This window comes from Amblyraja radiata, chromosome 33 (genome assembly GCF_010909765.2).
Source record: "Amblyraja radiata isolate CabotCenter1 chromosome 33, sAmbRad1.1.pri, whole genome shotgun sequence".
Taxonomy (NCBI): domain Eukaryota; kingdom Metazoa; phylum Chordata; class Chondrichthyes; order Rajiformes; family Rajidae; genus Amblyraja; species Amblyraja radiata.
The window spans coordinates 20,429,776-20,573,954 of NC_045988.1; the positions used below are offsets into that span (position 1 = coordinate 20,429,776).

At 45.6% G+C, this 144,179-nt stretch overlaps 1 protein-coding gene across 3 annotated transcripts; it reads right to left on the reverse strand.

The window, feature by feature from the left end:
- Positions 1–11,872: 11,872 nt before the first annotated feature.
- Positions 11,873–120,396, reverse strand: robo4 (roundabout guidance receptor 4). 3 transcript variants are annotated; one of them, XM_033050004.1, is made up of 20 exons: positions 119,896–120,395; positions 80,232–80,558; positions 66,776–66,933; positions 63,343–63,463; positions 61,983–62,121; positions 60,442–60,569; positions 59,449–59,573; positions 56,702–56,927; positions 55,015–55,136; positions 53,131–53,302; positions 45,067–45,255; positions 40,936–40,978; positions 40,722–40,852; positions 39,017–39,334; positions 34,413–34,502; positions 29,306–29,435; positions 24,238–24,462; positions 21,695–22,110; positions 15,742–16,011; positions 11,873–12,999 (listed from the first exon to the last, which is right to left on the reverse strand). In XM_033050004.1, the coding sequence occupies exons 1-20, from the start codon at positions 120,050–120,052 to the stop codon at positions 12,821–12,823; spliced, it is 3,666 nt and encodes a 1,221-aa protein (XP_032905895.1). In that variant the 5' UTR covers positions 120,053–120,395; the 3' UTR covers positions 11,873–12,820. The 3 variants fall into 3 exon arrangements, with proteins under 3 accessions (XP_032905895.1, XP_032905897.1, XP_032905898.1); XM_033050006.1 differs by lacking the exon at positions 119,896–120,395 and adding an exon at positions 96,561–96,893; XM_033050007.1 differs by lacking the exon at positions 24,238–24,462 and having other exon boundaries at positions 119,896–120,396.
- Between the last annotated feature and the right edge of the window lie 23,783 nt (positions 120,397–144,179).

A 144,179-nucleotide genomic window follows, 5' to 3' on the forward strand; every position in this document is an offset into this window, starting at 1 on the left:
TTGCTTTGGATAACTTACTGCTTATTGTCTCTAGTTTGTTGTGTTGGCACGGAGATTTGTAGCAGCTGAAGCAACTGTACATTTAGTTGTCTAATCCCATCACCTCTCCCCTGAAGATTGCTCCACTAGAGTTTTCATCTGTGAGTTCTTGGCAGTAGAACTCCTATGAGACCACGCCAGGGCTACTCTTTCTCCCCACTTCATGGCTTATGAATGACCGTATATCGATGCCACAGCTATACAAAGGTACGCACAGTCTGATGGCGGCAAGTGTCTTCATCTTGGTCTTCAATTATCCGCTGAGCAGGCTGCATTTGTTGGTAGACACAAAATGCTGGAGTAACTCAGCGGGACAGGCAGGATCTCTGGAGAGAAGGGATGGGTGACGTTTCGGGTTGAGACCCTTCTTCAGACTGAGAGTCCTGGAGAGTTTGCAGACATCTGTGGAATGAAGACAACTCTTCTGCCCAGTTATGGCCTGAGGCATGCATTGCTGCTCTGGAAATGTATGACACTTACCCTCTCCCTTACTTTTTATCTGTTCCAAAGACCTCAATGACATTCACCATCTATTCTACCTTCAATGCACTGCCTCTGTGAGTAGTGTCGGCTTCAAGTGTTGGAAACTGCACACCATGTTCAACCTGGCGGGGATGGACTAGGATAATCAATAGCATTCAAGAGAGAGCTGGTTAGGGCTCTTAAAGATAGCGGAGTCAGGGGATATGGGGAAAAGGCAGGAATGGGGTACTGATTGGGGATGATCAGCCATGATCGCATTGAATGGCAGTGCTGGCTCAAAGGGCCGAATGGCCTACTCCAGCACCTATTGTCTATTGTCTATTGTCTACTATCAGCTTATCGCTGGAATCATTCAATGAGCTAGCAGCAGGAATTTTCTTCCTAGAATGATCCTAGCACATACTTTCCATGGTCATCCACTTTAGTTCATTCATTGCTTCCCCCAATGGTCTTCCGTCGCTGTCCTATGCTGAACTCCCTCCACCATTTTTCAGCAACTTCTGGCCCTTTCTCTTTCTCTCCTACACATGTTCACTGTCGTTATTCTTCATCTTCCACCGGATCCACTCTTTCAACCAGTTGTTCTTCTTATTCCTGATATTCACCATGGACTGTCAGCTTACCCGTCTCTGCCACCCCCACACCATGCAGGACTCCTGCTGGCGTCCCCTGCTTCTGAGCAAACCATGCTCTCTCTCCCACCCACCTCCCAGCTCATATCCCATCACTAATCTGAACACCAAGCCCAACCCTCTCCTCTCCTCTGTCTCCCGAGTCCCCTTCACCCCACCAGAGTACACCACTGAGCCCTGCCACCCCCACCGGCCGCTTGTCCCCAGATACAATCTTTGCCATGTCCCCCTCCATCCCCTCTGACCTCCCCTCCACCCTGATCCCTCCCATCTTCTTAAGATGCATGGATTGGTCATCTAATTGGCCAAAGTAAATTGCCCCGTGTGTCGGTGAGCTGGTGAACCTCGGGAAAGTTGATGGGGAGACTAAAATGATATTGATGTAACAAGGGTACGATGGCTGGTGAAGACTCAAATGGCTGAAGATCCCATGTCCGTGCTCTGCCTCTGTGAGATCATTCAGGGACCCGTGTGTTTTCACAGAATGAGGAGAGCTGCCCATCCCTGGTGGGTTTTACTGTTTCCAAAGGTCGTGTGCACGGTTTATGTGATGGCTGGTTCCCTCTGACTGTTTGGGGATAGCGATGCAGCCACAACACTCGCTGTTAATCAGGATTCGGATCACAATTGTTTATCATCACGATTATCCAGGTCAGTAGAGGATTGCAGAGACAACCGGACAAGAGTCTTCAATCCTCAGACACACAAATCACTCTTTGCTGCCTGACATAAGGAATTGAAAAATGAAAATAGATTATTTGCTGAAACTCAAATAATATTGAACGAAGAGAGAGAGAGAGAGAGAGGAGCACAGACTCACAACAAGGGAATGGCTACTAAATGAATGGAGTTAAAATTCTGCCATTCAAAAATTCCCCTCACCTCTATCCACCTGCCCGGCTTTATCCTGCACCCAACTATTTTCCAGCTTACTCCTCATGACTACAATTAGCCTGAAGCAGTCCCAACCTGAAACGTTACCTATCCGTGCCCACCAGAGATGCTTCCGTTACTCCAGCACTTCGGATTTGATGCAAGATTCCAGCATCTGCAATTCCTCATGTCACTAAAAATCTAATGAATTGGGAACTGCAATCTTTCAAAAGACTATCAACTATTGGCAAAGTCTTGATCAATGTTCAAAAACAGGACGCACTGTTTAGGTCATTTTCCGTAGCTGAGATGATGTGTATGAAGTGGGAGTTGTGGACACTCGGGATAAATGAGAGATTATTGAACGATCAAATTTATCACAATATGAGATTCACAAATCAGAAAACGTATCAGATATATCATTTTACAAAGGCCGATTTTAAGGGACTGTGAGGGAAATTAAAAATTGAAGGTATTTGTTCTTAAACACTTTGACAGAGAGCAAGATATAACATTGGGGATCAAAAGCTTAATTTGTGACCTTAAAGGATTAACAAATTAATCATAAATTGAAGAAGAAGTAAGAAATAAATCTAAGGCAGAATTTTGAAGAGGTTTGCTGCGATCTACATGTAGAAACCATTTAAATGGTTATTCAACAGATAGAAGCAATGAAAGAGCATAATCTGTTAATATACTAAGGCTTCACCAATTCACTAAAGATGAATGAAATGCTCTCCATAAATCATGATAATCCCAGTAAAATAAATAGCTCTACCATACATCAAAGAAATGGAAATCAAGAAGATTAAAATGGTTTGAATCGAGGAAACCTGCTGAAATAAATGATATTGATCCCCAGGCAATAAGAGAGAAGGAATGAAATTTGCAAACTGATTATGTCTCCGGTGAACATTCAGAAACGGACTAACTTGGGGTCTGCTTTCATGAAAGTTGGTGGAACAAACCACGGCACGAACAGGCAATTGGTCTAACACCAAAATACAGTCGTAGAGCCATAAGGCACAGCAACAGGTCCCTTCACCCAATCTGTTCTGACCAAGATGTCCCATCTAAGCTTGGCCCATTTCCCTGCGTTTGCCACATATCTGTCCACAATTGGCTGGAGACTCAATCAGCAGGCAACACACTGGCACAGCGGTAGAGTTGCTGCCTTACAGGGTTTGCAGTGCTGGAGAAGCGGGTTTGATCCCGACCACGGGTGCTGTCTGTATGGAGTTTGCACATTCTCCCTGTGACTGCGTGGGTTTTCTCCTAGATCTTCGGTTTCCTCCAACACTCCTAAGATGTGCAGGTTTGTGGGTTAATTGGCTTGGTACAAATGTAAATTGTCCTTAGTGTGCGTAGTATAGTGTTAATGTGCGGGGATTGTTGGTCTGTGCGGACTCGGTGGTCCGAAGGGCCTGTTTCTCTAAACTAAACTAAACTAAACTAAACTAAACTAAACTAAACCTTCTTGAATTGCCTCATAACACTTGTATATGAAGCTTCTGGTTATGGGGATCGCTGAACCAAATATGCTCTTATTTTACAGACATTTTACGGACATCCTGTCCACATTTGAAAGACGGTTCTCACCTCCCCACGTACGGAGGAATGGTGGCACAGCGGAAGAGTTGCTGCCTTACAGGTTCGATCCTGACTATGGGTGCTGTCTGTACGGAGTTTGTATGTTCTTCCAGTTACAGGAACAGGGCTATGTCTGGGAATTGCATGGCATGTTACTCACTTTTACCCAGAGTCGGTGAATGATGAGTCATGGAGTCCTGCAGCACGTAGAACAGGCCCTTCGGCCTAATTTCTCCATGCTGCCCAGACTGTCCCATCTACACTAGTTCCATCTGGCCAATTTTCACCCATTTCCCACTAAACCATTCTTGTCCATGTACTTGTCCAAATGTCTTTTAAATGTCGTTATAGTGAGAGGAAAAAGTTTTAATAGGAACATGAGGGGCAAATTTCTAACTACAGAGGGAGGTGGGCATATGGAATGAGCTGCTAGAGGAGGTAGCTGAGGCAGGTATTATAACAACATTTAAAATAAATTTGGACAGGTACATGGATAGGAAAGGTTTAGAGGGATATGGACCAAACACGGGCAGGTGGGTCTAGTGTGAATGAGGGAATGTTGATGGCATGGGCAAGTCGGGCTGAAGGGCCTATTTCTGTGTTATATGACTTCATGACTTTAAGTGACTCATGTCCTGACATCAGAAAACGTTTCCACACTCTACAAGGCACAAGTTTGGACTGTGATGGAATACTCTCCACTTGCGCAGACAAGTGCCGCTCCCATGACACTCAGATAGATAGCTTGTCAAAGCAGCCCATGTAAACAGTACTCCAGTCATGACCCTAAACATGCATTCCTTCCTCTATAGTGGCTGCGGTGAGTTCATCCACAAAATGCATTATATTTGGATTTGTATCGGTTTCTTGTCACATGTACCAAAATACAGGAAAAAAATGTTTTGCATGCTATCCGGGCAAATAATACTCTGTGTGAACATAATCAATGAGTATAATTACACTCCTCATATAATATGACAGCTGTGACTTCTACTGCCAAGGGGCAAGGTCTTTAAGCATGTGGAACATCACCGCCCGATTATTATCTTCCAAGTCACGTAGCTTCCTCAAGTGGAAATATATAAATATTTCTACATTGATGGTGGGTCAAATCCTGTAACTGCTGAACTAACGCATGTTAGAACGAACTGGAGATGCTGGTTTGCATTGAAGATAGATACAAAATGCTGGAGTAACTAAGCGGGTTTGGAGAAAAGAGATTCACCAGAGATGCTGCCTGACCCGCTGAGTTACTCCAGCATTTTGGGTCTAACTCCTGAACTAACAGTGTGCAAGCACTTCCACTTAAAGGATTGCAATGGTCCAAGAAGGCCACTCACCTCGACCTTCTCAAGGACCATTAATCGTGGGGAATAAATGTCCTCTGTATTGCATTTAGTTCTAGGCTCCATATCTCAGGAAGGAAATTTAGGATGTTTACAGAACAGGTTCATAACAATGTGATAACAAGCAACTGCAGAGATGGTGGGAAGGAAGTGGGGTTGAAATGAAAGGGGAGGGTTCATGGGGGAGGAGAAAGGCGGTTGATGTTGGAATGGAGTAGCGGGGTTGAGAATGGAGCGGCTGGGCTTGTATACTCTGGAGTTTAGAAGGATGAGAGGGCATCTTATGATCACATTGAATGGCGGTGCTGGCTTGAAGGGCCAAATGGCCTACTCTGCACCTATTGTCTATTGTCTAATGTGGGTTAGTTACTAACAAATGGAAAATTAATCGTTCATATTGTTGGGGTCTAAGCGCTTTGTGATTAGAACAGGGTGTTTTCAAGTATTTGCGTTAATCCATCTGGACAAATTGGTGACAAACAGTCTAATATTGGACTGGGTGCAATGGTGACAAACGCATTTCTCAGTGTCAGCTACCGGTCCAGTCAGCGACCAGCTGATCGCTTCCTGTCAGAGGGCTCCCCTTCCTGCCGCTATTGTGTCCGATCAACTGACCAAACACATTTTACCTCATTCTTATTACAATATGACGTACAATTGTACAGACAATTCATGCCGTGTAATTTGTCACTTCCTGTAAAGGTAATTTGTATGAAAGTAGCCAAATTTGTGACAAGCATTTATTGAATGTTTAGCACCTAAGATAGATCCAAATTGATGCAGCAACCCGAAGGATAGTTCAGCATGACAATATGACCCAACCAATCCTCCTCCTATGAAACCGAACCACTTTGCTACCTATTGACACAATTGATTGAAAAATTGTGGGTTACAGCAACTCCTCCAACATAATCGGTACAGTGGCGAGGCTGGTAGAGCAGCTGCCTCACAGCGCCAGAGACCCAGGTTCAATCCTGTACCAGGTGTAGCCTGTGTGGAGTTTGTACATTCTTCCTGCGACTGCTCGTGTTTCTCCGGGTGATCCCGTTTCCTTCCACATCCCAAAGATGTGCAGGTTTGTAGATTAATTGGCCTCTGTAAATAGCCCCTGGTACGTAGGGAGTGGATGAGAAAATGGAAAAACTTGGAACCAGTATGAACAGGTTGGCATTTGGCTGTTCTCCTTGTGACCTCGTTGGTTTTCTTTGGGTGCTCTGGCATCCTCCAACATCCCAAAGACGTGCGGGCCTGTAGGTTAATAGGTCTCTGTTAGTGGGGGGGGCGCCATCTTGGGGCACGGTTGCCTAGCCAGCAGCTGTCTGTCTTTTTCACTCTTTTCCTTAATTTTTAGTGAGTTTTATGTTTTGTTTTTAGGAGGTCTAGGCTTTTTTATGTGGGGGGAGGGGGGGGGGAGGGGGAAACAACTTTCTAGGTCCCTACTTGGTCGGAGAGGCAGCTTTTCTCCGGGCTGCACCGTCGACCCGCCCTCGTGGCCTACCAGCGGGCTTGGAGCGGCGTTTTCCTGTGGGACCGCCCAGCACCTTCGGCTTCGGTGGCGGCACAGCGCTGGAGCACTACCGCGGAGCGGAGCGGGCGATGCCTTGCCTGGGTCGTCGCGCTGGAGCTCCGGTGAGCTGAGACTGCCGAGAATAACATCGCGGAGCTGCGGGTCTGTGGAGCGGGCAGCTGTGGGTGGCGGCGCTGTCTTTAACATTGGGAGCCTGGGATCGCTCGATGAGATCGCCAGTGGTGGAGCTCCAACCGTCGCGGCCTTGTCGGCTTCGGAAGCCGCGGTCTCCGGTAAGGAAGCGCCCATTCCAGGTGTCCCAAGCCGCTGTGAGGACTCTCCCGACACCGGAGCAACAGCACCCGGCGAGAACGGCCTGGAACATCAGGCCTTCGTAGAGGCAACTGTGGAGGCCTCAATAGGCCCGACTATGGTTGAACTGGGGTTGGGGACTGGACATTGTGCCTTCCCTCATGGTGGGAGCCATTGTGGGGGGATGTTTTTATGTTAAAGATTCTTATTGTTCCGTTTCCAAGATGGTTGCCGGAAGGGAGAGCGAACGCTGGCGCGATTAGCTGCCGCTGCTCTCTCTTTGAATTGTGTATTGTTGATGTCTTTACTATTTTATTTTTTTTTTTTTTTGTTATTTTTTTTTGTTTTGTTTCATTCCGCTTACATGTTTTGCAATCTGTTTACTAAATTTTGTAAGGTGTCCTTGAAAGGCGCCCATAAGTATAATGTATTATTTATTATTATTATTCTGTAAATTGCCTCCAGTGTGAGGCGTGGATGTCAGAGTGGAGGAACATGGAATTAGTGTGAACTGCTAATCCAGGTGTCGGCAACCTACAGCCCACGGGCTGGATCTGGCCCGTAACCCAAAATCATTTGGCCTGCAGGCGTATTTTTTTCCAATTATTTTTCGCAACCTGAGAGCTGTAGCCAGTCCCTGGGATTCGAGGTGATCTGGGAACTGCAGCTTGTCCCGGGGCATTCAGGCAACCTGGGTGCTACAGCTATTCCCAGGGCACGCAGGAGACCTGGGCGCTACCGCTAGTCCCAGGGCATGCGAGCCGACCTGAGAACTGCAGCTAGTCGCAGGGCAAGCGAGGGACCTGCGAACTGCAGAAAACTAATTGAAAAACACGTGAAAACTAATGCAAAAAACACCAAGTGTCACACTATGGTGATAGATGTGGCCCAGCATCCGTTCACAGACATGGCCCCTGGCCCCTATGCAGAACAAGGTTGTAGACTTCTGCGCTAATCAATGGTTGGCAAAGACCCAGTGGGCCGAAAGGCCTGTTTCCATGCTGTATCTTTCAATCAATCAACCAAACTTAACGTGGATAATGAAGTATTCTGGGCACAGTCATAGGATCATAAGTGATAGGAGTAGAATTAGGCCTTTCGGCTTATCAAATGTACTCCGCCATTCAATCATGCTGATCTAACCCCATTCTCCTGCCTTCTCCCCATAACCTCTGGCACCTGTACTTATCAAGAATCTATCTACAGTACCTCTGCCTTAAAAATATCCACTGACCTGGCCTCCACAGCTTCTGTGGCAAATAATTCCACAGATTCACCACTGACTAAAGAAACTTCCCCTCATCTCCTTCTTAAAAGAACATCCTTTAATTCTGAGGCTATGACCTCTAATCCTAGACTCTCCCACTAGTGGAAACATCCTCGCCACATCCACGCTATCCAAGCCTTTTACTATTCTGTATGTTTCAATGAGACCTCTCCTCATTCTTCTAAACTCCAGCGAGTACAGGCCCAGTGCCAGCTGTCTAATGGTGAGCTAAGATGCTAAATAAATGCCAATTGTTTCAAAGCTGGTGATACGATGGCTGCACTTTCAGGTCCACCAGAGGATGAATAACTGCTGTTCCCTGCACTATTTTTAAACTGAATGCAAAGGCGTGTGTGGGCTGAGAGGTGACCCAGCAAACAGGAACTTGCCCAATTTCTGATCCGCCGCCGCTCCAGGAGTCTGTTTAGCCTGTGAAAGATTATGCGAACATGGCCATTTCAAAATGGTGAGTTTTAAATTCCAATACCAACCTCTGAGCTGAGAGTGGGTGTTGCAAGAGGCTGGAAATTGTCAGCTGAACAGCTGAAGAAATAATGAGAGGTACCAGGACATACGTGGGTATATGGAATGTGCTGCTGCAGGAGGTAGCTGAGGCAGAAATATTATCAACATTCAAAAGACATTTGGACAGGCACATGGAAAGGAAAGGTTTAGTGGGGTATGGGCCAAACGTGGGCAGGTGGGACAAGTGTAGATGGGGAATCTTGGCTAGCATGGGCAAGCTGGGCCAAAGGGCCAATTTCCGTGCTGTATGACTATGACACGTTGGTTATTACAGTTTAGTTTATTCTCACGTGTACCGAGGTACAGCGAAAAAATGTTGTTGCGTGCGATGCAGTCAGCAGAAAGACAATATATGATTACAATCAAGCCATTTACAGTGTGTAGATACATGATAAGGGAATAACGTTCAGTGCAAGGTAAAGCCAGAGTTTAAGAAGATCATAGTTTAAGTAAGAAGGTTTAGGCGGTCACAGTGGCGCAGGGGTAGAGTTGCTGCCTTACAGCGAATGCAGCGCTGGAGACCCGCGTTCGATCCTGACTACGAGTGCTTGTCTACACGGAGTTTGTACCTTCTCCCCGTGACCTGCGTGGGTTTTCTCCGAGATCTTCGGTTTCCTCCCACACTCCAAAGAAGTACAGGTTTGTAGGTTAATTGGCTCGTTAAATGTAAAAATTGTTCCTAGTGGGTGTAGGATGGTTAATGCGCGGGGATCGCTGGTCGGGCGCGGACCCGGTGGATCGAAGGGCCTGCTTCCACACTGCATCTCTAAACTAAACTAAAAATGCCGCTGTAGGAGTAGAGATTTTAGAGCGTTGAGCGATTGTAATATGTGATTGTAGATCTGCTTCTGTGGCAAGCACGCAAATAGTCGCCTGGGTTGGGCATCATCACGGTACGTTCACCAACAGGTGATCGGTCTCATGATCATCAGCCAGGTAAGCACTGTGGGGTGCTGCTTGAAGATGATACAATTATGTTGTTAGTGCAAGTTTATAACGGGCTAAAGAATGCAGCAACAGTTGCCTACAATCATGGGAAACCAACATACGAACAATCCAAGTGTCCAAGATGCCACTTTTCTCTTTACCAAGACTCTGTAAATTGACGTTAAGCTGTGACAGCGGCCATTGCGTGGCACGGTGGCACAGTGCTAAAGTTGCTGTTTTACAGCGCCAAAGCCCCAGGTTCGATCCTGACTATGGGTGCTGTCTGTATGGAGTTTGTACGTTCGCCCTGTGAATGCGCGGGCTAACTCTGGTTGCTCCGGTTTCCTCCCACTTTCCATTTTGTACCTTAATTGCCTTCGATAAAATAGTGTAGGATAGTGCTAGTGTAAGGTAATCGCTGGTCAACACAGACTCAGTGGGCAGAAGGGCCTGTTTCCACACTGTATCTCGAAACTAAACTAAACCTGCTATACCTCTTTCATACCGAGGAACGCAAGTGCCTAGTGGACAAGTCATGGTCACCTTGGTCGTCAAAGTGTGTCTGGGCATGAGTATGGAAGGAGATGGGTTTTTTTACAGTGGTTACAGGCTTTGAAGGCATCGACAGATAAAACATGCCCCTCTCCAATAAGGGCAACTTCCCAGCCGCATCATCATCTCTCGCAGATGGACAGTGGCCGACTCACCCCTTACAGACCCAGAATACCCATCCTGGCAACAACATTACTCATTGGGTTGGTCCAGCTACGATGTGGTGCCTTTGAAGACATTCTGCAACAGGGGTCCTCGCAGAAGAACATGGCTTTGCCCCAAAGTCCCTGACTCTCCCGGAGACCCGCTACACCTTCAACACTTCCAATAGAGTGCAGGCAGTGGAGCAGCCTCTCAGGTAGATGCTACTGAAGGCACTCCTAGTCTGTGCACTAGGACTTGGACAGTACTCGCAGCCAGTGTTAACATTAGCCACTCAAGTCTTTCAATTTCAACAGAGTATCCTTTTAAATAATAAATCGAAATGGGATCACGGTGCACTGTATGCCCAGCTAGTGTATTGATGAAGTTGTTTGGAACCTAAACTGGTTCAAATGCATTACAGTATAACCAATATACTGCATGCATTACACAATAAATGAAGTGACTGTCGAATCCTGGAAAATTGGGAAACCATCCAGCCAAGCACTCACTCCAATTTTACAATTGGTAGACTGCATATAGAAATGATTGCAAAATTGGGTATGATCAAAATTGGATTTAGTTTAGTTCAGAGATGCAGCGTGAAAATAGGTCCTTCAGCCCACAGAGTCCACGCCGACCACCAATCTCCCGTTCACACTAGTTCTATGTTAAAACTGTTTTGCATCCTTACACACGAGAGCCAATTTACAGAACCTACAAACTTGCACATCTTTGGAGTGTGGGAGGGAACCAGAGCACCCGGACAAAACCCACGTGGTCACATGGAGAATTTACAATCTGCACACAGACTGCGGCAGTAGTCAGGATCAATCTTGGGCCTTTGGTGCTGTGAGGCAGCAGCTCTACTGCTGTACCACTGAGCCACCCCAATTGAATATTACTTTTAAAAGATCAACACTAGACCCTCCTCCAGACTTTCTTTCCCTCTCTATAAATATCAAGCCAAGGTTTTGCTCAATGTTTCAGTATTGGAATTTAAAACTCACCATTTTGAAATGGTCATGTATGCACCATCTTTCGCACGCTAAACGGACTCTTGGAGTGGTGCATCAAGCAGGGAAATTGCATTAATGCCACTCTCTCAGTGCAAGTTGTGAAACCTGCTTCACTTTTGCATCATACCTCTTTTTAACGGGACCCTTTTGGCAAAAATAAACATATGGTACCGTGACAGAGAACAACCAAAATAAATAAGATCATTGATAGACACAACGTGCCGGAGTAACTCAGCGGATCAAGCGGCATCTCTGGAGAAAAAAGGATGGGTGTCGTTTCGGGTCAGGACCCTTCTTTGGACTGAAAGTAGAGGGGAGGGAACTGGAGGTAGGAAACAGCCAAAACAAAGCAGAGCCTGCAACAGATGATCAAGGAAGGGAGGAGCCTATGATGGCCTGTTGCTGTCTTGGGAAGAGGTGATAACAAAGGGATAGGTGGATGCAAACAGTGGAACTAGTAGGATGACTAGGGTGGGGGAGGGAGGGAATGCAAGGGTAACTTGAAATTAGAGAAATCAACGTTAATACCGCTAAAAAATGCCGTTTGTGCTGTTATTCTCCTCACTGTTGGGAGGTCAGCTGGTTTGCTTACAGCCCCAGTGAATTCAAACTGGTCTCAACCATTTACCCTGCATACACTCACTCTACGCACAGTGATCTTAGCACCAATTTTTAAAACTTTTTTTAATATTGTTTCATTCATATTGAAAGTGATAAGTACAGTTAGATTTACACTCAGAATGGAAAAAAAACATATTGTCAATACTAGGTGTTCAGAGAAAAATAACGTTTTAAGTATGCCACGTGAACCTTCTCTATCCAATCACTTTATACACTTTAATTGTTTTATACGATCACCAGCAATGGGCAAGGGACGATGGACAAAGAGTTGTCTTTACTGAGCTTGGTCACCAGTGGTTTAGGCCTGCTGGTGCAGTATGTTGTTTTGCTTGCCGCTCCACGTCAGCTTTCAGACGCAATTTTATTTAAATACATCGGTTAGATTAATTAGTAAAGAGATAAATTAAAAGCTGATGCATACTTGTGGGTTTCAGACACCCCAAGAACAACAGCCTGGCTTTTGAGTTTAAATCCCATCTCCACCTCCCCTCCCCCCCCGCTAATCCCTCTCCCCCATCCAACTTCTGCTGCCTTTCTATACAATCTACAAGTCGATGTTTAGCCATTCTTCAATCACAGGTTACTAACATCAGGCTGTACACGTTTTAAATGAGCAATAATCGCGCCTCGGGTAAACCTCATTGGTTACATTACTGCTTCAGCACAAAGCTGCTGTCTGTTCCGTTGCTCGATCTTCGATTTTCAAGGGATGGGAAGTTTGGATAAATCTTCCCAACACTTCATGGTTCCACCCTAATGAGTTTCCTAAAGAGGCTACGCCGACTACACATGGAACCATGCAGCACCTGGAGATGTGCAGCTCTGTCCAGATTGAATTGTAGATGACTGCGTAGAGCACCCAGGATGCCAGTAACCAAATGTCCGCAACCCGTGCACATCCTTTACTACCTCATGGATCTGGCTCCTTAGATTTCTGTATGTACATGGATGGGCCACGTCCACAGGGTATTCAGTCATGCTCCTTCTCAAACTTTGACCATGGTGAGACCATCGGCATCCACTGGCAAGTTCAACAGTCCAACTTTTTCCACCTTCTTCCTCACGGCAAAGCTCTTGTGCACCGGAGCTCCGACTGTTGCAAAGGACACGTGTACTGCACTGAGAGTAGGGTTCACCTGCATATCCAGCCCGGAGGTGTATACATCTACAAAACACAAACCAGTCAATGAATGAATGAATGAAACATTATTGTCAAATGTACTTGGGTACAGTGAAATGCTTTGTTTCCATACAACCTTTGGCACTGAACAGTGCTATCTACTGCCTGCTACCTCCCGCTCCCTCCCCGTCTTTCTTCCTTTCAAGCACCCCCCCCCTCCCCCCCCCCCCCCCCCCCCAGGCATTCCCCTTCGATCCGTTCATTCTTGGCAACCCCCCCACCTGCCAAGTTCCCCATCGTTCTCGGTGGCCCACTAGTGAGTTGGTTCATTTCAATGATGAATGACTCTTCCGATCCTCCTACCGAAAGCAACAACAGGATTGCATTTCCCTCTTCTTAACTTAACTATCTAGCTTTGCTTGGATCACAATCCCATTGATTGGAATAGTCTCCCATTACTTTGTCCTGTGTAATTCACAAATGTCTGAATGAGCAGCCTCACAGTTCCGTGCACTGTTTTCAAGCTAAGACATTAAAGGGGCTGTCCCACTTGGGCGACCCAATCCGCGAGTTCTGGCGAGTTTGCCCTTGTCTCATACTCGCAGCATGGTCGACATGAGGTCATAGGAGGTCTGTAACTCTCCTTCATGCTCGAGAAAGTCCCCGTGTACTCGAGGCCTCAGCTAGGTCACGACGTATTTTTCAACATGTTGAAAAATGTCCACGAGTAAAAAAAGGGCGCCATGGAAAAGAATTGATACTTTTTTTACTCGTAGGTTTAATCGTAGTAGGACATAGTAGGTCGGCATGTTAGTCGTAGATAGTTGAGGGTAGTCGAAGGTAGTTGAAGATACTCATAGATAGTCTTCATCATAGTCGAAGGGAGGTCGAAGGAGGTAGTCTTCACTCCCCACTATTCGGTGTCCAATTTTCCCGAAGTTAGTCGTGGCTAGTCGAAGCTAGTCTTCTACATAGTCGAAGGAGGTCTTCAACATGACATTTTTTCAATCTCTCCTAAACTCGCCAATTAGGTCACTGAAGTGGGACAGCCCCTTGAGGCATAGCCTCATCTGTTCACATTAGAAGCTTCAGCTGACTACACTTCAAAAGTTTAAATTGGCTGTGAAGTTGGAATAACCTGTGGTCATAAATGTTGCTATTTGGATGCAATTTATTTCCTGCTTGCTTATTATTACAATCCTCATAAAGGCCAACATAGTGTAACTTACTTTGCTGCTATCCATTGTATTTCTAAAGCAAAAATCAATATTGCATTTGCTATAATCTTTTACCCTGCTCATAACCTATTTAATACTAGTGAAATGTCCTCTCCGTGAATCAGAAATCAATAAACACTGTTAGAGATGAGTTATCTAAATCAAGCCTTTGTTACAAATCTGCACAGTGTAATTAGTCCATCGTACTTCAAGTGAAACAAGTTCTACACACAGTCGCCTATCTACATTGTTTTATGATTTCATCAACTTGCAATCTTGGCTTGTTTAATAAAAGATGATAATCTCTAAAAACTCTGTCGGAATCGTATAAGCATTCTAGGCAGAATTATCTTCTTCAACAGCCAGGTGGCGCTGCTGGTAATGTTGCTGCCTCACAGCACCAGAGACCCATGTTCAATCCTGACCAGACCTCGGGTGCTGCCTGTGTGGAGTTTGCACATTTTCCCTGTGACCATGTGAGTTTATTCCGGGTGCTCCGGTTTCTTCCCAGATCCCCAAGATTAAGATTAATTGACTTCTGTAAATTGCCCCTAGAGTGTAGGGAATGGATGCAAAAGTGGGATAACATAGAAATAGTGTGAATGGTTTGCGTGGGTCACATGTCATAGGTGCAGAATTAGTCCACTCGGCCCATCTAGTCTGCTATGCCATTCAGTCATGGCTGATCTATCTTTCCCTCTCAATCCCATTCTCCTGCCTTCCCCCATAACCTTTGGCGCCCGTACTAATCAAGTACCTGCCAATCTCTACTTTAGCAATGTCTATCTTGTCATATTGGATCTTTACCAAGAGGCATCAAACTCACACTGGCCGACCAATGCATAATATCACAGCAAAGAAAGGATGAGGAGAAAACCAAAGATGGATGGTTGCTATGGTATCACAATTATTTTTTTTACTATAAATCTACCTCTATAAAACTTGCCGCTAATAACTTGGGGGGGAGGAGTGGGGAAGGAAGGAGTGGGGGGGGAGGGGTGTGGTGATCTACACTTGCCTCCCCACTGACAGAACATTATTATTGAAGGAGTATCATGCAATGAAGGGATATGAGCTGAGAATGGTTAATACAGATAAATGCAAAGTGAAGTCTAACCAGGGCAGGACCTTCACAGTGAATGGCAGGGCCCTGGGGAGTATTGGAGAGCAGAGGGGTCTAGGAGTCCAGGTACATAGTTCCCTGAAAGTGGCATCACAGGTAGATAGGATGGTCAAGAAGGCTTTCGGTACATTGGCCTTCATCAGTCTGGGTATTGAGTATGTGTAAGAAGGAACTGCAGATGCTGGTTTAAACCGAAGATAGACACAAAAAGCCAGAGTAACTCAGCGGGCCAGGCAGCATCTCTGGAGACGTTTCGTGTTGAGACTCTTCTTCAGACTGAAGAAGGGTCTTAACCCTTTGAGATCCAAGTAAACAAGGTTACGTATTCTCCACCATAAACCCCTGACCCATGCCAGGATGAGAGCCCAGCAATCTACAAGTTTGTAATTCTTTCTAAGTCCCCGCTCAATGAATGGATCTCGACTTTAAGCAGCACAATGCTTGTACCAGTGGTGCACTTGTCCTGCTGTTGTTGGTCGGATGGATTCCTGAAGGGTTTGTTGGGATCTTTTCCAAGGGCTATGGGGTTCCTCCTTGCAACTTCCACCTTCTGTGCGATTTTCTCTTCTATTTCATCTGCCCAAGACAGATTCCAATCCCAAATCGGAGCCGGGTCAGATTCCGGATACACACTCATGACCTCTGATCCTGAACCCTCTGGATTGTAGGACACATTGTCAGGGAAGGTGTTCGGCAGAAAGGACGTTGAAGAGAGAGCTAGAATTGGAGAAACAAATGGATTAGAATCAATGCCATTTTACAGCATGGAACATGATCAACATCATTAAAAACGATTGCATTCAACTAGTTCATTGAGTTTATTAATGTCACTCGTACTGACGTACAACAAAAAGCTTTTGTGTCGCATGCTATCCAGGCAGCGGAAAGACCATACATGATCACAGTTAGCCATTCACAGTGTACAGGTACAGGGTAAAGGGAATAACATTTAGTGCAAGATAAAGTCCACTAAAGTTTGATTAAAGATAGCTCGAAGGTCTCCAATGAGGTAGATGGCAGGTCAGGCCCACTCTTTAGTTAGTGATAGGATGGTTCAGTTGCCTGATAACAGCAAGAAAGAAATAGTCCCTGAATCTGGAGATGTGCGTTTTCAAATGTGTACCTCTTTCTGATGGGAGAGGGGAGAAGAGGGATGGCTGGGGTGAGACTGGTCCGGGAGCTGCAAATAGTCGACCAAGGGCAGACCATCAGACTTAAATACCAGGAAGACATTAAAATAGAGGTGATAGGTGAGAATGTAACCACAGAGGCCAAAGGTTGACAATATTGATGGCATAAGAGACATATGGAGTAGAGACAAGGGAAGAGAATTATCATTGAGGGCTTAATTCTGCTCACTTGCTCATGGAAAAATACCTGTGCCTTGGAATTGAGGCACACACACGCACATAGCGGCTGAGGGTACATATAGGAGGGGAAGTGCATGAAGCAAGAGATAAAGGAGCATGTGTTCAAGAAGGAACTGCAGATGCTGGAAGATCGAAGGTACACAAAATTGCTGGAGAAACTCAGCGGGTGCAGCAGCATCTATGGAGCGAAGGAAATAGGCGACGTTTCGGGCCGAAACCCATGGGCAGGGGAAGGGTGCGGAGACAAAGGAACGCAGAGGGAGCGCTTTACCAAGGCAGTTTCAGAAGGGTGATGTTTTATGAGAACTGCGTATTTAATGGGGAACAAGGATTTTAGGCTGGATCAGAAATTTAGCGTCTAAATATCATGATTTATTGGGTAATTGCAAAATCCATTTAAATTGGGGTCAGGGTTAAATTGGGATCAGAGAGGCACAGCTGTTAGAGACGCTGACATCAGATGCTGCCCGGGTGGAGTTTGCACGTTCTCCCTGTGTCCATGTGGGTTTCCTCTTGGTGCTCCAGTTTCCTCCCACATCCCACAGGTTTGTCGGTTAATTGGCCTTTGTAAATGGCCCCATGGTTGAAGGATTCAGAAAGTGGGATCACATAGAACTAGTTTAAATGTGTGATCGATGGTCGGTGTAGACTCTGTGGGCTGAAGGGCCCCTTCCATGCAGTATCTTTCTAAATCAATCTATCCCACATCACAGAGATGCTTGGGTTTTTGGATTAATTGGACTCTGTAAATTGCCCTTATGTGAGTTGGTGAGAAAGTGGGATGAAATAGGACTGGTGTGAGTGGGTGATCGATGGTCGGCATGGACTCAGAGGGCCAAAAGGCCTGCTTCCAAGCTGTATCTCTAAATTAAATACATTTAAACTGCTGACTCAGCTGCAATAGGGAACCTAGCCTACGTTGCTCCATATGGCAGTGTATTCCTTGGGGAAGGACCTTTGCTCAGTAAGCCATTGAGGAACGCTCTCTCCACAATCAATGCCATTTTAATCATAAACCAATGCGTGTAAACTAGACAGGGCAGCTTGAAGCACGCACAACTCCTGTGAGGATTGTATCATCACTTTGCTCAAGCATAGTGCGGAGCGAGACCTGGGTTGACGGGATACAGAGAGCAGATTTAATTAATTGGACCACTATCTGTTGCCTAATCAGCATTTCCATGGCGCATGCTCGGAACAAAGCTTAATGTAGCTGTAAATATCCCATTCTGAGCGGCACAAAATGACCAATAAACCCTGACCCCAATTTAAATGCATCTTACAATGGCCCAGTAAATGGGAAGACAAGCAATCCAATAAAATAGGACATTTATGTTTCATTTAATCCTTGTACTGCTGCACTCGGAAAACAGGCCTGATGCAAAGGTCAAAAGAATAGGTTTATCATCGTGACATGCATACCATCCAGTCCATTTGTAAAGACCCGGTGCGGTGGTACAGTGGCGTAGCAGTAGGCTTGCTGCCTAAAATAATGCCCCTGTCCCACTTAGGAAACCTGAACGGAAACCTCTGGAGACTTTGCGCCCCACCGAAGTATTCCGTGTGGTTCCCGGAGGTTTTTTGTCAATCTTCCTACCTGCTTCCACTACCTGCAACCTCCGGCAACCACCTGCAACCTCTGGGAACCGCACGGAAACCTTGGGTGGGGCGCAAAGTTTCCGTTCAGGTTTCCTAAGTGGGACAGAGGCATTACAGCGCTTGCAGACCCGGGTTCGGTCCCGTCTACGGGTGCCGTCTCTACGTAGTTTGTACGTTCCCCCCGTGACCAAGGATTTTCTCCGAGATCTTCGGTTTCCTCCCACATTCCAAAAACTACAGGTTTGGCTTTTTATAAATGTAAATTGTCCCGAGTGTTTGGAGGATAGTGTTAATATGCGGGGATCGCTGGTCGGCGCGGATTAAATGAGCCAAAGGGCCTGTTTCCGCGCTGTATCTTTAAACTACACGAAATTACAAACTTCAAAGCAGCCTCAAAAGGGTCAGTAACAAAAATGTGGGGTGCAAGGAAGGTGTGGGGTGGGGTGTGGATGGGGAGATATGTGAGTGGGTGGGGGAGAAGACCATTGTGTCTCGGTGAAGACCATGCTGAGAATTCTTCCTGTCAGTAATTCTGTATCTGTATGCCTTCGAAGGCTCGATTGTCATCATGTATTGTCTTTCCTCTGACTGGTTAGCACGCAACAAAAGCTTTTCACTGTCCCTCCGTACACGCGACATTAAACTAAACCAAACTAAGCTAATTCAGGTTTGAAATTCCGTCATGTGTCTATCCACACCTCCATTGAGAAACCAATCAAGTTCACCCATACCTCTAGAAACAGTTGCAATCGTTCACTACTCAAAGGACCCATGGTGTTATAAAGTTAAAATCTTACCCCAGACACCCAATGATACAAGATGTAGAAACAAGGAACAGCAGATGCTGGTTTACACTAAATACACAAGGCACTGCTGTAACTCGACAGGTCAGGAAGCATTCCTGGAGAACATGGATAGGTGACGTTTCGGTTTGGGACCCTTCTTCAGAAATGTCCCGACCCAAAATATCACTTATCCACTTTCACCAGAGATACTGCCTGACCCGTTGAGTGACCCAAGGATACAACCTTATCATTTCCATGCAACACTAAGCAATGTGAAACATTAGATGAAGATGCAAAACAGCTCATTATTTTATTTGAAATGGAGATCTGGAACCATGGTCAATAGTTTTACCTAAACCAAATTAAGTTTAGTTTAGTTTAGACTTTAGAGATACAGCACGGAAATCGGCTCATCGGCCCACTGAGTCCGCACTGACCAGAAATCACCCCATACACTACACACTAGGAGCTATTTACAATTCACAGAAGCCAATTAAGCTACAAACATGTACGTCTTTGGAGTGTGGGAGGAAACCAGAGCACCCAGAGAATCTCTACACAGTCACAGGGACAACGGAGAAACGCCATACAGACTGCACCCACAGTCAGGATCGAAACCTAGTCTCTGGCGCTGTAAGGCAGCAACTCTACCGCTGCGCCATTGTGACGTGCCATCAGGTCATCTAGTTGTCTGGTCATCTAACCTCACTGGTGGAAGTTTGCCTAATGGGGAAATGTCAGGTATATTTCCTACATGATAACAATAACAAAATAGATTTATTTTTTTAAATGGAGATAGATAAAAATCTAAAATAAAAACAGAAAATGCTGGAATTATTTGACAGGTCAGGCACCATCTGCAAAAAGGGAAACAGAGCCAAAAGACTGTAAAACACTTTGCCACTAACTGAGATATTGAAAGGTGCTACGCAGATACATTTCTCTGCACTCCCTGAACAACATATATATTTATATAAAAGATAATCAAAAGATGCTGCCGTAAGATCAGGATTTGCAATACAGGCTTAAGTCTTTTTTTCCCCTCACATACAATGACTTTATTAAGATTTGACCTTTAATGCTTGGTCAGTTTCTGGCTTGCATGGTATGGTAGGATATTGAAACACACTGGAGTTTGTTTGTATGCGGGCTGGTAGCTGCTTAGGGCTATTTGTAGCCACTGAAATGCTTAGATTATTCAGACATTTTGTGAGCTGAAATTACAATGAAGAAAAATAAGAACAGCAGCCTCAACAAAATGCTTTGACGTCCTATTTACAGCTTACAGCATAAATAGACTTATCACATGGTGTAGTTGATTCAAAAGACACTTCCTCTGAAATAATGCTGATTGCATCTTTTGCATTGTAATCTCCCACTTCCTTTTCCTCCAGGAGTAACTGCAGATGTGTTTAGTTCAGTGGTCGGTCTGACTGCACAGAAAATGTTGGGCAAAATTTTGCACTTAATGCAAAAAATCCACTTGGCTGTAAATCACACTGAAATATGCCCGGGTAATTATTTTCAGCAGATCATCTTTTCACTGACTGATGCATGGATAGTGTTTCGAGGAATGCGAGCCAAAGCTGGCAAGCCAGAATACCAAGGATTACCATGTTGTATGATTCTAGGATTCTCTGCGGTCCTAATTGGATAGCTCTCCAAAGAGCTAACAGGACAAAAGGCAAAGTGGTCTCTCCCCCTTGCTTTAGAATTCTGCACTGGAATGGAATTGAAACTATCACCACCCCACCCCTAGGCTACAGTATCAGCCACTGAGCCTCACTGGACCTATTGGGATAGGACGTGGTCTGGTCGTTTTGGATACACCTCAGGATCTAACAAAAAATCCCAATGTACAGCACAGTGGTACAGCGGTTGTGTTTCTGCTTCACAGCGCCAAAGACTGGGTTCAATCCTGACTACAGCTGCTGTCTATTCGGAGTTTGCCCATTCTCCCCATGACCACATGGATTCCTCCGGATGCTCCGGTTTCCTCCTACATCCCAAAGACGTACAGGTTTGTATTTTAGACACAAAATGCTGGAGCAACTCAGCGGGTAGGCAGCTGATGTTTCATTCTTCCTGCGTTTCATTTCTACGCAGGTTTGCAGGATAATTGGCAAATTGTCCCAAGTGCGTAGGACATAGAACCAGTGTAAGGGGTGATCCCTGGTCAGTATGGTTTCAGTGGGCCGAAGGGCCTGTTTCTATGCTGTATCTCTAAACTAAACGTTGGGACGACAGATGGCACAATGGGCTAAGTGTTCGGCTGGCAACCGGAAGGTAACCGGTTCGAATCCCTTGGAGTGCATACTGTCGTTGTGTCCTTGGGCAAGACACTTCACCCACCTTTGCCTGTGTGTGAATGTGTGTGAATGTGTGTGAATGTGTGTGAGTGATTGGTGGTGGTCGGAGGGGCCGTAGGCGCAGATTGGCAGCCACGCTTCCGTCAGTCTGCCCCAGGGCAGCTGTGGCTACAGAAGTAGCTTACCACCACCGAGTGTGACTGAGGAGTGAATGAATAATGCAATGTAAAGCGCCTTGAGTATTAGAAAGGCGCTATATAAATCCCATCCATTATTATTATTATTAAACTACGTTCCCAATGTGACGTTTGGCACACATAGTCCCGTTGAGGTGTACCTGTGTATGGAGTCTCTCTCTCGGGCTGGGCCAGCCCAAAGCAGAAGCTGTCCACTGCCACGGCCAGGGCCTGGGCAAAGTTGGCGTCCATGAGGAAGGAACCATCGGAGGAGCTGACCATGCTGCAGCGGGCGCTGGTGAAGTTGTCCTCGGACACCGAGCCCCAGCCATTGGCCAACGAGCCCCCGATGGAGCTGTCACACTCGCTGAGGCTGGAGGTCGGGGTGCGGCAGAGCCGGTGGAAGTATCGGTGAGAGTTCACGCGGGCAACCTCCATGTCCAAGTCTTCGTCATCCTCATCGTCATAGTCCACCATGTCCATTTCCAGGTCGGAGAGCTGTGGACCGCAGATGTACCCGTACGTATGGGGAGGTGAGAACGGTCTTTCAAATGTGGACAGGATGTCCGTAAAGTGTCTGTAAAAGAAGAAAATATTTGGTTCAGCGATCCCCATAACCAGAAGCTTCATATACAAGTGTTCAAAAGGGAACTGCAGATGCTGGAATATCGAAGGTACACAAAACTGAAGAAGGGTTTCGGCCTGAAACGTCGCCTATTTCCTTCGCTCCATAGATGCTGCTGCACCCGCTGAGTTTCCCCAGCAATTTTGTGTAGCTTCATATACAAGTGTTATGAGGCAATTCAAGAAGGTTTAATTTAGTTTAGTTTAGTTTAGAGAAACAGGCCCTTCGGCCCACCGAGTCCACACCGACCAGCGATCCCCACACAACACTACACACACACACACACACTAGGGACAATTTACATTTGCACCAAGCGAAATTAACCTACAAAACCGTACATCTTTGAGTGTGGGAGGAAACCGAAGATCTAGGGGTAATACGGTGAATGTGCAAATTCCACACAGATAGCACCCGTAGTCAGGATCGAACCTGAGTCTCTGACAGTGCAAGCGCTGTAAAGCAACAACTCTACCGCTGCGCTACAGTGCGGTATTAAAAGTAGTAAAGTACTTTTAGATAACTATAGCAGCGCTCAGCGTTAACGAACCTCTAGTGCAGTCATTAGATTATTGGTGGCATTGTGTAGAAAGTTGCACAAGAATTAGACCACGTGCTGTGTTGTGTTTCCATATCCTACCCTCCTTCACAATTCAATCAACAGATCATTCTATCTTAATGTCGCTCCAATCTTATCTTTATATTAACTATGTCTCCGATACTCATCTCAACTATCAACTGCATCCGCTGTTCCAGATGTCAACTTCTCTACATCGGCGAGACCAAGCGCAGGCTTGGCGATCGCTTCACTGAACACCTGCGCTCAGTCCGTCTTAACCAACCTGATCGCCCGGTTGCTCAGCACTTCAACTCCCCCTCCAATTCCCAATCTGACCTTTCTGTCCTGGGCCTCCCGCATTGCCGGAGTAAGGCCCAGCACAAGTTGGAGGAACAGCACCTCATATCTCGCTTGGGTAGTTTACACCCCAGCGGTATGAACATTGACTTCTCTAATTTTAGATAGCCCTTGCTTTCTCCCTCCTTCCCCTCCCCTTCCCAGTTCTCCCACAAGTCCTACTGCCTCTGCCTACCTCTCTTTTTCCTGCCCCCCCCCAAACAGCAGTCTGAAGAAGAGTCTCGACCCGAAACATCACCAATTTCTTCTCTCCATAGATGCCGCCTCACCCGCTGAGATTTTCCAGTTTTTTGTCTATCCTTTGCAAGGGATCATTTCACATTCCCACCAGTCTGCAGATAAGATGGATAAGGACATTTCTCTCGAGATCACTGTGGGGTTCGTTAGGGAAAATCTTACATTCATGATCCTGAGGGACACCATTTCTTCCTGTGTTAATAACATCAGATCCCTATTGTTAAGGATGTTTATTTAAAGGGGTTCTGTTGGGTCACACTTCAGACTGCTCATAGAAACACACAGCTCCGAAACAGGTCCCGAGTTCAGTTTAGAGATACAGCGTGGAAATTGGGCTTCAGCCCTCTGAGTCCACACCGCCCAAGGATCACTCGTTCACACTAGTTCTATCCTACACAATAGGAACAATTTACAGAAGCCAATTAACATACAAATCTGCACGTCTTAGGAATGTGGGAGGAAAGCTGAGCACCTGGAGTGAACCTACGTGGTCACAGGGAGAATGTACAATTCTGTACAGACAGCATCTGTAGTCAGGATCAAACCTGTGTCTCTGGAGCTGTAAGGCAGCAACTCTACTTCTGCACCACTGTGCTGTCCCTTCCGCCCATCAAGTCCACACTGACCCATAAGCATTATTTTATATTAATCTTGCATTAATCACTTTTTACTCTCCCTACATTCTCATTAATGTCCCCCTTAGATTCGACCACTTGCCTACACATTTGGGTCAATTAACCCTGCATTTCCTCCAGATGTGGAAGGAAGCAGGAGAACCCGGAGCCGGAGAAAACCTACATGATCACACAGGAGAACGTGCAAACTCCACAAGGTTACCATTGAACCCAGGTCTCTGCCGTTGTGGGGCAGCGGCTGTCAAGCGTAAAGCGACAGAAAAGTTAGAAAATTAGAAAGGTTCCTTCTCAAACCTTTGTCTGCCCTCGTCTGTTAGCTCCAGGTACTGAGCCCCTCGTTCTGGACAAAATCCCCTTTCAGTGTTATAGTCTGCAGACAGTGGGAGGGTGGCAGTGGACTGAAGGCTGTAGCACCTGGACTGACTGGGCAACGTGTCCCCAGAGGGAGCACAGTATTCCCTCCTCTGCCTTCCTGGCGAGATCGTACTCGATTCAGAAGTCTTTGCGGCTTTGCTTTGCCTGAAACAAAAGAGCAATGTCAGTGAGCCTTTCCCTTACTGAAGAGCCGCATGCTAAGCTAAGAGGTGGATGTGAGGAAGGTAAGAACAAGCATAGGTCACCCCACAGTTTTGTGGCTCTCCAATCTGGTAAGGCATTTGTAAAATTCAACGCGTAACTATGTGCTCTTATATCTCCATGTATAGCTTTGATTGAATTTGGTTTGTTAACAGCCTGGTGATGTGCTGCAGGCTCCCTTGCATTGGTGGTGGTTCTAGATGACAGGCTGTCTAGGTGTTCAGGCCCAGGACCCTTCTTTTCATTCAGATGGGGTTTTTTAAGGCATCACTTGAACTGAGTAATACCCAGTGGTAGTGATTTTCATTTATTGCATTACCCCATATCATAGTTTAGAGTGATACAGTGGGGATGATCATGCCATGATCATATTGAATGGCGGTGCTGGCTTGAAGGGCCGAATGGCCTATTCCTGTACCTAATGTCTATTGTCTATTGAAACAGACCCTTCAGCCCAACTTGCTCATATCCGTCAACATATACCAGCTACACTAGTCCACCCTGCTCGCATTTGGTCCATATCCCTTCAAACCTGTCCTATTCATACACCTGTCTATCTGTTTCTTAAATTTTGGGATAGTCCCAGCCTCAATTACCAGCTCTGGCAGCTTATTCCATACATCCAGATTCCTATTAAATCTTTACCCCCTCACCTTAAACCCATGTCCTCTGGTCCTCAATTCACCTACTCTGGGCAAGCAACTCTGTGCAGCTCCCTGATCTATTCCTCTCATGAATTTATACACCTCAATAAGATCACCCCTCATCATCCTGCGCTCCAAGGAATAGTCCCAGCCTACTCAACCGTTCCCTATAGCTCAGACCCGCTAGACCTGACAACATCCTTGTATACCTTCTCTGTACCTTTTCCAGCTTGACAACATGTTTTCTTTAAACATAGTGCCCCGAACTGAACACAAAACTCTAAATGCAGCCTCACCAACGTCTTATACAACTGCAACACAACCTCCCAACTTCTATACTCAATACTCTGACTGATAAAGGCCAATGTGCCAAACGCCTTTTTGACCACCCTATCTACCTGCGACTCGACCTTCAAGGAACCATGCATAACCCTCTTATCTACAACACTCCCCAGAGCCCTACCAGTTCCTGCCCATGTTAGACTTCCTAAAATGCAACACCTCACATTTCCCTATCAACCATTCCTCAGCCCACCTGGCCAATCGTTCAAGAACCTGCTGCAATCTTCACAATCTTCAAAACCTCCCATTTTTGTATAATCTGTAAGCTTGCTCATCTTGCCGAATATGTTCTCATCCAAATCATTCATATAGATGACAAACAATAATGGACCCAGCACCTAACCTTGAGGCACACCACTAGTCACAAGCCTCCAGTCCGAGAAACAACCTTCCACCATTCATTTATTATTGCATTCTAAATTATTGTATATTTAGAGTCATGGTCATACAGCATGGAAACGGGTCCTTCGGCCCTGCTTGCCCACGCCGACTGACATGCCTCATCTATAGTAGTCTCACCTGCCAGCGTTTGGCCCGTATCCCTCTAAACCTCTCCTATCCATTTACCTATCTGAAGAAGTGTCTTGACCTAAAGCATCACCTATCCCTTTTCTCCAGAGATGCTGTCTGACCCGCTGAGTTACTCCAGCTTTTTGTGCCTATCTACCTGTCGAAATGTTTAGTTTGGAGCTGCAGTGCGGAAACAGCATCTTCGCCCCACCTAGTCCGTGCCGGCCAACGATCCATGTATGCTAGCATGATCCTACACACTAGGGACAATTTACAATCTTTACCAAAGCCAATTAACCTACAAACCTGTACATCTTTGGAGTGTGGGAGGAAACCGGAGTACCTAAGGAAAATTCCCATGGTCACGGGGAGAACGTTCAAACTCCGTACAGACAGCACCAGTAATCAGGATCGATCCCGGGTCTCTGGCGCTGTAAGGCAGCAACTCTACCGCTGCGCCACCGTGCCGCCCTCAAATGTCTCTTAAACGTCTTTATCTGTATGTTATTGCGTTTACAGGCCTGTTGAGCTGCAGCAAGTCAGAATTCCATTGTCCTATTATCAGTTCATATGACAATTAAACACTCTCGACTGTTAACAGGAGCAGCCCAAGAGTCAATGAAAGGTAGACAAAAATGCTGGAGAAACTCACCGGGTGCAGCAGCATCTATGGAGCGAAGGAAATAGGCAACGTTTCGGGACGAAACGTTGCCTATTTCCTTCGTTCCATAGATGCTGCTGCACCCGGTGAGTTTCTCCAGCATTTTTGCGTACCTTCGATTTTCCAGCATCTGCAGTTCCTTCTTAAACACCAAGAGTCAATGACACTGGAGTGATGCGGCTGGACTTCGTAAGCATGGCAGAAGTACATTTGTAAACCCGACTCTTCTTTTTTCAACAAACCAGTCACCTTTGTCATTCCTCATGACTTTATTCCAAACATATTTTTCTCAGTGAATTTGAATTCCTTGGCTGCCTCAGTGTTAGTTTGAATCCGCTATTCCAGATGGTAAGTCTAGGTCTCTGTCTTGCCAGCCTATAACTGCACCATTTTGCTGCCATATGTCCAGATCATTGCTGCTCTGTAATTCTGCATCTGCCTTTGATCTATGTCCCTTTGTGACCACATCCAATTAAAAATAATCTATTTATTTATCTCTCTCAGAAATTGAATTGATCCTCCGCCTCACTGAGGAATCTGTTATTCATTTCCGCCACCTGTGGGTATCAAAATGCTTCCTGGTTTCCCCCAGAATTGTATCACTCTAATTTCACGATAATTCCTTCTTGGCCCACCCATTGAAAGGTGTTCTTAATCATACCGATTGCCATTCACCAACCTATTTATACAGAACATAGAAAGAAACAGAAGATAGACACAAATGCCGGAGCAACTCAGCGGGTCAGGCAGCATCTCAGGAGAAAAAGGATGGGTGACTTTTAGGGTTGCGAACCTTCTTTAGACTGGCGAAGGGTCCCGGGCCGAAAAGCCATGCATCCTTTTTCTCCTGAGATGCTGCCTGACCCGCTGAGTTGCTCCAGCACTTTGTGTCTATCAGAAGTATAAAGCAGCATCTACAGCTCTTTTTCACACAGAGAAAGGTACAGCACAAGAACAGACCCTTTGGCCCGCAGTATACATGTCACACATGATACCAAGATAAATTAACCTCATCTGTCTGCACATGATCCATATCCCTCCATTCCCTGCATATCCTTATACCTAAGGAACAGCCTTTTGAACAACAGTCATACTTGCCTACACCACCAAGACTGACAGAGTATTACACACAGCCACCACTGTTACTGTAAAAACAATTGCCTTGCACATCTTCTTCAAACGTTGCCCCTTTTCACCTTGAAGCTATGCACTCTAGTCTGTGACATTTCATCCCTGGGAAAATTATTCTGACTGTCTACCCTATCTATGCCTCTCTTGTTTTTTACATACCTCTATCAAGTCTTCTCTCACCCATTGTCGTTCCAGAGAAAAGAATCCAAGTCTGGGCCCAACCTCTGCTTATAACTATTACCTTCTAATCCAGGCAACATTTTAGTGAACCACTTCCACACTCTCTCCAAAGCCCCCACAAGGTTCCTGTGATGATGCGACCAGAACTGCAAATATAAATGGTGGGAGTGCTTTCTAGTCTCATCCGACACCATCAAAAACCCAAACCAATCCATGCACGTTGGGGGCGGCACAGTGGTAGAGCGGTACAGTTGCTGCCTTACAGTGTCTGAGACCCGGGTTCGATCCTGACTACGGGTGCTGTCTGTATGGAGTTTGTACGTTCTCCCCGTGACTGTGTGGATTTTCCCGGGTGCTCCGGTTTCCTCCCACACTCCAAAGACGTCCAGGTTTGTAGATTAATTGGCATCAATAACATAATGTAAATTGTCCCAAGTGTGTGGGATTGTGCTAGTGTAAGGGGTTCACTGTATGGCACCGACACAGTGGGCCAAAGGGCCTGTTTCTGCACTGTATCTCTAACAAAACACCTCAGATACTCAACTTGGAGAGCATTAAATGAAGATAGACAAAAAATGCTGGAGTAACTCAGTGGGCTAGGCGGCACCTGGATAGAATGAATGGGTGACATTTGGGGTCAAGACACAAAGATAAGGAAGAGAAGGGTGTGAAACTGAGATATCAAAAGAGATGCAGTTCAAGGAAATTGTAGAATAGATCATTGTTAGCGAGGAGAAGGGAACAACAAAGCAAATAGAGATAAAATGTAATCAGGGGGACAGTCAGACTGGTTGGAGAACTGGGAAGGGGAGGGATGGAGAGAAAGGGAAAGCAAGGGCTACTTGAAGTTAGAGAAGTCAATATTCATACTGCTGGGGTGTAAGCAGCCCAAGCGAAATATGAGGTGTTGGTTCTCCAGTTTGCGCTGGGCCTCATTCTGACGATGGTTGGAGCCCAGGACAGAAAGGTCAGTGTGGGAATGGGAGGTGGTGTTAAAGTGTTAAAGGAGTTAAAAAAAGGATCTCGACCCAAAACGTCACCCATTCCTTCTCTCCAGAGATGCTACCTGTCCCGCTGAGTTGCTCCAGCATTTTGTATATATCTTTGGTTTAAACCAGCATCTGCAGTTCCTTTCTACACACTCCTGAGCATCAACGTTGTGTCTTTAACTCATGAGCATCTCATAGCGTGATCAATAACTCTCCCGCTCAAACGTGGGACCAGAACTTTCCTTCAAAAATTATGCTTCCCGAGGACAAATAAACGTGCTTGCCTTCCATCGTCTCCTGTTTGCTCAGAACTATAGAATGGCCCTTACCGTTCCACTGGTCCAGGTTCCTGCATAGGGTGAGGGGGAGGAGGAGGAAGGGCATCAACCAGCCTTAGCCCAAAACCATGACGCTGAGCCTTTGGAGAGCAGAAAGTCTTCATCAACGTCTTCCCATCACCTGCCAAACAGACAGCAAAGTAAGGGGCGCAGGGCAGCAGTAGATAACAGCAATCTAGGCATAACTGCATGGTTCTATTACAATGTATAGACCCAGGTAACATGACAGAGCAGAGGGATCTAGGAGTCTAGGTACATCATCTTAAGGGGTTGGACAGGCTAGATGCAGGAAGATTGCTCCCGATGTTGGGGAAGTCCAGGACAAGGGGTCACAGCTTAAGGATAAGGGGGAAATCCTTTAAAACCGAGATGAGAAGAACTTTTTTCACACAGAGAGTGGTGAATCTCTGGAACTCCCTGCCACAGAGGGTAGTCGAGGCCAGTTCATTGGCTATATTTAAGAGGGAGTTAGATGTGGCCCTTGTGGCTAAGGGGATCAGAGGGTATGGAGAGAAGGCAGGTACGGGATACTGAGTTGGATGATCAGCCATGATCATATTGAATGGCGGTGCAGGCTCGAAGGGCCGAATGGCCTACTCCTGCACCTAATTTCTATGTTTCTATGTTTCTATGTTTCTATCTCCTGAAAGTGGCTTCCCTGAAAGTGTTAAAGAAGGGTTCTGGTACATTGGCCTTCATCAATCAGGCTGCAGAATGTACAATTTGGGACATTATGTTACAGTTGTGGAAGACATTGGTGAGGCCGCATTTGGAGGATTGTGTTCAGTTTTGTTCACCCTGCCACAGGAAGGATGTCATTAAAGGAAAGAGTGCGGAGAGGATGTATGAGGATGTTGCCAGGACTTGAGGCCCAGATCTAACAGGACAGCACAGTAGCATGGTGGCACGGCAGCATAGCGGTAGAGCTACTGCCTTATAGTGCCAGAGACCCGGGTTCGATCCTGACTACAGGTGCTTGTCTCTCTGGAGCTTGTACGTTCTCCCTGTGACCTGCATGGGTTTTCTCTGAGATCTTCGGTTTCCTCCCACCCTCCAAAGACGTACAGGTTTCTAGGTTAATTAGCTTGGTATGAATGTACAATTGTACGTCTGTGTGTAGGGTAGTGTTAATGTGCGGGGATCTTTGGTTGGTGCAGACATGGTGGGCCGAAGGGCCTGTTTCCCTGCTGAATCTCTAAACTAAAACGAAAAGACAGGGCTTAATTCCTTGCAGCGCAGTGGGATGAAGATGATTTTAACAGATATATAAAATCATGAGTTCCACCACGTATATGACTGTAACCATTCCCACCACTGCCTGGCCCACGGCACAAACATGAAACAAAATCCCCTCTAATGTACAATGCCCAGGGCTCCTAGACAAGCTCATGATTGAGCTAGTAGCTCCTCGACCACAAAAAGCTGGAGTAACTCAGCGGGTCAGGCAGCATCTCTGGAGAAAAGGAACAGGTGATGTTATGGGTAGAGACCCTTCTTCAGTCTGAAGAAGTTTTCAGTCTTCAGTCTGAAGAAGGATATCGACCCGAAATATAACTTATTCCCTTTTCTCCAGAGCTGCTGCCTGACCCGCTGAGTTACTCCAGCTTTTTGTGTCTATCTTTGATTTAAACTAGTATCTACAGTACATTCCTGCACATTCCAACTTATTGATCTTATCCAGATAGCACCATGTCAGCCTTTCCACATGAAAGGAGGAAGATGGAAATCAAGAGTCTATATACATGTTGTGCCGATTTCATGTGAGATTTGTCCAAAGCTTTCTGAATCAGTAGCAAATGCTGGCCCAGGGCTAAACATAGATCCTTGGCAGGAGAACAGGTAACATAGGTCTCGTCCTCTCTCTCTCTCTCTCTCTCTCTCTCACTCTATCTAAATATATATTTTTCTGTATTGTTGAGTACAACCAGTAAAAACTGAAAATGAAATAGAATTTTATTCATATTATTCTCTTACAAAATAGACCGGCATGGTGGCGCAGCAGTAGAGTTGCTGCCTTACAGCACCAGAGAGCCAGGTTCGATCCTGACTATGGGTACTGTCTGTATAGAGTTTGTACGTTCTCCCTGTGACTATGTGGGTTTTCTCCAGGTGTTCGGGATTCCTCCCACATTCCAAAAACCTGCAGGTTTGTAGTTTAATTGGCCTCTGTAAAATTGTCCCTAGAGTGTGTAGGATAGAACTGGCGTACACACTGGTTGGTGATCGCTGGTCAGCGTGGACCCTGTGGGCCGAAGGGCCTGTTTCTATGCTATATCTCTAAACTGAACTAAAAAAAATCCCTTTTGCACACTGACAATAAATAAATTGTTACATGGGTTTCTTTCCATATTAACATATTCTATCTCCTGTTGTATATTGCAGTAATCATCATCCCAAGTACCTGATACACAATATGACTGAGCTTCATATATTTTTCAACAACACACATAACTATGCATCATATGCAATACACTTTAAAATTATATAATACGAATATATTAACATGACATACACATCGGCAATGTATCAACATATGTTTGTCATATTGCAGATTGTATTCTGCACTTATGCTTTTTAAATATTCTCCACTTCAAGATAATTGCTGCCATTTATAGATAATGGTTATTTTAAGGATAAACAAGATGTACTAAATATTTTAATAAGAATGAATGAGCCATGGTAGAAATAAATATAGAGGAAAAGTGAGAGAAGCGTGAAGAAGGGTTTCGACCCGAAACGTTGCCTATTTCCTTCGCTCCATAGATGCTGCCTCACCCGCTGAGTTTCTCCAGCATTTTTGTCTACCTTCGATTTTCCAGTTTCCAGATCTGCAGTTCCTTCTTAAACAAGCCTAGGATTAAACTGCTCGTAAGTCAGTGATACAAACTCAACTCGCTGGCTGAGATCAGAGCAGCGTGGTTAAATAGCATGCTGGCCCTGATGGTCTAGATGCATGCGAGCCTGGAGAATTGCTAGAACCTGTGAAACTGTTCTCCAGTCACATTGTGAGCCGAACAGAGAAGGTGAAATGAAGGATTTTGATCACAGAGCAACTATGAGCTAATGCTGCCCTCTAGAGGTGAAAGGCAGCACCTACAATACCCTGACAGACTTGGGGCATTAGAAATATTCTACAAAGGCACAATCAATATTGTTGGTGCTGTCAACAGATGATACATCCCTGCATGCAGAGCAGCTTACGTTCATGCTTCATTCAGAGTTCCGTCTTGCATTCAACTCCACTGGTGTGGTGACCTAGATTCCATATTCAAAAAAAGACACAAAGTGCTGGAGTAACTCAGCAGGGACAGGTAGCATGTTTGGAGAACATGTCTAGGCCACATTTTGGATCGGGGCCCTTCTTCAGTCCATGTTCTCTAGAGATGCTGCCTGACCTCGTGAGTTACTCCATTTTGTGCCTTTTCTTGCAAATCTATCCAGAATCTGCAGGTCCTTGTGCTTCCTTGTTCAAATCCTGAATATTGAACCTTTCACCTGTTCGGACTCAGAGAGAAGACTGATAAGCCACCTTGGAAGAAGGCATGGCTCATGTTGCAGACAAAATAATTGCAATGTGAACGTACATCCCTCGTGCTGGGAGCTGGACCTCTGTACGTGCTCTTTGGTCAGAGTCTAGTATATTGAGTGTCAGAGACATACAGAGAGAAACTGACCCTCCAGTCCACATGAATCAACAACACTCATCCCAGTTTATTCTCCTCACATTCCCGTCAATTCCCCCGAAACTCGATCAATCACCAATACACTCGGGCCAGTTAACCTATGAACCCACACATCTTTAGGATATGGCAGGAAACTAGAGCACCCAGGGAAATCCATGCAGTCACAGAGAGAACGTGTGAACTCCACACAGACAGCATTGCAACTTGGATCGAAACCGAGTCTCTGGAGCCATGAGGCAGCAACTCTACACGTTGCGCCACTGTGCAGACTTCAAGTTCGTGGAGGGTCCCACCTCTGATGGGAAGTCCACGAGTGGTGTGAAGGTCCAATGACCTTGTATTACTTCCCTCCTTGCACTCAGTGTGAGTGCGTGAGTATGTTCCAAGCAGCCACCCATTACATGGGATGTAGCCAGGCCTGTAGGCTCTGGCTGGGTCAGAACTGGGCAGCATGAGGTCACACCGCCACAGTGGGAATGGGGCACCATGGAGTCAGGGCACACCAGCATTGATTTAGTGACTGCATGGTGGGGCCAATTAGGGGAAGCGCGTGGCAGGCACACCTGGCAACTGTGCAATGGGACGTGCCGTGTGAAAGGCATCGCAACATCACAGTGGTTGCACTGCAGGCATCGCAACATCACAATGGTTGCACTGTGAGTAAAACTGCAAGGGCTTCTTCCTAGTGCTGCACCTTAAGTCTGAGGTCAAACCACAGGCACTGGGAAATTCTATCAAATTGTTCAGAGCCAAGGCATATTTAAGTTTAGTTTAAAACAAAGGTAGACACAAAATGCTGGAGTAACTCAGCGGGACAGGCAGCATCTCTGGAGAGAAGGAATGGGTGACGTTTCGGGTCGAGATCCTTCTTCAGACTGATGTCAGGGGAGTGGGCGGGACAAAGATAGAATGTAGACTGAGACAGTACGACTGGTAGGAGAAATGGGCAGGGGGAGGGGATGGGGAGAGAGGGAAAGCAAGGGCTATTTGAAGTTAATGTTCATACCGCTGGGGTGTAAACTACCCAGGTGAAATATGAGGTGCTGTTCCTCCAATTTGCGCTGGGCCTCACTGACAATAGAGGAGGCCCAGGACAGAAAGATCAGAATGGGAGAGGGAGTTGCTGTGCTGAGCAACCGGGAGATCAGGTACGTTAATACGGACTGAGCGGAGGTGTTCAGCAAAACGATTGCCGAGTCCGCGCTTGGTCTCGCCGGTACAGAAGTTGACACCTGGAACAGCGGATACAGTAGATGAGGTTGGAGGAGGTGCAAGTGAGCCTCTGCCTCACCTGAAAAGACTGTCCTTGGATGAAGTCGAGGGGGGAGGTAAAGGGAAATGTGTTGCATCTCCTGCGGTTGCAGGGGAAAGTACCTTCAATTCTGTCATTATGTGAATGGTGCCGATGGTTTTACCTTTCCGGTTGCTTGCTGGGCTGGTGATGGCGGCTGGCACGTTCCCTGGCGTTGGGTTGCGACAAATGGCCATTACCGGCCCGTTGTTTCCTGGGGATTAGAGTGGAAGAATTCAATGTGCATCTTCAAATGATAAAGAGCTCCAGTTCCAGTGTATCCAAGACCATCAAAGAATTTATCTCAACAGATGTAACTTAAAACACGTGAACTTCCTTAGCAACCTTGGCAGGATGTGGCGGGGATGATTCATCTTGTGGGAGAATCTAGAATTAGGGATCACTGCTTATAAATAAGGTGTCATCCATTGTAGACAGGGATGGTGTCCAGTGCATTCAGGAAGTATTCAGAACCCTTCACTTTTTCCACATTTTGTTACATTATAATCTTATTCTTAAATGGATTAAATTATTTTTTTTATCATCAATCTACACACAATACCCCATAATAAAAAAGCGAAAACAGGTGTTTAGAAATGTTTGCAACGTAATCAAAAATAAATAACTGAAATATCACATTTACATAAGTATTCAGACCCTTTACTCAGTACTTTGTTGAGGCACCTTTCTTTGGCAGTGATTACAGCCTCAAGTCTTCTTGGGTATGATGCTACAAGCTTGGCATACCTGCATTTGGGTAACTTCTCCCATTCTTCTCTGCAGATCCTCTCAAGCTCTGTCTGGTTGGATGGGGGGCGTCGATGCACAGCTATTTTCAGGTCCCTCCAGAGGTGTTCGATTGGGTTCAAGTTCTGGCTCGGCCATTCACAGGCTTGTCACGAAGCCACTTCTGCGTTGTCTTGGCTGTGTGCTTAGAGTCACTAGAGTGTGCTATATAATGGAAGATGGACCTCCGCCTCATGATGGAAGATGAACCTCCGCCTCAGTCGGAGGTCCAGAACGCTCTGGAGCAGGTTTTCATCGAAGATCTCTCTGTACTTTGCTCCATTCATCTTTCCCTCGATCCTGACTAGTCTCCCAGTTCCTGCCATTCAAAAAACATCTCCACAGCATGCTGTTTTACCGTAGATATGATATTGGCCAGGTGATGAGCGGTGCCTGGTTTCCTCAAGACATGACACTTGGCATTCAGGCCAAAGAGTTCAATCTTGGTTTCCTCAGACCAGAGAATCTTGTTTCTCATGCCTTATGGCAAACTCCAAGCGGGCTGTCATGTGCCTTTTACTGAGGAGTGGCTTCTGTCTGGTCACTCTACCATAAAGGCCTGATTGGTGGAGTTCTGCAGATATAGTTGTCCTTCTGGAAGGTTCTCCCATCTCCACAGAGGAACTCTGGAGCTCTGTCAGAGTGACCATTGGGTTCTTGGTCACCTCCCTGACCAAGGTCCTTCTCCCCCGATTGCTCAGTTTGGCCGGGCGGCCAGCTCTATGAAGAGTCCTGGTGGTTTCAAAGTTCTTCCATTAAAAGAAGGACGGAGGCCGCTGTGCTCTTCGGGACCTGCAATGCTACAGAAATTGTTTTATACCCTTCCCCAGATCTGTGTCTCGACACAATCCTGTCTCGGAGGTTTACGGACATTTCCTTCATCTTCATGGCTTGGTTTTTGCTCTGACATGCACTGTCAACTGTGGGACCTTATATAGGCGGGTGTGTGCCTTTCCAAATCATGTCCAATCAATTTAATTTACCACTGGTGGACTCCAATCAAGTTGTAGAAACATCTCAAGGTTAATCAATGGAAACAGGATGAACCTAAGCTCAATTTTGAGTGTCATAGCAAAGGGTCTGAATACTTATGTAAATATATTTCTGTTATTTCTTTTGAATTACTTTACAAAATTTTCTAAACACCTTTTTTCTCTTCTTCATTCTGGGGTATTGTGTGTAGATTGATGACAAAAAAAAAGAATTTAATCCATTTAAAAAAAGGCTGTAACGTAACAAAATGTGGAAAATGTGAAGGGGTCTAAATACTTTCTGAATGCACTGTAGTTCATATTTCTCTTAATGTGTTGAGAGACTGGAACTCTCTTCCACAAAGGGCAGTGAGTGGGAAATAGAATCTTTGAATATTTTTAAGGCAGAGGTGTAAGTAAAGGGAGTGAAAGGTTACTGAAAGTTGATGAGAATTTGGAGTTGAGTTTGAAATCAGACCATGACTGGCCTTCCGGTGTTATTAATGGTGTTATTATCCGTGGGCTTATTAAATAGTAAAATAACTACATGCATCTCTAATTCATGTGTTTATATCTTACAGTAGAGTGTTTAAGATGTATAGACTCGAAAGGTCAGGAACTTTTGTTCTCTCAACCATTCAAGACCCTGTGAGGTTCCTTTCCACACCTCAAGGTGCAAGGTGGATATTTATAAAAGGTGTCAAGCACACTTTCCAAAAGCTTGAAGGTTTTCAGCTGTTAATGAGCCCATTAAAGCTCTTTAAAGGCATTTATGACAACCAAAAAGCAAATGAGAACAATTTAAAATGACAGATGAAACTAAGCAGTTCAAACTACACGAGCTAAAATAAAATAAACAATTTGAATTAAAAAGGTCAAAATAATTGAATTGAAGAGGTTAACATAAACATATCAACATTAAAAGCTGCCGAGATCAATGTGTTAAATGAACGGCTTAAAGAAGTTATAACAATCGACTTAACAAATGATTAATCTGTGTTAACTTGCAGGTAAACACTTTAAATGCATCTAATATTACAGCATGAATCCAGCTGTCCCCATTAATAACCGTGCCTTCATAGTTTACCATAATTATTGCTTGTATTACTATGGAAACACAGGGAAACAAATCAGTGGCTATAGGGAGAGAGGGAGGGAGGGACATTTGAAACCAAGGCACCAACTAGATCAGCCTCCCCTGGATAGGTGGCAGAGACTAGTGGTGCCTATAACTCCGGCACTGTGCAATGGGACAGAGATGCTGCCTGGCCCACTGAGTTACTTCAGCATGTTGTGTCTATTTTAGCTACATAATGAGGCCTTGGTGGTGGGCAGGAGGAGCACACTATAACCCAGACCTGTACTCCACCTTTCTAACAACTGCAGGCTTCTTGCTGAGGAACAGATTCACTGACAACCAGCAATTGTACAGTAGCATATGAAGTTAAGAAGAAAGTTGGCCAAGTTGTAACCTTAGCTTTATACCCAGCCTCACTCTTCCAATTACGTCCATAAAGAATCGGTTTGGTGTTCCGTTTCAGACCATTGATAACACAATATTCAAGATAATGTGGTGAAGATTTGGCTGAGTTGACTGTAATGCCTGCAATTGTCAAGAGATACAACATGGAAACAGGCCCCTCGGTCCACCGAATCCACGCTTTGATCACCTGTTCACACTAGTTCTATGCTATCCCATTTTCTCATCCACACCCTACACACTAGGGGCAATTTACAAGAAGCCAATTAATCCATAGACCCGCACGTTTTTGGGACGTGGGAGGAAACCGGAGCACCCGGAGGGAATGCATGCGGTCACAGGGAGATCGTGCAAACTCCACATAGACAGCACCCGAGGTCAGGATCGAACCGGGGTCTCCAGTGCTGTGAGGCAGCAGCTCTACCAGCTCTGCCAGCTGTGCCGCCCCTAATGTTGAGAAGCCTGAGTAGGCTGACAATTCCCATTGGGAACAATGGAGCTGTATTTGGACAGACCGATGATTGCACTTTGAACTCTCTCTGCTTTGCCGAGCTTAATAACGTTCCGTGCTAAGTATTTTGCGTCCTTTGTTTTCTCGGCACTCTTTCAGCTGACAAACATACTGAAGCCAAGCATTGGATTACTCCATGAAGTCATGTGCACAGTGCCACAACAAGGAAGCGGTCTGCAGAATTCCAAGTGGCAGTTTCTGTAAGAAAAGCGAGTCAGTTGCTAGGCATCCGATGGAATGAACTACTTTGGAGTGTCTGAACATTTTTGCCAGCTGCTTAGAACTCGTCATGGATCAGCCTTTGGGAATTGTAAGCTTGTTCCCTGATTTTAAAATGTGACCTAATTTCCAACTCTACACCATCATATTACAGCCTAATGGTGTCTAATAAAGTGTGAGCCCTTGGCCGACAGTGATAATGGGTTCAAATCTCGCCTTGGCATTTTGAGCAATTTGTTTATTAAAAATAAGTCAATTGAGAACAAGACACAAAATAAGTCGAGGGTCCCTGGCTGAGGAATCCGATTATTGTTTTTTAAAAAAGTATTTTCGTAAAGACAACTTTGTTCTTACCCATTTTGTTCTTACCCATTTGGCTCCGACACATGAAAGATGCAGATAACGGATTATCGGAGGGATTTACTGCACTAGAAATATTATGTTAAGCAATGGAAGTAACTCAAGCAACTATGTCCGGTGGGAATCCTAGTAACTCGGCATGGCACCGGGAAGAAAGCAGCACATTCAGAGGATAGTGAGCATAAGGAACGAGCTGCCGGAGGAGGTTGTTGATGCAGGTACAATGACATTTCAAAGGCGCTTGGATAGGTATGTGGATAGGAAATGTTTAGATGGGCCAAATGCAGGCCAATGGGACTGGCCTAGGGGTATCTTGGTTGGCATGGATGATTTGGGCTTAAAGGCCTGTTTCCATGCTGTGACTAAGAGACACTTCCAGGCTGTGTGATTTGCATGCTCACCTTTATTGCAGTTTTTATCCCAGAATTCTACGTTTGGCCGCAGATAGGGCGGCATTTTCTGCGACGCCTTTACCACATCGTGACCATAGCCACTGATGTTGTTTCTGTTGATGTTGTTCTTCAGCAAAGGCAGAGGGCTGTGGTCTGGAGTCATCTGGACGCTGCAGTTGGATACGGTGGACCTCTGTGTGAGCGGAGTGCTGAACGTCTTCAGATCTTTGCCACTAACATCAGAGTAGGCCGTCCCACTCAGGCAGTTGTCAGGCATCAGTCCGGGCCGATGGACTCTCAGCACTGGAGTCTTCTCAAATGTCGAGCCTGCAAATGAAAGAGGCAGATTCAGAAGGACAGCCTAAAGTGCGTCAATTGACTGACTACCATGACAAGGGCGCATTACAATGATGCAATGATACTTTACAAGTGATAGGAGCAGAATTAGACCATTTGGCCCATCAAGTCTACTCCGCCATTCAATTATAATAATAATAAAAAAAATAAAAAATAAATGTATTATTATAATAATAATAATAATAATGGATGGGATTTATATAGCGCCTTTCTAATACTCAAGGCGCTTTACATCGCATTATTCATTCACTCCTCAGTCACACTCGGTGGTGGTAAGCTACTTCTGTAGCCACAGCTGCCCTGGGGCAGACTGACGGAAGCGTGGCTGCCATTCTGCGCCTAAGGCGCCTAAGGCCCCTCCGACCACCACCAATCACTCACACACATTCACACACATTCACACACAGGCAAAGGTGGGTGAAGTGTCTTGCCCAAGGACACAACGACAGTATGCACTCCAAGCGGGATTCGAACCGGCTACCTTCCGGTTGCCAGCCGAACACTTAGCCCATTGCGTCATCTGTCGTCCCGTGCGTTTATTGTCACATGTATCTAGGTACAGTGAAATTCTTCGTAGTGGATGCGCTGGAGTACCACTGCCCAAGAGCGGAACTTGCTATCAAAACATGGAGGGGACGGTGGACACAATTTTTTGTCGGCCACGCGCGCATGCGCACACTCACACACACACGCGCGCGAGGCTTCGGAGACTCAATCCAGCGCTAAATGCAGCTCAACACTGCCTGTCTCACCGGGTTAACCACAGCCCTGCCTGGACTGAGGGGACACCAGCACTGCTTCTCCGCGCTGGCCATATTTCCCGCAAGTCCAGGAAGGCTGTCGGCTCAACTGGCGGGACAGGCAGAGTTAGTTGGGTTTAGCGCTGTTTCTCTGCGCTGGCCCGTATGACTGCCGACCAAAGATCCTAGATCCTATAGCGGAGGATCTTTGCTGCCGACCTCTCTGGCCACCCGCGAGGGGGGGAGGGGGGGACTCGGGAGGGGGCAGGACAGCGCCGGAGACCCGGCCGGGATCATCCTGGCTGCAGATGAAGCGCAGGTCTGTGCCACATCTCCCTCCTCCAATCCAAAGATCTTATAGCGGAGCTCCGCTATAAGATCTTTGCTCCAATCCACCGCACTCTATCCTCAATCCCCCCCCCCCCCCCACTCCTCCCTCCTCCAATCATCGCGCTGAATCATGTCCCGCCTCCATTGCCTGCCGACCGACGTCTCTCTCCTCCAATCGGCGCCCTCGATCACCGGGTTTTAAAATCTGGATTACAAAAGCATGGAGGGGACGTGTCCCCCCTGGCCCCCCCGGATTTTCCGCCCCTGCCACTGCCGAAGACACTTACCTATTTCTCTGTACGTTTGGTTCTCCCAGCTGTGCAGCCAGAGAGGACGACGACTCCCCACACTGAGGTTCTTGGAGCAGCTGTTTGACTTCCAAGAGTTGGACAGCCAAGGCGAATCTGTCAGGTTCATCCTGGGTTAAATCAAGAAAAGGTTGTCAGATAACTGTTTAATGAGCAGCAAATGCAAACCATCACTCATCCTGGCACAGCTTACCTGTGTTTGATTATAATGTCGTCATTAGCCCACTTGTACATGCCTGCGAGGCACAAATAACATGAATTAGTGAAATGGAAATAATCCTTCCCCACATGGAAATTCAACAGTAGTCTAGTCAAGGAGTGCGACACAAAATGCTGGAATAGCTCAATGGGTCAGGCAGCATCCTCGAAGAGAAGGAATGGGTGACGTTTCGGGTCGAGGACCAAAATGTTATTCCTTGAGTCTGAAGAAAGGTCTCGACCCGAAACACCACCTATTCCTTTTCTCCAGAGATGCTGCCTGTTCCGCTGAGTTACTCCAGCATTTTGTGTCTATCTTCAGTGTAAACCAGCATCCGCAGTTCCTTCTGACACAAGAGTTGTGCCCTGTTGTGGGTGGAGAGGATGATTCTACTAGTGGGAGAGTCTAGGACCAGAGAGCACAGCCTCAGAATAAAAGGATATACTGTACCTTTAGAAAGGAGATGTGGGGGGAATTTCTTTAGTCAGACGGTGGTGAATCTGTGGAATTCATTGCCACGGATGGCTGTGGAGGCCAAGTCATTGGGTATTTTTAAGGCAGGAGAATGGAGTTGAGAGCCATAATTGAATGGTGGAGTAGACTCAATGGGCCAAATGGCCTAATTCTGCCTCTATGACATGAACGAGTGCTTTCCTCTGTTTCGATTTGGAACAATAGAATCATTACAACACTCCATCCAATGGCGAGTTTTGCAAAAAACCAATCCAATTGCTCAGATTTGTCTGGCTCTATTCTTGTTATGCGGCTATATCCGGTCAAAACTGATGCCAACCATAATTTGGATAAAACGTTACATTGCATATTCTGGGTACACACATCTTTATCACCAGGAATGGAATCACACTGAGATGTTTTGTTATCTGAGGTTCCCAGCCGCTAAAGCTCAGTACCAGAAGCAGGAAGTCTGACATTTTATTGTATTTGCAATTTTAAAGTTATTGGCCAGTTATCACACCAATGATTCACTGATACTTTACTGTCATGTGTACCTAGGTACAGTGAAATGCTTTGTTTTGCGTACAGCCTGGTAAAAATCATATAGCAGACCCCGGCAAGGCAGTACACAGATATCGCCACGTTCTGGTGCCCACAAAGTTACAATGGTTCATCAAACATTCCTATCTACTGCCTGCCACCAAATGCATTCAAAAATGCCTGTGAAACATGCTGGGTATCACTGAAAACCATCACTGCATCTCACCAGAGTGGCGTTAAGCACACATTCTTGTCTCATGACAATACAGTTATTATTCAGGAACTTGATTGTGGATGATCAACCATGATCACAGTGAATGGCAGTGCTGGCTCGAAGGGCCAATTGGCCTACTCCTGCACCTATTGTTTATTGTCTATTGTGTATTCCATCGCCCCCCCCCCCCCCTCCCCAACATGTTCACAAATATCTCAAACTGACTCCCAACTATATCATACGGTCATACAACACAGTAAATGGCCCTTCGGCCCACCACATCCATGCTAACCATTTTGCCCGCTTACGCTCATCCGATTTGCTCACATTGGGACTGTTTCCTTCTATGCCTTGCAAGTAATACTGTGACGATTAACTCCTTGAACGACGGAGGCCCTGCAGCAGACTGGGACTTACCTAGATCGGGAGCTGCTCCAGTACACTGAGCGCTTGGACTGGATTGTTTTGTAAATGCCGCCAAATTATGGCAATTCGTGCATGTGTGATCTATGCAAAAAGAATTTCACCGTGCAGTACACACGTGACAATAAAGAACCGTTGGACATTTGAAGTTTGATGCATCCCTGGTTTGAGCACTGACATAGGTCCAGTTTCAAAACAATCATGAAAAATCATGCGCTCTCCAAAATCTTTAGGGATTCAAGAACACAGTTTTGACCCCTCATGTTTCCATTGTATGGACTCCCCAATCATTTCTTGCGTCCCTTTCATCTTGGAGAATGCTTGGTACCTGCATTATTTGGTTAGGCAGGGGAGTCATTATTTTAAGAGGAATTGGCTGTGTCGAACACATTATCAGAACTGATATAAAGAACATCCCAAGGGCTCCCACATAGATCGGGTCTACAGTCTATCAGTAACACGCATGCTCCACCTAGTGGTTAGTCACGGTGGAACGTTTGCTTAATGTCGCGGATTGAGAGCTAGTTGGGAAAGTGGACTATGAGACGTTGATGTGCAGGAGGGGAGAAACAGGAGTGACAAAGGAAGCAGAAATAACAAGAAGGAGCGACAGAAGCAAAGGGAGGACAATATTCTGAGATGGGGCGGAGATAGACAATTATGGAAGGAAAAAGACGGATGGAATATAAAGGAGGAAAGCGGAGAAGCAGAGAGAGAGAGAGAGATGGAGAGAAAAGTGAAGGTGAAGGTGAAGAGTAAAGAAGAAAAAGAAGAAAGATAAAGAGATGAAGGGAACATCATTTTGTTTTCATTTGTTTGGAAACTCTCTTCATCAGCACCACAATAGAGAGAAGTTAACTTAAAAGATGCCCGATCAGTAAGGTTTTTAACGTTTCCCTCATGAAGGCTGATCCAGAGGATTAAGATGTGTGGGATTCACAATGACTTGGTTGTATGGATTCAGAACTGGCTTATTCGTAGAAGACAGAGGGTTGTGGTGGAAGGAAGCTATCCTGGCTGGAGGTCTATGACCAGTGGAGTTCCGCAGGGATCTCTGCTGTTTATGATGTATATAAATGACCGGGAATGCAGTAAATGTAAATGCAGATGGGTTGACGAGTAAGTTTGCAGACGACACCAAAACTGTTGGAGTTGCAGACAGTGAGGAAGCTTGTTAGAAGATACAGCAGGGTGCAGATGGGTTAGCTGCAGAAATGGGTGAAGAAATGGCAGATGGAGTTTCACCCAAGCAAGTGTGATGTGTTACACTTTGCCCTTAACAGCATTGAGTATCCAAGAGTATTTGGAGTCCAAGTTGATAGCTCACTGAAGGTGGCACCACAAGCAGAGAGGGTGTAAGTTTCATTGCCAGTGGCAGGGTACAAGAGTCAGGAAGTCATGATGCAGCATCATAATACTTAGGTTCGGCCACATTTGGAGTCAAGTGAAGTAATGTAATTGTTATATGGTTATATAGGTATATGGGACTAGGGGAGATTATGTGTTCGGCACGGACTAGAGGGGTCGAGATGGCCTGTTTCCGTGCTGTAATTGTTATATGGTTATATGGTTATAAGTTCTGGTGGCCCCATTACAGGAAAGATGTGGATGTTTTGGAGAGGGTGCAGAGGGGCCTGACTGGATTAGAGTGTTCCAGCCACATGAAGAGGTTGTATAGACTTGGATTGTATTCTCTGGGAAAGTCGGATGTTGAGTGAACTTGATAAAGTATATGTAATGATGAGAGGCATAGATAGGGTAGACAGTCAAAACCTTTTTCCCCCATGGTGGAAATGTCCAACAGTAGAGGGCATAGCTATAAGGTGAGAGGGGGAGAAAGTCTAATGGAGATGTACAGGCAAGTTTTTTTACACAAAGAGTAGTGGGGGCCTAGAGCACAATGCCAGGTAGGTGGTGAAGGCAGATATCATAGTGGCTTTTAAGAGGCTTTTAGATAGGCACATGGAAGTGTGGGGAATAGAGGGATATAGATTATGTAGAGGCAAGATTAGATCAGTTTAACTTGGCATCATGTCCGGCACAAACATTGTGCCCGTGTTGTTCTAAATGAAAATCTGAGCCTCTTCTAAAGAAGACACAAAGTGCTGGAGCAACTCACCAGGTCAGGCAGCATCTCTGGAGAACATGGACTGGTGATGTTTTGGGCCGGGACCTTTAGTCAGACTGATTGTCGGGGGGTAAGAAAGCTTGAAGAGAGGAGGGGCAGAACAAAGCCAGGCATGTAATAGGTTTATACAGGTGAGGAGGGCTTTTGATGGGCAGATGATTGGACAAAGGCAAGAGATGTAAAGACAGAAGGTGTGAGATAAAAGGATTGAAGAGTTGCAAGTTGTGAAGCTAGAGGATGGACCCTCTTCACGGTTGGGTTCCATCAACCTAGTTGTCCTCAGCTCTAATTAGCCCTTCGCCAAGTCACCAGTTTTAAGGTGTGCAGTGACGCTGATGATAAATTGCCATCAAGTTTCTCTCACCTTTGCTCAGCTTGTGTTTCTTCTGAAGGTGGCCCTGTTTTGCCCGGCGACAGTACAGACACACACTGAGCACCACCAGGATGACCCAGATCACGCTCCCAGCACTTGCAATGAACACCGGCTGCCTGACAAACTCCAGCAGCAGCCCAAAGGTCGAAGACTCCGATGACGTCTCCTGCCCCAAAGGGTCTAGGATTGAAAGAAAACAAGGTAAAGATTCACAACAAGAATACTGCCGGGATTAGACGGTATTATCTGCAAGGAGTGGTTGGATAAACTTGGGTTGTTTTCTCTGGAACTCCAGAGGTTGCGGGGAGACCTTATAGAAGTGTACACATTTTGAGAGGCATAGATAGGGTAGACAGTCACACGCAGACACAGACACACACATACACACGTGAACAGTGACACACACATGCAGATTCTGACACACACAGACATACACTCACAGACACACACACCCACACACACACAAAGACACACACGCAGACACACACAAACACACACACACACAGACACACACACAAACAGACAAAGACACACACGCAGACACTGACACTCACATACACACAGATGCACACACACACACACACAGATACACACAGACACACACATAGATGCACACACACATACACACAGATACACACAGACACACACACAGATGCAAACACACAGATGCAGACACAGACACACATACATGCAGACACACGCGCACACACACACACACACACACACACACATGATTGGTGCTTAGAACACGCTGCCAGTGGTGCTAGTGGAAGCTGATATGACAGTGACATTTAAGAGGCTTTTAGATAGACACACAGATTATGGAGCTATATGTATCCCATGCAGGCACATGAGATTAGTTTTCCATATTCAGCAACATATTTAGCACAGTGTGGGCTGAAGTGCCCGTTCTATGTTGTATGTTCTAAATCGCTAGTGTCAAACTGTGGGTAATTAGATCTAGTGGAGACTTTCATTGTGTTTTACGGGCCTGGATAGAGTAGATGTAGAGCGGATGTTACCTCTTGTGGGAGAGTCTAGGACCAGAGGCCACAGCTTCACAATAAATGGACGTACCTTTAGAGAGGAGATAAGGAGGAATTTTGTTAATCAGAGGGTGGTGAATCTGTGGAATTCATTGGCACAGATGCTGTGGAGGCCAAGTCATTGGGTATTTTTAAAGCGGAGATTGACAGGTTCTTGATTAGTACGGGTGGCAACGGTTATACAATACAATACAATACAATACAATACCTTTTATTGTCATTTGAACCTCACATGAGGTTCAAACGAAATTTGGTTTCTGCAGCCATACAAAAAAAGAACCAAGACACACACCAACACAATTCAATTCACATAAACATCCATCACAGTGAGTCCTCCTCACTGTGATGGAAGGCAAAACTTAAACATATCTCTCCCCTGCACTCCCCTCTCCCCCCCATGTCAGAGTCAAAGACAGAGTCAAAGCCCCCGGCGGGCGATGTTAAATGGGGGGGAAGGCAGGAGAATGAGGTTGAGAGGGAAAAATAGATCAACTGTGATTGAATGGCTGAGTAGACTAGATGGGCTGAATGGCCTAATTCTGCTCCTTTAAACTTACAAACAGCCTAATTCTGCTCCTCTGGCATGCACGTAGAAGCTGCAATGATTTTACTGCTCTGGTTCTGTAAAATTCTCCCACCTTTGGGATTATTCAGTCTTGTTTGTTTTACTTTGACCAGGGCCACAGATGTAAAATGGGATTGTGTTTACTGGTGGCCCATCCTGGGAGAGTGATGGAGATGAATGAGGGAGGTGAGCATGTAATGTACGCAATTCCTGTTCCCCCATCTCCAATCGAGTATCCAACATGATGTGAAATAACTCTGTCTCAACCCTGCGATGAATGATAAATGATTGTTTTCTGCTCGGCTCATTATAAAGCCGCAGAACAGCGCAGGGAGAATCAACAATGGATAAATGAATAGATTTTTCATTATTTAAACAAAATGAGATTGCTGCATTTCATAATCACATAAAATAACCTTTTCATGACTTGTGCAGGCTTCAATCCACCGCTTGTGAGATTAAGAATTACACAGGCAGCTTCAAACATGTATATCACACAGGCAGCATTTAATATCCCATGCGGGGAGTTGAACAGTTCAGACAAAAGGCCGCATTTTGCTCAGCACATCACTTGAAAACATAGAGGCGTTTCCGCCAAAATGAACTATTAATCTTCTACCAGAACATTATGTTGACAGTCGTAACTGAGCCATCAATCCTTCTTTTGCTGCTACTTGCCGCAGGAGACGAGTGCAAGGGGAGGGGACGAGAGACCTGGTATCAGATGGCGGGATGAGTGGAATGATGAGGTTGCTACTGGTGAGGACGGAGAAGGGAGAGGGAATGGTGTTGGGTCAGCAGAGGGTACTCCAGACTGAGGTACAAGGCTTCTGTTCAAAGGGATGGGAACTCCGAGTCAAGGGAGAAGAAGGCTGCCAGTTTCTGACCCGAACACACCATCACAGCCATGTGTGTTTCCTCAGCACTTGCCTGCACAGCCATCAAGTGCCACGTGGCTTCCAGCTCCATTCGCAATGCACCCATTTCAGGCCCGACCAGGATTTCAGGCACCTGCACTCAATCCACCGCTTCTTGCGACAGTTCTCCTTGTGTGCCCTGCATTCTACACGGTCCGCCATGCACCGGATCCAGCAGTCCCTCGCTCTGCCTCTCCAGCAGCTCCGGGGGCCTCACTCACCCAGACCTACAATGGACCTCAACCTCACTTTGTTCTCAAAAATGTCACCTGTCCATGTTCTCCAAGACTTAAGGGCCTATCAAACTTTCACGACCTAATTCACAACCTTTTTGACTCGTGGACATTTTTCATCGTGCTAGAAAAACTTGATGCCACGAGTACCTACGGCTAGCATCACGGCCTGCTACGCCTGCCTACGACCTCGTGACGACCATGCTGCGAGTATGAGTCAAGGGCAAACTCGGCAGAGGTCGTGAATTAGGTCGTGAAAGTGGGACAGGCCCTGAATGGAATATACTTGCTCCTCTTCCAGTCTTTACAAGACCTCCTACATAACCCTGAATTATCGGGAAGAACAGAGATAACCTTGCAGTGTTACCTTTAATTATGTAGCTGTTTCTCAGAAGCAAAGTATAGACAATTTGAACAACCACTTGATTTGGGCTCCAAACTTCAGACACTCGGACAAGCGTCAAAGTCCTGGGTTCGATCCTGACTACGGGTGCTGTCTGTATGAAGTTTGTACGATCTCCCCGTGACTGCGTGGGTTTTCCCCAGTTGCTCTGGTTTCCTCCCACACTCCAAAGACGTACAGGTTTGTAGGTTAATTGGTTTCGGTAAAGATTGTAAATTGTCCCTAGTGTGTCGGATAGAGCTAGTGTAAGGGGGTCGTTGGTCGTTACGGACCCAGTGGGCTGAAAGGCCTGCTCCAAACTATAAACTAATCTAGTCGCAAAGGTGGAGCACAGCCCAGAGATTATTCAAAAGTCTTCAAAGGCGGAAACATAAAACAGACAGAGACTACTACCAAAACCCCAAATTTATTGTCCTTCAATTCAGAGTGTGTGGGGTTTATACGAGGTGTGCTGGGGTATATGTGGGGTCCACTACAGTTTACTTCAAGACAGTGACTCCATTACTCCTTCATTAGCTTTGGGAGTGGGACATGGCACCTTCACAGAGGTATCAGAGACAGCATAAGCTACTCTGACTCATTAGTTTGGTACTTGCCTCAGAGAGAGAGCTATGTACATGCATCACTGAACATTACCACATAGGTACAGCATGTAGACAATAGACAATAGCTGCAGGATTAGGCCATTCAGCCCTTCGAACCAGCACCGCAATGTAATTAGGAGGGCAGATGGTGTGTGCAGAAGATGTGAGCACAAGAGTAAAGATGTTTGCAGCCCTGGGGAGACCACACCTGGAATATTGTGTACAAGGTCTCAACCCGAAGGAAGGATATTCTTGCAATGAGGAGAACACAATGCAGGTACACCAGGGTGGTTTCAACAAAGGGTGTTAGTCAGTTGAGAAATTAAGTAAATTGCTTAAATTTAGGAGAGGAGAATACCTTGAGATAATTTTAGTTTTAGTTTTAGAGATACAGCATAGAAACAGGCCCTTCAGCCGACTAAGTCAAACTCGTACATTAATTCTATAACTCGTTCTATGTTATGTATGTGCTTCCTACACACGGGGCAATTTACAGAATCTAATTAACCTATAAACCCGCACATCTTTGGGACGTGGGTGAAACCGGAGCACCATTGTCACAGGGAGAACGTGCAAACTCCACGCAGACAGCATTCGTCGTCAGGATTGAATCCGGGTCTCTGGCGCTGTGAGGCAGCAATTCTACTGCTGCACCACTGTGCTGTCCATACATCATCTGTGCCAAGATACAAAATTCTAGAGGTTTGACAGACTGGTCGCAAGGACCGTGTTTAAGAATATTTACTGCAGAACCAGACATGGATGTCTCAACATGAGGGGTTGGCCATTCAGGCAGAGGTCATAGGGAGTCATGAATCTTTGGAATTCACAAGTTCACAAGTTCTAGGAGTAGAATTCGACCATTTGGCCCATCAAGTCTACTTAGTAGGTATGTTGCAAAGCCTACCTGAAGCGTCGTTGAAGATCTGCTGCTGAGGTGTGCGCGATTTTGGCGCCGTTTAGAGGGGGCGGGTTTAAAACGCGATTTTCTCTAGGCTGTTCCAATCGAAAATGTTCAGCCTAGTTAATTATTAACGAAAAATCGCTGGAAGACCCCGTCGCAAAAGCTATTATTAGGTTTAAAGGCCTTGAATAATAGTTATAGTAGTTTAAAAATCAATCTCTAAACCCGCGACCGCCAGCAACCGCAGCGTCTCATAAAGCAAATAGCAGAAGTTAGGTTGTATATTTTTACATTAAAAAGGGCTTCTAAAGGTCCCTTTATACAAAGTTTAATATTGCGAGTAGCTTAATTTGGGCCCATTATATCGCGCAGTATTTTTCTCGGCATTTGGGGCACAAATCTACCGCAATGTGAACGTTCTAAACCAGCGCGTTCCACAGGGGCCCACTGGAAAGCTGATTTAAATGGGCATTTATTTACAGCAATTGAACACTAAATTCCTTCCATTTGGCCTATAAATTAATGTAAATGAGATTTAAAAATCATGTTTTATTGTGAATTATTTGTGAATATTATTTGGACATTTAGGCTATTTAAAAATGTTAATCATTTATTAAGAAATGGATAGATGTTTAGATCTAGTAATTGAAGTCTGAAATTAGCTACAATTAGGTAACTAACTAATTATATGCTTTAATTTCAGGTCATCCAAGTAAGATTATTTTATATTTGTTTCAGAATGCTTCAATCTATGATAACTGAAAATTTCATTCAGTTCTCTTAATTTTTAAGAAAGTTATGGGCTTTTGACTGTTCACGATCACAGCTTTTTTGTTATGTCCATAGAAAATCAATAGGGAACAAGATGCTCATTTCCCAGTATGAAAATGGCCATAACTTTTTAAATACTTGAGATATGAAAGTGAATTAGGTGTCAAATTAAACTTATTTTTATGCTTTATCTGATGGGATAAATTACAGACTTGATTTTTAAAATCTCAAAATTTTGTTACATTGCTATACTTAGCCTTTCAATCGTGGCTGATCTCTGCCTCCTATCCTATTTTCCTGCCTCGCCCCCATAACCCTTGACACCCGTTCTAATCAAGAATTTGTTTTATCTGCCTTAAAAATATCCATTGACTTTGCCTCCATAGCTCTCAGTGGCAATGAGTTCTACACATTAACTACCCTCTGACTAAAGAAGTTCCTCCTCACCACCTTTCTAACAGAGCGCCCTTTAATTCTGAGGCTATGACCTCTGGTCCTAGACTCTCCCCAGCAGTGGAAACATAATTTCCACATCCACTTTATCTATGCCTTTTGTTATTCTGTACGTTTCAATGAGGTCCCCCCCTCAATCTTCTAAACTCCAGCGAGTAGAGGCGCAGTGTCATCAAATGCTCATCATATGCTAACCCACTCATTCACGGAATCATTCTTGTAAACCTCCTCTGGACCCTCTCTCCAGAGCCAGCACATCCTTCCTCAGATATGGGGCCCAAATTTGCTTACAGTACTCCAAATGCGGCCTGACCAGCCTATTCTGGGAATACAGCCAATTCTACCTCCAAGAAGTAGTGGAAGCTCTGTGAATGGATATATTCAAGACAGACGTGGTAGTTTCTCTTTGATACCAAGGGAAGCAGTGAATATAGGATTAGTACAAGAAAGTGGTGCCAAGGTAACAGGGTAGCCGTGTTCTTACTGACTGACAACACAGGTAAGAGGGATTGAATGGCCTCCTCCAACTTCTATTTCGTACATTATATATTATTTCAGGAGTGGCCCGTTATAAATAGCCAGGACACCTACAGGCAGGTGACGACAGCAGCCTACAACAGCCTTGCAATCCAAAAATGACCCATTTATTCCTAGTCTCTTCTTTCCAAGCTTCCATCTAGGTCAGTACATCACCCCCAACCCACATGCTGTGATTTCTCTTCATTAACTTTTTTACACAAACTTAGAAGTCTTCTAGATGTCCATGCATACCACATCCTCTGGGTCTCCTTTACATTCTGCTTGTTGCAACTTCAAAAACTCTTTACCGTTTTGTTTAATGCCATTTCCCTTTAATAAATCAACGTTGACTCCCCCTCCCATTTCGAATCCGACCTTTCTGTCCTGGGCCTCCTCCATTGCCAGAGGGAGGACCACCGCAAATTGGAGGAGCAGCACCTCATATTTCGCTTGGGCAGTTTGCACCCCAGCGGTTTGAACATTGACTTCTCCAATTTCAGGTAGTCCCAACTGTCTCCTCCCCTTCTCAGCTCTCTCTCAACCCTCTGGCTCCACCTCTTCCTTTCTTCCTCCCCCCCCCCCCCCACCATCACATCAGTGTGAAGAAGGGTTTCGACCCGAAACGTTGCCTATTTCCTTCGCTCCATAGATGCTGCCTCACCCGCTGAGTTTCTCCAGCATTTCTGTCCACCTTTGACTCCGCACAATCCTATTATTGTTTCCTCATGTCCTGTTACCACTTCCTTAATAAATAATACCAGGGTATAATTGGTGGGTATAATCTTTCAAGGAATAATGTACTAATTAGAGCATTAACTAATTTTTAATTAAAGCAGAGGGCCTAATTATTTACAAATTAATTAACCAACGGAGGATAGATAACACTCAGAGCAAACTAGCTGGGAGGAATACTGAGTCCTACAGTGGAGAAGGAAGGAACTGCAGATGCTGGTGTAAACCTAAGATAGACACAAAATGCTGGAGTAACTCAGCGCGACGGGCAGCATCGCTGGAAAGAAGGAATGAGTGACGTTCCGGGTTGAGACCCTTCTTCAGATTGCCTGTCTGTCCCGCTGTCTGACACCGCCTGTCCCGCTGAGTTACTCCAGCATTTTGTGTCTATCCCTCAGTGTAGTGTTCATTTAGCATCAGCAGAGATATAGTCAGTAATGCAGTAAGTTGGGGAGTATGGTTAATGTGCTGATTTAACTGTAGAAACACAACTGGTTGGGAGTTTCTAGGAGTCTACAAAACAGATAAAGATTCTGTCTCACATGGCTCCATAAGACATTGGAACAGAATCACACCATTCGGCCCATCGAGTCTACTCCGCCATTCAATCATGGCTGATCGATTTTTTCCTCTCAACCCCATTCTCCTGCCTTCTCCCTGTAACCTGTCACACCCTTACTAATCGACGATCTATCAATCTCTGCTTTAGAAATACCCAACGTTTTGGCCTCCACGACCATTTGCAGCAATTAATCCACAGATGCACCTGCCTCTGGCTGAACAAATTCCTCCTCATCTCCATTCTGGAGATTGATCTGCACAAGTGACAGAACGAGAGAGGTTTGGGTGGGTTGGCAGAGAGAGAGACAGAGAGAGAGGGAAGCAAAGCTGGTGTCAATGAGCCACTGGCCTTTCCCTGTGTACTGACCTAGGTAGACATACTGAGGCTTGGTGTGCGCTCCGATCCCCGCACCGTTGATGGCTGCGATCTGCACTCGGTACTCAATCCCAGAATTCATGGCAGGGATCTCCAGCTGGTGCGTGCTGCTGTTCACAGTCCAGTTTCTGTGGTGCTGTGTGTCATTCCCCAAGCACCAAACCTAGCACCAAGGAAAGAAGAGAAAGTATTTTGCATCAACTGTGCAAGAATGCAAGCAAATCATATCTTGGCATCATGTGTAGGAAGGTTTAGACCGAAGATAGACACATAATGCTGGAGTAACTCAGCGAATCAGGCAGCATCCCTGGAGAAAAGTAACAGGTGACCTTTCGGGTCGAGACCCTTCTTCAGACTGAAGGCTCAGTCTCGATCCAAAACGTCACCTGTTCCTTTTCTCCAGAGATGCTGCCTGACCTGCTGAGTTACTCCAGCATTTTGTGTCTATCTTGGCGCCAGGTTTGGGACAGACATTGTGTGGCAAGGAGCTTGTTCCTGTGCTGTACTGCTCCATGTTCTATGTTGTGAATAGGAGGAGGAATAGCATTGTCCAACCGGCCCACCATTCAACATGGTCAACCATACTGGCCTCAACTCCTCTTCTATGCCAGTTCCTCAGAAGCTTCACTCCCCCAATCTTTCACAACTTTATCTCTACCCTGTTAAAATATTTCCATTCATCCCTCCTTCTCGGAATTTGACGTGAGTGAGCCACATTCTTTACCTGCAAGGGTAATGTGGCCTCAAGTCTTGCAGCAAGTAGAGGCACTGTCCCACAGTTCAAGCTGCCGACGTTTAATCCTGGCCTCTGGTGCTCCAGTATGTGTAGAGTTTGCACTTTCTCCTCAATACTGCAAGAGTTTGCTCCAGATGCCTTCGTTTACTTCCACATTTGGGTGGCACAGTGGCGCAGCGATAGAACTGCTGCCTAAACAATGCCAGAGATTCGGGTTCGATCCTGACTACAGGTGCTGCCTGTACGGAGATTGGACGTTCTCCCTGTGGCCGCGTGGGTTTTCCCTGGGTGCCCTGGTTTCCTCCCACAATCCAAAGACGTGCAAGTTTGTTGGTTAATTGGCTTTGTAAATTGTCCCTAGTGTGTCGGGTCACAGGACTGAAGAGTCAATGGGATGAAGGGCCTGTTTCCATGCTATATCTCTAAAGTACGGTAATCCCAATATCACACAGGTTGGTAGTTTAATTATACACCGTAAATTCATTACTGTGTGCAGAGGAGATCGAGAATCCGGGAGGAATTGATGGGAATGTCGAGAGAATAAAATGGGTTAGGATTGGATTAATGTATCAGAGGGTGCTTGATGGTCAGTGCAGACTGAATGGGCTGAAGGGTCTCTTCACAATCCTACATTTTCAGAATTCAGAATTCAGAATCAGTACAGTACAGGAACAGCCCTTCAGCCCACCATGTCTGTGCCTAACACAATCCTAAACTAATCCATATCCTTCCATTCCCTGCATATCCATGAGCCCATCTAAAAGGCTATCAATTTTCATTGGGGTTTCAGTTCATGCAGCCAACCATGAAACCTTTTCTTCAGAAATCTAACTCTGCAGTCTGCAATTGAACCGCTAAGGGCCTGTCCCACGTGGGCTTCATATGCGCGTCATTTACACAACATAATTTAAGCAGTCGTGACACGCACGTGATGCGCGCATGGCGTGCATTACACGTGCATTATGCGCGCATGGTGATATAGGCAGTGACGCGCGGTCGCGGGCGGCGCCCCAGGATTTTGGGATTCACAAAATCTTTGCGCGCCACCTGCGTGACGCGCAAGTGGGACAGGCCCTTTATTAACAGCTTCCCGGGACGATAAACGAGTCCCATTCCACTCTTACCCACTGTCATCGTACCTTGTAACCTTTAATGATGCCGTTGTGAGACTCGGGAGGAGGTGGCTTCCAGCTGACCACAATACTATCATTCCTCCTCTCTGTGGTCGCAATGATAACACCATCAGGGGGAGCGTCGGGTACTGAACATGAGACACAAGAGAAGGGAGATTACTAGTCACTGTCAACTACTCACACCAAAGCTGCAACATTACAGATTTCACCAACCACTTCAATCCATAAAACATTGGAATGGTTTAAAGGAACTGTGCCAAATGTGAGGGGGACATTGTGCAGGGATAATTCTGTGCAATTATAGGTTTTACAGAGTCTGTCTTTACTACCTCAATAGAATCTGTAATAGCTCTTTTTGTTTAAAGCAGAACTTCTTCACTACACCACTTTCCTCTCACAGGATACTACCTCCACCACCTTGGTTTAGTTTAGCATGGAAATAGGCCCTTTGGCCCATCAAGTCAATGCTGACCACCCTTCACCCATACATATTAGTTCTATGTTATCCTACTTTTGCATCTACTTCTTGCACACTAGGGACAAGTTGATAGGGGCTAATTAACCTACAAATCTGATTGACTGGGATCTGGGTACCCAGAGGAAACCCACGTGGTCACAGTGAGGACATGCATACTCCGCACAGACAGCAGCCGAGGTCAGTATTGAACCCTTATCTCTGGCTCTGTGAGGCAGCAGCTCAAGGGCTCCACCACTGCGCATTCTAGATTCCAGACACACACAGCATGAAGACGTCTTTCCTCAGATCACTCTCAATTCTCCTACCCTTTCTTTTATATCTGTGACTTCCAGTCCCTAATTGGTTTCCCAAAGGCTACAGTAATCCATTATCCATGCTGCCAGATGATAATAATATTCAACATTATTTCCCTACTTTCAAATTGCATGAGGAAAGATTGTGGAATTAAACTTCACAACAGAGAAGACTAATAGACATCTCTGAAGTGTAAAAAAATAAGGAGGGGTTAAAACAAAGTACATGGAACTGGTTTGTTTCGTGCACCTGAGAGTTCAAAAACTGAGCGGCATAAATTTATAATAATTAGTAGATGGATTAGAGAAGATATGACAATAGATATGTTCCTCAGGGGCTTGTTTCAGGGGGTGGCTAAATGGGTGTGGAGGCAGAGGCTGTATGTGGATGCCAATACCTGCAGGATTCCAAATCAGAAAAAGTGCCACAGTGCTGGAGTAACTTAGCGGGTCAAGCAGCATCTCTGGAGCATGGGGATAGGCGACGTTTCAGTTTGGGACTATTCTTCAGACTGATGCACTGTGGTGAAAGCAGGATCAGTCTGACCAGCTACGGCTACGGGTATGGAGTTTATACGTTCTCCCCGTGGCTGCGTGGGTTTTTTCTGGGTGCATCGGTTTCCTCCCAAGCTCCAAAAATGCACAGGTATGTAGGTTAATTTGGTAAAATTGTAAATTGTCCCCAGTGTGTAGGATAGTGCTAGTGTATGGGGTGATGACGCGGGCTCGGTGGGCCGAAGTGCCTGTTCCCGTGCTGTATCTCTCTAAAGTCTAAACCTGTTTTGTACCAGACATAGATACAGTGAGCTGCAGGGTCTCCCTTTGTGTTACACCTTCCTCGATTCTACGATCCCCCGGCCTATTCTGGTGTAACTAGTGGTTGTATACACCAGCACCCATCCATCTGCCGCCCTGCTCTCACCTTCCTCTGGAATCCTTCCTTGCTTTCTGTTACTGTCGGGACTACAGAACATCCCACTGTACGCCTGAACCTTGAACTCGTACATGAAGCCCCTCCTCAGCGTGGTCAGCTCTGCATTCTGTTCCTCTGGGTCGGCAACTTGGTCCACCATCCAGTCCGTGCTCAGCGGCACCAAAGAACGGAATAAAACATTAAATCCCTCAACGTTCTGCGGCTGTGAAAGAACCTGCAGAGGGCATAAATCAAGTGAGTTTTATGCAGATAGTACAACTTACTTCCAGCCCCCTGTGGGCATTGGTTTTAATAACCTGCATGAAAGGAGAAGATCAAGTGGAATTACAGGGATTAGTCCAAATTAGTTATTCTCGCTCAGGGGAAGTAGTCAGTATCTCACAACTCCCAGATTCTGATCCCTGTCCTGTAATTCCAAGTCGTGATGCTTCTCACGTGGACAGCATCCGAGGTTACTTTTGAAATCGAATCTGTGAAATGGAATTGGGTGCCATATGATGACCGGTTTAAACAAGCATGGCTTACAGCCTTAGGACTGAAGTACTTGCGAGCTGCTTGAGAAAATATGAGTCACAAACAATCCTGGGGGAAATTAAGGCGTTGTAGACGCTCCGTTTCCAATGTAATCAGGGTGGTAACTGCTGGTGGGAAATAGAACATTACTTCATGGCTAACATTCGAGGGATCCAGCCACAGATTGGGCTCATGCCCAGCGCACATACGGGATCTTCCCTCTTTCACCTGGAGGGTGGTGGGTATATGGAGCAGGCTGCCTGAAGAGATGGTTGAGGCAGGTACTACAACCGCACTTGAATAGGTACATGGGTAGGAGATGTTTAGGGGGATATGGGCAAATAAGATTATCTTAGATGGGAGCACCTTGGTTGGCATGGGTGAGGCGAGAAGAGGGAGTGGCCAGGGCGTGACTCGTCCTTGATTGTGCTGTTGGCCTTGCCGAGGCAGCATTAGGTATTTATGGAGTCAGTGGAAGGAAGGTTGGTTCATGAAAGCTCATGACATCACATGTTTCAGATACAGACACTTTCAGATACAGAGTCAGAGATTGCATTCATCATCCACAATAATCATCCTGAACATGTTAAGATCCAATCATGCCATATAAAAATGAAGAGCTGGATCTGGGAGACACCAATGAATGAGTGGATAACCCATTTTGCACCCTTTCCCACATTACTATTGACTCCGATGTAACGAAGGAGCAGGAGAGGTGAGCGACCAACTCATTACGGCAAACATTACACTGTTGAACCAAGTTAATTTATTCTCCTGCGAGAGAGGTAGAAGCTGATAAAGACTTGGAAAGTGAGGTTATTTTCATCACATTGTGATGCAATACTTTAATACTCCAGAGGTAGAACTTCAGAGTATATTAGTAAAGTAAATACTAAGAAGAAGCCAGCTAAAGCATTAAGCGTTAAGGCACAGTGGTGTAGTGGTAGAGTTACTGCCTTGCAGCACCAGAGACCCGGGTTCAATCCTGACTACGGGTGCTGTCTGTATGGAGTTTGTACGTTCTCCCCTTGACCGTGTGTGGGTTTTCTCCGAGATCTTAGTTTTCCTCCCACACTCCAAAGACGTGCAGGTTTGTAGGTTAATTGGCTTGGTATAAGTGTAAATTGTCCCTAGTGTATGTAGGATAGTACTAGTGTATTAGATCGCTGATCAGTGCGGACCCGGAAGGGCCGAAGGGCCTGTTTCCAAGCTGTATCTCTAAACTAAACTAAACTAAATTGATACTTTTACTCTTGAGGAAGCTATTTATCTTATTCTCTCCCAGGCAGTTGCCATTGCTGGGACAGCCAGTGAATGCTGCTCATCAACTAGATTACTGCTGAAACTAGATCAGGTGGATTGCAAACTCCTTTTCCAAAGGTGGACAGCCGTATCTGAACCTTCTGAACCTTCTGAATTTTGTAGTCGGCAGGGCAGTACTCTGCATATCGCCAACTTGGACAATTTTCCATTTTTATCAAGCCAATTAACCTACAAACCTGTACGTCTTTGGAGAGAGGGAGGAAACCGAAGATCTCGGAGAAAACCCACGCAGATCACAGGGAGAACGTACAAACTCCATACAGACAGCACCCGTAGTCGGGATCGAACCCGGGTCTCTGGCGCTGTATTTTGCTGTAAGGCAGTAACTCTACCACTGTGCCACCGTGCTGCCCATTATCTGGGACTGTAAAATGGCACCGAAATGACACCTCTTACATATAGATTCAGTGGGCTATTTTGTACTTTGTGTACTAACAGGGGGATTGAGCTGATGTGTGGTAAGTCTTGCTGATCTGTCTGAAAAGGAAAAGTATTTCACTGGGCCTTGGCACATGTGATAATTAAGAAACCATTGAGCCATTTAGCTGATCAGATACATTTTACAATATTCCACTTGTGTCAATAATCACAGAATCTAGCTTTCTATTCGAGATTGATTTATGAAGTGATATAAAATTCTCCTGCAGCTTGGGTGGAATTCATGTCCCTGGATTACCTGGTCAGGATGCTTTGGTCATTCAGTTACACTGCTGTTCCTCCCTTGGCTCACTGCAGATATAATGGAGAACACCTTCCAAAACATACTATGATTTCTAAACTATGCACGCAGCACAAGAATATATGCATCGCATCACGCTGAATAGGGTGAAGTGCATGACAATTGTGTCTAGAATCAAGTGGTAACATCCTGAAATTAGGTAAGTTGATCAGAGGCAAACCTTCCAGTGGAGATGGACATGTGAAGATGATGGAAGAATGGTGATGTTGGCCAGGTGTACACGGACATCCAGCATCTGCCTTTGGGTGTCCTCTTGTTTCTCCCTCTGACCAGTGTCAAGAGCATCTGAAGGTAATAAAAACATGCCACAATGACAGCAGTCACACACAATTATGTTTCATTTAATGCTGATCAACCACATCAACCATCATCTGTTGTTTCTACTCTATTTGCCTCTTCAGCATGAGGGGTCATAAATATTGAACCTATGACAGCGCAAGACAGAAAAAGACCAGTTGGTTCACTAAGGATTACACTGACCGAATGCATGGAAGGTGTTACTGAAGGCTAGCAATGGATCAATGGACATAGAACATTGTAGCGAAGGAACAGGCTCTGTGGCGCACACTATCTGTGCTGAGCAAACCTCCCCTACCAGCATCTGATCCATATCCTTCCATTCCCTACATACAGTATGCATGTGCCAATCTAAATGCTGCTGTCATATCTGCTTCCACCACCACCCCTGGCAGCGCATCCCACATACCCAGCACTCTCTATGTAAACAACTTGCCCCACACATCTTCCTCTCTCTTACCTTAAGGCCCTACCCGCCTACCCTTGACATTTCCACCCTGACATGAAGGTTCTGACTACCTGTCCTATCGTCATTTTATATCGTTTTTATCAGCTCTCCCCTCAACCTGTTGGCCCCATTCACATTAAGAGAAGTTAGACAGTTTATCAATTGAGTCTAATGTAATATAGTATGTGAGTAAAAATAACTATATCAGCAGAAATTGCTGCTGTCAATACACTACTTCACTGTTTTAACCAGTTAGAACATGGAGACCCACTTATTCACATAATTCAGGCTATTATCCGCTTTACATCATACATTTCTTCCCCCCATTGCTTCTGACTGGGTGTGCTTTCAGTTGACTCCACCAGCTTACTCGTTGCCCAGGGTGAACCATAGCAAACTCACACATACCTCGTACTGTGAGGGAGGCAGAGGCAGCAGCTGAACCCACTGCATTCTCAGCCAGGCAGGTGTAGACACCGGAGTCACTAGCGGCTGTGTAATGAATCCTTATTGTGTGATCAGAGTTCACCTCGTACCTGTTGAATCAAAGCACCGACTTGATCAGAAGGGGAAATCAATTTACACTCCTCTCCCAACACCCACCTTGCTACGAAATATGCACCTCTGCTCCTTCCACCACCACTCAGTAACATAAATCCGAGATGTGTTTTTGACTGAATGTAACAACCAACAGTGAAGAACCCGCACGTTACTGCCTTACTGGGAATGTGCTGCAGTATCATGGTAAAGCATTGAGTCAAGCCGACTCAGGTATATATCAGCCATTGCATGGGATGATGTGCAGCTCTCCCCGATGTTCCTGTTCACTTATCCCTCAGTAAGCTAACAGCTGCACTTGCTACATCCCGCCAGTGACTATGTTTCAGAGACACAAGAAACTGAAGATGCAAAATTAAATGGTCTGGAGGAACTTAGGGAGGGAATGGACAGACAACGTCTTGGGTTGGGACTCTTATTTAGACTGGTGATGTTTCAGGTCGGGACCCTTCTTCAGACTGAGGGCAACTGTGATTCATGGTTTCTCAGCTCTTTGAGACAGAGTCATAGAGAAATATAGCACGGAAGCTGCCCTCTGTTTAACAGAGTCTGAAGAAGGGTCTCGATCCGAAAAGTCACCCCATTCCTTCTCTCCAGAGATGCTGCCTATCCCGCTGAGTTACTCCAGCTTTTGGTGTGTATCTCTAACAGAGTCTGCACTGAAAATCAAACACCTGTTTTTCCATTTATCCTATTCCTACCCATTTTGGTTGACAAAGGCAAGTTAGGCCAAAGGGTCTGTTTCCGAGCTGTATGACAATACAACTCTCCTAGCCCCAACCTCTCAACCCCAGATTCCACCTCACCTACACACTAGGAGCAAGTCACAGCAGCCAATTAAACTAACAACCCACACATCCTTGAGATGTGGAGAGAAACTGGAACACATGGATCAAACCCATGTGGTTTCAGAAAGAGTATGCAAACTCCACATAAATGGAGCCAGTGTTGGATTCCAGATCCCTGGAGATGTGAAGAAGCAGCTCTTATAACCACATCTTTTTTCCACGAGTAGTAGCTCTACTCAATAACCAAAAATCTGTAGCCTTCTTTTGCTGTGGTATTTTATTTAATTCACATGTTTAATCAATAATGTTTTATTATTAATGTTTAATGTTTTATGCGTCATTCTGATTAATTGTCACTGTATGTCATGTTGTCACTTGCGGGAGGAGCACCAAGGCTGATTCCTTGTATGTGAATATACTTAGCCAATAAATGTATTCATTCATTCATTCATCACTGCAATGTCCATGTTTTGAGAAGCTGTGTGCAAACTCTTCTTCACCCAGACAGTGAGACAAAAAGATTCTCAAGACAAATATACATAAATGGTCATTTCCAGGAGCAGTATCTTTCTCCTGGGTGGATTATTCAGTGACTGCACTGACCTCCCATTGGGAAGCATTCCGTTTTCTTTCTTCCAAACCACTCGAGGCAATGGATCACCGCGAGCATTGCAGGAAAACTGCACGCTGCCTCCAGCCATCACCGTGGCATCACTAGGCCTTTGAACAAAGGTTGGCTTTTCTGCAGGAAAGACGAGCGAGTTATCGTCACAAGAAACACCAGTCGGCACTGCCAGCCAGACCTCCCGCCTTTCCCTGACCATGTATGAGTAAACGTTGTGTATAAAGGAACTGCATATGTTCGTTTATACCGAAGTTAGACACAAAATGCTGGAGTAACTGAGCGGGTCAGGCAGCATCTCTGGAGAAAAAGGAATGGGTGACATTTCGGCTAGAACCCTTCTTCTGATTTCTCCACTCTGAAGAAGGGTTCCGACCTGAGACATCACCTATTCCCTTTCTCTAGAGATGTTGCCTGGCCCGCTGAGTTGCTCCAGCATTCTGGGTCGATATATAAGTAAAAGTTGCTGACAGAGAGTAAGTTAAGATTCTAAAATTTGGGCTAAAGGAGGCAATGTCAAACCCATGCATCGGAGCAGATGCATTAGAGCATGTGCACATTTCCAAGAATAGAACCCAGGTTTGCTCTCTTGTATTTCAGTCTGTACCTCAAACAGTAAGGTTAATATAAAGCTGTAGGACACAATGGAGTGGCGTAGTGGAAAGGTGCTGGGCCCATGGTCGGCTTGGTCAGCAACGCTTGGTCAGCAACCTTTAACTCTGAGTCAGCAAGCACTTGGACCGCCAGTACTTCTGTCAGTTTGCCAAAGGCAGCAGGTTTGGGCAAAGATAAGAATGGAGCAGGGTTGTTAACTATTACAGTCAGAAATAACTCATTTATTTGGTATGTTAGAATAAATTCAGCTCTGAACAGGTGAATTTCTTTCCCCCAAAGCTCCATTTTTGCAAATAATAATTTACTGGTCATTTCAAAAGCAAAAATAAATATTCAAATGCACTAGTCAATGTTTCTAACCCATGACACTACTGAGAGAAAAACAGAGGGTACACAGTATCTGGAAGCTAGGGAAGAGCATATAATTATGCTGCTAAAAGACATTTGGACATATGTCAGGATAGGAATGGTTTACAGAGTGCTATGGCCCAAATGCGAGCAAATGTGATTAGCCGAGTATACCAACTTGGTCGGCATGGACAAGGTGGGTCAAAAGTCCTGTTTCTGTGTCGCATGGTTCTATACCCCAGACTCTAAGAGCAAGTTCTCCCTGTCCGCTATCCATCAACACCACCAGAGGAAGGAGTAATCGAGTCTTTCAAACTGCGCTAATCTTTACAACAACTCTTAAACCAACTGGTGAACAACGTGTCGAGTGTTACTCACCCAATACGGACATTCGGGCAGCTCTGCTCTCCCGCTGGCCCACCTTGTTTGTTGCTACACACATGTACACTCCCGAGTCACTCCTCAGTGTGGAGAAAATGGTGAGTTTACCGACAGTAACCTGTAGGCAAGACAAGAACGTGAAACCGAAAGAAACATCCAGATACAGCAAAGGGCCTTTCTGTGGTATTCTCTGGAGAACTACGGAAGAGGCTTCTACGCAGGATTACAAATGAAAAACTTCACTCGCCTTTGAAAGAAAAGATATTACAAATCAACTCACAATTTTTCCCTTAAAGAGATCACAATTTTTCCCTTAAAGTGAACGGCATATCCTGTTGTTGGGATCTTAGCAATGGATTTCTAAAATAAGGAAAAGATCTACACAGCTCTTCCACTGATCAAAGTACAGTGTGTATCATTCGTATTCATAGTGATTCAATGGTAATTTATTGTTACATGTACCTACGTACAGTGATTTATTTTTGCATGCAATTCAGTATAAATCTTACTATAGAGAAAGTATATCCAATATGTAGCAGTCAAGGGAGGGAACAAATGGAAGGTCTGGCAGAGATGTTTCCTCTCGGTGATTATATGCGGCGCCCTGGCGCAGCAGTAGAGTTGCTGCCCTTCAGCGTCAGAGACCCAGGTTCAATCCTAACTACGGGTGCTGTCTATACAGAGTTTGTATGTTCTCCCCGTGACCGCGTGGGTTTTTTCCAGGAGCTCCGGTTTCCTCCCTCACTCCAAAGACATGCAGGTTTGTAGGTTAATTGGCTTCGGTAAGAATCGTAAATCGTCGCTATTGTGTAGGATAGTGCAACTGTACGGGGCGATCGCTGGGCGTTGCGGGCTCGGTGGGCCAAAGGGCCTGTTTCCGCGCTGTGACTCTAAAACTAATAGATGAATCTCTGTGTGGCGCTCTGACAGAATCTGACACAGGGCATGCCTGGAATATTGTGGTGATAAATGTATCATCCTTCCTCGGTGATGGGATCTCGATTGGAAGCTGGGGACATTTCCCACTGGATGCCTGGATTCAGGGGTATTCGCTACAAGCAGTGGTTAGAGTGAGTAAGATTGTTTTCTCTAAAACAGTGGAGGTTGTGGGAGACCTGATAGAAAATTATGAGAGGCATAGATAAGGTAGACACTCAGAACCTTTTTCCCCCCAGGATGGAAAAAGGGTCAAGAGTCAAGTGGCGGGAAAAGGGTCAAGATTCAAGTGTTTTATTGGCATATGTCCTAAACAGGACATTGAAATTCTTACTTGCACCCAGCACAACAGTTTAAGATGAGAAGGACAAACTTTAAAGAAGGTGTACAGGACAAGTTTTTATTTATTTATTTTTTTACACAGAAGGTGGTGAGTGTTGCCATAATGGCAGAATATGTTGCCAGGGGTGGTGGTTGAAGCAGACACCTTTGGAGAGGCACATGGATATGCAGGGACTGGAGGGATATGGGTTACATGCATGTAGATAAGTAATGGTCTTGGCATCATGTTCAGCACAGACATTGTGGACGAAGGGCCTGTTCTTGCGCTGCATTGTTCTATATTCTATATCTATCTATATATTACTAAAAGTCTGTTCTTGACCGGTTTTGGCTTTCTGTGCTGCGATTTCCGAGAGTACGCCGCCACCTACGGCCGTCATTTTTGGCTACCTCGCTCAGAGCCCCCCTCCGCCGCTTGTGTGCCGAGGATTTTTCCCGTCGATGAAAATTGACAGAGATATTAATGTTTTTACAAAATTCCCCATTCTCTCTACTGCACCTGCTGGAGGGAGGGGGAGGGACTATAAAACCAGGAAGTGGTGTGCCTCAATCAGTCTCTGCAAGTGGTGTGCCTCAATCAGTCTCTGCAAGTGGTGTGCCTCAATCAGAGCTCTGAATGACACTGACAAATGTCTACAGCACTGTGAGTACCCTTAATTTGGTTTGAAAATGAATATATGGTTAGAGGTAAAAAAGCACTGCCTGCAAATGGTTGTTTGGGTTTGGGTTGAAGTAAAAAGGCACTCTCTCTCCCCCCCCTCCCTCTCCTCTCCCCCCTCTCCTTCCCCCCCTCTCCTCCCCCCCCCCCTCTTCCCCTCTCCTCCCCCCCCCCTTCTCCTCTCCCCCCCTCTCCTTTCCCCCCCTCTCCTTCCCCCCCTCTCCTTTCCCCCCCTCTCCTCTCCCCCCCCCTCTCCTCTCCCCCTCTCCTCTCCCCCTCTCCTCTCCCCCCTCTCTCTCTCTCTCCCCTCTTTTTCTCCCCCTCCTCCCCTCCATCCCCTCCCCCACCGTCCCTCCCCTCCACACACCCCTACCCCCTTCCCTCCACCCTCCCTCCACCCTCCCTCCCCCCCTCCCTCCCCCCCTCCCCTGTCCTCCCCACCCCCCTCCCCCTGTCCTCCCCTGCACTAAACCACTGCACTAAAGAGTGGCCATCTAAAACAGATAAACAATGAGAAATTTACCAATGACTGTCAACAATGTACCTAGAAACATAGAAAATAGGTGCAAGCAGGCCATTCGGCCCTTCGAGCTAGCATCGCCATTCAATATGATCATGGCTGATCATCCAAAATAAGTATCCTGTCCCTGCTTTCTCCCCATATCCCTTGATTCTGTTAGCCCTAAGAGCTATATCGAACTCTCCCTTGAATAAATCAAGAGAATACCTAAGATACAACCTAACCTTTGGTTGTCGATAACCGGTATCAATTTGCCTGAAATTATAGTGAAAAGGGACATCTTTTATAGGGGACACCAGATTTTGTAGATGTAGGAAACTTGAACAAAACAATAGTGCTGGAGGACTGCTGTCAGGCAGCATCTGCAGAGGGAATAAACATCTATCCACTCCCTCCACAATTACTACCTGTCCACTCAATTCCTCCTTTGTGCTTTGCTCAATTTTTTTTAATGGAAAGTTTACATTTGACATCGTTCAAGTTCAAATTCAAGTGAGTTTATTGTCATGTGTCCCTGATAGGACAATGAAATTCTTGCTTTGCTTCAGCACACGGAACATAGTAGGCATTTACTACAAAACAGATCAGTGTGTCCATATACCATTATATCAGGTAAAGCAACTTCCTCTCGTCCAAAGATAGACACAAAATGCTGGAGTAACTTAGCAGGTCTCGCAGCATCTCATGAGAAAAATAATTGGTGACATTTCTTCAGGGATGCCTTCACGGTTGCGATCCGAAACATCACCTATTACTTTTCTCCAGAGATGCTGCCTGACCCGCTGAGTTACTCCAGAGTTTTGTGTCTATCTTCGGTGTAAACCAGCATCTGCAATTGCTTCCTGCACACTTCTTCTCATCCGAGTCCTTCCACAGTTTGATGGGATGGCTTCCTCACAGAAGGCAGTCAGTTGATGTTAACATTACTGCCCTCTGTGATTGAAACAGAGGAGGTAGGCAAGCAGTGGACTCACTCTGTACCGCTGGTCCTTGTCGTCCAGAGGTGCCCCATCTTTCTTCCACGTGACGGTTGGCTCGGGGTGACCGCGGGGCGGGAGACATTCCATATCCGCCTGCTCGCCTAACGCCACCACCACGCTGCTGGGCTGCAGGCGGAACTCCTCCCGGAGGGCTGAAATGAAACGGGATCATCATCGCAACCGAACAAACGCCGGGGGGAGAGAGGCACCATGAACAAGGTTCACAAAATAAACAAGGGACATAAGAGACTGCCGATGATGGAATCTTGTGCAAGAAACAAACTGCTGGTGGAACTCAGTGGTTCGGTCTGAAGATGGGTCCTGTCCCAAAACTTTCATCTGTCCATTTCCCATCACAGATGCTGCCTGACCGGCTGAGTTCCTCGAGCTCTTTGTATTTTGCTTGTAAACAAAAAACATCCTGCATTTTTGTCTACCTGAATTTAGCAACGACAGGAAGCTGGATTAGTTACTAAATTGAGACACAAAGAACAATAGATGCTGGATTCATGAGCAAAATACAAAGTGCTGGTGTAACTCAGTGGGTCAGGCAGCATGAGGAGAGAGACAGGGTAGGTGATGTTTTGGGTCAGCATATGACAACAAATGGCTAATTATAATTTTATTGACTTCTACCTGCTTCTACTTATTATGTCCTTATGCCCTGATTAAATATGAAGTCCCAACTAATAACACAAGCACAAAGCAAAGTTAATTTTAACTGCAGATAGTCCAAGGGTGAGCCTTAAACATGCCAGCGAACACTGACAGGAGGCAGCACTTTGGCCATAGAACCTGCTCCAGAGCTCATCTTGAAATTTATCATGCCCCTGCTGAACGCAAATTAGTTGCTCCATTTTTACATTACAACACTTCAGGATGGCACGGTGGCACAGCAGTAGAGTTGTTGCCTTACAGCACCAGAGACCCTGTTCCCATTTCCTTCGCTCCATAGATGCTGCCTCACCCGCTGAGATTCTCCAGTATTTTTGTCCACGCTCCAGAGACCCTGATTGGATTCTGACTGCGGGCACTTGTCTGTACACAGTTTGTTCTATATCTACGTGACCTTTGAGGGTTTTCACTGGGATCTCCAATTTCCTCCCACTGGCCAAAAGACATACGGGTTTGTAAGCTAATTGGCTTGGTATAAATGTAAATTGTCCCTGGTGTATGCAGGATGGTGTGAATGAGCAGGGATCGCAGGATAATGTCTGGGATCGGTGAGATCTCGGTGCCCGGAAGGCCTGTTTCCGTGCTGTATCTCTAAACTAAGCTAAGCACTTCAAAATTCCTGTGAAGTTAAGCTTATGAAGCATTCTTTGGAAATAGACATTTCCCATTGTTCTACCCCAAAACCACTGCATCAGGTAAACTGCTCAAACTAATCTCATGATCATCGGTGGAATCTTTCTGGAGAGAGAGAAAAAGAATTTGCCATCTTTGGCTGCACAATTACTTCCAAAGTACAATTAATTGCGGAGAATATTGCAAATTCAAGATTGCATGCTGTCAAATAACTATACATTGTCTGTTGGATGAAACTAAACCCATCATCAAACTCAGTTACCCCACCACTCCCCGTCAAAGCCACAAGGAGATTATCTCAATCTAATTAATCTCACCCTGGAATCTTTGCTGTGTGAAAATTGGCAGCTCCATTTGAGCATATTGAGATTAAGTACGCTTCAAAAGTAAATTAACTAGCCATGAAACAAATTAGCACTTCCTGTTGATGGTGAAGTCCTTATTATCAATTAAAAAATCCATTCCACGCTCTTCACTTCTTAATTAGCTAACGTCGATAAGAATCCTACAGTCACAACTTGCTTCTAACCTTGAAGGTTGTACCACTGCTGGCTATGGGCTCCACCCTTCATCACAACATCGTTGGCTGTCAAGCATCCATTGAAGTGGATCCACAATATTCTGCACTATAATTATCAACCTTGTTCTGCAGTCAATGTCGAGAAATGAAAAATGTAATTTATCTAACATTTTTAATCATTTCAAAGCTTGGGGTGGGAGATTGCAACCTTCACGTGGTCCACCCTGTTTCGACAAATGCAATCAACCCGGTCGGTGCGCGCAATCAAATAAGATCAAATAGAACAAGTTGTCCTACAACTTTAGGCTGTGCACGCCATACGCAAGAAGAAGAAGAAGAAGTTTTCAAAGCTTGAAATAAAATTCACAATACACACTGGATTACAGTAGAAACTGAAACAAAGAATTTATAAAAAATCAATTTTAAATAGGAATTATAATTCACGCACTTAAAACTCACTTCTGAGCACGAGGTAATTTGTGAAACAGAAACTATCAATCTTAAGGGTCTGTCCCACTTTCACGACCGAATTCACGACCTTTTTTACTCGTGGACATTTTTCATCATGTTGAAAAAACGCCCCGACCTACTTGATGCCACGAGTACCTATGACTAGCATCACGGCCTGCTACGACCTCCTACGACCTTGTGATGATCATGCTGCGAGTATGAGTCAAGGGCAAACTCGGCAGAGGTCGTGAATTAGTTTGTGAAAGTGGGACAGGCCCTTTAATCATTTAGTGTCCTGGTTAGTGATTGCCCCCTTCCATGCCTGAGAAATGTCACAATTTGCTGCCTCGGTTTAGAGACAAGGCCTCTCCTTGTCCCACTATTCTTCTGGAAAATCCGGCTGACACAGTAAATGACTAACAAGTCCTTTGGGAAGCTGTAACGTTAACGAGGGCCTTGTCACCTTGTCAGATCCTCTATCATTGGCATATTGTTCATTAGAAGGTCTACTCATGTAGATCGGACGCTGTTTAATTGCAGCACAAATTAAGTGTGAATTATTTTTCGTAATGAGCTCTGTAAGCACCAGCACTCACTCACCGTGCACCTCGGGGAAAGAACGTGCAAGCACAGAGTGTTCTGAGAGGGTGAAAGGACAACGTTGGTTGTGCAGTAAACTTTGAGTGTTAAGCTAAATGAGAGCCACTGAACTCGTTGCTCTGTATATATCACCCCACTTTTCTACACTACTGCTCTTTAGTTTTAGTTTCTAGTTTTAGAGATACAGCATGGAAACAATCCCTTCGGCCCAAATGAAGGAACATTTACACGTACACCAAGCCAATTAACCTACATGCCTTGTGGAGTGTGGGAGGAAACCAAAGATCGCGGAGAAAATCCACGCAGTCACGGGAAGAACGTACAAACTCCGTACAGACAGCACCCGTAGTCGGGATCGAACCTGGGTCTCAGGCACTGCAAGCGCTGTAAGGCAGCAACTCTACCGCTGCGCCATTGTATTCTTGGTAAATTGCAAAAGGGCACAGAGTGCTGGAGTAACAGTAGGTCAGGCAGCATCTCTGGGAAACATGGACAGGTGACCTTTCCGGTCGAGACCCTTCTTCAGACTTTGGTAGTCTCATGGTAAATTGCTAGTTGTTAATAATTCTCAGGTTATCAAAAGAAATGAGCATTCCAAATCACCCAATTGAAATATTTAAATCTTAACCTTAATAATCCACACTTTTCTCCACACAACTTTTTCTTCTGTGTATGTTTAACTGATCTCTAAAATATAGAAACACAAGCAACTGCACATGCTGGAATCATGCTGGTATATGAGGCATCTTCAAGGTAGTTGAGGCCAGTTCATTGGCTATATTTAAGAGGGAGTTAGATGTGGTCCTTGTGGCTAAAGGGATCGGGGGTATGGAGAGAAGGCAGGTACAGGATACTGAGTTGGATGATCAGCCAAGATCATATTGAATGGCGGTGCAGGCTCGAAGGGCCGAATGGCCTTCTCCTGCTCATATTTTCTATGTTTCTATGTTTCTATCTTGGTCGGAATGAGCAGGCTGGGCTGAAGGGCCTGTTACCATGCTGTACGGCTCAAAGCATTTCAGTTCAAATAAAAAATCAGATCAAATTACCACTACAATTTTCAATTATCCTTGTGGCTGCCACATGATGTGGCTAGCTACGGGAGTAATGGCTGAAGTGGGATTTTGAGGATTGTGTACTAATATTTTGTGATAACTGCAAACTTCATTCATAAACAGCAACCTATTGAAAGTCCTTGTCGCCAAGATTAGATCGAGATACCATTAGAATTATTCCACTCTTTTCCACATGATCCATTGAGCTGCAAGGAATTTCCAAAGAATTTATTCTGCATCGCCCAGCATAGATATTCATCCCCGTGATCAGGATATTAGAACTCAATTTGACTTCTGAGGTCGAGATATTAATCTTGAAGCACAGTTTCACCACACATCTTAGTAAAATGTTGTTTATGCGACAACTGTAGCTGGACTGACCATTGAGTTGTTATTTAGGCTTCTGAACAGTCCATAACCTAGGGTACTGACCGATTCACCCCCGTCCTGGTGTGGACATTGTCCATGAAACTGAAGACAAGACACAAAATGCAGGAGTAACAGCGGGACAGGCAGCATCAATGGACAGAAGGGTCAAGACCTTTCTTCAGTCTGTGAAACTGATGGGCTACAATGCTGAGAACTATATTATGCACTCTTCCCCTTTGCTCTACCTATTGCAACCGAGTTTGATGTGGCTGTTTCTATGCATGGTATATCTGATCTGATTGGATAGCATGCAAAACAAAGGTTTACCCCGACTCTCAGTCTGAAGAACGGTCTCGACCAGAAACGTTACCTACTACCTTTCTCCAGAGATGCTGTCTGACCCATTGAGTTACTCAAGCTTCTTATGTCTAACTACAGTTTTCACTATTCAAGTGATAATAAGAAATCTAAACTTAAAAATTGGATTAAAGTGATGGGCTTGATTAACCTGATCTTATCCTGATAAACCTTCAAGCCAATTGTCTAAGTTGACTATTGTTGGCAAACATCAGCACAAGCTCCTAGAAAGTATGATTAAAAACTGTTTAAACTCCTGACATATCCTGCCTTCAACAAAGTCCCTGCATTTTGCTTCTTGTCAAGAGTGTTTTATTGTCATATATCCCAGATAGAACTATGATATTCATACTTGCAGCAGCTACACACACACACACACACACACACACATCCACATCCACATCCACATCCACTTCCTGAACCTGGACATTACAGTTTTCAGGCTCCTATACCTTCATCCTGATGGCAGGGGTGAAATTAGTGCATGGTCAGGGTGGTGAGGGTCTCTGATGATGCTGATTGCCTTTTTGAGGCGATCCCGGTAAATCCCTTCGATGGTGGGGTCAGAGCCAGTGATGGACTGGGCAGTGTTCACAGTCTTCTTCACTCCTGGGCATTCAAGTTGCCGAACCAGGACTTGATGCAACCAGTCATTATGCTCTCTACTGTACATCTGTAGACATTCAAGGGAATCCTCTCCGACATACCGAAACTTTGTAATCTCAGGAAGTAGAGGCGTTGATGTGCTTTCTTTATGATTGCATCAGTGTGCTGGGTCCAGGAAAGATCTTTGGAAATATGCACTCCCTGGAATTTGACTTTTTTGACTCTCTCCGCCATCGTCCCGTTGATATAAACAGGCTTGTGGGTCCTCATCCTTCCTCTTCCAAAGTCCACAATCAGTGCATTGGCCTGACTGATATTGAGAACCAGGTTGTTATGTTGGCACGATTTGGTCAATCGGTCGATTTCACTTCTAGACTCTGACTCATCACCATCTGTTATTCGTCCAACAACGTTGGTGTCGGCGGTGAAATTGAAGATGGAGCTCGCACCGTGACCCAATCATTATGGATTATGCAAGTGATGTGTGAGTATTTTTTCCTTTGAAGTAAAATTCTATTATTTTAGATTGCTCAGTCAATTGGTTTCAAGCTGAAATCCAAAGTTATGGTTGATAAGAGACAATATAATGATTTGTGGATCTGATTTAGAATGCCATAATACAGATAGATCTGGAGGAATAAAAATGAGACCTTGAATTCACTTCTTTCCACTCACAAGGGAATGCAAAAAACACTTTTGCTTTCCTGACAACTCTAAATCATCAAGATGAATGGCACTTGTAGCTGGTGAATGATATTTGATATCCTTCAAACTGATTACAATCGCAGTCTCTCTCGTGTGTGTTATCCTTTGAAGCAAGATGAATACAAACAGCTAGCAGAAGATGGTTATATAGACATAACATTGTCCACCTGATCAAATGAGGAAGAAACTGAAGACCCGTGACTGTCAGTCTGAATAAGGGTCTCGACCCGAAACGCCACCTATTCATTTTCCAGAGATGCTGTCTGACCTGCTGAGTTACTGCAGCATTTTATGTCTATTTTCGGTTTAAAGCAGCATCCGCAGTTCCTTCTTACACAAGAGATTGAAGAATCAAAATTAGGCAGGCCCCTGAGCCTGACATTAACCTGCCCTTTGCTTCACTTGGAAGAGAATGGAAAGGATTTGAGTATAAGAGCAGGGAGGTTCTACTGCAGTTGTACAGGGTCTTGGTGAGACCACACCTGGAGTATTGCTTACAGTTTTGGTCTCCTAATCTGAGGAAAGACATTCTTGCCATAGAGGGAGTACAGAGAAGGTTCACCAGACTGATTCCTAGGATGGCAGGACTTTCATATGAAGAAAGACTGGATAGACTCGGCTTGTACACGCTAGAATTCAGAAGATTGAGGGGGGATCTTGTAGAAACTTACAGAATTCTTAAGGGGTTGGACAGGCTAGATGCAGGAAGATTATTCCCGATGTTGGGAAAGTCCAGAACTAGGGGTCACAGTTTAAGGATAAGAGGGAAGTCTTTGAGGACCGAGATGAGAAAATCATTTTTTACACAGAGAGTGGTGAATCTGTGGAATTCTCTGCCACAGAATGTAGTTGAGGCCAGTTCATTGGCTATATTTAAGAGGGAGTTAGATGTGGCCCTTGTGGCTAAAGGGATCAGGGGGTGTGGAGATAAGGCAGGGATGTGATACTGAGTTGGATGATCAGCCATGATCATATTGAATGGCGGTGCAGGCTCGAAGGGCCGAATGGCCTACTCCTGCACCTATTTTCTATGTTTGTATGAAAGGGGTCAGCAATATAAAGTGACTTCACGATGTCTTAAATTGATGTTTAGTTTTCATTTTTGTTTTAGAGATACTGTGTGGAAACTGGCCCTTTGGCCCACCGACTCCACCCCAACCAGCAATCACCCCCTACTTGTTCCATTCTACACACTAGGGGCTATTTACAGAAGCCAATTAACCTACAAACCTGCACGTCTTTGGGAAGTGAGATGAAACCGGAGCACCCAGAGAAAACATACGTGATAACAGGGAGAACGTACAAACTCCATTCAGACAGCACCCGAGGTCAGCATCGAACCCGGGTCTCTGGCGCTGTGACCCTTCCTCAGAGGGTCCCGACCCGAAACGTCACCCATTCCCTCTCTCCGGAGATACTGCCTGTCCCGCTGTATTACTCCAGCATGTGTGTCTATCCAAGAAAGCGCAGAGTTCATTCTAGAACATTCCAGTAAGGTTGCCAAGCACAAAGGATTGTGGGATTCAGTCAATGAGCATGACCTCCACGCGCCAGCGGGTTGTGTGACGGGGGTTTACGAGAGGTACCTGGATATTCGTTTAAAGTACAAGGGCTTGTTTTATAGAGCAGCCCGAGACAATGGGACATGAAAAAGATCAGAATCAAAGCTGACAGGAAGAAAGTCTTCTGATGTGATTAATGGGGTTCAGCATGAGTAGTTCCAACAGTGGGACAATGCAACAACCAAGGCAGATCAAAAGTGTTATTAACCGCTTCAAGCTGCTGCTGATCAGATTTCTTAACAGCCTGCATTATTCGTTTACAGCGACACAAATCAAATCTTGCTTTTGATTTTCTTTCACTGGATAAGAAATCCGAATAGTTTTATACTCATGTTATTCAGATTTTTAGTTTTTAGTTTTAGTTTTGTATTTAGAGATACAGGGTGGGAACAGACCCTTCGGCCCAAAGAGTTTGGGCTGACCAACAATCACCCGTACACAAGTCCTACACACTAAGGAGAATTTAAGGGCCTGTCCCACTTTCACGACCAAATTCACGACCTTCTTTATTCGTGGACATTTTTCATCAGGCTAGAAAAATGCCCTGACCTACTTGATGCCACGAGTACCTACGGCCTACCTACGACCTCCTACGACCTCGTGACGACCATGCTGCGAGTAAGACCAAACTCGGCAGAGGTCGTGAATTAGGTTGTGAAAGTGGGACAGACCCTTTACAGTAGCAAATTAATCTACAAACCAAGGATCCCAACCTAAAACGTCGCCAATTCCTTCTCTCCATAGATGCTGCCTCACCCGCTGAGTTTCTCCAGCATTTTTTGTCTACCCTAGTCCAGGAAAGCCCCAGGCTGCTGTGGACCCGTGAGCCAACATCCATCTCCTTGCTCGACAGCCTCTGGGGCCCAGAGAGTGCCTCCTGCAGCCGCTGGAGGCACTAACCCGGTTGGTCTCTCTCCTACCGGCCCACTCCTCACGTCCGTCACCACCAGCAACTCCCTCCTCGAATTAAAACCACAGATTAAAACCAACCTGGACTCGCACCTACTCGTCAAAAACATCCCTTACCTGTATCAACCTTTATCAGGATTTGTCTGCTTTCTCTTCTCCCCCCCCCCCCCCCCCTCCATAATCAGTCCGAATAAGGATCCCAACCCGAAATATCACCTATCTGTGTTCTCCAGAGATGCTGCCTAACTCCTTGAATTTCTCTAAAACTGTCTTTTAGAAAAAAACAGCATCTCCAGTTCCTTGTTTCAACATTGTTTTCCTGCTTTGAAAACAACTGAATGCACTTTTCGGATGTAATTCTGATTCACTCTTTTGACTGGTTTCCTCAGTTAGTTCGATCCTGTAACTGTGTCTTTGTTGAACCTTTTAACAATTCCTTGAGCTGAAGAACTTATAGCCTCTTGTCTTAATTCATTGCTATCCTGAGACTCTTCAATAGTGGGTGGCTGACAGACTTGAGTGATAGATCATTATCTCGAAGTATGTCTCTCGACATGAGGATGTGATTGACTGCTCATTTCTAACATTCCATCTAACGCATATTAAATATTTCTTTAGATGACAGACTTGAGTTATTTCTGTGATGTTCCATTGCTGTGCCATGTAATCGCTGACTGGTTAGCAACTTTGTGTTGTATCATTACCATTTATTTCCTTAAGGGACTGTCCCACTGCGGCGACCTTATCTGCCAGTTTAGACTAGTTTGTCCTTGACTCAAACTCGCAGCATGGTCGACACTTGGTCCTAGGAGGTCCTATGAGGTCACTGGAACTCCCCTTCATGCTCGAAGGAAGTTCCCGAATACTCGCGGCCTCAGCTAGGTCGCGGAAAATGCTTCAGCATGTTGAAAAATGTTTCGCGAGTAAAATCTGGTCGGCATGGTTCTTTTTAACTTGTAGTGCAGTGGAGTGGGGTCGCTATTTAGTTACAGGCAGTCGAGGGCAGCCGTAGGCAAGCTCCTTCGCTGACCGGGCATTTTGATTGGCTCATTGGAATTTTCAGGACCCAAGAAAACCGACCGGTAGGTTAAATGCCCTCTAAACTTTATTATACTTCTTAAAAGTGTCTCCACCCCTTCTCCCCCCTCCCCTTCTCCCCCCCCCCCCCCCCCTCTCACCCCCTCTCTCCCCCTCCCCCCCCCTCCGCACTCTCTAAAGGACTTACTGTCCACTGTGCAGCCGTCTTTCCTTCATCGTCATCGCAGGTCTGAATTTCAGACAGCGCTCCCCCGCTTTCCCTGGCCCCCGCCTTTGCGGTGTGTGTGTGTGCGTGTGCGTGTGCGTGGTCGATCCAGCTCGCGGTTTCAATGCTGACGGTCGATCCAGCTCGAGGTTTTCCAGGCGAGTGGCCTCGAGCTTGAAGGTCGAAGGCACTCTTCTTAACTCGCGGATTAGGTCGCCGCAGTGGGACAGCCCCTTTACCACTCACCCCTTCGAATTGGGCTGTGCCAAAATTGCCTACCTGTCTGAAGAAGTGTCTGCCCGAAACGTCACCCATTCTCTCCAGAAATGCTGCCTGTCCCAGTGAGTCACCCCAGCATTTTGTGTCTATCACCTATCCGACAGCTCTGTCAAATAAAAAGCTGTTCTAGAGCACAGTACCACACAGTATCTAAACACGTCACACAATCCATGATTCATCACCTGCATTTCAAAGATTCCTTTACCATGTGTGAACACCATGTCTGTGTGGAGTTTGCACGTTCTCACGGTGACCGCATGGGTTTCCTCTTGCTCCTCCAGTTTCCTCCCACATCCCAAGGACACGAGGTTTGTAGGTTAATCAGCCTCTGTACATGGCCCCTAGTGTGTACAGACTGGATGTAAAAGTGGGACAACATAGAAGTGTGAATAGGTGAGCAAAGGTCTGTGTGTTTGTGTGGGCCGAAGGGCCTGTTTCAATACTGTATATCTAAACAAAGCTAAACATCTCTGCTGCCCCAACGGCTATTGGATGCTTTGGAGGAAGGAATACATTTTTGAGGCATGAATCTCTCAAGTCTTCTTCTTCCGTGTCCTTATTGTGGCTATTTCGTGGCTACATTGTGGCTCGCCACTGCTGTACACATCGTTACGCTTTTGGACCTTGCTAGTTAAGTGCAAGGTCTGCAGTAGTACATGGATTATCCAGCGATGGGCATTGCAGTAGGCGTTGCATTGTCTGGGTCTGTGTGTGCCACAGTCACAGGTTGTTGTATCCTCGATGTAGCCCCATTCATGCATTGTCACCCTTGATCGCCCGACCCTGGTTCGCAGTTGGTTGAGACATCTCCAGTTCAGCCGGTGTTTATCAGCACCTGGTGTTAAGCGCTCTGCTGCTGGTTTGTGCCCATCATGGTGGAAATAGGGACAGTGGCTAGTCTGTTCTTCCACATCTGGAGGAGAGCTTCAGTTGGTGTTGTTTCCAATGGGGTGACGCTGGTTAGGAAGCTCCTACAGGACTTTAACCGCCTAGGACGTGGCAGATTGTTGTGTTATGGGTGTCTATCATCTGCCAGTTGTTTCAGATGCTCTGTCGTCTCAAGTAAACGTGAAGTAGACCATCAGACTATCCTTAATCACATTTTATTGGACATTATCGTGCACGAAACGTTATTCCCTTTAACCTGTATCTCTGCACTGTGATTTGATAGCAAAGCCCCTGTCCCACTTAGGAGACCTAAACTAGCAACCTCTGGTGACCTTGCCCGCCACCCAAGGTTTCCATGAGGTCACCGGAGGTTTTGGTCACTCTCCCTAATGGTTTCCGCATGGTCGAGGCTTCATCTAGGTTGCTGCTATTTTGTCATCAGGTTTAAAACCGGCCTCGACTAAAAATAGGTTGCCGTTTTAAAAATCGATTTAGTCACAGGTCTAGTCGAAGCCGGTTTTCTTCATAGTCGAGGAAGGTTTGCAACATATGCGTGGGACGTGGTAGGAGGTTGCAGTTCACCTCGACCTTGATTTTTTTTTGGGGTGGTGGGCAAGGTCACCAGAAGTTGCTGTTTAGGTCTCCTAAGTGGGACAGGGGCTTAATCATGTATAGTCTTTCCACTGAGTGGATAGCCCTCAACAAAAAAACTTTCCACTGTACCTTGATACACGTGACAATAAATTAAACGGAAATAAACTTGTATCTCCATTTATCTTGCTGAGTTGCCCAAATAATCTCATTGTCTGTAACTGGAAAATCTTTGTCCGCAATTCTCTCTCGGCCAATGTTGGATGATTCATGCATTGTATTGAACTGAAAATTGCACTGTGCATTGGTCAATGTTACACAATTATAGAAAACTATCTACCTCTGCCTTCTGGAAACAGCTTTGGTAGGAATTTCTGCTTTTGGGCAAAGCTGGCAAATGTAATTTTGATCTGTAATAACGACAAAATCTTGCTCCAGTAGGAACTGACAGAATTTATTTAGAGCAGAGTTATTGATTGCACCTTCTAACTTTATAAAGAAAAAAAATGATTTGACTATATACGGCAATGTTGTATAAGAGTGCAATCATTTCTGGACTGACTAACCTCATCCACATCCATCTCAAATCATGTTTTCCAAAAGCAAAACATGGATTTCACCAATTCGTCACACAGACCGGGGAAGATCTTCATCAGTGACAACTTGACTTAAAATTCCCTTCTAGTCACTGCAAAATCATACTGTTACATATGCATTTGGTGCAACCATTATGACAATTACCCCATCAGTGTCCTTGATGAAAACTGCATTGGAAGATCATTAAGGATGGTACAGCAGTGCCAGTGGTAGAGCTGCTGCCTTACAGTGCCAGAGACCCAGGTTCAATCCCGACTACGGGTGCTATCTGCACAGAGTTTGTACGTTCTCCCTGTGACCGCATGGGATTTCTCCGGGTGCTCCGGTTTCCTCCCACACTCCAAAGACGTGCAGGTTTGTAGGTTAACTGGCTGTAATAAAATTGTAAAATTGGCCCTAGTGTGTAGGATAGTGCTAGCGTAGGGGGTGATGGCGGGTCGATGTGGAATTATTAGGCCGAAGGACTTGTTCAGGCATCGTTGAAGCTGCCATCATATTTTGCATTAAAATATCACCAAAGGGTGTATCCAAGCAAAATCTAAATGATCTTCCAATGTTTTCAACTTTCCAAGCAAATGTTCAATCAGATTTAAGTGTTCAGCAAAGTCCATCAATATTCAAGACTCAAACGGACATAAAGTGCCAAAGTAACTTAGCAGGTAAGGCAGCATCTCTGGAGAACATGGATAGGTGATGTTTTGGGTTGAGACCCTTTTCAGACTGATTGTGTAGGGGGTGGGGGAGAAGAAAGCTGGAAAAGCAGAGAGGTAGGCCACATCGTGGCAAGGGGGGCAAGGTGGCACAGCAGTAGAGTTGCTGCCTTACAAGTGCCAGGAACCCGGGTTCGATCCTGAGTATGGGTGCTGTTTGTACAGAGTTTGTACATTCTCCCCGTGACCTGCGTGGGTTTTCTCCGAGATCTCCAGTTTCTTTCTACATTCCAAAGACGTACAGATTTGCAGGTGAATTAGCTTGGTAAAATTGTAAATTGTCTCTAGTGCGCGTGGGATAGCATTAGTGTGCGGGGATCGTTGGTTGGCGTGGACTCGATGGGCCGAAGGGCCTATTTCTACACTGTACCTCTAAACTAAACTAAAGGATGAGTGTACCAAAGAGTTGCTGAGAGTGCACTTCTAAACTTGGCCTCTGTAAATTGACCTTAATGTGTAGGAAGTGGATGCAAAAGTGGGATAACATAGAACTAGTGTGAACGGGTGATTGATGGTTGGCATGGACTTAGTGGGCCAAATGGCATGTTTCCATGCTGAATATCTAAACATTGTGCTGCTCTTTGCTGTGTTCTGAGGACATAAATGAACATTTCCTATTCCTTAAAAGGTCACTGAGAACTTCCCAGTGAGTCCTGCACAAAATATTAAACAGTCAACGGAATAGAGAGCAGATTACTCACTTGCCACATAGAGTGATGCATTCTTACTCAAGGCGTTCCCCAGGTGGTTCCTTGCCACGCACGTGTATATCCCTTCATCGGACTTTCCTTTACGCCTCTGGATCACCTGGAAGAAGAAGAGGGAGCCGTGTGGCAGTAGAGTGCGATGGGACAGAGGGTCGTCATTGCTGGTCTCCACACGTTCGCCATTCCTGTACCACTCGATGACTGGATGGGGCCTGCCCTCCGCCCGGCAGTTCAGGGTAGCCGGCTCGCCCCAGAATACGGCAAGATCTGTCGGATGCTCGACTATCTCAGGCGGCGACTCGTCCAGACGCAGCCGGGAATCTGAAATACAAGTTATCGGCAATTAATCCTCAGTGCTATACATCATTGAATCCTAGTCATTCATCCTGCTTCTATGCTGTATGACTCTATGACTACGGGTGCTATCTAGATGGACTGTACATTCTCCCTGAGCCCACGTGTCTTTTTTCCTGGTGTTCCGATTTCCTCCCACACTCCAAAGATGCAGAGGTTTGTCGGGCAATTGGCTTTGGTAGATTTAAACTTGTCCTTAGTGTTTAGGATAGCTAGTGTTATGGGGTGATCGCTGGTCGGCATGGATCCGGTGGGCTGAAGGGCCTGTTTCTGCGGTGTATTTGTAGAGTCTGAAGACAGCAAATACAGCCTTGCTGGCAACAACGAAAATCGCACAATTTTATTTTAAATGGATGCTCACTTTGGTTGCCTGATGGATCTAGAGTCTCTAGAATTAATCCCCACATTTCCACAATCCCTGCACAATTTCATATAAGTGGCTGTTCTTCAGGGATGATCCTCCATGCCAAGGACTGCTGATTCCGGTGGAGGCCATATGAACAGCAGTGAGAAACTCTGTTCACACACAATGACCAGTGGTCATGTAGACACAAGGGAAGACAAAGTGCTGCAGTAACTCAGCGGGCAGCATCTCTGGAGAAGAAGAATAAACGATGTTTCAGGTGGGGACCTTTCTTCAGATGGTACTCCAGCACTTGTGGCTTGGCAGATAACAGGTTGATACAGGTGAGGGGGGGGAGGGGAGGGGGTGCTCGGCGGATGGTTGGACAAAGACCAGAGATGAAAACACAAAAACTCATAGTCATCATATACACCTTGGGTCCTCTGGCCCAACTTGCCCACACCGGCCAACATGTCCCAGCTACATTAGTCCCGCCTGTGTTTGGCCCATATCCCTCTAGACCTGTCCTATTCATGTACCTGTCGAAATGTTTATTAAATCTAGCGTGAAAGTGAGACACAAAAATCCTCATGAACACCTTCCAACAGAGAGTTGCAAGATAATGATTGGGAACTGCAATCCTGGCCAATCTGCATCTCCCCGATGAAGCCGATTCCTCTACCCGTGCACCTAATCCAACCAAACAGTGCCTTAGACTGCCGTGCAAGCTTGACATTGCATCTTGCTGATTTGGTGCAGTGATTGATGTGGTTATTTCATATAGGAGCACTCATGAATGAGACCGACCATTGGGAGGAGGTAGAACTGCACGCACAGGGTGACATCTCTCATTCCCATGAGCAAGACATTTCCCCTATAAATGCAGTAGGTGAGAGAAATATAGAGAGTTTGTAGATGAATTGGTTTCAGTAAAAATTGTAAAACGTCCCAAGTGTGTCATGTACCCGGAGTACAAATTTGTGGTGTACCCCTTGTAGTTTACGAGGTGATCGCTGTTCGGCGTGGACTCACAGGGTCAAAAAGGGCCTATGTCTGCACTGAATCTTTCAAAGTCTAAATTACCTCTGCAGAAATTATACACAGGCAATTTACTTTACTTGAGTAATGCACCCGTCAACATAAACACAACTCTCTCACCAAGCTCACTTCCCCATTTGCCTGTATGCACCCTGATTGATTTTGAGGGACTGACTGTAGTATAACGTGTTGAGTATACACGAGAGAATGAGGCCTGCCTTGACACACAATAATGTTCCTGTACAAGTCTTTGCTCAAATACAAAGGAGAAAAAATATCCGCACGTCCCCCCCAGATTCAGCTGTCAAAACAGGAAACTTTCATTTAATAATAGACCATGCACATTGGAGGCTTATTGTTCCAACAATACTGGCCCACATCACAATACTCTCTGTCAAGAGTTCCTGTCTGACTCACTGGAATGTCACGCAGCAATGGAATCTACTGGGCTTGGTCAGTCAACAAAATGCTCGATCTGTTCCACTGACATGTTTATTTTAGAGATAAGAACTTAAGTTTCAAAATGCGTTATCTGACTGTACGTTCTGTCATTTTAAATCTATATTAGACTTTACCCACAAAATAACTAATGGAAACTTCCTACTTGTGCATCTTATCCCAAATAACTGTCATACATCTCCAGAGAGTAAGGCATGGATCCCCAATAAATGAAGTCTGAGCCTGAAGCACGATCCCAACCCAAAACATCCCCTAGCCATGTTCTCCAGAGATGCTGCCTGACCCATTGAGCTACTACAGTCTCCCTATAACAAAGCAGCTCAATGAAATGGCCGTACCACATTACCACATCAAGTTGCAGGATGTAGACTCCATATTTTAGAGGTCGTACAGCATGGAAAAAGGCCCTTCGACCCAACTTACCCAAGCCAACATAGATGCCCCATATGCAGTAGACTTACCTGCCTGCATTTGGCCTATATCCCTCTAAATTCCCCTATCCATGTACCTGCCCAAATATCTATTAAACGTTGTTGTAGTACATGCCTCAACTGCCTCCTCTAGCAGCTCATTCCATATACCCAGCACCCTTTGTGTGACCCTAAAGGGCCTGTCCCAACAGCATGCGCCAGCATGCGTCAAGCGCGACCAAACCAGAAGCGGGAGCCGCGCAAAGGTGGAGTGAGTGACACGGCGTCGAGGCAGCTGCGGGCCGGCAGGCCATTGCCATGCGGAATTTTTAAACAGTGTCAGTTTTTCGGAGCCCCGCACGATGTCGGGACCAGCTCCGCACAACTCCATACGGCTCCGGCGATCAAAGTGGGACCGGGCCCGCGAGGCCGTACGGCTCAAGCGACCACGTTAGGTTGCGCTTGCCGCATGCAGGCGCATGCTGGTGGGACAGGCCCTTATTTGGGTTTGATCCATGCTATGCAGCAGCGCAGAGGAATTTGTAACTTGGAACAGGTCAGTGGTGCAGCTTGTCGAGTTACTGCCTCACTGAATGAGACTGACCATTAGAAGCAAGATGTACGACACATCACAGAATGACATCCCTAATTCACACAGCCATGAACTTTCTGGACAGAACTGGGTCCAATCCTGACTTCATGTGCTATCTGTGTATGTGGAGTTTGTACTTTCTTCTTGACCGCATGGATATGCTCCAAGTGCTCTGAGTTCTTTCCCCTTCCCAAACACATTCAAATTAGTAATTTGTGTGAGTGGTAGAATCTTGAGGTAGTTGATGCGCAAGTGGAGAGATTTTTAAAAAGGGGTTTAATGTAGGATTTTGTGTAAATGGGTGGTTGATGGTCAGCATAGATTCAGTGGGCCGAAGGGCCTGTTTCCCTACTATTTCTCTGTATGACTCAATGTATTTCCTCAGCAAGGCCAGCTGAGAGAGAAACACTCATGAGAAAAAACAGCAACATTTAGGAATCTCAATATGAGATTCACCCTTCACTTCAAAACACAATTTAGAGCCATGAAATGTATGTTGAGAGTAAATGTAGTAACACAAACAAATCACACTCTTCCATCAATACCACAACAGCTATGAGCTCAATGACTAGGTAATCTTTTTTAGTGATGTCAACTAAAGTCAAAATGTTAGTTAAGATGCGATACTATTCTTCAAGACAATGCCTTGGAATCATTGCATTCCAACTACTAAAGTTGGTCGAGAAAGTTATGTAACATGGAGAGAATAGTAAAACATGATAGATAGTTGTGCACTCAATGGGCTGTAGGGCCTGTTTCCATGGATCTCTGACCTAACTGTAATGATAGACAAAGATAGACACAAAGTGCTGGAGTAACTCAGCGGGTCAGGCAGCATCTCTGGCGAAAAAGGATGGGCGACGTTTCGGTTCAGAACACTTCTTCAGATTGAAAGTAGGGTTCCAACCCGAAACGGCACCCATCGTTTTTCTCCAGAGATGCTGGAGACACTGACCCATTGAGTTACTCCAGCACATTGTGTCTACCTTCGGTATAAACCAGCATCTGCAGTTACTTCCAACACATATAACGTGATAGCCAATGCTTCCTGACCAACACATTGGAAGTTTTGGACGCTTAATAAGCACCTGGAATAGGAGTTATATGGTCAAATGGCAGGAATACATTGCATTGAGCAATAAGATTGATTTATGCACAGGATGCCCGTACATTTTTTTCCCACGACAGTTAAGGCAGATTATGCAAAAGGCTGTTAATTATAGTGCAGGTAAATACATTTCCATTCTCTTCACTTACATTGGAACATATTGTCAACAGATTGGAATTTCCTATTGCTGACCAAGCCTCAAACTCTGCATAGATCCCAGGCATCACTTCCCTCTTTATCAAGGTCTCCGACATGAAAGCTTTTCCAATGCACAGGAAGCCTCTGATTGTAAGGACTGAGCTATTTCTACTGTTGACAGGAAGCTGAAACGTGCTAGCACAGAGCCATTGGCCGACTTTGGAAACACTCGGTAAAAACATCAGCAACATGAAGCTGGATGTCAGGATGTCTGTCTTTTATTCTGCAGGAGGTCTGGAAGAGTTGTGTTTGTGATAAAGTATTGTTGCTGGTGCCTTTATAAGTGAGACTACCAGTGCTGTTTAGTCTGTTTCAGCCGCTGCTGTGTAAGCTGGTGCCTCCCTCTCCAGCATCTCAAGACAAGAAATTATTTAAAGTATATGTACTACAGAAGAACATAATTGTGTTCCAATAACGACTGTGTATAGAAAGAGCTGCCAGAGGAGGTAGTTGAGGCAGGAATCACAATGTCGGCTGGGCTTGTATACTCTGGAATTTAGAAGAATGAGAGGATATCTTATTGAAACATAAGATTATTAACAGTTTGGGCATGCTAGAGGCAGGAAACATGCTCCCGACATTGGGTGGAGTCCAGAACCAGGGGGCCACAGTTTAAGAATAAGGGGTAGGCCAGGGCAAGGTCAAATCGCTCAATTCAGCCTTAGTTTTATTATATGAATTTCAACGGAGTGTTTTTCAGCTCAAGATGCAAACATGCCAAGCTCGGTTTAATGTAGTTTCAATTTGCAATTGCATTTCATGTTATTTTTTCCGCAATTTCCATTTGCACCTGATGTCAAATTGGCCAGAATTGGGATTATAGTTTCTCATGTACTCATGAAATTCAACCTTTCGAGGATGGACACGAGGGAATTTCCTGCCATATACCCATAATTATCTTCTGGGCCTCAACAGAATTAAGGAGATTTAGCTCAGGAGGCACCATCTTTAGGGTTGAAGATGGGAGACAAATGCTATGAAGAATTGTTTGAACTAAGCAAGAAGAGAGCTAATGTTATGAAAGGTGCGTATGAAGGGAATAGGAAGCCATGTGACACATCTCTGTATAGATCAAGGGTTCCCAACCTGGGGTAAATTTCACCTACCCAGGGGGTACATTTGTTGATTCTGGATTCGTACATATTTTTTGTTTCCTCATTGACTGACTGTGTTTGGTTCTGGTATACCGGTATCTATTCATCATTAGTTGTTCATAAATAAGTGAAATAACATTGTCATGTGCTATTAAAGTTGCCAGGGGTAAACGGGATGAAAAAGGTTGGGAACCCCTCGTATAGATGTATCTATGTGGAAATGGTCCACCTCACAAGCACCGTTTCCAGGCAATGACTCCATCCAGCTCCTTAAATGCAGCCTAATGAAGTATCCCAGTGCTTCCTCGATCCCAAGATGAGCCTCCAATGTACATCATCCCTTGCGTGAGAGCCCTGGTTCCATCTCCATCGCATTGTACTTTGATGTCCATTTCAGGTGTATGCAGAAATACCTTCCCAAAATACATGACGATAACTGCACCCAATCCACATTGGCCATGCTCTCATTTCACTCTGACCATCGGGAGAAAGTCATAGAAGTCTGACACTGTGACCTCCAGGTTCAAGAACATATGTTTCCCCAACAACCATCAGGCTCTTTAAACACAACAAACAAACTAAACTATGAACTATGAACTGTCTTGGTTGCACTAAGGGCTTCGGGCTATTTGTTTTAAAATTGGGTATTTAATTCATTGAAGTTTTTTTGTTTATTATGTAATCTATGAGTACAGTGTTTACAGAATTTCAATTTTCTGTTTTTGGTACAAACATTCTTGACTGTTGACTCCCAATCCACCCGACTCACTCACAGATAATTCCCAGAACGTTCCTTTCTCAATCCGGCAATTGAATCACTAGGTACTCCAATAAATTCACACCGATGTTTGCACACTACAGATGAGTCACACTTAAAGCTGTTCGCATGTTGCGATCCCAAATTCCGTGATGTCAAGGGAGCCGAATCTGCGAGATCACGTTCCCCTATTCATGAGCTGTAAAAACGCTCATTAGAAAGTAAAATCAATAACAGGGCTAATCTTGCATTCTATGTGAAGTTGGCTTTATTTCAGCCCAGAGGATTAAGAAAACAAACGTTTCTTGTACAAGTTGTCTGGGCACAACACCCTGCATAAGGAACACGGTTTATTCTTCCCATCAGACAGCTGAAATTCCCCGAATTGCGAAATCCCTGAAGCCACGAAAGCTGGTAGAACAAAATCCAGTGGCAACATCAATAGCATAAATTTAGCTCAAGGCTCAAGGGTCTCACGAGACAGAGGACTAGTCAAAGACTGGGCTACAATACAAAGGCCCAATACTCATTCCCGTTCATTTCCAGTCATATTGTCTGTGTGGAAAAATGACAGATACAAATGTTGCCCCTCGACTGGTGTGATTAAAAAAATTACACCAGAAGAAAATGACACTGTGAACAGAATGGCCACTTTGAGAATGGGATGAGATCAGAGACTTGAAGGAGGAAATGTTGGCGTGGGGTGGGCAACAAATTGCAGTTTTTCAGGAGAAAGTTCAGGCACCAATATAAACATTCCGACTAAATCCACTTTAGCCTTCGCTTTCCAAATGTTCCATTTGTTGCAGTTGTCCTCTTCCACCGGTGATTCCACCCCAGGGCATCTCAGAGGCAACTCTCTTCCCCAAGTCACAAAAAGACACCTGGACAGGTACATGGATAGGAAAGACATAGAGGGTCATGGGCCAAAAGCAGGGAAATGGGACTAGCCTAGGTGGGACATCTTGGTCGTCATGTGGGCATTGGGCCGAAGGGCCTATTTCAATGCTGTATGACCTTGTGAATGCTCCAAAGCAATACTGAGGAAGATAGACAGAAAATGCTGCAGTAAAGCCCCTGTCCCACTTTCCCGAGTTACTCACAAATTCTCCTGAGTTTTCCCATTGATTCAAACTCTGAGAATTACAGTAATAGCCAGCCGTAGGTACTCGGGGCTATTTCTTTTACTTGTGCACATTTTTCAACATGCTTAAAAAACGTCCCGACCTACCTGAGAATTTGTGAGTTACTCGGGAAAGTGGGACTAACCCATTGAGTTACAGCAGCCTTTGCATCTATCTTTGCTATAAACCAGCATCTGCAGTTCATTCCCACACATTTTGCCTGCAATACTGAGGAAGTTTTGCATTGCTTGAGGTGCTTTTCTCAGCAGAGACATTAAACTGAGGCTCAATCTACTTTTTCAAGTGGTTCCCGGGTACAATTCAAAGAGGACTGTTTTTCCTCACCTTACTAGCACTTCAATTAATTTTCAAAAGACAAGCCCAGACAATGATTACCAGTGTGGTTATATGACTGGGTGGAGGGGTCATAACAGTACTAAAGGTCCAACGTATGTACAGCCCATACATAGGAACGGGTGTCGGGAAGGGCAGGATGGATTTTTCGGCTGCTATGGGGCCGATAAGTAAACATCTTCTATCTTGTGGGGATGGGTCGTAGCTGATTTCCCCACTGGTGAACTGTTCAGGTTGCGAACAGTTCTCAGGAAAGGGGAAAGGATCCCTGTCGTAAACCTGGAGAGAACTTGTACTCAAAAATGAACAGTGTGCGGGGGAAAACATTTAATAAGAACCTGGGGGGGGGGGGGGGTAACTTTTTCACACAAGGGTGGTGAGTGTATGGAACGAACTGCCGGAGGAGATAGTTGAGGCAGGCACTATCGCAATGTTTAAGAAACATTTAGATAGGATCATGTACAGGTAGCTTTAGGGGATAAGGGGCCAAATGCAGGCAGGTGGGAGTAGTGTAGATGGGACATATTGGTTGGTGTGGGAAGGTTGTGCTGAAGGGCCTGTTGGTGTGGGCTGTATGATTCAATAACTCTACATTGAGGTATCCTGTTACCAGTTTTGATTGGATCTATCCAAATCTAGCAGATCCCAGGGACTGAACTTCCTTACCTGCTCCGCCTTATTTACATACCTAACCGTCAAGGATTACATTTCAATCTATGCTTAGTTGTTCCCCTTGGTTTCTACTGTAATAGCTGTTTACCAGAACAGGAGACAGAATCTGCCCCAGGTGTGCAGTTGATGACTGCACTCCAAAACGGAGCAAAATAACAAGGCAGCATTAAATAAAAATTATTATTGAACTAAGGAAGACATAATTACAATAAATATGGTACGTAACTCTAGAACTCATAATTAAAATTTGACCTCAAAGGGGAAGAGCGGTTACAAAGAGGTTTAATTTTGAAGGTGATTATTACACATACAACTGATTGGATGTCACTTCAGTCTGTGGTTGTGGCGATGTGCCTGCAACAGATGTGGGTTCCCTTGAGCATACAAAGGAATTTACCAGTTGCCAAACACTTTAAAGGGCCTGTCCCACTAACGGGACCTTTCAGCGACTGTCTTCGGCCTTCAAGGTCGAGGGCACTCGCCTGAAAAACTTTGAGCTGCATCGACCGTCAGCGATGAAACCGCGAGCCGGATCGGCCTTCTGCGCACACACACGCAAACACACATCGCAAAGGAGGGGGCCAGGGAAAGCGAGGCAGCGCTGTCAGAAATTCACACCCGCGATGAACAGGAAGGTAAAAGACGGCTGGCACAGTTACGGTAAGTCCTTTAGAGAGCGCGGAGAGGGAGGGGGGGGGGGGCACAGAAGGGGGGAGATGGGGGGGGGGGGGGGAAAGAAGGGGCGGAGAAGGAGTGGAGACACTTTTAAGAAGCCAGACACTTTTAATAAAGTTTAGCGGGCATTTAACATTGCTGGTCGGATTACTTACCTTTTTTTTCCAGCAAGCTTTTCCTTCGACTACCTTTGATTATCTTTGATTGCCTTCGATTACCTACGATAGCATTATGACCTACTACGGCCTACCTCGACTATACCTACGAAAACCTAAAATAGCGATTTTTTCCATGACGACCTTTTTTTACTCGCGGGCATTTTTCAGCATGTTGAAAAAAACGCCGCAACCTAGCTGAGGCCTCAAATATGCAGGGATTACTCTCGAGCATGAAGGAGAGTTACAAAGACCTCCTAGGACCTCGTGTCGACCAAGCTGTGAGTATGAGTCGAGGGCAGTGGGACAAACCCTTTACTCCCCTCCCATTCCCACACTGACCTTTCTGTCCAGGGCCTCCTATATTGTCAGACTGAGGTCAAATGCAAATTGGAGGAACAACACCTCATATTTGACTTGGGCAGCTTACAACCAGCTCTACGAATATTGATTTCTCTAACTTCAAGTAACCCTTGCATCCACTCTCTCTCCATCCCTACCCCACCCTAATCATCGTACAAGTTTCACTGACATCTTGTCTGTATAACTCGTTATCACCTGTCCCACAGCCAACAATGGGCCATTGTGGGCTCCACATTTCCTTGATTATCATTGCTTTTTGCCTATCTCCCATTCATTTGTCCTAAGCACCAACTATATCTCTTATTCCCCTTTCCTTTGACTCTCGGTAGCACCTAACTGGCTTGCAGTGGGTTGGATAAGTGGTTTTCTCTGTATCCTAACCAGTTGCGCTTAATGGATAACCAAACATTCCTCAGGTGGGAAGAGCTTCTACAAACTAAATCTCCAGGTGAAAATCCTAATGTCTCTACAACCCATCAGATCACTTAAAATCATGTGGAGAGATCGTCCAAACTCCCCATCCCTCCCCATGAGTACAATACAATACAATACAATACAATACAATACAATACAATACGGTGCATTTGTCACATTGCACATAAGTGCAAGTGAAATGAATATGTCAGCAGCGGTACAATTATAAAGAACACACAGAAAAACACAATTAAAATTTAACATAAACATCCACCACAGCATTCATCACTGTGGTGGAAGGCACAGAAATTGGCCAGTCCTCCTCCATTTTCCCCCGTGGTCGGGACCTCAACCCTCCGCAGCCGTTGCTGCGGGCGTCCAGATGGTAAAAGGACAAGGTACAAGTCCAGGTAAGTCCAGAGTCGGCTCTTCCCCACCGGAGACCGCGGCTTTAAGTTGGTGTAGGCCGCAGGCCGGCGGTCGAAGATTTAAAGTCCCCGCCGCGCCGCAGACAGAAGCACCGCAGACCGCAGGGCCGGCGGTCGAAGCTCCCCTCCAGGGGTGATGGTAAGTTCACGCCGGGCCCGCGGTAGAAGTTGGCCGCGGGCCGGCAGTGATGGCTTCTTCTTCCCCCGGGTCCCCCACGAGGGATCCCGGGCTGTAGACGCCACGCCAGCTGGAGCTGTGCTTCAGGCTGCCCCGGGCCAGCGAAACGGAGCGCTCCCCTCCAGCGAGCCCCAGTGAGGGCTCGCCCGCTCCACGCCGAGAGTCCACGCTGCGCCCGCCGCTGAAGCCCCGGGCGCGTCTCCGGGAAAGGCCGCGCCGATCCTTGCTGTTAGGCCACGGGGAGGCGACCTGGAAAAAGTCGCCTCTCCATGGAGGAGGCGGCCGAAACGGTTTCCCCCTTACCCCCCCACACCCCCCCCACACAAAACACACAAAGAAACATTAAAAACATACTTTAAAACATACTAAAAAAATTAAAAAAGTTGAAAAAACTAACGCGCTGCTGACAGGGCTGCCGCCATTGCAGCGCCCCCACAGCTCTGTAAAAACCACGAGTCACTATCGGCCAGATCATTTAATCATCAGTATCTATCCTTATACTTAAGACACTTAGAAACAGATAATTAGCCATCGCTTTGCTGTTACATGATCAACAAGATATTCACTACTTTATGTTGGCAGCCCTTTCAAATGTCTATGGGAAAATATATTTTCAAATCTCCCATCTCAGTATTGACCAATACTTTTCCATCGTTGAGTGCTATAATCGCAGTTCAATAGATTTATTAATCGACATATCAAAAATTAGGTCATTCGGCCCATCTAATCTACTCCACCCTTCAATCATGGCTCATCTATCTTTTCCTTTCAACCCCATTCTCCTGCCTTCTCCTCATATCCCTTGTCATCCATACTAATCCAGAATCGGTCAATCCTCCATCCGTGCCATTTAATATTCCTGCATGTTTCGTTTTGGGATACAGCATGGAAACAGAATGGTCGGCACACTGAGTCCATGCCAAAGTATTTACACCAGTTCTATATTATCCCACTTTCTCATCAACTCCCTGTACATCCCTCGACCTGAGTGCAGCCTTCGATACAGTGAACCATAACATCCTGCTTACCAGACTTGGGGACCTTGGCATTGAAGGTTCTGCACTCAGCTGGCTCTGTTCCTACCTTTCCAACAGATCCCACTTCATCTCTCTCCATAACCACACCTCTGCTACAGCCACAGTCACTCAAGGCGTTCCTCAAGGCTCCGTACTCGGCCCCCTCCCCTTCATCATCTACATCCTTCCCCTTGGTCAGATACTCCGCCACTTCAACCTGGACTTCCACTGTTACACCGATGACACCCAGATCTACCTCGGCACCAAATCCCCCCACAACCCCCCCCCCCTCTCCCATATCAATTCCTGTTTGTCAGCTATAAAAACCTGGATGCAACATAACTTCCTCAAACTCAACAGCGATAAAACAGAATTCCTCCTCATAGGCTCCAAATCCACACTCAGCAAAATCAATAACCCCACTCTCACCATCGACGGCACCACTGTCTCCCCATCTCCCCAGGTCCGCAACCTTGGCGTGATCTTTGATTCCACCCTCTCCCTTGAGCCTCACATCCGCCATGTCATTAAAACCTCCTTCTTTCACCTCCGCAACATCGCCAAAATCAGACCCTCTCTCACACCTCCCGCTGCTGAAAGACTCATCCATGCCTTCATCTCCTCCCGACTGGACTATTGCAACTCACTTCTCCTTGGCATCAGCTCCACCTAAATCAACCGACTCCAACTGGACCAGAACGCAGCCGCCCGACTCATCACCCACACCAAATCCTGGGATCACATCACTCCAGTCCTCAAACAACTTCACTGGCTTCCCATCTCCCACCGGATCACCTACAAAATCCTGGTCCTCACCTACAAAGCCCTCCACCATCTGGCCCCCCCATATCTCACTGACCTCCTCTCCCCCTAATAACCCTCACGGTCCCTCAGATCCACATCAGCCGGTCTCCTCTCCATCCACAAGTCCAACCTCCGCAGTTTTGGGGACAGAGCCTTCTCCAGGGCTGCTCCCAGGCTCTGGAACTCCCTCCCCCAACTGATCCACAATTCCGTGTCCCTCAACATCTTCCAGTCCCGCCTCAAGACCCATCTCTTCACCTCTGCCTATCCTTAGCCCCACGTCCCCCTCCCTTTTCATCTGTGCTTGAATTGCCTCATATTGTGTTTTGAATTGAATTCTGTCTTTAATTTGTGTACTAGTCATGTCTCTACTATTTATTTCATTCCGCTTACATGTTTTTCCTCTAATTGCTAAATTTTTGTAAGGTGTCCTTGAGACTCTTGAAAGGCGCCCATAAATAAAATGTATTATTATTATTATTATTAGAGGCCAATTAAATGCAAACTCGCCCATCTTTGGGATGTGTGAGAAATCCAGAGCACCCAGAGGAAATCCATGCACACAGGGAGTGTCAGCAAACACCGCACAGACAGCACCCAAATTCAGGATAGCTCTCTGGCGGTGAGGCAGCAGCTCTACCCGTTGTGCCCCTATGCCACACATATGTTGGAAGGAACTGCAGATGCTGGGTGAAATCGAAGGTAGATGCAAAATGCTGGAGTAACTCAGCGGGGTAGGCAGCATCTCTGGAGAGAAGGAATGGGTGACGATTCGGGTTGAGACCCTTCTTGAGACTGAACATGATGGGCCAAAGGACCCTTATCTACGCAGTACAACTCAATGATTCTAAAGTAATTAAAGTGAAATCCCTTTTGCCGAGGGGTGGATGTGTGATAGCTTCGAGGAGGAATGATGAATTCCTTCAACATTCTTTGTTCTCCCAGCAGACTGTAGGCTGTCATATAATCATTATCACCACCATCTTCCCAACAAATACCAGGGTTTCCATTTACCTTTGAAGCAAGTGTGAATGTGCATTAAACAGATTACATGTTTCACATCTATTTTGACTCTTATGGAGCCATCCAACCAAAGGGATCATAAGGTACGGACAAAGCCCAGAACAGCTCTTTAAGAGTTATTCAATTACTCAATCACCTGCTCTTCTTCAGTTTCTTTTAAATAACCAATTCCCCTCTGATATTTCTGCTTAATATGATACTACCATCATTTTAGGCTGCATATGCCAGATTATAACATGCTCTGCAGAAAATATATCTCTGGAAATTAGTTGTGTGCAATGCAATGATTGATATAATTGGAACATTCCCAATGGTGTCGTCTTGAAGTTGCTGCCACAAGTGTTTGGTTTGTTAATGAAGCTTTCTCCATCAGTACCAATGAAAACAAACAATGTATTTCTTTGAGGGATATGTATTTCTCTGCTTTTGCTCAGAACACAAAGTGTAGGGGTAACTCAGCGGGTCAAGTAGCATCACTGGAGAGCATTTTATTTCCAGAGATAAACTTTATTCAGAATAATAAAAATATATATGCAAATCAAGAAAAGTGCAAAAGGTGCACCAACATTATCAATATCTATACATACATTCATCAGTGTTATTTTTGTTAGTGTTCACAAATTATCCTTACATCAAGCAGCCTCACCACTCATATGGCCACTTTTGTTGATATCCCTTCCCTTGTTTGAGGGGCATCTCCCCCAGAACCCCACCCCCCCAATGTCCTGCTGGGGAAGGGTTCTAGACTGTGTTCCTCCCCCATAGAGCCCTGGTTTTGGATTGGGATCCTTTTTCAGACTGATTGTGGAAGAGGGAGAAAGCTGGAAAAGAGCTGGGGACTAGACATAGATGGATAAAGGCAAAGGTTTTTTTTATATTGGCAAATGGATGGACAAAAGCTAAATATGAAAATAAGACAAAAGGGGAAAGTAGGAGACAAAATGGAGACAGGAGACAAAAGGGTGTCAGATGAGGGAAACGGTGAAAAAGCATCAGTTTGAAGAACAGTCCCGACCCAAAATGTCATCTGTCCATATCCTGTGGGGGAACTGCCAGACCCGTTGAGTTACTCCAGCACTTTGTGTTCTATGCAAAATTCTAGCATCTGCAGTTCCTTGTGACTCCGTTTTTAATCATTTGGACCATCACATTCATGGCTTCATTGTTGGTAGCTTATGCCTTCACCTCCTTCCCTAAGCTGCTGTACGAAACTAGGAAATCCTTTCTCAATATCATCTTCTCTCCTTTAATACATTCCTTAAAACCTTCTCTTTGATCAAGCTTTTCATCGCCTTGTCTATTATCTCCTTGTGTGGTTTGATCTTCAAGCTCGGTGAATGTCTTAGAGGGGTTTATATAAACACAAGCTGCTATTCAATGGGGGGAAGCAACATGCCCAGAAGTTTAAGAACATGTTTCCAGCACCACTGACCAAAGAGACCGATTTCTCTCCTTTCAATTGTGCTGAGACCAATAATAATGGCCCGCTGCCCATCAAGACTGATATCAGAACAAACTGTGCAGCCTGACTGACCAAGTCCTTTTAGTGCATTTATCAGTTGGGAGGGGCAAAACCAACATAAAAGCAACATCAAACAATGGCACAGAATCAAACCCTTTACAAAGTGACTGTAAAGTATAATTTTTTGGCTAGGAATAATATTTGTGTGAAGGAGGGCTTTAGGAGGCATTGTGATTACATTCCAGCTAAAGACGTAGCGTTTCCAAAAGTACAAAAGACATCAAATTAAATAGGTGTTCTTTTAAGAATGTAAATGAAGTTAATTACTGGCTGGCTCAGACACATGTTAGTTCCTGCATTTCTGTGGAAATTAAATGTGTTGTGTCTGGATGAACACCTTAACAAGGGTCGTTTTCAAATAGATCTGGTATGTTATCCCGACGCTTACAGAAGTTTATCTGGCTAGACGCGAATGTTTAAAAAAAAACAAAGACGCACAAAGAACTATTCCACCATCTACTCCAAAAAGCTTGTTTTTCGCAGCTTCAATGCAATGTTTATGAAATTTGGAGATTCGCGTGAAGTGGTTCTGCACTAGTCGACCTAACGACCTCTTCTGGAAAATGCATGCAATTTAACGATGACATTAGATGACAGATTTTTTAAATGTCATATAAAACTAGAAATACTCATGTTCCCATTACACTCTGGGAATTTTGCTGGGAATTTTGCACTATTTGCTAAGAAGGAAGAATTTCAAGAAGTCCGAGGAAGGGTCTCGACCCGAAACATCACCTATTCCTTTTCTCCGGGGATGCTGCCTGTCCCACTGAATTACTCCAGCGCTTTGCGTCTATCTAGAAAGCTAACGAGATGTTTGACCTAAGTATTGAACAGTACAAAGTTAAATGGGAATTAAAGACAAATAAAGAAACACTCAGCTGATCAAGCAGCATCTGTGGCGGGAGAAACGGATTCGAAGCCATTTCACCTTCCCACGTTCTCCAGAGATGCTGCCTTTGACCCGCTGAGTTACACCAGCACTTTGTGTCCTTATGTGTAAAGGAGTACACGCAGTTCCTTGTTTCTACCCCTTTGCCGTTTGTTTTTGGGGCATTTCATTCCGGTTCTGCCGAACTGAAAATGGTTTGCAACTTAATCGAAGTTGTTCCAATGCAACTAAATACAGTGTTTCCTTTCATTATGATCACAATGTAAGAATACCTAAAATTGTTTTAAAGCTCCATACAAATCTGAGATGACAACCGAGGTGTCACTAGTTGAAATAACTTCTGCACTCACCTCCCAAGGAAGCGGAGAGTTTCCAAAGCAGTAGAAGCCGGAGGAGTAGTCGTGCGTCAACGTCCATCTGTACTGACCATCTGAAACCCGCTCCCTCAAACTCATCAAACTTTAATCAACTCCCAGAAAACTTTTTGCAAAGTTTAAACTTCTAGTGCTGCTCCGCCCCCCTCATGTTTCCATCAATCTTTCTTCTTCGCCGACTCTTGTTTAAAATCCCTCTCCCTCTTTGCTGTGGTTTGTTTAAAAAGGTTACTGACTACACAGTGTGTTCTCCCTTCCCCTGCCCTCTGCTTAGTAACATTTCCCTCACGGCCCTGGGTGCGGATGGGGGGCAGCCCGCATCCACAGCCCTCTATCACTCCGCTCTCCCAACCCCAAGTCCCGCCCATGTAATTTAACTCCTTCAAGGCGATGGAGGAGCAAAAATTAATTTATAGTCACCGAGAATAAAAACTGGAAAAAAAGTCCCAAAACTCACCAGGTCAGACAGAGAAGCACAATTTTACTTCGGAGTCACGTGAGTGACTACGTGAAGAACCCCGCCAGGACGCATGCGTGTCATATCGCTTTCACGCTTGCGAAACGACAGGCGGGGTGGAGCGTTCCCCCGCAGCGGTAAGTTTGAGACCGCGACCTGCAGGTAAGTGATTTACTCTGCGGTAGTGTTTGTCCCCGCGCTGTTTTTACACAGGAAGCTGGACAAAATAGTGTCCACAAGTGCTGCGAGTGAAGCTGGCTGGGGAGGACCGCAAAGTTGCGGGAGCCAGCAGCAGCTAAAGGCACAATTCAGATTCAGATTCAGATTCAACTTTAATTGTCATTGTCCGTGTACAGTACAGAGACAACGAAATGCATTTAGCATCTCCCTGGAAGAGTGACATAGCATATGATTTGAATAAATATTTACATTAGCATATATACAGACATAGTGTTTTTCCTGTGGGAGGAGTGTCCGGGGGGGGTGATTGACAGTCACCGAGGTACGTTGTGGAGTAGAGTGACAGCCGCCGGGAAGAAGCTGTTCCTGGACCTGCTGGTCCAGCAACGGAGAGACCTGTAGCGCCTCCCGGATGGTAGGAGGGTAAACAGTCCATGGTTGGGATGAGAGCAGTCCTTGGCGATGCTGAGCGCCCTCCGCAGACAACGCTTGCTTTGGACAGACTCAATGGAGGGGAGCGAGGAACCGGTGATGCGTTGGGCAATTTTCACCACCCTCTGCAATGCCTTCCGGTCGGAGACAGAGCAGTTGCCATACCATACTGTGATACAGTTGGTAAGGATGCTCTCGATGGTGCAGCGGTAGAAGTTCACCAGAATCTGAGGAGACAGATGGACCTTCTTCAGTCTCCTCAGGAAGTCATTCACTTTGGGAAAAAAAATGATAGGGCAAGTTATTTTCTAAATGAGGAGGAGCTGCGTTGTAATGCAACGCAAAGGGATCTAGGGGTATTAGTACATGAATCACTAAAAGTTAGTATGCAGGTGCAGCAAGCAATCAGGAAGGCCAATGGAGTTTTGGCCTTTATTGCTAGGGGGATTGAGTATAAAAACACGGAGGTCTTGCTGCAGCTGTACACAGTATTAGTGAGACCACATTTGGAATACTGTGTACAGTTCTGGGGTCCATACTTAAGAAAGGATGTACTAGCCCTGGAGGCAGTGCAGCGAAGGTTTACAAGATTAATTCCTGCAATGAGGGGATTGACATATGAGGAAAGGTTAAGTAGGCTGGAACTCTACTCTTTGGAGTTTAGAAGAATGAGAGGCGATCTCATTGAAACATATAAGATCGTGAGGGGCCTTGATCGGGTGGATGCACCGAGGATGTTCCCAATGATCGGGGAAACTAGAACTAGGGGACATAGTTGCAGAATAAGGGGGGGCTCTTTTAAAACTGAGATGAGGAAGAACTTCTTCACCCAGAGGGTGGTTAATTTATGGAATTCACTGCCCCAGGGAGCAGTGGAAGCAGAAACTTTAAATATATTTAAGACTAAAATAGATGTTTTTTTAGCTGCCAAGGGGATAAGGGGCTACGGGGAGAGGGCAGGGATATGGACCTAGGTATGGTTAGTATAGTAAGACCTGAGTGATCTCCTGGACAAGTGTCGATCGCCTGGATTGGGGTCGGAGAGGAATTTCCCGGATTTTTTTCCCGAATTGGACCTGGGTTTTTATCCGGTTTTTTGCCTCCCCCAGGAGATCACGAGGTTCTTGGGGTGGAGAGGGGTGATAGCGGTATAAAGGGGAGGGTAGTGTCTTGTGTTCTGTGTCTTGTGTCTACTGTTTGTGGGTAAGTGTGTCTGTTTAGTGTTCAGCCATGAGCGAATGGCGGTGCGGGCTCGACGGACCTGGTGGTCTACTCTCGCACCTACTTTCTATGTTTCTATGTTAAGAGACGCTGGTGAGCCTTCTTGATCAGAGTTGAGGTATTGTGGGTCCAAGAGAGGTCATCGGAGATGTTAACACCCAGGAACCTGAAGCTAGAAACACGTTCCACCTCCGTCCCGTTAATGTGGATGGGGGTGTGCGTGCCGCCCCTGGACTTCCTGAAGTCTACAATGAGCTCCTTGGTCTTCTTGGAGTTAAGGGCCAGGTTGTTGTCAGCGCACCATGCTGTTAAGTGCTGGACCTCCTCCCTGTAGGCCGACTCATCGTTGTTGCTGATGAGGCCAATCACCGTTGTATCATCTGCATACTTGATGATGGTGTTAGTACCATGTACAGGTGTGCAGTCATAGGTGAAGAGGGAGTAGAGGAGGGGGCTCAGCACACAGCCCTGTGGAACGCCGGTGTTCAGGGTGAGGGTTGAAGAGGTGTGCTTGTCTAACCTAACAGACTGTGGTCTGTTGGTTAGAAAGTCCAGTATCCAGTTGCATAGGAAGGGATCGATGCCCAGGTTATCGAGTTTGGTGATCAGTTTAGATGGTATAATGGTGTTGAATGCTGAGCTGTAATCGATGAACAGCATTCTTACGTAAGTGTCTCTGTTGTCAAGGTGGGAGAGGGCGGAGTGAAGTGCCGTTGAGATGGCATCCTCCGTACTCCTGTTCTTGCGGTAGGTAAACTAATAGGGATCCAGTGTGGGGGGTAGGCAGCTTTTGAGGTGTGCCAGGACCAGCCTCTCGAAGCACTTGGTGATGATGGGGGTAAGTGCAACTGGGCGGAAGTCGTTGAGGCTCGCCGCAGTGGAGTGTTTTGGCACTGGCACGATGGAGGTGGTTTTAAGGCACGTGGGGACAACTGCTTGGGCAAGTGACAGGTTGAAGATGTCAGTCCAGACGTCTGTCAGCTGCGAAGCACAGGCGCTGAGCACGCACCCGGGGATGCCGTCAGGGCCAGCAGCCTTACGTGCATTAGTCCTACTCAGTGCCACGTATACGTCGTAGGGGGTGAGTGTGAGGGGTTGGTGATCAGCAGGGAGCACAGCCTTGATGGCTGTCTCTAGATTGTCCCTGTCGAAGCGGCCATAGAAGTGATTAAGCTCCTCAAGGAAGGAGGCGTCGCTGGATGTGGGGGTGGTGTTGGTGGGTCTATAGTCCGTGATGGCCTGGATGCCTTGCCACATGCGTCGGGGGTCGGAGTTGTTGTTGAAGTGCTCCTCAATCCTGAGCTTATGGCAGTGCTTGGCCTTCTTGATGCCCCTCTTCAGGTTAGCCCTGGATGAGCTGTAGGCTCGAGCATCGCCTGACCTGAAAGCGGTGTTCCGTGCTTCCAGCAGTAGCCTGACCTCGCTGTTCATCCATGGCTTCTGATTCGGGAATATGGTCACCTGTTTGAGGGAGGTGACACTATTGATGGTGGATTTTATAAAGTCCAGAATAGAGGATGTGTAGGAATCAATGTCCATGTGGGACTCAAGGGTGGCCTGGGCTGCAAACGCCTTCCAGTCAGTGTTTCCAAAACACTGCTGAAGTGTGAAGTCCGCTTCCTCTGACCAGACTTTAACTGTCCTCACAGTTGGTTTAACCCGTCTGATGAGTGGGGAGTACTTAGGGAGCAGGAACAATGAGAGGTGATCAGACTGACCAAGGTGGGGGAGGGGGATGGCTTTGTAAGCTTCAGCCATGTTGGTGTAGACTTTGTCCAGTGTCTTGTCTACTCTAGTGGGGAAGGAGACATGTTGGTGGAATTTGGGGAGTACAATCTTCAGGTTAGAGTGATTGAAGTCACCCGCAACAATGAAGGCTGCCTCGGGGTTGTGCTTCCGTTGATTGCTAATGGAAGTATGCAGCTCTTTCATTGCAAGCTTGGCATTAGCATCAGGAGGGATATAGGCTGCAGTCACAACAGTGGAGGCGAACTCTCTGGGCAGATAGAACAGTCTGCATCTAACCAAGAGGAACTCAAGGTTAGCTGAGCAGTGACTCTCGATGATGGTGGAGTCCGTGCACCATGCTTTGTTTACATAAATGCACAGACCCCCACCTCTGGTCTTACACAAGCCTCGTAAGTGGGATCAGCTGTGCCGACTTTTGGTCCCGCGCCGGCCAGAACACCACAACCGGGCGGGAGACTATTCAGAATGGGGCCGTCGACTTTGACAAGTCGAAACGGCAGGAGGCGGGGTGGAACGACGTTCCCCCGTAGCGACAGTTTAAACCTGGACCTGCAGGTAAGTGAAACTGCGGTTTTTATTCTCCCCATACTGTTTCACAGGTGGGGAAACATGGAGAGCTGTGCAAACAACGGCAAGTTTTAAGCCTGGACCTGCAGGTAAGTGATACTGCGGTCCTTATTGTTCCCATACTGTTCTACAGGTGAGGGAAACATGCACAAGACAAAGAAGTCGACCAGAGCTGCGACAAAGCTGGCGGGGGAAGACCGCGGAGTTGCGGACGCCAGCAGCGGCCGGCGGCACAGGAATCACCCGTAAGGGAACAGCTGTGCCCGACTTTGCCCCCGCACCGGCCAGATTAAACACTGCGTCTGGGCGGGAAGGCAAGAAGAAAACCAAAAGAGTCGTTGACTGATGAGTCTGACTTTGGGCGGCCAGCGACCGTGAGCGCTGGAGCCGGTTGGAGCGGGTTATGGAGCCGAGCTTCAACATGACAGGCTCTGGGAGATGGAGTCTAGTCACTGTGGGCACTATGTAAAACCCACAGCAGCACCTCTTGTAGGGCTGCACAGTGCATCTCCCTCGTCAGAGGGGAGTACTGGGGGGGAGGGGGGGTCAATTCTGGGCTGACCCTGAAGAGGGGTTTTGACGAACAAAACTACAAGTGTGCAGGGGGTGCAGGAAGGCAAAATCTACTGGTCATGGTGTCCAAATACATACAGCCAGACCACGATGGACACCACTGCAAAAATACTTGGGACCAGGAAACTGCGCATCCCTGAATGTTCCAGTCGTGGAAATAGCATCTGGAAACATGTCGGAGCAGGACTTAGGAAAGCCCTGGGCTCATAAAGGCGACAACATTAAGGATCTCCTACAGTCAAAGACAGCACCCTTATGCACCCACCAGCAGAACAACAGAAGCTGGTGAAAGCTCAAAGGCCGGGCATACAGGACAGCGGTCTTTTAGACCATAGCCCAGACCGGCCTTTCTGGAAGATGCGCAAACCCCCAACCCAAAAACAAACCCAGACACCGGCGCCTCAACCTCCACGAAGACCACACAGAAGAAGCAAACTTCCACTGGTAACAATGGAGGTAGGTGGGTCTGGTCCCTTACAAATTATAGGAAGAGTGGATAATACACACATTGGTGGGAGATTACACTCTTTTGGATATGGTGTATATTAACTACAGACACTTATATCCTAAGCAGTATCCAGGGATATACCATTGAATTGTGCAAAAGGGGTAATGGGTAAACCCAACACGATTGGCTGGAATACATTGTACTATATATTCAGTACAAAATGGGAACTGGTAACTGCTAAAGGACTGATTTCTAAAGGCTACTCCATGGCTAGCATCGACCTAAAAGATGCTTACTATTCAGTGCCTACACGGACTGACCACAAACGTTATTTTTTTTTTTTTAATTAAAAAATTAAAAATTAAAAAAAAATTCAACTGGATGGGGCAGCTCTGGCAGTATAGAGCTCTACCAAATACATAATCATATGATCATACTAATTGTGGGCATAACTTTGGAGTTGGCCTAACTAGCTGTAACAGCCACCATACAATTGGGTGAAAACTGGGGTTATCATCCATCCAGTTAAATCTAAACTAACGCCTACCAACATAATGGATTATTTGGGGTTCACTATTGACAGCTCACATGTCGGTGACTTTACCAAAGGACAAGGCTACAGTCTTAACTGAGGCCTGCAACAACCCCACTGACATCAGTGAACCGTCTATCAGATTGGTAGCAAGTATAATTGGTATATAGTGTCTGCCTTTCCAGCCACACAATTTGGACCTTTGTATTACCAAAAATCTACAAAGGGCAAAATATAAACACTCAAAGTTAATACTGGTCATTTCAACAGACCAATAAGCCACCAATCAAAGCTTATGGAATTAAAATGGTGGAGGGATAACATTCGGCATTGTTCCAACCCTATCATTATCAGCAAACCCTTAGTGGTGCTACAAACTGATACCAGTGCGCTTGGTTGGGGTACTACCAATTTCCATCTCCATCTGAGGAGGTAGATGAAAGGCACAGGAGGCATCATTATCACAGACACTGGGCATAAACTACCTGGAAATGTGGGGTGCGTTCTATGGCCTAAAGTCATACTGCTCTGGGATAAATCACCAGCGTGTTAGACTACAGAGTGACAATCTGACTAATACAATTTGGTAATGGTGTATCCAGAGAAATATTGGAATATCAGCTACTTAGCTACCAGGTAACCCAAAATTCAGTGACAGACATCAGGTCACGCAAATTCAATAAAATAAGACTTAATCACCAGTTACCAAACTGTGTTTCTTGGGAACCAGACCCTGGGACAGCAGGGACAGATGCTTTTCACTGCATTGAGGGGGCAATTGTTTATCTATGCATTCTCTCCTTTTCTGCATCATCAGTCGGGTATTACGAAAAATACAACAAGACTCAGCGTCTGTTAATTGGTAGTGCCGATTGGCCTACTTAACCATAGTTCCCTGTGATACTCAACATGGGGTTTAACCATGCATCACCATCCTGAAACAACCAGGTTATTGGTTCATCCCATAACAGGGGAACCCATCCATGTCAAAAACAACAAACCTATCAATTTGTAGAGTCTAAAGAAACCTCTACTGCAACTGGGACTGGCGGACTGAACATTGAACATTATCTCAGCGGGCCACAGACAGTCCACCAAAAACTATATCTGGTATACATCAGGAAATGGGAGATATATTGTCACAGAAACAACATCACCTACAGTTTGATGAACATAACGTCTGTTCTCGAATTCCTGGCAGGCCTCCATTATGATGAGGGGCTCAGTTACAGTGCCATTAACTGCGCCAGAAGTGCCCTATCAACATATCTATGGCGAGGATCAGAGCGTCATTCTGTTGGGACTCACCCCTGGTAACCAAACTTACGAGGGGAATTTTTAATATCTATCCCCCAAGAACCAGGTACTCTCTAAATGGGATATGAGTATTGCCCTAACGTTGCTAAGGAATTGGTCTCCAGCAACAGCTCTGTCCCTGCAAAGACTGACGCACAAAACAGGCATGCTGATGGCTTTGGTCACGGCACTAAGGGTACAGTCGTACATAAGTTAAGGCTGGACTATATGACTTCTTCAACAGGAATATAACGTTTCATATTACGAATTAGTCAAACAGAACAGGCCGGGATCATCAGGCCTCAAAATAGAATTTAGGGATTACCCTACAGATATCGTCTCTGTATAATAAGACAATTATTGTTCTATATGGAGAACACCAAAAACATCTGAGGCTATGAGATGGCACTACTAATCAGCCACAAACAAACCCACAAAAAAGTGTCGGTTCAAACTATTTCCAGATGGCTGAAACAGGTTTTAACAACAGCTGGGGTGGATACTAACATATTCAAATCTTATTCCACCTGGGCTGCAACTACATCGGCAGCTATGGAGTTGGATGTACCAATGAACCAAATCCTCGAGACAGCAGGATGGATCAGGGGAAAATGTTCCAACTATTCTACCACAAACCAGTAGTTAAACTGGAACTTTGCAGAGCCAATTTTAAGTTCTGTAATATAATTTCACCCCATAAATAGGGGCTATAATTTGTTGTTAACAATTTATCATGGATTTCAATGTTGGATTCATGTCTAAACATGTTAACACAATTCCTCCCACAGTCAATTAAGGCAGATGTGATGCATGGACTCGTTTCCACGGCATGAAATCACAGAGCTTTGAAATCTTCACATAGTCACTCACGTGACTCCGAAGTAAAATAGTAAGATTAAACGAGAACTTACCAGTTCGAAGTTTGATCGTTATTTTATGAGGAGTACGTTGAGGGAATACGTGCCCTCCGCTCCCACCCTTGATCATATACTCAACTGGTATTTTCTTCTCAATCTTACTATGTTCAGTCATTACAGTTATCTGTGATTTCACACCGCTGCTTTGAAGAATGACACGCATGCGTCCTGGCGGGGTTCTTCACGTATTCCCTCAACGTAGTCCTCATAAAATAACGATCAAACTTCGAACTGGTAAGTTCTCGTTTAATCTTACTATTATGTGTTTCAGATCAATATCCTTGGGATGAGAAGTTACTGAGCCTGACATATCAAATAGATCTAAAGATAGTCACAAAGTGCTGGCGTCACTCAACAGGTCAGGCAGCATCTCTGTAGAAAAAGGATCCCTTTTCTCCAGAGATGCTGCCTGACCATTGTCAGCGGTAAGAAGTTGGTGTCCTGGCAATATTGAGTGTTAGTTAACCAGCAGGGACGTGGTGGTCAGAGAGCCAACAGCAACTTTACTGAATACAGACCCTGATGTCTCAAACAATGTCTTAAGGTGGTGGCATTTAGAGGACAAAAGGAAAATGATTAGGTGATCAATCTGGCTACTTTAAATTAATTAAAAGGGAAAGATAAAATAATTTCAGATCATTTTCAGGTTACTTTTTGGTAAATGTGTACAGAAAGATACATTTGTGATCGCACAGTACACCAAAGGTTCACCACAATCAGTCTGAAGAAGAGACCCTGCCCAAAACGTTACCTATCCACATTCTCCAGAAATACTGCCTGACCCGCAGAGTTACTACAGCATTTTGTGTCCTTTTGTGTAAACCAGCGTCTTTAGTTTTAGTTTTGAGATACAGGGTGGAAACAGGCCCTTTGGCCCATCGAGTCTGCGCCAACCACGATCCTCCATACACTCGTTCTATCCTATACATCAGAAGCAAATGTACAAAAGCAAATAAATATATCTCCAATTAAGTGTTCCACACTTCATGAATGAGAGGGGAAGATGATCCTTCACCCAGAGGATAAGAAAATCTTTAGATTTATCTTCCCTAAATTGTAGCGCAGAAAGTATCTGGATAGTGGTAGCAATTTATGAGAAACTAGAGGAAGGGGACATATTGTTTTAAAAATTGCTGGAAATCTGATGTAAAAACAGATAATGTGGGGAATACTCGGCTGGTCAGGCAGCAACTGTGGAAGGAGAAACACAAACGAACATTTAAGGTTGAGAATAAAGAATGTAATGAGTAACTGCATCAAAGGTAGAAGTGGAGGTTTGGATAGGACAAAGGGAATACTTTGTCATGTGGATGAGGATCATCCTAAAGCAGATTAACAAAGGTAGTTAGAAGGTGATGACAAACAAAGAAGCTCATTGTGTTAATGTCAGTGCTGGAGGACAGGTCCAACAGGTGAAGCTGTGCCAATGGAGGATGATAAACAGAGCCAAGAACACAGATCAATCATTTACAGCAGAAAAGGCCAATGCTGATATTGTATTGTATTGTATTGTATTCAAATTTATTGTCATTGTCTCAATTAGAGACAACGAAATGAATTTTCCTTACAGGCAGTATCATAAAAATAAATAAATAATTAATAATAAAACATATTAAAAAATAAAATTGAATTAAAAAAATTGAATTAAAAAAAGAAAAGCACAAACACAGAAAGTCCACGACACAACATAACACAGTGGCACCAAGGTGAGGAAGGCACCATAGTCCAGCCAGCCTCCCTCCGATCTTCCCAGATGTTCACCCGTGGTCGGGGCCTTCCGAGCACCCGCAGTCGCCACCCCGGGCGGCCCGATGCTCAGGCCCTCTCGCCGGACTGATGGAACGCCGACGCCGATCCCCGACGGTGAAAATCCTCCTCAGCGGCCCGGACCTCCCGATCAGCCGCCTCCCACCGGAGTCCGCAGCCCCCGAGTCCGCAGGCCGAGCCGGGCAGAGTCGTAGGACCCCACGATGTTTGTCAGCGCCGCCCGCGTTGGGAGCTCCGCGAACCACAGCTCCAGGATGTCGGTGCCGCGGGCTCCAGACGGTGATCCCCGGTAAGGCATCGCCAGCCCCGCGATGTATCAGCGCTGTCCCGCCGCTGCTGGAGCTCTGGTCGATCCCGGCAGGAAAGGCCGCGCCAATCCAGTAGGTAGGCCGCTGAGGGGGGTGAGGAACCGACTCGAATAATAGTCGCGTCCTCTCCAGGAAGCGACCGAAGGACGGTATCCCCCTTACCGTGGCCTCTTCCCCCACATAAAGACATTTAAAAAAACATAAAAAACACACTTTAACATAACTAAAAAAACAAAAAAACAAAAGATATTTCCGAGTATGAAAATTGTATGAAGGTGGAGGCTGCTGGCACCAGCGCCACCGGAAGTACAAAGGTACTTCCTTTGACTTGATATTGACAGAGAAAGCAAGCTACACAGGATAGACAAACTGACAACGTGACTAAATTAAAGATGAGTTGTTGTTCCTCAAGCTTGCACTGCAGGAGACCAGTGCAGGTGACCACAGACAGAGCAATTAGAGAAGGGATGGGGTGGGGAATTCAAACAACCAAGTGAGGTGTTCAAATTTAGTAGAAGCAAGAAGCTGCAGGTAGGGGTAGAAATCCTGTGGGTGGTGGGGGGGGGGGGGGGGGCCCGCCCCCCCCCATGCTTTGAGAGGTGGGGGACGATCCCCCCACATGTTTTGTCATGCGGACTTATTCAGCCGCTTTCTAAGGGCCATTCGCGGGTCCTTTCAGCGCCCGGCGCGGCTTAAAATCAAACTGCTGCATCGAAGCGATCGAGGCTCCCGATGTTGAAGCCCCCGCCAGTCGATGAAAAGCCCCACGGCCGAAGCCTCGCGTGTGTGCGCATGCGCGCGCTCGGCCGCCAAGACATTGTGTCCCCCGCAGGTTCAGACAGTGATTTCCGTGCCTGGCCGCAGGTGCTGGTTACATAAAAGAACACAAGTGTGCTGGGGTAACTCAGCGTCTCTGGAGGAAATGTTTCGGTGACGTTTTGGGTCAGGATCCTTCTTCAGACTGATTGTAAGGGGTGGATGGGAAGAAAGCTGGAAGAAAGGAGGGGCAGGACAAAGTGTGGCAGGTAATAGTAGCAACGTTACAACTTTTTTAGATTTTAAAAATCAAGTCTGCAATTTATCCCATCAGATAAAGCATAAAAAGAAGTTTAATTTGACATCTAACTCACTTTCATATATTCAGTATTAAAAAAGTTATGGCAATTTTCATACTCGGAAATTAGCATCTTGTTCCATATTGCTTTTCCATTGACAGGCGAGAAGACACATAGAAACATAGAAAATATGTGCAGGAGTAGACCATTTGGCCTTTCGAGCCAGCACCGCCATTCAATATGCTCATGGCTGATCATCCAAAATCACTACCCCGTTCCTGCTTTTTTCCCCATATCCCTTGATTCATTTGGCAGATGGTTGAAGCCTTCTCCCAACCAGAAACGTCACCTATCCATGTTCTCCAGAGATGCGGCCTGACCCGCTGAGTTACTCCAGCACTTTTGGTAAATCAGCATCTGCAGTTCCTTGTTTCTACTAATACCAGAGAGATGCTAAGTCTACTGCACGGTGAACTAGGGAAGGCTTGGAGCAACAATTGACACAGTAACTTCACAGAAAAGTGGTTCTATCAGGCAGACATTAGCTTTACACCTTCAGTCTGGAACAGCTTTGTTTGATTTCACTTCATTTAGGCAGCTGGTATACAGGCCTCTATTATTATAGAAACATAGAAAATAGGTGCAGGAGTAGGCCATTCGGCCCTTCGAGCCTGCACCGCCATTCAATATGATCATGGCTGATCATCCAACTCAGTATCCTGTACCTGCCTTCTCTCCATACCCCCTGATCCCTTTAGCCACAAGGGCCACATCTAACTCCCTCTTAAATATAGCCAATGAACTGGCCTCAACTACCTTCTGTGGCAGAGAATTCCAGAGATTCACCACTCTCTGTGTGAAAAATATCTGTCTAATCACCGCTTCTCCGTGGGTTGTCACCTGGTCGTGGTGGAGAAGCTTGTGCGGACCTGAGATCCTGAGAGCGATGCCGTCTGGAGCTATGCTCCTGGTAGGGCCACCCATGGCGGTAAGGTCGAGGGGGAGGTCTCTGACAAAGAGCAATCCAACCAAGACCTCAACGGTGGAACAGGCGGAGGATGATGGCTGACCTTAGTGGAGCATCACAACGGCTGGGAAGGCGGATGAAGTCTGCAGCAGAAAAGGGTCTCCGGTTGTCTTGGACTCCATGCCACTGGATCCTGATGCAGATCTGTCAAGGACCGTGGGATGGCTGCCTGTGCACCAGTCTCCCCACGTTAAACAAAGTCACGCACAGGCGTCCTCCATATAGGGAATAGCACCCTGGAGACACCCATGGTCAGCCACGACCGAAGGGGGCCAAAGAATCACTGCTGGGGAATAAAACACATTGCCTTCTCTCCCTGCCCCACCCTGTTAGATGCGGCCACAATTGCTCAGATTTTTCAATGTATTTTTAACATATTCTTCAAGGATCATTTGGTCATCTTCCATTGTTGCATGTGAGACCCTGATCTCCAACAACTTGCTGTGGTGTATCAAACATTACAGCATTGAAACTACTGAATCAATGCTTCAGTGACATCTACAATGCTCAGGGTAGTCCTTCAGTCATGAAAGGCACTATCAAAAATGCAAACTCTTTCTTGTCTTTGAACAGATTACTTTGAGTAATTAATTCCATGCAAAAACTGGTGTCCCCATTCCCGTGACCGTGCTCAGTTTTACATGACATTGCAATGAGTAATTACAGTGGTAAAATGCAAGGAAACCCTCACACTTGTTTGTCTGAAATAGTCTCAGAAGCCACTCTGTTCAAGAGCTGTTAGGGAAGGGCACTAAATGCTGACCTTGCCCACATCCTGTCAAATGAATTAGTAGTAAACAGACTTGCTTCCCCTGTGTTCCCACTGGTTCCTGTGGGCAGGGGCATCTCATGGTTGCCTGTTTAAGGTCATAAGGTCATAAGTGATAGGAACAGAATTGGGCCATTCGGCCCATCAAATCTACTCCGCCATTCAATCATGGTTGATCTATCTCTCCCTCCTTACCCCATTCTCCTGCCTTCTCCCCATTACCCCTGGCACCCATGCTATTCAATAATCTATCTAACACTGCCTTAAAAATACCCATTGACTTTGTGGCCTCCTCAGCCTTCTGTGACAAAGAATTCCATGGATTCACCAACCTCTGACTTAAGAAGTTCTTTCTCATCCTAAAGGAATGTCCTTTAATTCTGAGGCTATGACCTCTGGTCCTAGACTCTCCCACTAGTGGAAACGTATTCTCCAAATCCACTCTATCCAGTCCTTTCACTATTCGGTACATTTCAATAAGGTCCCCCCTGTATCTGAGCTGTCAGCTGTTCTGAGTTTAGCCCCATTGTGGTGTAACTTAACACGATGGATGGTGTCCTCACTGTTCATTTCCAGGTCGATGCCAGACGATCACCTTCTTTAACTCTTTCTCCGCCACAGTATACCAGTTGCTGCAAACTGAATAGCTTGCTTGGTTATCAACAGATTGGAATCAATTGCAGTGTGGACTGGGTAAAGATGGTGTAGTTATGATCATACAGCACAGAAACAAGCCCTTTGGCCCAACCATAAGACCATGAGACACAGAAGCAGAGTTAGGCCATTCAGCCCATCGAGTCTGCTCCGCCAAATGATTATGACTGATCTGCTTTTCTCTCTCAATCCCATTCTCCTGCCTTCTCCCCGTAAAATTTGATGCCCTTACTAATCAAGAACCTATCAATCTCCACTTCAATAATACCAAATGATTTGATCACCACTGCCATCTGTGACAATGAATTCCATGGTTTCCCCATCCTTCTCATCTCCATTTTACAGCACAGAAACAGGCCCTTCGGCCCAACTTGCCCACACTAGGCAACATGCCCCATCGATATTAGACCTACTGCCCGCATTTGGCCCATAACCCTCTAAACCTTTCATATCTCTAATTGTCTCTTAAATATTATGAAAGTACCTGCCTCAACTACCACCTCCAGCAACCTTCCATATACCCACCACCCTTTGTGTAAATAAGTTATCCCTCGGGTTCCTATCAAATCTTACCCTCCCTCAACTTAAACCTATGTCCTCTGGTTCTTAATTCTCCAACTCTGGGCTAAAGACTATATTTTAAAATCTAAAATAGGCACAAAAAGCTGGATTAACTCAGGCAGCATCTCTGGAGAGAAGGAATGGGTGTCTTTTCAGGTTGAGACCCTTCTCATAATTTTGTACACCTCTATTAGATTACCCCTCATCTTCCTGTGCTCCAAGGAATACAGCCCTAGCCTGCTCAACCTCTCCCTATAGCTCAGGCCCTCGAGTCCTGGCAACATCCTTGTGAATCTTCTCTGCACCTTTTCCAGTTTGACAATATCCTGTAACATGGCGACCAAAACTGAACCTAATACTGTAGCTATGGCCTCAACAATATCTTATACAACTGCAACATGACCTGCCAACTTCTATACTCAATACCTGACCGATGAGGACCAATGTGCCAAAAGCCTTTAGACCACCTTTCTACCTTTGACACCACTCTCGAGACTAATAAGGAACAAAGATGTGTTTTGTTTATTCAGCCCTTGGTTGAGTGACAAATTGAAATGAGAGCCCTGGCTTAAAACAAAGGCTTTCTCTAGAAGATTGAAGGAAATAAAATAGTATAAAAGGGCAGACCGAGACATCAGAAGCGACAACCCCGGGAACAACCATCGCAGGAAGGGGGATCCGCTTCTGAAGCTCAGAAAAGTCTACCCCCGACCAACAGAGTGAATCTGGCCAATTCATTCATGTGGGTAATATGTGTGTAAGTCGTGAGTCTTGTGATTTAGTGTAAGAAGTAATAAGCCGGAATAATAAATCAAATTAGCAGTTATTAGAAGTCAGTGGTTTATATGTGTGCTGGAATAACTTGAATGCTAATAAAGATTAAATTGAACTAAATGTGTAGGAATGAACTGCAGATGCTGGTTTAGAAGTTAGTTGAACTAAACCTTGGTTTAGAGTTCTTTGTTTGAGACATCAGTTGATTGTAGAGGTAATAAGATCAACGCCCGAGATCCAGGTACTCTTCATGTTGACTGTAATAAACTTCAGTGCACATCATGCTCTGAAGAATAGCCAGGGTAACTTCAGTGGAATTAGACTCATGCACTTTCAAGAACAACAGAAAGAATATTGCACACATCTTTGGTGCTGGACAATTAAGTTCATAACTAAGAGATTGGGCATCACGGCGTTGCAGTGGTAGAGTTGCAGCCTTACAGCGCCAGAGACCCAGGTTCAATCCTAACTATGAGTGCTGTCTGAACGAAGTTTGCACGTTCTCTCTGTGACCATGTGGGTTTTCTCCGGGTGCTCCGATTTCTTCCCACACTCCAAAGATGTGCAGGTTTGTAGGTTAATTAGCTTTGGTAAAATTGTAAATTGTCCCTAATGTGTGTAGGACAGTGTTAGAGTACGGGGTGATCACCAGTCAGCCCGGACTGGGTGAGCCAAACGACCTGTTTACGCTTTGTTTCTCTAAAGTCCAAAATAAAGTGACCTAAAGCTTTGTCCTGCAATGTTCTAACAGATTTAAGTAGTTCTGTTTTTATTCAATAATTGGTATATTGAATGTTAGAGTTAGGAATGGTGTGACAATTCATTGCTGAGAAGTATGCCAATGCCTTCAGTCTGTTTGCCTATATCGTCAATATTTGCAGCATGAATTGTAATATTAAAGCACCTGTGGGCTCTAATCTATGATGCCTCAAGGTGCGTGATTGTAGCACAGGAATTACAGGAGTTAATATGTAGACACTAGCATTCCACAAACAGTCAATTGATGCTGACCAGATCCAGTAAAAATCTGATGATCCACTATTGACATGTTAGAAACTCTGCCGATTTGACATTTGGCTCACCTGGTTCAATTTCAAGCACAAAGATAGACACAAAATGCTGGAGTTATGGGCCTGTCCCACTTAGGCGATTTTTCAGGCGACTGCCAGAGTGGAACACACATGCATTGCTTCCTTCACCAGCCCGTTATACAGGCGGGGGACAGGGCAAGAGGACGGAGCGCTGTCTGAGTGAAATTCACACGGTGCAAAGTTTCGGGTCGAGAGCCTTCTTCAGACTGGTTACGGATAAGGGAAACGAGCGATGTAGACGATGGTGTATAGAGTTAGAGAACAATGAATGAAAGATATGCAAAAAAGTAACCACGCTAAAGGAAACAGGCCATTGTTAGCTGTTTATTGGGTGAAAACGACGCCTGTGCGACTTGGATGGTGGAGGAATAGAGAGAGAGGGAATTTCGGGGTTACTTGAAGTTAGAGAGATCAATAATGCGCCATGATTCTCACACCTTTTAAAATGGCCACAACATTATTCCCAAGCTCTTCCTAAATTCACGAGGTCCATAGGAGTGGAATTAGGCCATTTGGTCCATCGAGTCTACTCCACGATTCGATCATAGCTGATCAATTTTTCCCTCTGAACTCCATTCTCCTGCCTTCTCCCCATAATCCCTGACACCCTTACTAATCAAGAAGCTGTCAATATACACTTTAAAAAATACCCTATGCCTTGGCCTCTGCAGCCATCTGTGTCAAGGAATTCTACAGATTCACCAGCCTCTGTCTAAAGATATTCCTCCTCATTGCCATTCTAAAGGTAAATCCTTTTATTCTGAGGTTGTGCGCTCTGGTTCTAGACACTCTCAACACTGGAAACATCCTTTACACCCAAATAGGCCTTTCATTATCTGTTAAGTTTTAATGATACCCCCCCCCCCCCCCGCCTCATCCTTCTAAACTCCAGCAAGTAAAGGCCCAGAGCCATCAAACGCTCCTCATAGATTAACCCATTTATCCCAAGGATCATTCTCGTAAACCTCCTCTGGACCCTCTTCGGCGCCAATGCATCCTTATTCAGACCGGGAGCCCAAAACTGCTCACAATGCTCCAAATGTGTCCTCGCCGGCGCCTTATAAAGCCTCAGCTTTACACCCTTGTTTTGATATTCTAGCTCCATTGAAATGAATGCCTTATATTGCCTTCTTTACCAACTGACTCAATATGCAAATTCACCATTTGGGAATCCTGCACCAGTTCCCCCAAGTCACTTTGCACCTCTGATTTTGGAAATCTTTCCACTTAGAAAATAGTCTACGCATTTCTTCCTTCTGCCAAAGTGGGTGACTGTACTCGTTGCTGCGCTCTATTCCATTTGCCACATCATTGCCCACTTTCCAAGTCCTTCTGCAGAATACCTGCATCCTCAACACTACCCGCCCCTCCATCTACAGTATCTTCGTACCAAAATTCCATCATCCAAAGTCATTGATATACAACGTGAAAAGTTATGGACACAAAACGAGCCGCTGTGGAACACCACAAGTCACCTGCAACCATTCCGACAATACCCCAGTCCACAGACCAATGTCATCGACCTTATCAAGTCAACAAGGCTCGGTGCCCATGTTCCTTCTAAACTCATCTCGTTCACTGGCAAATCTCCGTGTTACATCTGAAAGTAAACTAAAAGTGGGTCGAACTATTAATACGACTAGTAGTCCAGAAATTCTGCCACTCACCAAAGTGGCAAGAATGTCGGATTATCATAGATCTGTTTAGTGGGAGCATTCAGTAGTGGAGGCATTCAGCTTCTGCCTCTCCACACTACAAACTCAGTCACTGGAAGAGCATTACACCACACGCAGCTACATAACAGTCTCTTTCAGGCATGTTTTATCAAGCAGAAGTTAAAAAAAATTACCACATTAAAAAATAATTAAAGCAACTAATTTTGAGTAAAATGAGTGGTTAATTGGCCAATTAAGAGAAATGAGGGACTTACTGTTTTCACGCCAAAAAAGTTGCTGCATGTGCTTCAATGCACAAGTTTCATTTATTTTTTACAGAAATTATAAAGAATTATGGTCAACTGATATTTTCATCTCATTTTATTTAATTCCTAATCTTGTGGGGTCGGCTGAGGGTAAGTTTGCCCCCAGGCTTCTGGCACATGCTGGTAATCTCTGTGGGAGAGATGTCTGCCCACTCACACTTATGATCTCACCTTCTGTGTGTGTAGTTTGTGTTCCGCTCCTCACACCCCAGTGAATGGGATTTTATATTAATTGTCCTGTACATTGAAACTTAAGCATCTTCTCTCAGCCCACAGTTAAGTTCCTAAATGCTGTGACAGTTGTGTTGACTAAACTCCTGGAAAACTGACTTGAAATGCCATCGTAGAAGGTAATTTACTGAGCTACAACTAAATGGAAAATTTACTCCAAAGATGTACAGGTTTGTTGGTTAATTGACTTGGTAAAATTTTAAATTGGCCCTAGTGTGTGTAAGATAGTGTTAGTGTGCGGGGATCACTGGTCGGCACAGACTCGGTGGGCCAAAGGGCCTGTCTCTGCGCTGTAGCTCTAAACTAAACTAAACGTTGACGCGAAGATAGACACAAAAAGCTTGAGTAACTTAGCGGGACAGGCAGCATCTCTGGAGCAAAGGAATAGGTGACAATTCGTGTCAAGACCCTTCTTCAGATTAATGTCTCAACCCAAAACAACACCCATTCCTTCTCTCCAGAGATGCTGCCTGTTCCGCTGAGATACTCCAGCTTTTTGTGTCTATTTTCGGTGTAAACCAGCATCTGCAGTTCCTTCCTACACTAAACGTTGACACAGATATTTTTGTCTGAGATCAATAATATCCTTTATCATTCTTTCTCTCAATGAGCAGAAAAGCAAATACACGCATAGTTTTATTGGCCATTTGATTATTGAGTACTAAACCTTCCAAATAATAGTTAATTACAAGATAGATTGTTTTTTACTGGAAGGTACAACATGCTGGAGTAACTCTACGGGTCAGGCAGCATCCCTGGAGAGCATGGTAGGTGACATTTTGGATGGGGACCGTTCTTCATTGATTCATATTGAAGATAGACCCAGTGGAATAGGCAGCATCTCTGGAGAGAAGGAATGGGTGACGTTTCGGGTCGAGACCCTTCTTCAGACGTGTGACAGATTGCTTGTTTTTCTGTGATGTCTTAAAATTAAAGACTGTGCATTCAAATCCCTCCCTATTTTTCTCACAGACATCCTCATGGACACACTTCCACATCTATAATCTTTAAGGAACTCCATGTGCTCTGCAATTCTCCAAATCTACTCTTTTTCAGTTTATTTATTTCACTCCATTATTAGCTTCAAAGTCAAAGTTAAAGTCAAAGTCAACGTCAATTTTATTCATGTTTAAGAAGGAACTGCAGATGCTGGAAAATCGAAGGTATACAGAAATGCTGGAGAGACTCAGCGGGTGCAGCAGCATCTATGGAACGAAGGAAATAGGCAACGTTTCGGCCCGAAACGTTGCCTATTTCCTTCGCTCCATAGATGCTGCTGCACCCGCTGAGTTTCTCCAGCATTTTTGTATACCTTCAATTTTATTCGTCACATGCACCCGAAGGTGCAGTGAAATGAATTTGACAGCAGCGATACACTTAAAAAGAACACACAATACACAATAAAATTTTACACAAACTGCATCTTCATTTTGCCAAAATCTCTAGTTTGGGAATTTCCTCCCTAAACATTCCCAGCTGTCCAATTCTATCTCTTTCTTCTTTAAAATGTGATTTAAAACCCATTGGTTTGTTCAAGGTTTCGGCCACTTGTGTTAATTTTACCTGATGTGCCACTTGCTTCCCACCTTTCCGCTTAGTATACACTCTGAATCGTTTTCCTGTAGATAAACTGCATACAGGTATTCCACAATTCATGAATGTTTGATTTATGGATTTTTAATACATCGCTGGTGACCCTTTGTGGTGGGGGTGCCTTCAAATTAAATATCTATTTTTCACTGTGATTAATTACACACCACTCACCATGCAGACAAATAGGTTTCACCATAGCTGTCAAGCATTTTACATAGCTTTTTCAAGTTATGACATTTTATTTCACCAAAAGTTTTCTAAATTGTATTTCTTCCATAAATCAAGGAATGGCTGTGGAAATGTGAACATTGGCTTTGAAGCAGTGAAGCGTTTCGAATAGAAGTCTTCTCTAATAGGTACATATTTCAATTTTGATTTGTTTCTAAACTAGTCAAAGTTTTCTTGGTCATTTGTTATATCAACGAGCAACAGCACAAACAATTCCAAGGAATGCTTTCTTCAAGTTTCAGAATTCATTTACTTATAAAATCCAATTATTTTCGACAGCAGCAGAAATACAAAATTATGCAAGAATTTAAATGAATCAACTTTCTATTTGGGGTGATATAACTATAGGAACCAATATATTTTTCTGCATTAAACTGTGTGAATTGATTCATGAACCAATGGTATAGGGTTACATTGTTTCCTAACTGTTATAATATATCACCAAAAAAAATAATTAAAATCACCAGATTCCAGCACCGTGCATTTGGACTTTTGCTAAAGCAATGTTTCAAAGAGCCACTTAAATCCATCAGGCAAATAAACTCATTTACATCAGGCTCCACCAACATCCCTACTGTCTTTTCTCTTGATACAGGTGAGTCCTTGCAGTATTCAATTTTATCATTAAACCTTATTAGTGATTGGGGTAAAATAACATTATAACTGCAAAGGGATGCATTGGTGAACCAACAGGGAAAGTTTAATAAATGATCATCTCAGGATGTGGGTATTGTTGGCCAAGTCAACGTTTATTACCCAATCTTTGCCTTGTTTGCATTAACTCTGTTGCCAATCAAGCCACTTAGAGGGCAGTTCAGAGACAAGCAAATCAGTAGGTATGAATCTTATATAGGCCAAGCTATGCAAGAAGATCAGTGTTTTGTCCCAAAAGGACAGGCATTAATGTCTGAGAAACAAATAATCACAAAATAGAAGGAATCCATCGCAAGGTACACGTGTAACAAGCCAACCTAATGGAATTTTAACACAAAACAAATCCAATGAAAATTTGACATGAAAGAAGTGGAATCCAGTGGGAGCGGCCATGAAAGGGACATGGCCTATTGGGAATTTAATACAATCACAATTCAATGAAACTTGCATGAACAGAGCATTATTCATTACAAAACGCTAACAGCGATTGACAAAATTAACATTGAAAGACAATTTTAAATCCGCTGATGCTGCTATGCAACTCCTTGAAACTATTGATTTTTTAGCGAGAATTCATTCAGCTTTCTTACTGAGCATCTGCGCTTCGGTAGCTATTTGCTCGTCTGTGGCTATTATATTGTGAGCCTTCTTAGTGTTTTGAAGAAAAAAGTAATTCAACTAAAATATGCTGGAAACTAAAATTAATTGAAGAGATATAAACTGACATAATTGAGATGGGGCATAATTGGAAGAAGAGCATATACGAGTGGCTCATTGTTATGTAATTATGTGTATGATTGACCATAAGCTTTCTTTCCAAAGCTGGTCTAAATAATTTGATGCTGAGATCAACTATTGCCTACAAGAACATAACATTTTATTCCTTTAATTTTTCAAATATACATTTCAGGGGAAGATTAAATGTAATCCCATAGACACAAACTAGAGTTATGGCAATAATCTCATTGGCCTGTATGTAAAAATTAAAGAATTTCACAGTACCTTGAATTAATTAAACATGATGATAAAGGAACCATGGAACATATATAGACACAAAATATATGGACATACAGGGAGATTAATATTGAATGTAAACTCCCGGAAACTTATACACATAAGTTCTTATAGTTACAATGGCGATATATGTCAGCTCCTTGTTGCAGTTATATTAAACAAATAAATTAATTATGAAGCACAATGCTGTTTTAATATTTCTTAAGCTTTCCTTTGTGTTAGCGATGTCTACCTCGCTGCTCGCCTTGTTAAGATACAAACCATTTGAACGGCTGGTTTAAATAGATCACTTGGTACTTGGCGTTGGATGTGTATACCTGACCGACGTTACAGTACAGTGAATAGAAACTGTCGGGATTCTTGCTGGGTTCTCGTTACAGTTAATGCTAATGTTTACTTATTTATTTTGCTTTGCGTGGAGCTCTTAATAAAGTAGCTTTCACCTCCTTCGGCGATTGTGTTTGATTATTTTTAAAAACTAACATCGTGAGGGCAAGCTTTATGTAATTTAACACTATGAAATATTATTGAGGAGGGGGAAATTGAATGGGATTTCAGGAGAAGTAAGGGAGCTATAAATTAATTAAACGGATGGGCTTAGGTGACAAAGAATTTCGACGATAAGTCATGGCAAGAGATGGAGGAATTTTGGATGGAAAGATTTTGTTTAAAACATTTGTTACTGATGGAAGTCAATGCAAACTTTAAGTTGAGAACATATTTAAAAGGAGTTATTGTCATTTTTTCCGCTCACTTCTTATTTTATTGTAATTACATTTGCACGCAATAATTTCCATTTTACAAAGACTATTGCGGTTCAGATAAAACTAATTAAAATTCTGTTTGTTTTTCCTCCTGGGAGACCAGGTCTGAGTTTTGACCCGTGCTTACATTTCAATAGTAAATTGATAGAAAGAGACTCGCCCGAGTGTTATCTCTATACAAGATGGCCCAATGACTCAACAAAGAGACACTTAACTAGTTTTACATATTTCTTTTTAGGGGGTAAAAAAGAGACGCAGTTAACTCGAGTCAAGAGAGAAAAGGCGGAAATGCATATCAAAAAGGTCATTAAAATTTGTAATCAGCCCCTATTGTATTGAAGGAAAAAAAGTGTTTATTTGAGGACAGAATGAGAGAGGAAGAGAGATGCTTGGAGAGCCTTATACAAACCTTGATTGTTGAGTAAAAGCAATTGTAAAGGGTCTGTGTGAAGAAGGTTTAGTACTTACTTCGAGATCTGTGGCTGGGCTTGAAGGAGTGTAGATGCCTCGTTCCTCTCAGAGGCCTGTCCGGCGGACAGGTACATTGACATCGGCAGACTTTAGAGCTCTCTGCCTCGACAAAAAGGTATAGATAAAGCAAGAGTGAAGCAAAGGAAGGCATCATGTAGGAAATGTGCTGGGGAGAGTTACCACCGTGGCCGGTAACGACGGCAGCATCAGCAGCACCGACTTAGTCTGATGCCTGTCTTATTCCAGCCCCTTGGTAAATTATTGGAATTTGTTATCATGCATGTTTGCAACTGCTTTTGTGTTTTTCCTCTTCTTTTTCTAAGTTGTCGAACAATGGGGCAGAAAGGCTTGATGGCACCATGCTGGGACAAGGGCTGAGCTGGGGACCAGGGCTGACTGCAACATCTATGGAATCCAGAGAGGGGGAAAAGAAGAGAGAGCAAGATTCCCTTTGTAAAACCTCACTCGAAACTACACCGTCAGAAAAGCAACATTTCCAAACACTGAGGCATGCTCTGCATTTTTTTTTTTTCACTTCTGAAATTTACCAGCAAAAAAAACACACAGATTTCTGTCCAGCTGAGTTGGTTTCTTCCTCTCCAGGATCGGGGAGGTAGAGGTTTACCATCCTTGAAAGATTGTCACATAAAGGATGTCAGCCCTTTAGAAATTCTGTTTTCAAACAGTATTGACTATCCTGTGATAGATTTTACCGCCTGTCTGCGCTGCCTTTGTGAGGTTTCTGTTGAGTTCGAACTGTTGGAAAGCAGGAGCAACAGTTTACAAAGAATGCCAAATGATTCTAAAACAGTAGCAACAGACAATGCCGCCCCACACCAACCAAACAAATTGCAGCTTCAAATACAAATAAAAGTATCTGGGTTTTTTTTTAAAGAAAATCTAAATTACATTTTATTTACTAGGCATTTCACCATTCTTAATAATCACTTGGAACTACTAAGCAATGTTTGGTTTTCAATTAGTTCTGTGGCTGTGTTCAGTAGCGCCGAGTTAACCATGCCCAATGAAGCTGGGCTTGACTGTGGTTCCGAATGTGCTTAGTATTACCGTGTTTTACTGAACCAGCTTCCATTTGGATTTAGCTGGAATACAAATGAGACTTGACTGGATTCAGTTAACGTTCGTTAATGAATCCGCCATTTCACCTGATATTCAATACTGTTGACGTCATCGAGGTCAAGGAAGTGGATAGACAACTAGTGTGATGCCTCCCAGGATGGGTCTCACGTTTCCCCCTCCCACCCCTATCATCTCCCCCCCCCCCCCCCCCCCCCCCCCCCCATTGCAATGTACAACATAGCTCTACCATCCTGGGGCGTGAGAGAGTCAAACAGTGACAAGAACCCCATCTCCAATTGTGAAGACTGTGATCTCAATTTGCTTGTGATGCTGAGATTTTTTTTCTGAATTGTCTCTGTTTGTCAAGAATGTACATTCTGCCCGCTGATTTACCACTTAATGGGATCACGTCCATTATTTATAGCTTCATGCCAATCCTCTTAGGTGATTGCTACTTAGGGCTATTCCCAGCAAGACTGTGAAGGAAAGAATTGCAGATGCTGGTTTACACTGAAGATAGACACAAATTGCTGGAGTAACTCAGCGTGACAGGCAGCATCTCTGGAGAGAAGGAATGGGTGAAGTTTCGGGTCGAGATCCTTCTTCAGGAATGCGTGATGATTTGGGATGAGGTCCTTCTTCAGACTCAGGGGAGAAGTAATCTAGAGATATGGAAGGGCGAGGTGTGAAAACGACTGTTCAAAGCAGACGATGATAAGGAAATGTAGAATGATACATTGTTGGCTGAGGGGAAGGTGATAAGGAGATGACAGTACTGAAGTTTAAACCAGCATCTGCAGTTCCTTCTTACACACTGACAGTCCTTCTGATTCATTTTACTGATTGTATGCCTCCTTGTCATCTTCCCCTCAGCTGACAATGTACCATTCTACATTTCCTTATCATCGTCTGCTGTGATCTTCATTTTCACACCTTACCCTTCCATATCACTGGACACCCTCTCCCCTGACTCTCAGTCTGAAGTTCATTAGGTTCACAATATTATCTGGACAAGCACTTAGAGTCTTACAGTGTGGAAACAGATCCTTTGGCCCTACTTACCCTTGCCAAGCAAAGTGCTTCATCTAGTCCCACCTGCGTGCGTTTGGCCCATATCCCTCCAATCCTTCCCTATCAATGTACACGTCCAAATGTCTTTTAAATATTGCTATAGTACCTGGTCCAACTATCTCCTCTGCAACTTATTCCATTTACTCACCTCCCTCTGTGTGAAAAAGTTGCCCCTCAGATTCCTACTAATTCTGTTTCTTGATTACCCTACTCTGGGCAAAAGACTCTGTGCATCTACCCTATCTATTCCCTTCATGATCTTATACAGTACACCTCTATAAGATCCTCCCTCATCATCCTGCCCTCCAAGGAATAAAGTCCTAGCCTGCTCAACCTCTCCCTATAGCTCACATACTCGAGTCTTGGCAGCATCCTCGTAAATCTTCTCTGCACTCTTTCCAATTTAACAACATATTTCCTAAAGGATTGAATTACCAACTGCCGGTAAACAGGATTAGTATAGCTAACTGCTTAGTGGTCAACATGGTGGTGCAGTGGTAGAGTTGGTGCCTTACAGCGGCAGAGACCTGGTTTCTCTCCTGACCACGTGTGCTGTCTGAATGAAATTTCCCCCGTGACCTGCATGAGTTTTCTCCGGGTGCTCCGTTTCCTCCCACACTCCAAAGATTTTGGTAAAATTGTAAATTGTCCCTAGTGTGTGTAGGATAGTCTTAGTGTGCGGGGATCACTGGTCAGCACGGACTTGGCGGGCCGAAGGGCCTGTTTCCACGCTGTATCTCTAAACTAAACTAAACTAAACTAAACTAAACATGTTTAAGAAAGAACTGCAGATGCTGGAGAAATCAAATGTAGACAAAAAGTGCTGGAGAAACTCAGTGGGTGTGGCAGCATCTTTGGAGTGAAGGAATTGGCGACGTTTTGGGTCGAGACCCTTTTTCAGACTGACGTTTCGGGTCGAGACCCTTCTTCAGACCTCTAAACATGGATAGACACAAAAAGTTGGAGTAACTCAGTGCAACTGGCAGCATCTCTGGAGAGAAGGAACGGGTGACATTTCGAGTCGAGACCCTTCTTCAGACTGGTTAGGGATAAGGTGAACGAGAGATATAAACAATGATGTAGGGCGCTAAAGAACAATGAATAAAAGATATGCAAAATAAATAACCTAAACTAAACATGGAGATGGTGGGCTGAATGGCCTGTTTCTGTGCTGTATGATGCTGTAATGAAACACGTAATAAATAGGAGATAAATACTATTGGAAGAAGTTGTGAGCGCAGCAATAGTGAACCATTTACAGCTGCAAAGGCTATCATTTGCTGGTTTGATCCTTCACCTGCAAGACTTGCTCGCTGCAGGGGCAAGACTGCCACGCTCTCGTTCGCCTGTCAGGTAGTCCAGGAGCAGGCCCAAACGGCGGGGGCCCATTTTCTCCCAATTTGACCTTTAAATTGGGCCCTAATCATCCCTGTGGGGAAACAGCACATTGTAATCCCCCTTGCTGATGGGATACCATTTTCCTGAGCCGCGGGATCCCATCGATCCAGCCTGACAGGCTGAGCTCTAACAATGCATGAAATGGAGTGAGGCAGAGGCCCCAGAAGCAAAACCTTTGTCCTGCCGCTCGGCAGGTGATCGGAACGGAGCTGTGGCCCACACACGACCTCGACCTTAGAATTGCAAGGTACAAGCATCCAACCCCAGGTTGCTCGGCTTTTGCTGCTGAATCGAAAATGGAGTCCCTGGATGTGTTTGCGAGTTAGTTAATTTCAAAGTACATCCTACTCCGACGGAGCTGCAGAGAAAAGGAGGCACATCGGAGATGTGAGGGCCTGAAAGTGTTTTTTGTGCTCAGACAAAGGAGCGCTGGGCAATGATGGACTTCTGCCTGACTGGAGTTCAATAGAGGTGGCCCCAGCCCAGGGCTTCACTCTCCTTGCAGACCGCGTCCAGCTGGCTGTCAAACAAAGAGGCGGCTCTCGATGTGAAATGACGTGCCATTGAAAACGGGCTTTGTTTCAATTATTTTCCCACTATGGGAGAAAGTAGCCGCTCGGAGGGAAGGGAGGCCTTGATTAGCCCAGATCGCTCAGAAGCGTGTGATGTGCAAGAAAATAAAGTGGTTGTTGTCGGGGAGGGGGGTTGGGGGGGGGTGGGGGGGGGGGGGGGTGGGGGGGTAGTTTGTGTGATGTGGATTCTGGGCATGTGCCAGCTATGATAGTTTGGACACAGACAGTCTGGGCTGACTGACAGCCTCCCAATCACAGCCCAAAGGAATGATCTCACAAAATTAGCACAAGTCACTGCCACTTAAACAAATCCTTAATGAAATATTATTGCAACTGAACCAAACTCAAATTAAACAACCTTCTCCCCTGCTAATCCAAATTGAACCTTACTCTTTAAAGGGACATTAGCTCTGAATGCTGTCCAGCACAGGATAAATACTGTAAAGTAATTCACAATAACACTGAGACCTTTCAGTTTAGTTTTTAGCAATACGGAATGGAAATTGGCACTTCGGCCCACCGAGTCCACACCGACAATCGATCACCTGTTCGCACTAGTTCTGTTATCCCGCTTTCATAGAAACATAGAAACATGGAAAATAGGTGCAGTAGGAGGCCATTCGGCCCTTCGAGCCAGTAACGCCATTCATTGTGATCCTGGCTGATCGTCCCCAATCAATAACCCATGCCTGCCTTCTCCCCATATCCCTTGATTCCACTAGCCCCTAGAGCTCTATCTAACTCTCTCTTAAATCCATCCAGTGATTTGGCCTCCTCTGCCTCCTGTGGCAGGGAATTCCACAAAGTCACAACTCTCTGGGTGAAAAAGTTTTTTCTGACCACAGTCTTAAATGACCTCCCCTTTATTCTAAGACTGTGGCCCCTGGTTCTGGACTCGTCCAACATTGGGAACATTTTTCCTGCATCTAGCTTGTCCAGTCCTTTTATAATTTTATATTTTTCTATAAGATCCCCCCTCAACCTTCTAAACTCCAGTGAATACAAGCCTAGTCTTTTCAATCGCTCCTCATATGACAGTCCCGCCATCCCTGGGATCAATCTCGTGAACCTACGCTGCACTGCCTCAATCACAAGGATGTCCTTCCTCAACTTTCTCATCCACTCCCACCACAATGGGGGCAAATTCACAGAAAGCCGATGAACCTACAAATCCGCATGTCTTTGGGATGTGGGAGGAAACCGGAGCACCCGCAGTAGTCACAGGGAGGGTGTGCAAACTCCACACAGACAAGTCCCTGGCGCTGTGAGGAAGCAGCTCTAGCTCTGTCTTCAGTGCCGCCCATATCTCTCACTGAAAAATCTCAAGAAATACCTTATATTCAGTTCAATCAAACATTTTTTTTAACATGATTAATAGCAATACAAAATAGCAAAAAAATGTTTGAAGCGGTAACGACCAGAGAAACTATGGCCATTGTCCATGGAGAGACAGAGAATATTGAGAGCTTCTGACAAATTGTGGCAAGGATCAGCTGAAAACCTGAAACAATGATGGGGAGATTTTAATTTGAAATGGAGTATTCGAGGTAAGGAACCAAGGCAGGCGAATGGAAATAAATGAGCCATGGCTAGGTAGCACAGTGGCACAGTGGCATAGCGAGGAGTGTTGCTGCCTCACTGCTCAAGTGACCCAGGTTCGATCCTGACCTCTGGTGCTGTCTACATAGCGTTTATATATTCTCCTAAAATAGACAGAATGTGCTGGAGTAACTCGGCGGGCCAGGCAGCATCACTGGAGAAAAAAGATAGGTGATGTTTCGGATCGGGACCTTTCTTTAGACTGCAAGTAGGGGGTCGGGCAGCGAGTGAAGAGCCGGAAGCAAAAAAAGACCAGGACCAATCAGGGCCAGCCACAAATAACCTCAGGCAAGGCGGTACCTGGTAGGTTCATTGTTGGCTGGGGAAGGTGCTTCTTCTGTCGTATGTCTTTTAGAACCGCAGCTCCGTTGAGGCGAGCCAGGCCAACGTGTCATCGTCCAGGCCAATCAGACCTCGTTCACCATTCGGTGGCCGGTGTTTGGGGCAACTGGTGACGATGTGCTCCACTGTCTGTGTTGGGTCCCCACATTCGCAGGAGGCGCTCGCTGTCCACAAGGCCCCACCTTTTCATCGCTACTCCATAGCGTCCGATGCCTGTCCTCAAGCGGTTGAGGGTTGTCCACTGCTTTCGGGGCAGGACCTGGCCAGGGACATCCATGGGGTCATGGATGTACTGGTGGGGAGGGTTCAATCTCAAGAGAAACAACGTGGAGAACTGTGGAGCTGGTAAAACAATTAGAGGAAGGAGACAAGGAGTGAGAGGGGAGCAGGAGGGAGTGTGAGATGAAATCACTTCAAATTAGAGAATTCAATGTTCATGCCGTTGGATTGTAAGCTACCCAAGCAAAATATTCTTCTCATGGACTTCCAGAATGCTCTGGTTTCCTTCCAAAAATATAAGGGTGGTCAGGTTAATTGACCACAGCAGATTGCTTTTTGTACATAGGTGATTAGTAAAATCTGGTGGAATTGATGGGCAAATCAGGAGAATCAAACTTAAACACCTTCGAGAAGCAAACGGGATCTGTGTAGTTTTCATGTAAATGAGTGCTTGGTGGTCAGTGTGCATTCAATGGGCCGAGAGCTACTGTTTCCATGCCTTATGACTCTAATTGAATAGCAGAATGGCCTTGTGTTGTTCCTATTGACAGTTAAGAGTAGATCATGCAAAGACCAAAGCAGCCATTCCATATTCAAAGAGCTGATATGTCAGTCATTTTAATTCACATTCAATATACTTATAAATAACAAAGTTCAGAAAAATGTTAATATATTCATAAGTTTGTAATTCGCCAGAATTTCGCCATTCGGCCCATTAAGTCTACTCCACCGTTCAATCATGACTGATCTATCTTTCCCTCTCAACTCCATTATCCTGCCCTCTCCCCATAATTCCTGACACCACTACTAATAAAAAATCTGTCAATCTCTGCTAAATCCATCCATAAATGGCCTCCACAGCTTTCTGCGGCAATTAATTTCAGAGATTCACCTCCCTCTGACTAAAGGAATTCCTCCTCATCTCCTTTCTAAGACTCTCCCACCAGGGAAACATCCTCTCCACATCCACCCTCTCCAAGCCTTTCACTATTTGATGTTTTAATGAGGTACCCCCACATCCTTCTTATCTGCAGCAAGTACAGGTTTGCAGATTGGCTTTTGATTACATTGAGTGAGCTGCCAGAGAAAGTGGTGGAGGCAAGTACAATTGTAACATTTTAGAGTCACAGTCATAAAGTTATATTGAATGGAAACAGGCCCCTCGGCCCAACTTGTCCATACCGACCAAGATGCCCCATCTACATTAGTCCCAACTGCTCATATCCCATTAAACCTTTCCTGTCCATGGACCTGTCCAATTGTCTTTTAAATGCTGTTATAGTACCTGCCTCAACTACCTCCACCGGCAGCTAATTCCATATACCTACCACCCTCTGTGCAAAAAGTTTGCCCACCTTAAATCTCACCTTAAATTTTAAAGACATTGAGAGGAAATGCTTGGATGTATATGGGCCAGTCGCAGGCATGTGAGACCATCTCCGTTAAGCAACTTGGTAGGCATGGATGAGTTGGGCCAAAGGTCATGTTTCCGTGCTGCTTTGCTCCATAACTCTATATTGTCATTCTCTAACTACCACATTGACCATTGTACAAGATGACGTCAGCAACGTATCATAGACACAAAATGCTGTAGTAACTCAGTAACTCAGTGGGACAGGCAGCATCTCTGGAGAAGAATGGGTGACGTTTCTGGTCGAGACCCTTCTTCAGACTCATCAACTTATCTCTACACAGTGTTTTTTTCCTGTCTACAATAAGGTGCAGGGATACATGGTTATTAAACATACATGTTATGTGGCCGTTAACTGAAATAACAACATGTAACTTTCTAGAGATGCCGATATACATTACCAATGCAAACTGTGACAAAAAAGCAACAACTCTACGGCGATCCTGTCCTCACCCTTTCAGAGATACTCCCTTTCTTCTATGCATCCTTCCATTACCCTCTCTGCAACTTAAAATTAATTAGTTTTCTCTCCTCCCCAATTCTGGATTTGCACATGAATCGCTCATTATACTCTCGGCAGGAAGTTAAGTTTGGTAATTAGTGATGTAAGTGCGTTTTTAACTAAGCTATAATTGTCAAGCAATTCAGTCTGGAATTGGAATTGTGGAGTTAAATTCTTCAGTCGAAGAATTGTTCACAGAAATCTGGAAAATATATGACCTGGAGCCCAGAAGTTGAATTGTTTTGTGCTTTTTCCCCCCAGCATTATCCAATCCAAAATCGATTTAACCAGGAGTAAATTGCTCTGGCAATCATTTCTGTTTAATACTAGACATGATTGCACCAAAGAGAGTAACGACAAACATTACCAGGACATTGCTTGGGGCACACAAGAGATTGCACTTGCTATAATCTTGAGCAAAATACAAGGTGCTGGAGGAACACAGGGGCCAGGTAGCATCAGTGGGGAGAATGGATAGATTATGTTTCAGATTGAAGAAGGGTCCTGACCAGAAATGTCACCTGTTATTGTAAGATGTCTCATTTGTTCTTCTCCCCACTCCTGTTAGGCAGAAAATTGAATGTGCACACTGCCAGATTCAGGAACAGCTTACAGTATGTCCCTGTGTTATCAGCCCTTCGGATGGTCCTTCCATAAGCTAGGATACTGTCTGATTCACCTCTACCCCATTGTGTTCTTTGGATTTTCTCTATGGAACTGCTGCATTATAATGCTGAGAACTATATTCTGCAATCTGTATCTTCCCCTTTGCTCCACGCACTGTACTTGAGTTTGGCTTGATTGTATTTATGTATAGTATTATGTTATTTTATTGGATAGCATGTAAAACATAGCTTCCCAATGTACAACGGTACATGGGACAATAATAATTCCAATCCTAAACCTATTCTCTCCACAGGTTCTGCCTGACCTGTTGAAGTCCTCCAGCACTTTGTTCATTAACTAGGGCCTGTGACTGTTTCAGTTATGAAGAGAGACTGGATAAGCAATACAATACAATATAATACAATACAATACTGTTTATTTGTCATTTGAACCTCACATGAAGCTCAAACGAAATTTGGTTTCTGCAGTCATACAACAAGAAAAGAACCAAGACACACACCAACACAATCCACACAAACATCCATCACAGCGAATCTCTTCCTCACTGTGATGGAAGGCAAAGTCTTGTCTCTCCCCTTCTCTCCATTCTTCTCCCGATATCAAAGTCAAAGTCAATGCCCCCGACGGGCGCTAGCAAGTCCCGCGGCAGTTTAAACCATGCCGGGTGATGTAAGGCCCCGCTCCAGGTCACCTTCAACCCCGCAATTCAGGTGGGAGAAGTCGCCGTTACCGGTACCCCGCAAAGCGGTCTCCCACCGGGCACCCGCGAGCTCCCGGTGTCACCATCAACCAGAGTCGGGTCACAGCAGCGCGCCAACGCAGCTCTCCACGCTCCGAAGCCGGCCAGCTCCACGATGGTAGGTCCGCAGCTCCGCCGGCTCCGCGACTTGAGCCCCCAGGTCATTCCGGTTGGAGGCCGCTCCACGGTGCTAGGCCCCAACGACAACGGAGACCCAACAGGGAAAAGGTCGGGTCCCCGTACAGGGAAGAGACTTAAAAGTTTCCCCCACCCACACCCCCGCCCCCCACACATACACAGTCAAAAACCCACTACAAACTATACCCTTAACAGAACTATAAAATAAAAAAAGACAGACGGACTGCAGAGGCTGTGCTTATTCTCCATGGAGTAGAGGAGGCTGCGTTGGGACCATAGTGAGATACGCAAATCTACACGGGACATAGATAGTTAGATGGCAAGAAGTGTAGGAAAGAACTACAAATGCCGGTTTAAATCAAAGGCAGACACAAAATGCTGGAGTAACTCCTCCTCCGGCATCTCGTTCCATACACCTACAACCCTTTGTGTAAAAAAATCACCCCTCTGTTTCCTATCAAATTTTTCCCCCCTCACCTTAAACCTATGTCATCTGGTTCTCGGTTCCCCAGTTCTGGACAAAAGGCTGTGTGCATTTACCTGATCCATTTCTCTCGTGATTTTATACACCTCTAACCTGATGTACTCTGGAAATAGTTGGAATTCGATTTTCAAGGCATAAGTTTTAAATGTATCTTCTTTTCTTAATTTAACTTTCTTCTCTTTTTTTCCTCTCCTCATTGAAACATTCTTCTCCTCCCCTCAAATATCTTTTTTTTAATATCTCACACCCGCTTTCCCTCGTTATTGTTGCTCTGTTGAGTTCTCAGTAGATTAATCTTATTCCTCTGTTTGGGCTCTATGAAGCATAAAAATCCCAAGCTGTGGCGTGCAGCGAAATGCTTAACTCACAGGGTGTGTGCTGTGATATGGCCTGTACAGGCAGGATTCATCGCTAAGTAAATGACTGGTGTTTGGAACTTCAGCCACAAGCCAAACTCCTCTCAGGGTCAAACTTCTCCCTGTACAGCTTTCTCTCACAGACTGGATAGTGACACATTTGTGTAAATCAAGGATCCATTCCGACAGAATTAAATGCAAAAGACAGAAATCTCTTATTGGCAGAACTAACTTTTTTTTCCCCCAAGATTTATATTTTAATTAAAAAACAGTTTTATATTCCTCTTTCATTAAGATTAGAGTTTGCTTTCAGGATATCTAGTTCATTAAACGCTATAAGTGAATATTAAAATTAAAAAAAAAATTTAAATGAAGTGCGGCAGGGTGGCACAGCAGTAGAGTTGCTGCCTTACAGCGCTAGAGGTTCAATCCTGACTATGGGTGCTGTCTGTACGGAGTTTGTACATTCTTCCTGTGACCTGCATGGGTTTTCTCCAGGTGCTCCGGTTTCCTCTCTACATGCCAAAGGCATACAGGTATGTGGGTTTAAGGTGAGACGGGAAAGATTTAATTGGAACCAGAGGGGTAATTTAATTACACAAAGGGTTGTGGGTGTATGGAACACCCTGTTACACAAGGTCCCAGGAATGAACTTTGTGAACCCTGACGGCATTATATCCATTGCATGTATATTATTTCTTAAACATAAAAATCTAAATGATAATCAGGACTAACACTCTGTAAACTTGCATCAACATTTTCTTACCTTTCCACTCCATTACTTTTGCAACAATAGCCCAAAAGTCTATTAGACTTGCTAATTACTTGCTACCTGCATGTCAAGTCAGTGTTCAGATGTCAGACCTCTACGGGGAACGCTGGTCGGTGCGGACTTGGTAACCTGAAGGGCCTGTTTCCACGCTGTATTTCTAAAACTAAACTAAAAAAAACAGAGGCACTGACTCTTATTTCAAGCCATCCCAGGATCAGCCTTGCCCACCAGTGCTGTCTACGTGGAGTTTGTATGTTCCACCTGAAATCACGGGACTGGACTGAGTTAGTTTGTCCTGTTGAATCCTGGCATCTTCAGGATACATCAGTTCGACATAGGTTCAGCATCTTCATCTGGGGCTTGTTGTGACCCTGCCTACCATTTGCTCCTCGTTGAAATACAAGATCTGACAGTAAGTCCCAACCAAGTATAAACATAAGTTCTAAGAAACAGCAGACTGAGATTATGATCTCATGAGGCAGCTATAACATTTCTGACTCGGTGATATGACAAAATATGATGAGCGTTTGACAGCACTGGGCCTATATTCACTGGAGTTTAGAAGAATGAGGGGCGACCTCATTGAAACGTACAGAATAGTGAAAGGCTTGGATAGAATGGATGTGGAGAGGATGTTTCCACTGGTGGGAGATTAGAGGAGAATCAAATACACAGGACAAGATGTTAAGAAGTCCCTTGTGCCAATAGGTGGGGAGCATTTCACGACATTCGTTGATTGTTGAGAGTGGTAGACGCTCAACATCTGTGGGGGGGGGGCGGGGGGGGGGGGGGGGGGGGTGGGGGAATGGATACGTATATCTTGGCCTGGGTAACCTTTAGGACAGTTGGGCACAGGACACATCATCAGTAGTGTACCCTTGCATCACTGGGTGTTTCGGCCTTTTATCACTATACACCCTCCACAAGGGCGGCCCGCTGCAGGATGATCAGCCCTCAGCGCGTGTCCCGTGTCAAACCGTCCCAAAGATTCACCCTGAAATACTTGGGGCCCAGCATGGATCTTTCCGCTTGAGCCAAATCCACCGGCTGCTTCTTTCAGCCGCCTCTGAGAGTGATCTTATGGTCTTCCGCAGAGCCTGACCGTGGATTCCAAGCTCCTTCAGCAGTCTGATAGTAGATGACGCAACAAATCCTCTGCATCCCACTTCAACTGGATAGACTTTGGTGTTCCAGCCACGCTGCGTTGCCTCTGCTGCAAGCTCTGCGTAATGCAGCTTCTTACGCTCATAGGCCTCCTCAACAGAGTTCTCCCATGGAACTGTGAGCTCTATGATGTAAGCAGTCTTCTGTGAAGGGGACCAGAACACCAAGTCTGGCCTGAGGTTGGTGGAAGCAATTTCAGGTGGAAAAACTAGTTGTCGGCCAATGTCCGCCAGCATCCTCCAGTCGCGGGCCCTGCATAGGTTTCCTTCTTCTGATCTGGTGGAAGGATGTTTAGATGTTTTCTGTCCTTCTCGGACAAAGGTTGTTGCCCTTAGGGGGAGGGGGTTGCTTGCTCTCGGAGGCAAGGAGTTGGTCGCACACCGCCTGTTCTCAAGGGCTGATGCCAGGCTTTTTAGTACCTGATTATGCCGCCACGTGTATCTCCCTTGCGTGAGGCTGGTCTTGCAGCCTACCATGATGTGTTTGAGGGTCGCTGGAGTTGGGCAGAGGGCACAGGTTGGATCCTCGCCGTACCACTGATGGAGGTTCTTTGGTGATGGAAGCACGTCATAAGTCGCTCTGATGATGAAGCTGATCTTGCTTGCTTCCATTTCCCATAGTTCTTTCCAGCTGATCTTCCTCCGCTCCACACCTTCCCACTGCATCCATTGCCCCTGTTTGGCAAGAGAGACCGCCTTTGCACTTCTTGCGGCCTCCTCTTGTCGCCGCACCTCCTCGACCACCAATGTCCTCCGCTCTGATGTTGTGGCCTTTCGCCAAGTTGGTTTACTTGTCGTAAGGCCAAAGCCTCCTCTTCCCTGCTGGACTTGCCCCACGATGTCTTTGTATCTCAGGGCTGATGAAGCTTGCTGTAATGCATCAGATGGCGTCCACTTCCGGCCAGTTACTAGGGGCGGCGCAACAGCACTGATGGTCTTGTCTCTAGAGTCCCTCAGTGTCATCTGAAGTCTTACTTTAGAACACTTGTATTCCTCTGTTAGACTAGTGAGAGGTAGTTCCAGGACCCCTTTGCCATATAGGCCGATGTTAGTTAGACATCGTGGGACCCCGAGCCATTTCTTCGCGTATGAAGTTATGGTTCGCTCCATCTTCTCCACAGTTGTTATTGGGGCTTCATAAATGGTCAGTGGCCACATTGTCCGAGGAAGGAGTCCAAACTGTAGGCACCAGAGCTTCAGTTTCCCAGGCAGTAGGGTCTGATTGATGTTCTCCAGGCCATTGACAATTTCTTGCCTTAGTTGTTCCACCTGCTCTTTATCCTTGAGACTTGCATTGTACCATCTGCCCAGGCTTTTAACTGGCTGTTCAGACACTGTTGGTATAGGGTCGTCACCGATACAGAACCTTGTGTCTCTAAGCACCCCCTTGACTATGGAGATGCTTCGAGATTTACATGGTTTGATCTTCATTCGGGCCCACTTGATGTTCTCCTGCAGCTTTCCAAGTAGCCGCTTGGTGCATGCTGCAGTAGTGGTTAGTGTGGTCATGTCGTCCATGTATGCCCTGATGGGTGGCAGACGGAGCCCAGCCCTGGTTCGTTCACCGCCCACCACCCATTTTGAGGCCCTGATGATGACTTCCATGGCCATTGTAAAGGCCAAGGGTGAGACTGTGCAGCCTGCCATGATGCCTACTTCCAAGCGCTGCCATGTTGTACTGAAGTCAGCTGTTGTGAAGCACAGCTGCAGGTCTTGGAAATAGCTCTTGACCAGTGTGGTGATGAGCTCTGGTACATGGAAAAAGGCAAAAGATTCCCAAAGGAGTTCATGGGGAACTGAACCAAATGCATTGGCCAGATCGAGGAAGATCACATGTAGGTCTCTCTTCTCCTTCTTAGCTGCTTGGATCTGGTGCCAGATCATGCTTGTATGCTCCAAGCAGCCCGAAAATCCTGGAATTCCTGCTTTCTGTACAGATGTATCAATGTACTTGTTTGTTACCAGATAGGTGGACAGCCTTTGTGATACAATGCTGAAAAAGATTTTTCCCTCGACGTTGAGGAGACATATTGGCCGGAATTGGCTGATGTCTGACGCATTCTTTTCTTTAGGTATTAGCACGCCGCCGGCCCTTCGCCACGCCTTAGGTATTGTTTGCTTCTTCCACACCACCCTCATGAGCTTCCATAGAAAGCGTAACACATCCGGTGCGTTCTTGTAGAGCTTGTATGGTACTCCATTTGGCCCCGGAGCTGATGCTGCTCTTGCTCGCCGGACAGTGTTCTCTACCTCTTTCCATCTTGGAGGGCTGGTGTCCAGGTTGAATTCAGGTGGTTGAATAGGCGGGATGTCATGTGGTGACTAACTGCTCATGCCTTTTCGTGTCTTGGTGGGCCTTTTCCAGGTGTTCCTCCAATTCCCGTTTTGATGTTTTCAAAGTTCCACTTTTTTCCTTTGCGAAGAGGTCTTTGATGAACTTGAAAGGGTCTTTGTAGAACCGTGTTCTTGTGTGTTCTTTCTTCCTGCGAAGTTTCCTCAAGTTCTCTGCTTTTCGCAAGGTTGCCAATCGGCTCTTGATGTCCTCTTGGAGTAGCATGAGACCTTCTCTCTCTGCCTCAGTTGCTTTTTTCCATTGCTTTTTCAACTGTCTCCTCTCTCTGATTAGCCTCTCGATCTCCTGCTGCCTCCTAGACTTGATTGGTGTTGGTAATTTCTTTCCACCTCTCCCTTTACTCACCCCAAACCGTTCTTCTCCATAGCTGTAGATTGTGTTGCCCATCCTTTCAAGCTTTTCCACTGCTGTGCCCGCTTGTTGCTCCAAGATATGTATAAGGTCACTGTTGACCGTCTCCCACTCTTTCTTTTCAACAGCTTTGGGCCATTTCACTCCAGGTTTGTGCCCTTTGATCTTTCCCTCCAATGGAGGTCTTTGTCGTTGTTGCGTGGGCTCCTCCACCGGCATTTCTGTGCTTGTATCACCCTCTTCAGTGACATGGGTGCTGATGCTCTGCGAACTTTGGTTTGAGTCCTGTCGCTGTGCTTCACTCGACTGATTTGACTGGTTGCTTCGTAAGAAGTACTGGTCAATGCGAGGCCCATGTCTCTGCTCTCTCAAACACTTTTTCCTCCCTTGGTGGATCTTCAAGCCCTTCACTGATGTAATTTTCTCCCAACCACAAATGCACACCTGAAGTTTGTGTCCCGCAGCTGTTGTGGATGTCTCATGTGCCATGCTCTCCTTGTCAGTAGTCGTTTCCGTTCCTTGGTCTGTAACCGTGTTATCAATCGGTGAGCCATCTTCCGCCCCCGCTCTCGCAGGCTCTAGGGGTATTCTCTTTAATTTACTTTTAGTAGCATTTAGCGGGTGTCTCCAACTAACTGAAACAGCGTTGGGGACTGCTATCATGGGTAGCTAGCCCATGACGGCCCCAGTGGGGTCTGTTCCCTCCTGTCAGCTGTCTCTCCAAGCTGTCACGTGGACTTTCCCATGTTGTCAGCTGTCCTTTCACAGCAGTCACTGGACGAGTCCAGATTATCAGAATCAAATACACAGGACAAGATGTTAAGAAGTCCCTTGTGCCAATAGGTGGGGAGCATTTCACGACATTCGTTGATTGTTGAGAGTGGTAGACGCTCAACATCTGTGGGGGGGGGGGGCGGGGGGGGGGGGGGGGGGGGGGGGTGGGGGAATGGATACGTATATCTTGGCCTGGGTAACCTTTAGGACAGTTGGGCACAGGACACATCATCAGTAGTGTACCCTTGCATCACTGGGTGTTTCGGCCTTTTATCACTATACACCCTCCACAAGGGCAGCCCGCTGCAGGATGATCAGCCCTCAGCGCGTGTCCCGTGTCAAACCGTCCCAAAGATTCACCCTGAAATACTTGGGGCCCAGCATGGATCTTTCCGCTTGAGCCAAATCCACCGGCTGCTTCTTTCAGCCGCCTCTGAGAGTGATCTTATGGTCTTCCGCAGAGCCTGACCGTGGATTCCAAGCTCCTTCAGCAGTCTGATGGTAGATGACGCAACAAATCCTCTGCATCCCACTTCAACTGGATAGACTTATGTGTTCCAGCCACGCTGCGTTGCCTCTGCTGCAAGCTCTGCGTAATGCAGCTTCTTACGCTCATAGGCCTCCTCAACAGAGTTCTCCCATGGAACTGTGAGCTCTATGATGTAAGCAGTCTTCTGTGAAGGGGACCAGAACACCAAGTCTGGCCTGAGGTTGGTGGAAGCAATTTCAGGTGGAAAAACTAGTTGTCGGCCAATGTCCGCCAGCATCCTCCAGTCGCGGGCCCTGCATAGGTTTCCTTCTTCTGATCTGGTGGAAGGATGTTTAGATGTTTTCTGTCCTTCTCGGACAAAGGTTGTTGCCCTTAGGGGGAGGGGGTTGCTTGCTCTCGGAGGCAAGGAGTTGGTCGCACACCGCCTGTTCTCAAGGGCTGATGCCAGGCTTTTTAGTACCTGATTATGCCGCCACGTGTATCTCCCTTGCGTGAGGCTGGTCTTGCAGCCTACCATGATGTGTTTGAGGGTCGCTGGAGTTGGGCAGAGGGCACAGGTTGGATCCTCGCCGTACCACTGATGGAGGTTCTTTGGTGATGGAAGCACGTCATAAGTCGCTCTGATGATGAAGCTGATCTTGCTTGCTTCCATTTCCCATAGTTCTTTCCAGCTGATCTTCCTCCGCTCCACACCTTCCCACTGCATCCATTGCCCCTGTTTGGCAAGAGAGACCGCCTTTGCACTTCTTGCGGCCTCCTCTTGTCGCCGCACCTCCTCGACCACCAATGTCCTCCGCTCTGATGTTGTGGCCTTTCGCCAAGTTGGTTTACTTGTCGTAAGGCCAAAGCCTCCTCTTCCCTGCTGGACTTGCCCCACGATGTCTTTGTATCTCAGGGCTGATGAAGCTTGCTGTAATGCATCAGATGGCGTCCACTTCCGGCCAGTTACTAGGGGCGGCGCAACAGCACTGATGGTCTTGTCTCTAGAGTCCCTCAGTGTCATCTGAAGTCTTACTTTAGAACACTTGTATTCCTCTGTTAGACTAGTGAGAGGTAGTTCCAGGACCCCTTTGCCATATAGGCCGATGTTAGTTAGACATCGTGGGACCCCGAGCCATTTCTTCGCGTATGAAGTTATGGTTCGCTCCATCTTCTCCACAGTTGTTATTGGGGCTTCATAAATGGTCAGTGGCCACATTGTCCGAGGAAGGAGTCCAAACTGTAGGCACCAGAGCTTCAGTTTCCCAGGCAGTAGGGTCTGATTGATGTTCTCCAGGCCATTGACAATTTCTTGCCTTAGTTGTTCCACCTGCTCTTTATCCTTGAGACTTGCATTGTACCATCTGCCCAGGCTTTTAACTGGCTGTTCAGACACTGTTGGTATAGGGTCGTCACCGATACAGAACCTTGTGTCTCTAAGCACCCCCTTGACTATGGAGATGCTTCGAGATTTACATGGTTTGATCTTCATTCGGGCCCACTTGATGTTCTCCTGCAGCTTTCCAAGTAGCCGCTTGGTGCATGCTGCAGTAGTGGTTAGTGTGGTCATGTCGTCCATGTATGCCCTGATGGGTGGCAGACGGAGCCCAGCCCTGGTTCGTTCACCGCCCACCACCCATTTTGAGGCCCTGATGATGACTTCCATGGCCATTGTAAAGGCCAAGGGTGAGACTGTGCAGCCTGCCATGATGCCTACTTCCAAGCGCTGCCATGTTGTACTGAAGTCAGCTGTTGTGAAGCACAGCTGCAGGTCTTGGAAATAGCTCTTGACCAGTGTGGTGATGAGCTCTGGTACATGGAAAAAGGCAAAAGATTCCCAAAGGAGTTCATGGGGAACTGAACCAAATGCATTGGCCAGATCGAGGAAGATCACATGTAGGTCTCTCTTCTCCTTCTTAGCTGCTTGGATCTGGTGCCAGATCATGCTTGTATGCTCCAAGCAGCCCGAAAATCCTGGAATTCCTGCTTTCTGTACAGATGTATCAATGTACTTGTTTGTTACCAGATAGGTGGACAGCCTTTGTGATACAATGCTGAAAAAGATTTTTCCCTCGACGTTGAGGAGACATATTGGCCGGAATTGGCTGATGTCTGACGCATTCTTTTCTTTAGGTATTAGCACGCCGCCGGCCCTTCGCCACGCCTTAGGTATTGTTTGCTTCTTCCACACCACCCTCATGAGCTTCCATAGAAAGCGTAACACATCCGGTGCGTTCTTGTAGAGCTTGTATGGTACTCCATTTGGCCCCGGAGCTGATGCTGCTCTTGCTCGCCGGACAGTGTTCTCTACCTCTTTCCATCTTGGAGGGCTGGTGTCCAGGTTGAATTCAGGTGGTTGAATAGGCGGGATGTCATGTGGGATGACTAACTGCTCATGCCTTTTCGTGTCTTGGTGGGCCTTTTCCAGGTGTTCCTCCAATTCCCGTTTTGATGTTTTCAAAGTTCCACTTTTTTCCTTTGCGAAGAGGTCTTTGATGAACTTGAAAGGGTCTTTGTAGAACCGTGTTCTTGTGTGTTCTTTCTTCCTGCGAAGTTTCCTCAAGTTCTCTGCTTTTCGCAAGGTTGCCAATCGGCTCTTGATGTCCTCTTGGAGTAGCATGAGACCTTCTCTCTCTGCCTCAGTTGCTTTTTTTCCATTGCTTTTTCAACTGTCTCCTCTCTCTGATTAGCCTCTCGATCTCCTGCTGCCTCCTAGACTTGATTGGTGTTGGTAATTTCTTTCCACCTCTCCCTTTACTCACCCCAAACCGTTCTTCTCCATAGCTGTAGATTGTGTTGCCCATCCTTTCAAGCTTTTCCACTGCTGTGCCCGCTTGTTGCTCCAAGATATGTATAAGGTCACTGTTGACCGTCTCCCACTCTTTCTTTTCAACAGCTTTGGGCCATTTCACTCCAGGTTTGTGCCCTTTGATCTTTCCCTCCAATGGAGGTCTTTGTCGTTGTTGCGTGGGCTCCTCCACCGGCATTTCTGTGCTTGTATCACCCTCTTCAGTGACATGGGTGCTGATGCTCTGCGAACTTTGGTTTGAGTCCTGTCGCTGTGCTTCACTCGACTGATTTGACTGGTTGCTTCGTAAGAAGTACTGGTCAATGCGAGGCCCATGTCTCTGCTCTCTCAAACACTTTTTCCTCCCTTGGTGGATCTTCAAGCCCTTCACTGATGTAATTTTCTCCCAACCACAACCTCAGAATTAAAGGACGTTTTTTTAGGAAGGAGATGAGGAGGAATTTCTTTAGTCAGAGGGTGAATCTGTGGAATTTCTTTAGTCAGAGGGTGAATCTGTGGAATTCTTTGCCACAGAACGCTGTGGAGGCCGTCAGTGTGTATAGTTAAGGCAGAGATAGATTCTTGATTAGTACGGGTGTCAGAGGTGTAGGAAAGAACTGCAGATGCTGGTTTAAATCAAAGGTAGACATAAAATGCTGGAGTAACTCAGCGGGACAGGCAGCATCCCTGGAGAGAAGGAATGGGTGACGTTTCGGGTCGAGACCCTTCTTCAGATATCAGGCCTCTTTGGGTGTCAATGGTTATGGGGAGAAGGCAGGAGAATGGGGTTAGGAGGGAGAGAGAGATCAGCAATGATTGGAGGAGTAGACTTGATGGGCCGAATGGCCTAAATCTACTCCTATTACATGATCTTATAATCTTATGACTGTTTCTGATGCATCATGAGCTACTGTAACCACGGGGAACTCTGACTGAATCTTCCCATCGCTTTTTCAGAGCTGTTGGGCTATGACTTATCCATCCCTTGACAGTGAAAGCCATTGAGGTGTGTACTTCCCCCACTGATACATATCATTTTTTACCAAATCTCTTTCAGAATCGCTTATATCAAAATGCAAGAGTTTTAACTTTGTTCTATGCATTTAGCAAATTTAATATGGAAATGCCACTTTAAAATACTATCCCACGGTACGAGTCCATTCCAAGAGTTCTCCCGAGTTTGCCCTGATTCGAACTCGGAGATTTACGGTAATGGCCACTCGTCGGTACTCGGGGCTCTCGTGGACATTTTTCATCATGTTGAAAAATCTTCATGAGTCTTCCCGTGCTTACCTGCCATTAGCGAGTCTTCCCGAGTACCTGCCGTTAGCGCTAAGAGACGTCCCCGAGCTCCGACGTACCCGCTACGTTCATTCTCTGTGCTTACCACGAGTTTGATTTTTTTGATGTGGTGTTGCTGCCTCTAGCCATGCGAAGAATGGGCGTGTTGATACCAAACCTCACCAGAGACCTCACTTGCCTGAGCCCTATTCTCCCCATTTACCTCGAGCACTCGTGCCCCACTTGTACCTACACTTTCCCCACAGATCCCCACTCATCATCTCATTTACGTGACTGCTGAAGACTGTCCCACATTGATGCCCCTGCTCTGGTTTGGCAAGACCTCTGTAAATGTTACGGCAACAAGGGTCACTCACGACACCTATCTCAAACTGATGGAGATTTACACCAAGGCCAGATGTTGCCCGTACCCCAATATTAGTTTGTCAAGCTTGATATTGTAGTGTCTGAGATTATGAATGTCCTCCTCTCTGCCCTTCTTTCTCTCCACGATGCTCCTTGAAATCTAACTGTGCTGAAGCTTTCTGTCAACATTCATAATCTCACCACGGCTGGAGTGTCAAACTTTATTTGTCTGCTGTTGCTGTGACGTGTCTTGGGGAATGTTACTGTGTTAGAGAAGCTGTATGAAGATTGATGCTTGAAGGAATGGTGTGGAAGTTGAGAGGCGTCTAAACTGTGTCTAAACTTCTCTAACCCAGGCAGACATCTATTCTTAAAGTGTGATAAATGACTTTGGGACTTAAATTTTTGCACGAGAAAGTCTCCACTGCCTGGGATGCCACCAAAGTGGTGACCAGTTCTGAAGCCAATATCTTATTCTGGACATCAGAACTACTCTGAACCACTGCTAACAGGGGCAACATAACAGTACAGAATATACTGTACTGTTTGTATTGTTGAACTATACTTGTACAGAAACTAGTAACTGCATATACTGGTTTACAAAAACAAGGGACACAATGTTTGGGGGCTGTACACTGGCACAATGGTAGAGCTACCACATTACAGCACCAGAGGCCCGGGTTAGATCCCAACTTCGGGTGCTGTCTGTACAGAGTTTAAACGTTCTCCCTTTGGGTTTTCTTCAAGTGCTCTGGCTTCCTCCCATATTCCAAAGACGTGCAGGTTTGTAGGTTAATTGGCTTCAGTAAAATCTAGTGTATGGGCTGGTGTTTGTGTACGGGGTGATTGCTGGTCAGCATGGATTCGGTGGGTTGAAGGGCCTATTTCCATGCTGTATCTCTCACGTCTAAAGTAACTCAGCAGGTCAGGCAGCATCCCTGGAGATAGACACAAAAAGCTGGAGTAACTCAGAGGGACAGGCAGCATCTCTGGAGAGAAGGCATGGGTGATGTTTTAGGTCAAGACCCTTCTTCAGACCGGTTAGGGATAAGGGAAAGGAGAGAAATAGTCAGTGATGTGGAAAGATAAAGAATAAATTAATAAAAGATATGCAAATTAGTAACAATGATAAAGGAAACAGGCCATTGTTAGCTGTTTGTTGGGTGAAAACGAGAAGCTGGTGCGACTTGGGTGGGGGAGGGGTAGAGAGAGAGGGAATGCCGGGGCTACCTGAAGTGAGAGAAATCAGTATTCATACCACTGGGCTGTAAGCTACCCAAGCGAAATATGAGGTAAACAAAAATGCTGGAGAAACTTAGCGGGTGAGGCAGCATCTATGGAGCAAAGGAAATAGGCAACGCTTCGGGCCGAAACACCTCCCCAGAAATATGAGATGCTTTTCCTCCAATTAGCGTTTAGCCTGACTCTGACAATGGAGGAGACAGAGGACAGAAAGGTCTGTGTAGGAATGGGAAGGAGAATTAAAGTGTCCAGTAACCGGGAGATCAGGTTGGCTCACGCGGGCTGAGCGAAGGTGTTCCGCGAAACGACCGCCCAGTCTGCATTTGTATAAGAGTCCACATCCTGAACAATGGAGACAGTAGATGAGGCTGGAAGAGGAGCAAGTGAAACTCTGCCTAACCTGAAAGGACTGTCGGGGTCCGTGGACAGAGTCGAGGGAGGAGGTATAACAGCTGTTGCATCTTCTGCGGTTGCAGGGGAAGGTACCTGGGATCCGGAAGAAGCGGCGCTGCCTTAGCAGCTGTGGCTCGCCTGCAGTCTGTCTGTTCTTTCTTTTGTTGTTGTTTTCTTGTCCTGTTTTAGCTAGTTAATTTGAGTTATTAGGTTGTGTATGTGTGGGGGGGGGGGGGGGGGGGGTGGGAGAAACTTGTTTTAGTCTCTTCCTTCGGGGGGGGTGCGACTTTTCTTGTCGTATCCCCCGTCTCCGTCTGCGCTGAGGCCTAATGGCGGAGATGGCGGCCTCCAACTGTGACCGACCTCGAGGCTCCGGAGGCAGAGCCAGCCAGGACTTACCAGCGCGAGGTTGGCCGACTTCATGGCTGCGGCGGCGGCGGCCCGACCTTGGAGGTTCGGCCGCGGGCCAGTGGTCGACATCGTCGGGAGCTCGCAGGTCACAGGTTGGTGACCTATTTTTCCGGAGCTCCCGCAACTACAGCTGCGTCCGCTGGACTGGAGAGAGGCAGCTTTGGCAGCTTCGACCGCCCCGGGCCGCGGACTTTGGACTGACTTACCATCACCCGGCGGGGTCACAACATCGGAGGCCTGGATCGCCTCAGCGCAGAGGGAGAAAAGGAGGGAAGAGACAAAGACTTAAGACTTTTGCCTTCCACCACAGTGAGGAGGTGCCTGGTGAACTCACTGTGATGGATGTTAAATTTGTGTTTATTGTGTGTTTTATTATTTTATTATATGCAAAGGCAACGAAATTTCGTTCAGACTGAAAGGTCTGAATGACAATAAAGGATACTTTGACTTTGACTTTGACTTTGACTGGGGAGGGGTTGCTTTGGGTGGGAAGGGATGAGTTAACTTGGGAGTTGTGAGGGAACGGTTTCTGCGGAAGGCAGAATGGGGTGTAGATGGGAAAATGTTGCTAGTGGCGGGGTACTGTTGGAGGTGGCAGAAATTTTGGAGGATTATGTGTTGTATGCGATGGCTGATGGGGTGTAAGGTAAGCACTAGGGCGACTGTCTCTGTTGTGACTAGGGGGAGGGAGAGCAAGTGCAGGGCTACAGGGTACTGCGGAGACACAAGTGAGGGCCTCATCTATGATGGGAGAGGGGAACCCCGTTCCCTAAAGAATGAGGACATGCGGATGTTCTAGTCTGGAACACCTCATCTTGGTTGCAGATGCGGCGTAGACGGAGGAATTGGGAGTAGGGAATAGCATCCATGGAGAACATGGATAGGTGAACTTTGGGGTCGGGACCCTTCTTCAGACAGAGGAATATTACACAGTTTATTATCATCATTTAATAATAAATGTTTTTTTAAGTTAATTAGTTTGCCCAAATATTATAAATCTTACTTACAATGGATGACGATTAACTTGGCTACTTATCTGTCAGCTGTTTTAATGTTTTATTTAATTTGATTATTGGCCAGATCAAAGCCAGACTTAGTCTCGCTGCTGAAGATAGACACAAAAAGCTCGAGTAACTCAGCGGGACAGGCAGCACCTCTGGAGAACAGGAATGGGTGATGTTTCGGGTCGAGACCCTTCTTCAGTGCAGCTGCTGATTTAGTGAGTGTCTGCTGCAGTGTGGAGCAGGGGGATTGTCAGTCAGTGTGTCGATGTGTTCACTCGCTAAGATTCAATGACACAGCAGAACAAGTGACCTATCGCATCAAGTGACAGCTTTCAGAAGGTGCATTGTCATCAGAGACTGCTGGCTTACAAATCCA

Coding starts and splice junctions, on each gene's coding strand:
- robo4 (XM_033050004.1), bottom strand. CDS start 120,052: ATGATGCCTTCCTTTGCTTCACTCTTGCTTTATCTATACCTTTTTGTC. Junction 56,928..59,448: donor ATGTCCATCTCCACTGGAAG/GTTTGCCTCTGA, acceptor TGCCCTCTGCAG/GTTCTTTCACAGCCGCAGAA. Junction 40,853..40,935: donor GACATTATAATCAAACACAG/GTAAGCTGTGCC, acceptor GATTTAACCCAG/GATGAACCTGACAGATTCGC.